This window comes from Nothobranchius furzeri, chromosome 9, assembly GCF_043380555.1.
Source record: "Nothobranchius furzeri strain GRZ-AD chromosome 9, NfurGRZ-RIMD1, whole genome shotgun sequence".
NCBI lineage: Eukaryota > Metazoa > Chordata > Actinopteri > Cyprinodontiformes > Nothobranchiidae > Nothobranchius > Nothobranchius furzeri.
In genome coordinates this window covers 43,262,123-43,405,214 of record NC_091749.1, presented here as the reverse complement: position 1 = coordinate 43,405,214, position 143,092 = coordinate 43,262,123, and the positions used below count along the sequence as shown (strand labels likewise).

The window sequence follows — 143,092 nt, the reverse complement described above, 5'->3', positions numbered from 1 at the left end:
ATCTGGTTTTCTGGAAATTTGGGAAGACGGGAGCGATTGGAGGGCGACCCGCACCCACGGAAAGCACCGTCCATGTGGAGACCTCACACATTGGGACGTTACTTGAGGTGAATCGTAAGCTGGTCAATGTTCTAGCTGCGTTACCGGTATTAGTGAGCAAAATGGATGTCATCTCGGAGAGGGTCACTGGACAGTGTGGAGATGTTTAAAACCTGAATTGGCTTCACTGGAAGACTTGAATGATCAGTTACAGACTTCAAGGCAGAGAGGAAAATAATCTCTGCCAGACCCAAACAAAGTCTTGTTATCCGAATCTGATGCCATGGCAGCCTTGTGAATGTCAACAACAAACCCCCACGAAGGAATGCAGACAGATGCTGTGAAAACCCAACCTACCCCCACGCCTTCGAATTGGTGGACTTCAGCCTGGCGAGGTCATCAACCTGCAGGTGTTAATGTGCTCTGCGCTCCTCCCAAGATCTCCCTCCCACCTGTGGCTACAGTGGCTGAGCGCCATAGGGCTGCTCTCGCTGGGGAAACAAGATCCCAGCATGTTTATTACGTGAAGTGCCTTGAGACGACACTTGTCGTGATTAGCGCTATATAAACAAAACTGAATTGAATTGAATTGAATAGATGACAACAGGTGCTCACATAGGTTTGTGCCGCTGAACATGGAGAGCATCTGAGCAGCTTGACCACGTTGTTGTGTGTCGGGGAGGAAAAATAAAAACGACAGCAGCCACAGAGCCATGCTGATTTGAGTGTGTCGCTGCTCGCTGGAGTTATATCAGCTCTGTCTGGAAGTTAGTTGGAAAACTTTCGCTTTCAGTCGTGAACACATTACTGAGCGGTTAAAATCTCCGTTTCTGAGCTTCAACGTCGGCAAATAGCTGAGTAAACTCGGTGCTGAGTGAGAGGAGTGTTTAGTTTGTCCGAGACAGCGAAGCTGCAGACACCGGCAGCAGACGCTGGAAAAAACACAAGGGGGGGGGGGGGGGCGCTTCGGCTCTGTGCTAACGCCGCAAAGCATCAAGGGAGTTGTAGTCTTTGTGGTAAAATCAGCCAGCAGGCCAGTTTTAATATATTTTTTATATTTATCTCGCGAGCCACATAAAAGTGCTCCGCGGGCCACATCTGGCCCGTGGGCCTTGTGTCTGACACATTTGCTGTAGATGTATCAGAAATTTGACTAAGCAATGTGACATAAACTGTGGTTAGAAGGTTCATAAAATAATGTATTATGAATAAATGTTGTTTTATTTTTAAGGTTTGCCATATACACCACCTCACTGGATGAGATCATTCGATCACATGGCTTCTCCTACCACCGCTATGCCGACGACACACAGCTCTAACTGTTATTCCCGCCAGATGACCTCACTGTCTCTGCACAAATCTCGGACTGTCTTTCTGACATATCAAGATGGATGAAATCTCCCCATATCCAACTCAACCTCTCAAAAACCTAATCACTTGTCATCCCAGCAAAACCATTCATACGGCACAATATCTCAATTCAAAATGATTCAGTCTCTGGCTCCTTCAAAGACAGTTAGAAATGTGGGTGTTGTGATTGATGACCAGCTGACCTTTAAAGATCACATTGCTTCTGTCGCTTCATGCCATTTCACGCTGTATAAGATACAAAAGTTCAGACCATACGTAGCACAATTTGCCACCCAGCTCCTGGTGCAATCTACTGACATCTCCTGCTTCGACTACTGCAATGCCCTTCTAACTGGTCTTCCAGCCTGTACTGTGAGACCTCTTCAAATGGTCCAGAACGCAGCATCTTCAATGGTCTTTAACCCTCTCAGGCTCAAAATAAGTTTTGATAAATGGACGAACAACTAAGTCCTTCAGGGGTACCTCTGCATTAAAAAATGCTCATGAAATATGTATGTGGAGTAACCAGGTAGGTAGGTTTAAACGTTGCAAATCTGCAACGCCTGCCTGCAGAGGGTTAATCAGACTAAAAAATCACTCCTCTGTTCATTGAGCTCTATTGGCCACCACTAGCGGCACGCATCAAATTCGAATCGCTAACAATAGCATGCAAAGTCCAGGGACCTCATTTATTAAGCTTGCTTAGGCACAAAACGGGGTCGGAAAACTGCGTAAGCAACTTTCCACGCAAACTTTGGGATTTATGAAAGAAAACTTAGTGGAAAAACGTGCGCAACTTTAAGTTGACTAAGGACCTGGCTTACGCACATTTTGGATATGGAGAGCACCTGCAGTGCTGCTGCTGAGAAGGATAAAATTATGAAATCCTGCAGCATTATCACTTGTATTGCTTTGTTTTCACACAGAACAAGACCCCCCACATGCACACACACATGCGCTCGCACACAAACACACAGCCTTGAGACAGAATGTCATGTGTCTGTGACAGTGTGTGTGTCCTGTCGCTGTGACTCGATTGATCAAGCGCTCTGGCCACTTGTACAGGGGAGTTCTCTGTTTGGGTGACTGGTTAGCATGCATGACTTTCACCTGGGAGTCTGGAGATTGAATCCCAATTGGACCATGTTTTTATATCTGCCGCAGATCTCTCTGATTGACGACTTCAGCAATGCTGTGCCACTCCGTGGATTTTCTCTTATTTGTTTTGCAAAAGCACTTCCTTTCATTTCTCCACCTCACCCACAAGTACCTCAATTTCTGCTTCTGTGAAATTGCGCTTCCTTGATCTGCCTTGATCTACGGTCGCCATCGTCATTGGCGGAGTGCTGCAACAAGCTGGCTTATGTATATGCATGAGATCTACAAGGCACTTTGCATTGACTATTTATGGCAGTAAGTGGGCGTGGTGAGGGTGGGATGTGACTAAAAAGCAGCTGAGAACCTTTCTCGTTAGTCTCTGATTTATGAAGCGGAGATTGTGTGCAGCTGTGCGTACTCCATGTTTGATAGATCACAAACCTACTTGGCGTAAGTACATATTTTTTGCTGAGCTCAAGTACGGTTTTAGTACGGATTCTACACAATGTTTGATAAATAAGACCCCAGGATGGTACGGCTCCCATCTACCTGAATCCTCTTGCAAAGGCTTACGTCAGGGCCCGCCGCTCCGGTCATCAAAGGATCGTTGGCTAGCAGTGCTTACACAACACTCAGGACAATCCCGTGCTGCCTCACTACCACCTAGGATTGACTGATTCTCTGATTAGTCCTCTGCATCGGAGCTCTTGCTCCAGCAAGCAGACAGCTGCTCAGGAGAGAAAGCTGCGTGTGTGTGGCACAAGATTATGAGGACACACACAGCAAATTAATAAAATAATGTGGTTCAGAGTTTCCAAAAGCAACACAGCTCATACCCGCCTTTGTTTGCCTTATTATGGAGGACACCGCAGACTTACCCGTGCATATTAAAAGCCGCCCACAAGCTCAAGGACTTCAGCATTCCTGAGAAGTCCGTTGGATTAACACAGGTTTGAGACCAAATTCACACCATCCAGCCCCAGCAAACCCCGACTGTGCCGGCACTAATATGTAAACGCCATTAGAGATAGGATGAGAAGCTCCGTCATCTGTTAGTAGGTCCACTGCTCCTCCACATTGAGAGGAGCCAGTTGAGGTGGCTGTGGCATCTAATTCGGATGCCTCCTGGACGCCTCCCTGGTGAGGTTTTCCGGGCATGTGCAACTGGGAGAAGACCTAAAGGAAGGCCCAGGACATGCTGGAGGGACTGTGTCTCTCAGCTGGCCAGGGAATGCCTTGGGATTTCCCCGGAGGAGCTGGCCCATATAGCTGGCCACTCTGGATAAGCTGCCGAAAATTGATGGACGGATGGATGGATGGATATTTAAAATTTTAATAACTTTAAAAATTATAATTGCAGAAGTAAAAGTTACTTCATGGAAGATAGCCGATATCTAATAACAGAGTTTTTGATCAGCTGATCCACTGATTTTTCTGCTGCATCCAAACTAGAGAGGAGACTTTGGACTCTCGCCATCTAATGAATCTAAAGTCTTTGTTAAATGTGGCAGCGGTTGCCCCTCAGTTTCTGTAATAAGACCCAAAGTTACACTAGACAAAAGAAGTGAAAAAGAATTCCAGGTGATCTTTAGAGATAAGCAGGAACTTTAAAGGTCATCAGAAACTCCTGTTTAAGGTGGATTTGCTTGTGGTAATGACTGTTTTTTTCCTAGTCTATTTTCACATGTACATTCCAAAGAGTAACTTGAAACATCATTCAGCCTCCATCAGACTGAACTTTACCCCCCCCCCCCCCCCCCCCCCCCCCCCGCAGTAAAAGTCAAGACGCAGACAACAGTTCTCATTTCAGCATCTGTCCACTAGTCTGCCACCACAGAGGACACAACACGTCTGTCAGCTCAAATGCTGCTGCAGGTTTCCATTTTTAAACTGGAAATAAACTAAATTTCATTCTTTTCTTTCTAAGGCTCTCATATTTATTTTTCTTTCTCTGCCTTTTCTTCCCACCAGCATGCTGCCGACTGCACTAGTTAGCTCATTAATCACTCGTCTCCTCTCCCAACTCTGTTCTGAGAAACAGAGTCCCTAATTAATGGAAAGCACTTTGTGACAGAATGCACAAGTTTCCTGGAAAATGGCCACGAATCCAGACTTCCATTATGCATCTAATAGCATTGGGTGGGTGGAGATGGATGGGTTTGAAATGGTGGAAAAGAGTGATCAGGAAAACAAATTTGAAAACTCACAATGCATAAAAAAGCTGGAGAGACATTGTAAATGTTAACTTTGTTAACGTCTCAGCAGACGGCTCGACGATGCACCACCTCCATATTTCAGACTTCATGACAGTTTGTTGCATTTATACTTGGTTTTTGTTAGATCGTGGAACAACTTGAAACAAAGACACTTACTGTTTGATCCCCAACAGAACAGTACAAGTATCTGCCACAAACCATCAGGAAATTGTTATCTCTGGATGCATAACATTTCCGCTTTTTAATCCAGATTATTTAGCATAAATTCCTCTTGATTTATTTTCCTGTTACTGCACACTTGATGTTCGATGACATCCTTCCTGATCAACCAGTCAAGTAAAACGCTGGTAGAAAACATGTTTGCTTCCACGTGTTTTGATGGAGTTTCCTGATGTCACATCCTGGTCTTCACTTGTTTGTCTTCCTCTGCTGCTGGTTCTGAGGTTTTCTTGTGTTACCAAATTAACAACAACTAAAAAAAAAACACAAACAGCTGGAGTTTTGCTCGAAAATCCAGTAAAACAACCAAGGAGTTACATTTGATTTTCCCCGTGTGGATTTGTTGTTATGCTCACTAAGTTATTTAATCAATCAATCAGTCAATCAATCAAGCTTTCTTCATAGAGCGCCTTCCACTGCCTCTGCGGAAGCCCAAGATGCTGAACATAACATAGACTAAAATAAAAACTGAGTGATGAAAATAGATGTAAACATGAAACAAAATGCAGCAGGAGACTGTCATGTTGTGGGGCAAGAGTCTAACCCAGGACATGCAGAATCAGAGTCAGAGTCGGGTTGTTTGAAAAAAATAAAGAATATTTATTGACAAAACGATGAACTAAGAGCGCACTGGAAAACCAGCTGGTGCAGAAACGGGAAGCAGCGTCTAGAGGGGAGAGGAACAAGGGTGAGTATGGAAGTAGTAGTATGGTAGGAGGATTGCAGACGGAGGGACTTACGGCTTAGAGAGACGAGACGTGAGTGGGAAGGGTGAGCCGGGGTAAGTCCAGGGAATGAATATAGAGCGGTCGAGGTGAATGGTGAAATTGGATCCGGACCAGGGTGGTTCTGGAGAGGGAGCGAGAGGTGGAGGAGATCGGGTCGGCACTTGGAGGAGGGTGAACCAGGAGACGAACCAGAGAATAATCCAAAAGGGCGTCGGGAAAAATCCTGATGGTAATCCAGACTTGAGGTGAGTAAATCCAATAAAAGTATCAATCCAAGTCACGAGAGAAAAACACACTAGAGAAACTAGAGCTAGAGTCAAGCGAGGGCTAGAAACTACCAGTCAGTGGCAATCATCCGGCGTCGAGTCATGTCCACCTTCCTCCTTATAAACCGGCCCACTGATCAGCTGATTAGAAACAGCTGTTGCTCCCTCTCCTGAAACCAAGCACTCAGAGATTGTGAGAAGATGAGAAGAGTACTCACCCCGGCTCATGGCAGTACCGCCCCCTCAACGGAAGCCCCCTGGCATCCCAGCCAAGGTAGCCTCGAACTCCCGGATGAGGGATGGGTCCTCAATGAACGAACGCGGCACCCATGACCGCTCTTCGGGACCGTAGCCCTCCCAGTTGACGAGGTACTGGAATCCTCTGCCCCAACGACGAGAGTCTGGGATCTTGTTGACCGTGTAGACCAGACCACCCTTGTATAGTTGAGCAGGAGGAGGAGGAGCTGGAGCAGGACAGAGAGGACTGGAGACCACAGGCTTGACCAGCGACACATAAAAAACCGGATGCACACGCAGGGAGAGGGGAAGGTCCAGACAAACCGTAGTGAGAGAGGGTACGTCCAAAACCTTGAAAGGGCCAATGAAACGAGGAGATAACTTGCGGGATGAAGCCTTTAAAGGGATGTCCTTAGAAGTAAGCCAGACCTTCTGTCCAGGTGTGTAAACCAGAACCGGACTCCGCCGGCGGTCCGCCAACTGTTTATTCCTGAGAGCCGTTTGGTCCAGTGCTGCCCTGGTGGAGGCCCAGGCGCACCTGCCACTACGGAGGAATTGAGGTACGGAGGAAACAGAGGTTTGCTGGGGAAAAAGTGAAGGTTGGTATCCGAGAGACGACTCAAAAGGTGACTGACCTGTGGCGGAGGATATATGGCTATTGTGCGCATATTCAACCCAAGGAAGGTGAGTACTCCAGGAGGATGATGAGACGAGCAGACACAGCACAGCATGGCACCCAGCTCCTGGTTCATTTGCTCACACTGTCCATTGGTCTGGGGGTGATGTCCGGAGGTGAGAGCCACCTTAGCTCCTAGGGCCTCCGCAAATTCCTTCCACACCCTGGAGACAAATTGTGGACCACGGTCGGACAGAATTTCCTCTGGGATGCCATGGAGACGGAGGACGTGCTTTACCAGGAGCTGCGCTGTGTCTGCGGAGTAGGGAAGAAATTTGAGTGGGACCAGGTGACAAGCTTTAGAAAATCGGTCGACAATGGTGAGAATTGTGGTGAAACTGTTAGAACTAGGCAGACCACATATGAAGTCCAAGGCTATGTGAGACCAGGGGCGAGATGGAGTGGGTAGTGGATGGAGAAGACCGGCTCGGAGGCGATGGTCACCCTTTTGTTGTGAGCAGGTATGACAGCCTGAGATATAGCTCTTGGTGTCTTTGAAGATGGAGGGCCACTAGAAGGTCTGTCTTATCAGTGCCACGGTTCAACCTACTCCTGGATGTAAGGAAAATTTGCCAGTGTGTGCCCAGTGTATTACCTTACTCCGCATGGACTGAGGTATGAAAAGCTTCCCCGGAGGACTGTGGTTGAGACCGGGGTTCCTCCTTTGAGCCTCCAAAACCTGGTCTCTGATCTCCCACGTAACACTTCCGAGGATACAGTCAGGAGGTAGAATGGTAGCAGGCTCTGCTTCCTGATCAGGAGCGTATTGTCTGGACAGGGCGTTTGGCTTGGTGTTCTTGGAACTGGGGCAATAAGAGATCTGGAAGTTGAATCGTGAGAAGAAAAGAGACCAACGGTACTGGCGTGGATTTAATTGTTTGGCTTCTTTAAGATAAACCAAGGTCTTGTGGTCAGTCCAGATGATGAATGGGTTCTCCGCCCTTCCAACCAATGCCTCCATTCCTCCATTGCAAGTTTTTCCGCCAGTAATTCACGATCACCCACATCGTAGCGACTTTCAGCTGGGGTAAGGCACCGCGAGAAGAAGGCACATGGGTGGAGGCGTTGAGCCTTGTCCGATACTTGAGATAACACAGCATCCACTCCTGTGTCTGAAGCATCCACTTCTGGCATGAATTGTCGCTGAGGGTCCGGACGGTGCAGGATGGGGGCGTGGAGAACTTCTCCTTCAGAGTTCGGAAAGCAGATTCGGCTTTTGAGGACCATACAAAAGGCTTATTTACTGAGGTGAGACTGGTAAGTGGGGTTGCAGTCTGACTATAGTTTCTTATAAATCTACGATAAAAATTAGCAAAGCCCAAAAACCTCTGAAGTTGTTTTCTGGTCGATGGGGTGGGCCATTCCTTTACTGCTCTGACCTTCTCTGGATCTGCCTTCAAACACCCGCTCTCAATGACGTAACCTAAAAATTTAACTGTGGTGACATGAAACTCGCATTTCTCAGCTTTAACATAAAGTCTGTTTGAGGAGACGCTGAAGTACAGCTCTCGCGTGTTGGGTGTGCTCTTTCATGGTCTTTGAGAAGATCAAAATGTCATCCAGATAAATTTTAACAAACTTGTTAATAAAATCACCCAGAACCGAGTTCACTAGAGATTGAAATACAGTGGGAGTATTTGTTAATCCGAATGGCATTACCAGGTATTCGAAATGTCCCAATGGAGTCTTGAATGCAGTCTTCCACTCGTCCCCCTCCCTCACCCTCACCAGGTGGTAGGTGTTCCTGAGATCGAGCCGGCTGAAAATGGCTGCGTCCCGGATAGGTTCAAAAGTGGAGGAGAGTAGAGGCAGTGGATATTTATTGCGAATGGTGATCTGGTTCAAACCTCTATAGTCTATGCAGGGTCTCAGCGTTCCTTCCTTCTTGGGCACAAAAAAGAACCCAGCACCTAGGGGGGAAGAGGAAGGTCGCATGGTTCCTGTGGCAAGACAATCCTGGATATACTTCTCCATGCTCTCCCTCTCAGGCTTGGGGAGATTATAGAGATGGCTAGACAGCTGTGGAGCCCCAGGTAACAAGTCGATGGTGCAATCGAAAGGCCTGTGTGGAGGCAGAGAAGATGCATGATCTTTACTAAAAACCAGATTGAGGTCGTGGTAGATCTGAGGGACAGAAGATGGATCAAGATCAATATCCTCCATAAGAGGAACAGGAGGACTGCGTGTGAGTGAGGTGGCAGATTTTAAACACGTTTGGGAACATTCAGGACTCCATCCTAAAATCTTGTTGTCTCTCCAGTCCAGGATGGGGTTGTGGCGAACCAACCATGAATGTCCCAAAACTATTGGCGACTGGGGAGAGGGAAACACATAAAAACTCAATGTCTCTGAGTGATTACCTGACACCAACAGGCGGATGGGTACCGTCTGGTGGGTGATTGTGGACAGACCTCAGTTATCCAGTGAGGAGACAGATAGTGGTTTAGACAACCTGGTAGTGGGAATCCTCCACTTTGTCACCAGCTGAGGGTCTACAAGGGACTGCTCACATCCAGGGTCCAGGAGAGCCTTGATAGATATCTGTCTAGAGTCAATTATCAACATACAATGGAAAGAACACCGAGAGCTAGCAGAGTCTGAATTTCCACCCACCAGTAGTCCCGGCTTTACCGGTGGGCTCCCCCTTTTGACAGAGTGGGGCAATTGCTTCAAAAATGTCCAGACATTCCACAGTTCAAGCACAGACCTGACCTGATCCGATGCTCTCTCCTCCTGAGAAAGACAAGTTCTCCCCATCTGCATAGGTTCCTCTGCTGATGGTGAGTCCATTTGTACACGCCCTCTGGCTCCTAACACTCTCTCATGCAAAGAGGGAACCATGGGCGTCGACTCACTTCTTCTCAGCTCACGGTGCCATTTGTTGATGGAAGTTGCCAGCCGAATGAGCTCCTCCAGAGAAGTGGGTTCCTGGCATAAAGCCAGCTGGTCTCGAACTCGGTCATTTAGGGCCTCTGTAAATGCTCCGATGAGGGCGTCCTCATTCCAAGTGGTCCGAGCTGCTAGGATCCTGAATTCCACAGCCAAGTCCTCCACCGATCTCCTGCCTTGTGATAGATGCCATAATTTCTTTTTAATGTCAGATACAGACTCGAATATCCCAAAAGTCATTTTATAATCAGACAAAAAATCACAGAAAGGACCATCCAAAAAAGAGTCACTATGGCTTTTTGCCTCCGCCCAACGTGGGGCTCTTTCTCTCAATAATCCTACTATGTAGGAGATTTTAGCAGAGTCTGAGGAAAAAGCTGTAGGGCAACGTTGGAATGCTAGTTGGCACTGTAATAAAAAACTGTGGCATTCCTCGAACTCACCATCGAAAGTGACGGATGGCGGGGATGGAGCAACACGGAAGTGGGTCTTGTTCCAGGACCTTGCTGCTTCCGGTCCAGGACTACCGGCGGCAGCCTGACCTGCTGCTGAAGGTTCCACTGAAGGGGATGGCTGATGTGTGTGGGACAAGGTTTCTTGAATCTGCCGAACCATATTTTCTAAGTGCTGATAACGTTGGTTAGCTGCTGTAAGTTGTTCCATAGGTAAAGGGTGAGTTTGTTCCTGCTGAGATAAGCGGTGTGAGATGTTTGAGAGAACTGATTCCGCGGGGTAAGTGTTTTGGCCGGATGATTCTGTCATGTTGTGGGGCAAGAGTCTAGCCCAGGACATGCAGAATCAGAGTCAGAGTTGGGTTGTTTGAAAAAATAATATTTATTGACAAAACGATGAACTAAGAGCGCCCTGGAAAACCAGCGGGTGCAGAAACGGGAAGTAGCGTCTAGAGGGGAGAGGAACAGGGGTGAGTATGGAAGTAGTAGTATGGTAGGGGAATTGCGGACGGAGGGACTTACGGCTTAGAGAGACGAGACGTGTGTGGGAAGGGTGAGCCGGGGTAAGTCCCGGGAATGAATGTAGAGCGGTTGAGGTGAATGGTGAAATTGGATCCGGACCAGGGTGGTTCTGGAGAGGGAGCGAGAGGTGGAGGAGATTGGGTTGACACTTGGAGGAGGGTGAACCAGGAGACGAACCAGAGAATAATCCAAAACGGTGTCAGGAAAAATCCTGATGGTAATCCACACCTGAGTTGAGTAAATCCATAAAAAGTATCAATCCAAGCCACGAGAGAAAAACACATTAGAGAAACTAGAGCTAGAGATAAACGAGGGCTAGAAACTACCAGTCAGTGGCAATCATCCGGCGTCGAGTCAGGTCCACCTTCCTCCTTTTAAACCGGCCCGCTGATCAGCTGATTAGAAACAGCTGTTGCTCCCTCTCCTGAAACCAAGCACTCAGAGATTGTGAGAAGTTGAGAAGACTACTCACCCCGGCTCATGACAGAGACGGATGCAGCAACTCTGTTGTTTTTACTCAGCTTTTATCTCAAAATATCTGTCTTGAAATATGCTTATAGTTTATAATTCTTTATTCATTCTTTGATTTTGGTTTAACTTTTGTTTAAAATTATGTGGCATTTTCAGGTTTTGTTATCTGAAGCACTTTCCCTCTTTGGTTTGTATTTTTCAATCATTATTATTATTAATGTTGAATTTACATCAATTTCTGGCGTGTTTTATTCAAATATTTAATTTGAAAATTTGCTTTTGTTGTTTCATTTGATACCGTCTGATCAACGTAGTAATAAAATATTTTTATAGTCAGATCAAACATAAACCATAAAGTTAATAGTAATTTCCCAATAATTATTCATTTTTTTACTGACTTTCTGGAGTTTTCCATCTTTTTTTTCTATCTTCATTTTTTTTTAATTCACATTTTACTGCTCCAATTTCACAAACCACTTTGATTTTAATACCATATTCTGTTTTCTTGAACTTGAAAAACATCCTGCACCTAAAGCTCACTTTAGGTGACTTAGACTCAGCTTTTTTTTTTTTTGATAAAGCTGAGTCTAAGTTGGGCGAGGGCCAGCGTTGTATGACATGATATTTGTGCATTTGTTTACTTTCACAGCATTGTAGCTTGTTTAAACTTCAATGGGGGGAACAGAATCCATGAAAACATGGAAGGAAACGGTCTGAAAACAAAGGAAGAGGAAGGGAACCCACTGTGATGGAGACTGTCCCTCACTGATCCTGGATCAGCCGGAGTTATTCAGACAGTGGCGCCAACACCACAACTAATGCCTGCGGTCACTCACCAAGTACCTTTTATTTTTTTATCTAATGGAACAACAAAAACAAAACAGAGATGAATGGAAGCAGAACGGAGACAAACGGGTCCTTGATGAGGACCGGAGAGCTGGCGTCTCCGTGGAAACGTCCCATCAGTGGATCAAATGGAAGGCTGGAAAGCTGATGCTCTTAGAATGAGAGAATGAGAGAAAATGAGGCGCAGTGAAAAGAGAAAAAGCGATAAAAATTTTAAAGGAAGTTGTTAATCCTCAGGATCTAAATCTGGACCACTGGGGCATCAATGCTGTTTTTGTAAAAATGATGATTCTGCCACGAGTCTACAACACATCAGTAAACAACCTGACTGTAGCTTTCTTTTAGCTCATTTAATAATTCTAATGAATGTTTTAAATGCTCATAATTAAAACACCTGGGAAAATAAACACACTGGCACATAATAAAATATATAAGCTCAAAAATGTGTTGCGAAAACTAAACAATCCATCGTAGTATATGTGTTTTTCATGTTCAGTAACTAATTAAAGGATCAGATAATAAATAACCTTCATGAATAAATACGTAGAGATCCTCAGTGGAACAATAAACTACATAAATTACAACATTATAATATACTGAAATAACTTTTTGCTATTTTCTAAGGCGAATACTGAGAAAAAATCAGGGCTTTGCATCAGATTCAACAGAAAATATCTAATCTCAAACCCCTGATTTAAACCTTTTACAGATAAAGTGTTTATGTAAAAAACCATGTTGAAGAAGTAACAGACCAACAGCCACGCCTCCAGCTGGCTCGGCTGCTCATGAGCCAATAAGAAAATATGGCTCAGAGTTGCCGCCTCCTTAAAAGGAACTCCGGCTATGAGGATGTGTACACCCTAATAAGCCACAATTGTTCTGTTGCATCAAAGTGTGTTGTTAGAAACACACAAAATATAGCTGTTTATTTATAAATCTATAATATTTAGTAAATTTTTGGACATACATAGGACACCATGTTTTCCGCACGCAATGCACACTGGGGGTGATGACGTATATTGGTTGCTCTTGGAAGAATAGCTATTGACGCTAGTGTTTGTTTACGCGCTCACTGTATTAATAATGAAGTAAAATGCGGCATTGTGCTGCTTTTGGATGTAATTTCCAGTCAAAGGGCAACAAGAGGAGTGCTGTGAGTCTACACAGCTTTCCCACTGGCAAGAAGAGGAGAAAGCGGTGGGAAGATGCCTGTGGACGGACACAACTTCCCAAAGATCCGTGACTGTGTTCCCAAACTTTTTCTCCTGATGTGTTTGAGGCTAATGGTCGACCACAACAACTTAAAGAGCTCATCAAAGTGGCTGGGTATAAGAGAAGGTGGAAACTAAATGCTTTACTGACCATTTTCCCACACAAGGAGCCTAAACGCCCTCGGAGAGACAAGAGACACTGGACGCTCTCCTGAGCCGACAACCTGCTCCTGCAGCTGCTGCTTCTGTCATGTTGTGGTGAGCCATCGGACACGCCACTCGTAGTGGATGAAGCTGAACATTCACCTCTCCCATCAGTAAAACAAGCAGTAAGTGTAGCAATAGTGTTCGCTAAATATATAATACCTGCAAAATAATTAAAGTCGTTTCATTGAATATCCTAATCATCTATAAAGCTCACAACAGCTCTAGATGCTAAAATTCTCCAAAATCATTCATAATTGAATAAGTTTGATCACACGATAGTTTACCGTTAACTTCTGCTGACAAAAATGTGAGCTCTTGACAACAAACACTCTCCCTCTTGGTTACCACAGACACGCATTTGACGCACATGCACCAACAGTTTTGTCCTGCACTCTGTTCATCCCGCCCTTCTTGCTCTTCATTTTGATGCTCGTTTTGTGAAAAATCATCAGTGATGTCCTCATTAATGTTTCACTCTGGTTCAAATCGAAAAGGCTGAACAGATGACATGTTGATGTCACTGAACAGTCACTACAGGGTCCCAAAGCTGGCTGGTGCAACCGAGGTACAACCATATGACGTCTTTACCCAGAGTGCATTGCGGCACTAACAACAATGGCGAACTACGAGTTTAACTATTTCTTACTAATTTTATAAAAACGAAGACATTAACGTGGTGTAAAAAACCTTCTTAATATAACTGATACTAACATTTATCTTTTAAGAACCACAAAGTTTTGTAACCTGGGTTCTTTTTAAAGAAAAGTCCCCCTCACTTTCTTCTAGTGCAGGGGTAGGGAACTCTGGTCCTGGAGAGCCACTATACAACATGTTTTAGTTGTTTCCCTGCAGCTCATCAGACTCTGCAAAAGCCTGTTAATCACCTGCTGATTAAAATCATGTGTGTTGAAGAAAGTGTAACCGGATTACAGGATACAATAAGATAATTAAAAGAAAAAATAAACAAATGGGCCAATAATTAGGTTCGGGGAGAATTGGAGGTTGTTTAAGAATGACTGGAGTCACGGGTATAGCATGAAACGGTTTATATACTAAATTTTAATAATAATGGGAAATATAACACATAAAGATAACACACAAAAACAGATGAAAACAATCGACAATAGTAAAATGGTCGGTATGAGATTTGATCATATGAGTCACAAGTCAGCCGGCGTCAAGTCAAATCCCCACGCTTGGGGTGAAAGTCAGAGTCCGGTGGTGCGATTTTTTCCTACCGCACCGTTGAGATTGTTCACAGAAGAGAGCAGTCTGCTCTTCAGTTACTTGAGATGTCCTGGTTCGTTCAGTGGTTAAGGCTCGCCATCTCCCTCGTCAGGAAGAAATCCAGTTCTCGTTCCAAGTGAGTGATCATAGGAGTCGGGATCAAACCCAAGGAAAAAAAAAAAACCCAGCCTGTAAACAACAGGACTGTTAGCGAGTTGGCATCGACCCTTCTCGTCACATCACAGCATAAAGTCTTACAGACTTAAACAAATGCTTCACTCTATTGGCATAGCCAATCATGTTTGGGTTCACAGTTCAACTAACATAACATCAATTTGATTGTCTATTAAAATAATTCTCAGTAGCTCTGGAAATATAATTACATATGACAACAATTGTTCAGCTCAATAGGCTCAGTTAGATTCTATTACTCTACACTATTCAACAAGAAATACATTCATGACAACAAGGATACATTTAGTTGTGTTTCTATACAGCATTGTGACACCTTGTATATCTGTAACACAATAAATAAATAAATAAATAAATAAATAAATAAAATGTTCTATAACAAAATTCAACAAAATATAAATTCTGGTCCTTTGGTCCACCTTTGTAAAATAATTCCTCCCTAATCAGTTAGCTTTTATTTATTTTTATTTATCTATTTTTTTTATTATTAAATGTTTGGTTAAGGGACGCATTGCTAATTCTATGGCGTTAGCTATAACGCCCCTGAGGACCTTGTACATCTAGGCCGTACCACCATTAACTGGCGGTTTGAGCCGTTAACTCCTGGGAATCCCATATGCCCTACCGCCGTTAACTGGCGGTTTGAGCCGTTAACTCCTATATGCCCTACCACCGTTAACTGGTAGTTTGAGATGTTAACTCCTGGGATCTAACGTCTAGCAGCCCACTGCTGTCACCTCGGTTGCTGTAATTAGCTTTTTGAATTTAATAATTTACTGAATTTAATCTCATTCACTCACCAACGCGCTCCAACGGTTCCCTCCTACAGAGGATTGGTTCACTCTGTCGTCTCCACACAAATCTATAAGAATGGAATTAATTTGATAAGCTATTTAAGTTTCCTTTTTTTTTTTTAAGTTGCATCGTTAGCTTTTTCTCTTCTTTTTTCTTTACTCACCGCGTTGGTTCCAAGTTCCTAGCTCTTATTAGAAGGAGTCAAGTCCGCCTCTCCCTCTATCTATGCGGCACCCAAATCAGGGTTCTTCACGGCCTCGACCGTTGTTTTTTTTTTTCTCTCTCTCTCTCTCTCTAACCGCTCAGTCTTTGCTTTCTGTATCTGCGTGCTGCACAGCCGTTTGTCTCTCCTCTCGCTCAGCTGCGTCGCACGGTTTTATTTCGCGGAGGCGGGACTTATTTCTCTCAGCCAATGAAATTTCAGATTCCCACCTGGACCAATAGTATACAGCTTTCCTCTTATGTTTCTGTTAGGGATGTTCAAGATTCTTGTTTTAACCGATGTTTAATATTAAACTCGTTATTTTAGTTATTCACCCTTCCAATAATTCATTATGAAATTATCTATTAGTTAATTAGATATCTATTAATTAGTATTGTTAATTTCCTTAATTTATATTTTATATTTTATCTAAATTGAGGATGGATCATATTAGTAAGCCAATTAGTTAATACCTCATTAAGGTTCTAGCTTCTGGGTTACATCCTCCCCCATTAAATATCATGCACGTCCCTGTGCATTGTTTCTACGGGGTACACAACTTCTTGAGTAAGAGAGTCAATAAAAGCTTTATTAAGTCCTTGGAAAAGGGACCTAACTACGGTCACTAGTGGATTGCCCAATTGAGAGTAAGTTAGTCTTTGAGGAGGCTGACTACTTCGTTCAGATCTCCTGACATACATCTCTGGTTGCACAGTATCATGCTCATCCGTTTCGGTTTGATTCTCAACTGAGACAGGACGAAGTGAGCTCTCTGTTTCCGACAGAGCTGATGAGCTATTCTCTAAGACTTTGGTCTTTTCAGATGTATGTGTCTGATCGTGTATGATGGGTTCAAAACTTACATCACGTTGCTGCGACTTTAGGACACCATCCAATTGAGGTAGGTTTGTGTTAGTTTCATCCCCCGTTTCTACGTCAGGTAAGTATACTTTGGTTTTTTTCGTTTTTTCAGGTAAGTATGTTGCTGCTTCTTTCACTCTTTCAGGTAAGAATGTCGCAGTTTCACTCATTCTGTCAGGTAAGAATGTTTCGGTGTTGATGCCTTTGTCAAGTAAGGACAATTCAGCATTTTCCTTACCAGCTAAGGTTGGTTCCTTGCGATCCCCTGTGTGTAAGGATAGTGTGTTTTGTTGTTGAATATTATTTACCGGTCCTGAATCTGCTATGAGTTCCCTATTTGGCAAGGTGACCGCTATTTGATAGGATGGTCGGTTTAGCACTTGTGGAAGATCAGAGTAATAAAACTCATCTACCTCTTCGTCAAGTGGCTCATCTGGGTCAGGTTCTAAGGCTGAACTCTGTCTTGTATGAGGTCTGCTAGGTTTCGTAACGCGTTCTGTTTCATTTTCTAATGAAGAGAGAAAACCACAAGGCAGTAAAAGATCTCTGTGGAGTGTTCTGTTGGGTCCTTCTCCGTTCTCTGGTTTTACAGTGTATACTGGCAAGTTTTCCATCTGTTTGAGAACTATATACACTGTTTGCTCCCATTTGTCTGCTAATTTATGCTTTTCTCTTAAGCGAAGATTTCGGACTAAAACACGATCTCCCACACCTAGTGTGGACTCACGAATGTTTCTGTCGAACCGTTCTTTGTTCTTCCTCGCTGTTTTTTGAGAGTTTTTTATGACAATGTCATAACTCTGTTCCAGATGACTCTTCAGTTCTTTAACATACTGAGAATGAGTTATAGAGGGCTTGTTCAAATGCGGTAACCCAAAGGCAATATCTATAGGCAACCGAGGCTGCCTACCGAACATTAGCTCGTAGGGAGAGTATCCCGTCACGTCATTTTTTGTACAATTGTACGAGTGAGTAAGTGGTTTTACAAAATCGCGCCAGTGATGTTTCTCAGTGGCTTGTAAAGTTCCCAACATGCTGAGTAATGTACGATTGTACCGTTCAACGGGGTTGCCACGAGGGTGATAAGGGCTCGTTCTGACTTTACGGATACCAAGTAAAGAACAAAGTTCCTTGATTGTACGTGATTCGAAATCCCGTCCCTGATCACTATGAAGACGCTCAGGAAACCCGTAGTGGACTAAAAAATGTTCCCACAGGTTCTTCGCGACGGTGGTGGCTTTCTGATCTTTGGTTGGGATGGACACTGCATACTTTGTAAAATGGTCTGTAATCACTAAGACATCTTTAGTGTTCTTACTGTCTGGTTCTATGGAGAGAAAATCCATGCAAACTAACTCCATAGGTCTGGTGGTGGTAATACTCACCATTGGAGCAGCTTTGTCAGGGAGGGCCTTCCGACGGATACATCTTTCGCAAGTTTTAACTTTGATTTCGATATCACTAGCCATTCTTGGCCAGTAAAAACGGGACCGAATGAGATCTATCGTACGTTCAACCCCAAGATGCCCCATATCATCATGTAGGCTTTGCATGACTGTTGAACGTAATGAATCAGGCAAGACTAACTGCAATGATGTCTCTGGTCCTAATTGGCGTCTCCGGTACAGTAAATCATTTTGAAACTCAAACCGTTTCCACTCTCTCAAAAGGTTAAGAACCACCGGGGGTTCTGCAATAGTATCAGTTGGCGGTTTATTGTCAGTCATAAGCAGCTGAATGACTCGGCCAATGGTTGGATCTTTCCTCTGCAAGGAGACAAGGTCAGCATGGTTATACTTGGGCACAGCAAAGAAACTGTCACTATTGTCTTCCAACTGGAATAGGTCTGGAATGGCCGCTGCAGACATGGCAAGTGACTGAACTAAACCACAAGGAGAATCAGTCTCATCCAAGACCATGTGCTTTTGGCATGTTGCCTTCACTGCTTCGGCTTGAAGTTGAAGCTCGACTTCTTTGACAGAGGATAAAAGATGAGATCGGAACTCATCTAGTCGTTGGCATTCCTCAGTGAATTTTGAGTTGTCTTCAGGTTTATCATGCAGCCTCCTAGACAGGCCATCCGCGTCAACGTTCTGTGTACCTGCACGGTATCTGATGTCAAAATTATAGGTGGACAACGCAGCTAGCCAACGATAGCTCGTTGCATCGAGTTTTGCCGTTGTTAAGAGGTAAGTTAACGGATTATTATCAGTAATGACAGTGAATGTGTTCCCATACAAATAGTCATGAAACTTATCTGTTATGGCCCACTTTAAGGCTAGAAACTCCAACTTGTGCGCAGGGTACCTAGTTTCACTAGAGCTTAAACCGCGACTTGCATAAGCGATTACCTGTGTGACACCGTTTTGCACTTGGTATAGCGCTGCACCGAGTCCGGTCGTACTAGCATCTGTGTGTACTAGATATGGGAGTTTTGCGTCAGCGTAGCCAAGAACTGGCGAAGTGGTAAGTTTTTCAATAATAGTTTGAAAGGACTTCTCACAGTCTTGGCTCCAACGATTCCCAAAGGGTTCTTTGGGGTTCAAGTACTTTGATCTACATGGTGGTGTTTTAAAGTTTTTCCGTTTGGGTGGATAACCAGCCGTGAGAGATGTTAGTGGCTTGACAATATTTGAGTAATCTTTAACGAAGCGTCGGTAATAACCGGTAAATCCTAAGAAAGATTGGAGTTCCTTCAAAGTCTGAGGCTTCGGCCATGTTTTGAGTGCTTCCACCTTATCTGGATCGGTTTTTATGCCATCTCGAGATACTATATGTCCAAGATAACGCACAGATGTCTGGAAAAAACGACACTTATCTGGTGATAGCTTGAGTCCGTATTCTCTAAGCCGTTCAAGAACGTGAGAAAGTCTGGTTTCGTGTTCTTCCAAGGAGTTGGAAAAGACGATCAAGTCGTCTAGGAAAACTAACACTTCCTTCAGATTAATGTCCTTCATACACTTTTCCATAACCCGTTGGAAAGTGCTTGGAGCATTTGTTATTCCTTGTGGCATACGGTTAAATTCATAAAACCCAAACGGGCAAACAAAAGCAGTTTTAGGTTTATCCTTTTCACACATCTCTATTTGATAGTAACCTGACTTGAGGTCCATCACAGAAAACCACTGTGATCCAGCGAGAGCAGAAAAGGACTCCTCCAAGTTAGGCAGGGCATATGCGTCGCGAATGGTTTGCAGATTAAGCTTTCTATAGTCTATACATAGACGTACCTCACCATTCTTTTTCCGAACTACCACTATTGGTGAGGCAAATGGAGACTCCGACTCTCTTATTATACCGGTTTCCAAGAGGGCTTCCAAATGTTTTCTCACGGCTTCATAATCATGTGGATGGATCGGCCGAGATTTCTGTTTGAATGGGGTCTCGTCTTTTAAGTTGATGTGATGTCTTATCTGTTGTGTATGACCAAAATCAAGATCGTGGTGCGAAAACACATCGGAGTAAGTGTTAAGTTTGTTGGTGATCCTCCCTTTCCATTCTTCGGACAAGGGCGAAGTACCGAAGTCAAAACTGAGAGGAGGGTTTGAAGGTGAAGTCTGTTGCTGCGAACTACACGCCGCAAGTACTTTCTGATCACTTTTGTCAGGTTCTGGATATGGCATAACACGATCGGCTTTAACTAACTCAGCGATCACACAGTTAGTGGGTAATGTGATGTCATGGTTAGTTTCGTTTCTTAGTACAACAGGTACTTTGTATGGACCATGTGAAGGTAAGGAAATGAGGCAACAGTCTACAATTATACCCCCTGGTAGAGAACCATTGGTGGGTTGTTCAATGAGTGCATAAGGCTCATGCTTGTTTTGGCTGGGTTGCATAAACCCTTCTAGTAACAGTTTTTTATTTGCAGGGAGAACTTCTTGGGTTCTCCCTCGAAGCTTCACCACACCAACTCGTCCATCTTTGCTTTGTTTTTTTCTGACTGCTAAGGCTTTTAGCACGTGTTGATACCCATAAGAGAGTGCCTTGGAATCAGGTAAGTTATTGGCAGACAATTGCTCATACAAAGGATCGAGTGTGTTTGTGCCAATGAGTAGTGGTGTATCAGAGTTTGAGCTTATATCCGGAACCACTAACGCAAGGGTAGGTAACTCAAGTCCAGACTGATCGAGCTCTTTTGGAAATGTGACACTTATCTCTATGTATCCTAAATAAGGAACTGCTTGACCGTTTGTGCCCTCGACTTCTAACAGATTACTGATGGGTTTAATTGAGAGGTCAGGTAAGTGTTCTTGGTAAAAAGAATTGGCAATGGTGGTTACCTGGGACCCTGAATCCAGTAAACAATTACATTCAACACTGTTAACTGAGACTGTAGCTGTGCATCGCCCACCCACTAATCTTTTGGGAAGTTTTGGCACTGAATGAGCATGAACTGGCTTGCAAAAAAGTCTCTCTGTCCTTTCCTTAGAGGGACTTGGTTCTACTTTAGCACCTATCTGTCCCACGATAGGAGCTTCTACCGGTTTAAAGGAGGAGACTGAGCAATTGGCTTTGACATCTCCCACTCGCGCTGCTTCTGTCTAAGAGCAAGTCTTTTAGTTGCAACTAGTGCTGGATTTGGCTCGTTGCTACAGCTAGAAGCTATGTGCCCATCTTCTCCGCACTTAAAACAGTATCCAGGCTTTGGTCTGGGCACCATTGCTGTTATCTGCTGAATCTGTTTGGGCCCATCTGGAATTTTAGTCCCCACACGGGGTTTTGACTCTTTTTGAGTTTTCTTTGCCTTTTTATCTGTGTTGTTAACCTTAAGCTGTGCAATTTGGCTCCTGAGCTCAGCGATTTGTTTGCGTAAGTCATCACAGTTATCATCTATTTCCAGTTCACAAGTGTTTTTACTCTGAGAGCATGTTGTTTGCACATTTGAATACACTCTAGTTCGTTGTGCCCCTAAGTGTTGTTTCATGCGTGCTGCTTTAGTAGCCTGTTTGTCTTCTTCAGTGCGCAGTTTGAGGAGAAGTGCTGTAAAATGAGGCGGGTTGTCTTTCTTTTGTTCGAGTTGCAGGTTTGAAATCAGCGAGCTGTCCCAACAGCCTCTGCAAAACTGCTTGAGCAGCTGCTGGTCGGCGTCACTGGAGGAAATTCCATTCCTCTGAATAACTAGGTTTAACAAGGTGTATAACCTCTGAAAGTAATCGGAAGGTTTTTCACCACTGTCCTGGTTTGTGTTTAAGAAGCGAGCAAAGAGCTCGTCGCCGTCTTCGACAGCTGCGTAAGCTGAATCGAGATGTTCAAGGTACGTTTCCGGGTCGGATTTTGGACTAAGAGCTTTAACGATGCTCGCTGCTGGGGCTGACAGACTCTCCACGATTCTTCGTACAATTTGGGACTTGGTGAGTGAAGGATCATTTATGCATAACACTACACTACTACGCCAAGTATCATAGTCAGTTTCAAAAGAAGGGTGTGGAACTCGCCCTGAGAACGGTTTTAGTCTGTATTGTGAAGTAGGCGGAGGGATAACCTCACTGCTTTTAACAATGTGTTCCACAATAACTCGCTGAACCTCAGGTGTGTTTAAAAGATTTGGTGGAATGCAAGGGTTTTGTTTTCCAGTCTCTGTAGGTGGACAATTGTCCTTTGAGTTGTTCATATAGTTAACTTCTGGTGTTAAAGGCAGGGAATATGTAACTTGGTCACTATGGAGCATTGGCTCTAGTTCAGTGACTGGTTCAGATGCATGGGTATCCCTTCCTAAAGATTCCCCAATTTTTGCCAGTTCCTCCATTAGAAGGTCTTTAAATGATTGATTGCTACGCGCAGCTATGTCCCTGAGCTCTGACAGATAGGCATCAGTGGCAGATGTGCTAGTTTCTAGACTGTACGCGCTGGCTAGGTCTTGAATATGAAAGAAAACATCTGGGTTCCTAGTACAAGGTTTGTCATAGGGTAAACATTGTTTCTTTAATTCCTTAACAGTGGCTTCATGTTGAAACTCCACAATAATCTGATCACAGTTTGGTAACTTAATGCGCCTGTTAACTGGTCCGAATCCTTCCATAAACCCAAAGACTTCGTTATCAAGGTCTGTATCAGTTAACCCACTGATTAAAACAGCATTTGAAACTTTGACCTTTTCTGTTTTCACAACTTCCATTTTAAAACACTCAAAAGTACCAATAATGCCAAAATGGCAAACCACTGTGACCTCCAGGCACTCTTATGATGTCAGTCAATGGTTAGCTAAGGTAACAACTCTACAATTCTCCTGGCTGGCTCGCCAAGTTTTATGTAACCGGATTACAGGATACAATAAGATAATTAAAAGAAAAAATAAACAAATGGGCCAATAATTAGGTTCGGGGAGAATTGGAGGTTGTTTAAGAATGACTGGAGTCACGGGTATAGCATGAAACGGTTTATATACTAAATTTTAATAATAATGGGAAATATAACACATAAAGATAACACACAAAAACAGATGAAAACAATCGACAATAGTAAAATGGTCGGTATGAGATTTGATCATATGAGTCACAAGTCAGCCGGCGTCAAGTCAAATCCCCACGCTTGGGGTGAAAGTCAGAGTCCGGTGGTGCGATTTTTTCCTACCGCACCGTTGAGATTGTTCACAGAAGAGAGCAGTCTGCTCTTCAGTTACTTGAGATGTCCTGGTTCGTTCAGTGGTTAAGGCTCGCCATCTCCCTCGTCAGGAAGAAATCCAGTTCTCGTTCCAAGTGAGTGATCATAGGAGTCGGGATCAAACCCAAGGAAAAAAAAAAAACCCAGCCTGTAAACAACAGGACTGTTAGCGAGTTGGCATCGACCCTTCTCGTCACATCACAGCATAAAGTCTTACAGACTTAAACAAATGCTTCACTCTATTGGCATAGCCAATCATGTTTGGGTTCACAGTTCAACTAACATAACATCAATTTGATTGTCTATTAAAATAATTCTCAGTAGCTCTGGAAATATAATTACATATGACAACAATTGTTCAGCTCAATAGGCTCAGTTAGATTCTATTACTCTACACTATTCAACAAGAAATACATTCATGACAACAAGGATACATTTAGTTGTGTTTCTATACAGCATTGTGACACCTTGTATATCTGTAACACAATAAATAAATAAATAAATAAATAAATAAATAAAATGTTCTATAACAAAATTCAACAAAATATAAATTCTGGTCCTTTGGTCCACCTTTGTAAAATAATTCCTCCCTAATCAGTTAGCTTTTATTTATTTTTATTTATCTATTTTTTTTATTATTAAATGTTTGGTTAAGGGACGCATTGCTAATTCTATGGCGTTAGCTATAACGCCCCTGAGGACCTTGTACATCTAGGCCGTACCACCATTAACTGGCGGTTTGAGCCGTTAACTCCTGGGAATCCCATATGCCCTACCGCCGTTAACTGGCGGTTTGAGCCGTTAACTCCTATATGCCCTACCACCGTTAACTGGTAGTTTGAGATGTTAACTCCTGGGATCTAACGTCTAGCAGCCCACTGCTGTCACCTCGGTTGCTGTAATTAGCTTTTTGAATTTAATAATTTACTGAATTTAATCTCATTCACTCACCAACGCGCTCCAACGGTTCCCTCCTACAGAGGATTGGTTCACTCTGTCGTCTCCACACAAATCTATAAGAATGGAATTAATTTGATAAGCTATTTAAGTTTCCTTTTTTTTTTTTAAGTTGCATCGTTAGCTTTTTCTCTTCTTTTTTCTTTACTCACCGCGTTGGTTCCAAGTTCCTAGCTCTTATTAGAAGGAGTCAAGTCCGCCTCTCCCTCTATCTATGCGGCACCCAAATCAGGGTTCTTCACGGCCTCGACCGTTGTTTTTTTTTTTCTCTCTCTCTCTCTCTCTAACCGCTCAGTCTTTGCTTTCTGTATCTGCGTGCTGCACAGCCGTTTGTCTCTCCTCTCGCTCAGCTGCGTCGCACGGTTTTATTTCGCGGAGGCGGGACTTATTTCTCTCAGCCAATGAAATTTCAGATTCCCACCTGGACCAATAGTATACAGCTTTCCTCTTATGTTTCTGTTAGGGATGTTCAAGATTCTTGTTTTAACCGATGTTTAATATTAAACTCGTTATTTTAGTTATTCACCCTTCCAATAATTCATTATGAAATTATCTATTAGTTAATTAGATATCTATTAATTAGTATTGTTAATTTCCTTAATTTATATTTTATATTTTATCTAAATTGAGGATGGATCATATTAGTAAGCCAATTAGTTAATACCTCATTAAGGTTCTAGCTTCTGGGTTACAAAAGGAAACCTCTAAAACGTGCTGGATAGTGGCTCAGGACAAGGGTCTCCTATACCTGTTCTAGTGAATGAGATGGGCATTAATTGTCCAGCTGATTCTCTATCTGCCTGCTCCACCGACTGAGGGGTGTGTCTTGGTTGTGAGCGTGTGTGTGTGTGTGTGCATGTGTGTGTGTGTGTATGCATGTGTGTGTGTGTGCGCTTGTTAATGGCTCGTTTCCCTTTCAGAAGTGTGGGTTGAGTATAACTGGAGAGGGGGTGACTTGCTCTTTAAATATTACATGGCCATCAGAAAGAATAAAGCTAAGATGAAATCCTAGGAGTTTGATCAGTGTGCTCATTCGTTGCCTACATTAGGAAAACATCATTTACAGGCAATAAAATTTTTAATTGACCAAATTTTGTTGCTTCAAAGTTAACAGATTGTTATTCATTGTTATGTAAAGGTACATGTATATTACTATTTACATTTAAGCAACTAGGTTTAGTGGAATTGTTTGACAGCTTGGTTAAGTCCAACCAATAGACAGGTCTATTGACCGCCAGGAGTTTCTGCCCCTGGCGGTAAGGCATTTCCTGTTTCCTGTTTTCAGTGTTGCACTATGTGTAGCTGTTTGGTGTTTGTGGCTTGCTAAAACTGATTTATTTTCTCTGTACTAGGATATCTCTGAGTTATTGTAGCACATAAGCATGCTAAAACACACATTTTCTGTTGTTCCACCTAGCTTTTAGGGAACCATTTGAGTTCGCACGCAGTTTATTTGGTGTTGAACAGTTTGCTCGTCCAGTTAGCTTAGCCTCAGCACGGCTATGGCTACTTCTGTCTCTGCTTCTCCGTCTCCTATCTCTTGCTCTCTGTGTCAGATGTTTAGTTACTCCTCTGCCTCCTTTAGAGATAATTGTACGTAATAAATGTAGCATTTTTGTAGCTTTGGAGGCGAGGGTGTCGGAATTGGAGGCCCGGCTCCACGCTATTGAAAAGCCCATAAACAGCCGTAGCTACTTAGCTAGCACAGGGCTAACTAGCTCAGAACCACCCCGTAGAGATCCTCTAGCAGAACCCGAGCAGCCGGGACCTCAGGCAGGCTGGTGGTACGCTGGAAGCATAGAACCCAGCCCGTGGGCCACCACCAACCATGTTGCTAACAGATTTTCCCCGCTCAGTGACGCACCCACTAACAAGCCGACTCTGAACATTGGCAGCTCCATAGTCAGAAACGTGGCATTAGAGACTCCAGCAACTGGTTAAATGTTTACCTGGGGCCAGAGCGGGCGACATTAAATCTTATCTGAAACTGCTGGCTAAGGATAAGCGTAAGTATAGTAAGATTGTTATTCACGCTGGCGGTAATGACACCCGGTTTCGCCAGTCAGAGGTCACTAAAATTAATGTTGCTGCGGTGTGTAAGTTTGCCAAAACAATGTCGGCTGGGTAATTTGGTGCCCAAGGCGAGAGTGCCCATTTGCGCCCCACCCCCACCCCCCGCCTCTCACCCAAGTCCAAGTCCACCCACCCACCACACATTGGAAAAAGCAACTCCACAGTTATTCCTTAGTTACAAATTTTTTTATTTTAAATATTCACACAGCAACTCTTTAAAGTCAACAGCCTGGAGAATAAATGTAAGCTTGAAAGATAAGTAAGCTGAGAATATTACAATAATCAACAACTCAAAATGTTGTGCAAATGTCATTGGGGGGATTCAAAATCAAAGCAGCATTAAACTGTGCAATCAAAAGCAAAACTCAAATATCAGTGTCATCATAAAGAAAGTTCTACTTTCCATTTTGTTCAACTACTGTGGACAGTCAGCAGGATCCATGGGGCCAGCAGCTCACATGTTCACAGACATCTGTTGAAGCTGATGATGGTGTCTCTTCAGGCTGTTGGATTGGAGCACTGAGTCTGCTGGTGTTGTGCTCTTCTTCTGTGAGAAAATAAACACACACACATACACACACACACACACACACACACACACACAAAGCAACTTAACCCTCTGATGCATGAATTAAGAGCAGTGCCACTTTCACATTCAATATTCCTCAGCCATGTGCAGTGATGCTTTTCATTATTTTTAATGTTACTGGACTTTTTATTTTATTGATCTTTTTTTAATCTGTTCTGTGAAAACATGAATAAAATGATCAAAAACAGGTGGAAGTGACTGCATCCATGGGGAATGTATGAAAAAACTTATGTCTCACTCTCAGGTGCTCTTCAGCATCAAATAAATCGTAGAATATGAGGAAGAACCGGTAATCTGAGTAACTCTGAGGATTTCATTTATTAAACAAGGAAGTGCCGACGCGTTTCGGTACGACCTTCTTCAGGGCATAAACCTTTATACCTTGAAGATGACTCACTATGTCACAAAAACTAATGTCCATTCTTTTTTTTTCTTTTTTTTTTTACAAATTTACAGCCTAATTGACAATAACATCTTAAGGAGACAATCTCAGATGTGTATGTTCAGATTATTTAATATTCTCAATGCTAAATCAATGCTGCACTGATTGTGCCAAAAACAAGTGTCTGGTGTGGATTTAAATAAATTAATTTTGCATATCGATATATGTGATAAGCTGTTTAATTTGAAATAGTCCGTTTCTACTGCTGATTACAAATAGCCTAACAAGTAACTTACTCACCTGGTTCTAGATGCTGAGATTGTAGCTCAGTGCTGCGTGATGCCTGGATAGAAGACGCTGCAGCGTAAACAAGAAAGAGACGGCATAAGATGTCATGCTGTGTTTAGGCAGTTCTCACTCCGGGCCGGGCCCGGCGGCAGCGGGGAAGTCCCCGCCACGGCGGTGCCGCCCGCCTGATGTGTCGAACAAAGTTGAAAATTTGCTACACACACACCTAACGTTCTTTTGATATGAAAATATTATATTCATATTGTATGCATACTTAAAACTTGAAACTAAGTTCATAAAAAGGCTGCAATCAAGCTCCAAAAACCAGTAAAAAAATCTTACATTCTTCATCATCACAGTGAGACTCAACATTGTCTCACTGCATATGGACACGACGATTCAAAAGTAAAATTAATTGGTTAAAGTTACGAGATACTGTATTGTGTATGTAAACAGCTAGCGAGGGTCCGTCCGTGGACCGTGCGTGGCAGGAGAGGCAGTTAGCTAAAATTGTAACGCAAAAAGTTCCTTTGCCAAATTTATAAAGTCTACATACCTCTGCTTTGGGCCCGTTTTTTTTTCTTCCTCCTTCCGTCGCTTTCGGAATGATGATCCCGATGGCTTAGGTGTTCTTTTCATCGTAAAAGATATCAAAAGTTTAAACGCGACAACAGGATGTCCTACAGTGCTATCCATGCACGTGATCTGCGGCACCCTTAACGGTCAAATGCTTCGTCATGCAGCCAGATCATTAGAATTTAAATATTGATGTTTTAATTTCATGTCATTTGAAAGGGGAATTTTGAGTATGTAGAGAATGCATTTCATATTACAAACATACATTTAATAAACTTTTTTTTTTTTGCGCCCTGTCCATCAGATGACGACACAGGCGGCCGCCTGTGTCGCCTGTCGGCAAGGCCAGCCCTGAATGTCAGACTCCGTAATTTTCTCTGGCCCCCTGCCTGATCGGACCAGTGACGACATGTTTAGCCACATGCTGTCCTTCAACCGCTGGTTGTCTAGGTGGTGTCCTGAAAACAACGTGGGCTACATTGATAATTGGAAAACGTTTGGGGGAAAACCTGGTCTGATGCGAAGAGACGGCCTCCATCCCTCTTTGGATGGAGCAACTCTTCTTTCTAATAACATGGCCAGTTTTATTAGTCCTCCATGACAACCCAGGGTCCAGACCAGGAAGCAGAGTCATAGTTTAACACACCCCTTTGCAGCTTCTTTACTGTTACCCACCCACTACCCCATAGAGACAGTGTCCTGCACACGGCCAAAATCACACAGATTAAATATCAGGCTTAATAAAGCAAATCATGGAAATCTCATAAATATTAGAACAAATTCAACTGAGTAGAAAATTAGAAAAAATAAATGTGGGTTAATGAACATTAGGTCGATTTTTTCTAAGACTTTGTTAGTTAATGACTTGATTTGTGAAAATCAGATTTATTTGCTCTCTCTCACAGAATCCTGGCTGCAGCAAGAGGACTGTTAGTTTAAACGAGTCAACTCCTTCTAATTATTTAAATCATCATATTGCTCGAAGTACAGGGGAGGAGGAGGCGTAGCAACCATTTTTCAATTGGACTTATTAATCAATCCTTTACCAATTAATAGCTACAGTTCATTTGAACATCTTATTCTTAGTTTTCCTAATCCAGATTGCAAAACTGTAAAACCACTCTTGTTTGTAGTTTTATATCGTCCACCACGCCCTTACTCTGAGTTTTTGGATCAGATCTCTGATTTTTTTTATCTGATTTGGTGCTAAATATTGATAAGGTCATTATAGTGGGGAATTTCAACATTCCGGTGGACATTGAAAATGATAGCCTCAATGTAGCCTTTAGTAATCTCTTAAGCCTGGTTTATGCTTCTACGTCAGCTCCGCAAGGGACAGACACGCACGGATTGATGGAAGCGTTTTGCTCTCATACTTCTCCGTCTCCTGGAGAGCGTTGCAAAGCAATTGCCTGGCAGGACCACAGAGGGCGTAGCGCTGTTCTGTGGTATCATGTCATGTATCCGGTCCAAGATCGTTTGTTTATATTGTGTTTTTTGTGTATATAAGAGACTTTTAACACGGACATATTTGTCTCTCATTCTCCCACTGCTTCATGCGCTCCCCACCTCTAAACCCACGTTTCCTGTCATTTCCGTCCACAAATAAAACGCTTGCTGCGCATCTTTTCACTCCTCCAGTCACGGGAGGATGAAACGTTCATATTTTTAGAGTTTTTTCGTGAGGCATTCTTCAAGCTTCTCCGTCTCTTCCGCTAGTTAAACTCGGCTCTCTTTGCAATGGCGGCGCTGTAAACAACAGTGGCGTCCTGACCAATCACAAGCTTGCGTAATCCGTTTCATTCGACCGATGTTTAAAAAAGTGGGCTCAACTCCGTACGTACTTGCGTGCCTGCCGGATCCCTACGCAAGGATGATTAATGGCGTTGTGTGTGCTCCGCACTGACGCAGACGGAGAAGCATAAATCAGGCTTTAGACTCAATTGGTTTTACCCAAAGAATGCATAGCTCCACCCACTCCTGCTATCATACATTAGACCTTGTGCTGACTTATGGCATAGAGTGTGAGGAAATAATGATCTTTCCAAATAATCCAGTCCTCTCAGACCACTTTCTGATAACCTTTGAGTTTTTATAACTGAATTCTCAAGACATGAAAGTAAATTTCACTATAGTCTGTCTCTATCTGACAATGCTGTTGCATCTTTTAAATCAACTGTTCCATCTTTACTGTCCTCAGCATCTCAGAGGAATGTAGCAGAGGGCAATATTATCATTTCTAGCCCCTCACAAATTGATGCCTTAGTTCATAATGTTACTTCCTCTTTACGTGTGGCATTAGATGATGTTGCCCCTTTAAAAAAGAAGTTAATTAGGGACAGGAAGTTGGCTCCCTGGTTTAATTCTCATTTATGAACTTTAAAACAAAACTCTAGAAAATTGGAGCGAACATGGCGCTCTACACACCGGGAGGAGTCTTGCTTATCCTGGAAAAATAGTCTTGTGCTTTATAAAAATAAGCTTAGACAAACTATAACTGCTTATTTCTCAGCGTTAATTGAGGAGAATAAGAATAATCCTAAATTTCTTTTCAGTACAGTTGCCAAACTTACACAGAATCATAGCTCTGAACCATCTATTCCCTTAGTTCTCAGCAGTAACGACTTTATGGGATTTTTCACAAGTAATATTAATTCTATTAGAAACAAAATCTTTAGCATCCTCCCAAATGCGATTTCATCTTCCTCAGTAAGTGAGGCAGCATCAGAGGTAGCTGTAGAACCTCATCTGTGTTTGAACCATTTTGATCCAGTTGAGCTTTCAGAGTTATCAAAAATATTAGCTTCATCTAAACCTTCAACTTGCATTTTGGATCCAATCCCAACCAAATTATTTAAAGATGCATATCCTTTGGTTACTGCCCCCATTCTAGATATAATCATTCTATCCTTAGTAAATGGATATGTACCACAGGATTTTAAGGTTGCTGTAATCAAACCTTCACTTAAGAAGCCTTCTCTTGATCCAGATGGCCAAATGAATTATAAACCAATACCTAACCTTCCATTTTTATCCAAAGTCCTGTAGAAAATAGTGGCCATCCAAGTATGTGAGCATTTAAACACTAATGATCTGTTTGAGGAATTTCAGTCTGGTTTTAGAGAGTATCACAGCACTGAAACTGCATTAGTGAGAGTTAAAAATGATATTCTCATGGCCTCAGATAAGAATCTTGTGTCTGTTCTAGTCTTGTTAGATCTCAGTGCTGCCTTTGACACAGTAGATCACAATGTTCTTTTAGAAAGACTTGAACATGTTGTAGGCATAAAAGGAACAGTGCTAGACTGGTTTAAATCCTACCTGTCTGATAGATTACATTTTGTAAATGTACATGACAAATCTTCTTCATACTCCAGGGTTACTTGTGGAGTACCACAGGGTTCAGTGCTTGGACCAATTCTTTTTACTATATATATATACACCGTAAATCCTCTAATATTGGCCTGTATTCAATTAACGGCCGGGTATCACATTTTGGCCGGTGTCGGAGTCGGCGGAGGTGAATAATGGCCGGTTTTTTTATTGTGGCCAGGTGGAATGTGGTAACAAGCAAGTACGGGGGGTGATTGTGTCATCTGTCTCACTTTCGATTTGCCAGTGATAGACCGCGAGGGTAACTTTAACCGTGCGGAGACGAAGAGGAGGCGAAAATTTTATATCAAGTTCAAAGAGAACATGCTGATTATGCTGCAGAACACTCTGGGGAGCAGTAGGGGTTTTATGAACTAGTCACTAGTCGACTTCACTGCTCTGTAGTGACTTTTTATGCCTGTCATCGACTTGTCGCTGTCACGTGATAATGACCGGCAAGATGCAGTCCTCGGAAAAGACAGCAGCCTGCTGTCAGCAGGTGACAAGCTCCTGCGCGTTGGGAGGCAACGCGCTGTGCCAGAGCGTCGGTACTGACACCTGCCGTAAAACGGACATTTAACCAAATTGTGACGTTTACCCTCTTGCAATTTAACCTTCCCCTCACCCCCATCCTAACCTTAACCAGCTTGCGCATGCAAAGCTCTGATTGTTGACGCGCTCCAGACATCTGTGTCCTGAGCATGGCCACAGTAACGTTATCAAATCAGATGTCGCCACCTCAAAAATTAATTTAACAGTAACATTTAACATTATTTGTGCCTTATACGTTTCGCTGCTGCGGATCGGGGCACATCACCTTGTAACGTGAGGAAATATGGGTTTTCTGTCACAAAGGTGGTGTTGGACTCAGCTGGGTCAAAGCTGGGTCATTGAGAACTTTCACCCACAGATTAAGACCTGAACGCCAGAGAGTCTGGGAGGAAACCATAACATCTGCCACCTGCACCTGCAGTACCAGAAGAAGGAGTTCTCATGGAAAAGTAGTCATAACATAACAAGTCTTAAAACTTTGTTTCTTGATTTTAATGTTAAAGTAATCATTCTCATTTTGCTCATAATAAATGTGTTTAGTCAAATGAATGGTTCTTATGCTTTGGGTAATTATAAGAGATTTAATGAATCCATACTTAATTAGATAATGTTTGAGAGTGTTTGTTACTGACCTTCACACACACTCAAGCACACAAACACTCACACACACCCACACACAGATTCTCACAGTAAACTCCAAACACATTTGCTGACGCACACGTTTGCTTTGAGAAGAAAAAGGCTTTTGGTAAGTTTCAGTCTTATGATTTCAGTTCGTGTTGGACAACGAAAGAGAGAGGACCTGAAAACCAAAGGGGGGGCAGAGCCGGTTGGCTCGTTTCTCCCCCCTCTCACGCTGTTCCTGTCAGCCAGACAGAATAGCTGAATCGCAACTTCTAACGCAGACTCATTAACGAGTCTTTTGATTTCTGAGTGAACTTAACTTAAGAAAGCGCATCGACAAAACGCTTTACCATCAACGTGTACCGAGGGCAACTCTGGACCGGTTCCGTTCGACACCTACGTCTCTCCTGTCAGCCGCTGGTGTCATCTGGATGAACCACCACCATCCTCCACGGCCCGGATCCGAAAGAGGGTCCACAAGAGTTCGGTGAGACAGAGCGCGATGTTTAGCGTTTGATGCAGTTCTCTGATAAGACCTAAGTTTATCCAAACCATCACTTCACTCAGACACCTGTTCTTCCTGAAGCAAAATCAGACTCACACACGCATTCATATCACAACATTCTCAATCTTCATAAATTCACCACAAGGTCTATTTGATCATATCAACTGTTAAAGATTGTCCCACAAAGTTGCCAATGTTGATTGTTATTTCCTGTTTGTCAATTTCAAAATCATTAGTTTAATTTGAAGAATTAAAACTTTTAATTGTCAAACTGGTTTCCTCATTGAACTGAAACACAGACACACAGATATTATCGTCAGTTTATCGATGAAAACAACCTTTGAGTCTTCTTAACAATATAAAATTTGGTTATTGATTTATCAAAAATTAATATTCCGAATTAATACGTAGCATGGTTCCTCTTTCATAAAAGAGCATAAAACCACTACGCTACAATAGGGCTGAGCTAAACCAGTTTCTCCTTACAACCTGTTTTGTCCTCGGTGACGCACCTAACTGATGCGGCCGGCAAGCAGCGCACACTCGGCTGTTTTTGCGGTTGGTAGTTCTTTTAGAACTTCAGTTCAAAGGTAACTCATAAGGTGAATATATATGAACCCAGGTAGCAGTTTTTCTTTAGGATTGAGAGGAGATGCAGGAAGATAATAAACAGGCAGGACAGAAAAATAGTCAAATAAAAACAAGTTCGTTTTTGTACCTGGTGGTTAAAACAAACAGACACCATTGAAGGTAATCAGAAGTGAGGAACAGAAAATGAAATAATTATTTTGATGTTTAGAGCAGCAGGAACTCCGAGAGGCTGCAGGCGCATCAGTGAGTTTGCGGCCGTTGCGCAGGGGGAGGGGGAGAGGGCTGAAGCAGAAACTACCGTTGTTAAAAGAAATGTGTTTAACTTTGAAAATGTGGACGCAATTTTAATTGTCAAAAACTTCAGCAAACCATTAGTTCATTTTGCTCAAATAGAAATTGAGGCATGCCTCTAATTCTGGTCCTCACTCCAATAAAGGCCTGGAGCTTGATGAGCTTGAGTAAAATACAGGCCCGGGCCTGTATTAGAGGATTTACGGTATGCTCCCAATTGGTAAAATCATTAGACAGCAAGGGATAAACTTCCACTGTTATGCTGACGATACTCAGTTATATTTATCCATTAACCCTGATGAACCTAATCGATTTGGTAGATTACAGGCTTGTCTTGAGGACATAAAAAATTGGATGGCTCTAAACTTTTTGCTTTTAAATCAAGACAAGACGGAAGTTCTTTTCTTTGGACCAGAAATCCAGAAAAGGAAATTGCTTAGTCAATCACCTGACCTGAATGGCATTACATTAATCTCTGAGAACAAAGTAAGGAACCTTGGTTTTATCTTCGACCAGGACATGTCATTCAAATCCCAAGTTAAACAGGTTTGTAGGATTTTCTTTTTCCACCTTCGGAATATTAGTTTAGAATATAAGTTTAGAAGCATCCTTTCCAGGAGTATAGCGCCAGTGCCCTATACACTGGCACTACCTGGTTGCTGTTGCGGGTGGTCTTTACGTGTGCTTAAAGAAATGCAGCTTGAGTTTATTTCAGATTATGTTTATTATTTTGGCTGGTTCCAAAATGTCCATGATGATCCATTTACAGCAGTTAAAGTGGGTTTCAGTGAATGCGTTACTTGCCCCAATGACAATCCGCAGAGTCCTTTACATACAGCCACAGTCCTCGCCACACAGTAAAAAACTGTTTGTCCCATCCAGCCACACCTGAGTCCAATCTGTGTTGGCTTAAGTAGGCTGGTGCTTCCACAAGCAATTAACCAATAACATGAGGCCAAGCCTCCTCTCAAGTGCACAAAAAGAAATGACACATATGGCTCCTACACAGGAGTGATGCTGAAAAACTAGTTCATGCATTTATTACATCAAGACTGGATTACTGTAATTCATTACTCTCAGGAAGTCCACAGAATGTAGTTAAACGTCTTCAGCTTGTCCAAAATGCTGCAGCTAGAGTTCTGATGAGAATTACAAAGAGAGATCATGTCTCTCCTGTCTTAGCTTCCCTACATTGGCTATTTGTTAAATTCAGAATAGATTTTAAGATCCTCCTTCTCACATATAAAGCTCTTAATAATCAAGCTCCATCATACATCAGTGATCTGGTTGTTCCATACGTTCCTAACCGAGCACTTTGCTCTCAGACTGCAGGTTTACTGGTGGTTCCCAGAATATCTAAAATTAGGATGAGAGGCAGATCTTTTAGTTATCAGGCTCCTCTCCTGTGGAACCAGCTTCCAGCTTTAGTCCGTGAGGCAGACACCTTGTCTATTTTTAAGACTAGGCTTAAAACATTTTTATTTGATAGGGCCTATGCTTAAAATCTGATGTTAGCCTAGATCTGGACAAGTTGGGGAGTAGATGGAGGTGGAGTGTACAGTCGGTAAAGACGGCTCTCCCTTGCCCTGTCTCCAACATGCCTCCATCTAAAAAGGCTTGGTTATCCAGAGTTATCTCTGTAGTTATACTGCTATAGGCTTAGACTGCTAGAGGATACACTGCAGGGTTTCCCTTACATAGGCGTAGCCGTGGCGGCCCGCCATGGCTGAAATCCCACCGCCACGCCTACAAGATCCCAAGTTTTTTTTTTTTTTTTTTTTCGCTGTTTCCCGAAGAAGCAGCGGGAACTACTATTGTCGCTTGTGATCACAGCCGGCGGGCAGCAAGGAGCAGGCAGGGCAAGGTGAAGTTACAGCATAAGTTACTGAGTTTAAAATTAGAAAGGTAGCAGTGGATATAATGCTTTTTGGTTTACATGTTTCAACAGCATTAAGATAAATGAGTGTTGACGATCTTGACAGGGTTTCCTCCAGCGCTTATTAGGCCAGGTTCTCCTCCCCCCACCAGGCTAAGCACCACTTATTCATGTAAAATTTATTATTTTTTTCATGTCTGACTTTAACCGCATCTAATACTGTATTGCAGCGTGAGCGCAACAGCGACAACTTAAGATTGATGTGTGAGCAGCCTGAGAGGTCGGGTGTTTCATCAGAACCCTTAAAACCTCCAGCAGGCTACGCTGCACTATTGATGTGTTAGCGCGCGGCGCTAACAACTTAGCGACGTGACATGTCTCGGAGAAAGCATAAAAACACATTGGACGCTTCTTCTGAAGCGGGAAAATAACACCTCTTCTTAAGCAGAGCACGACGTTGCCTCGGCTCGTTCACTGCCGAGCCGGACTGAGCTCGATAACAATGACCCAGCACAGCTACTCAACTAGGAGCTGCCCCATGACTGCCTGATGGAAAACCAGCGGGTTTCATCAGACTCGTAGTTTCTTGTTTTTGCTGGGGACCCCCCTGTATTTTACCGCTCCCTCCTGCAGTCTTCCCCTATAAAATTTAAAATGATTCTGTAAATTCCGTGTATCAATAGAAAAAATCTCTGCCTCTGCCAGCTGCAGTAAATGTAGTTTCCAAATAATAAATAAGAGGTGCATTTATCTGTGTATCTTCTTTGATCCGCATAAGTGATATTCTCAGCACCAGAACAGTGAAGCAAAGAAACAGTTTCCTGAGTTTGTTAGTAATTTTATTTATTAGGTGCATCTGACCTGTTCTATTTTTCTCTGAAATGAGATCACATCAGTGCTTCTATGGGTTGCCTCCAATCTGCACTGGAAAATTTTACTTTATTTAGAGACTTGTCATAATTTCTCCCCACGTGTGTGTGTGTGTGTGTGTGTGTGTGTGTGTGTGTGTGTGTGTGTGTGTGTGTGTGTGTGTGTGTGTGTGTGTGTGTGTGTGTGTGTGTGTGTGTGTGTGTGTGTGTGTGTGTGTGTGTGTTGTGTCTGCTCTGCCCTCTCGATCCCCAGTGAATCGTGGAGGATGGCTGCTTATACTGAGCCTCCAGGATTCTCTGGAGGTTTCTTCCTGTTAAAAGGGAGTTTTCCTCTCCACTGTTGCTAAATGCTTGCTTAGTATGAGGATTGCTGTAAAGACTTGATGCAATTTGCTGGGTTCCTTATTTAGGAAACATTCTTTCTGATTGGCTTAATGAACTGACCTGGATTGAAATGTTTATTATGTGAAGTGCCTTGAGATGACTCTTGTCGTGATTTGGCGCTATATAAATAAAATTGAATTGAATTGAATTCAATTGAATTAAGTAGTCATTTTACTGTGTATTTTAGATTTTCTTTCTATAAGCTGTCACCAAGTGGTCCTTTTTTTAGCCTTTAATGTCCATACTACCTTTAGCTACTAAAGCATAAAAATAGTGTCCCTTTTTTCATATTGATCACAGCGATTCATCCTTGCAAACAACCTTTAACTGTTTTTAAATTGCCATGAGACATCCTGTCTTTGTGTTGTTCTGATTTCAGCTCTGAACACTCAGAGGGTTTTGCACTCAGTGACTTTAAGGCCCAGTGGCTTTCTGCCAAAGTTTACAACCACCTTAAGTTAAATGCATTTCCTAGTTGTTCCTGTCTCCTCGCTGAAGGATATTTAACGAAGAAAGAAGTGATGACATTGAATGATAACTGACTTCTGCTTTGAAAAAGCTCATTTTAGAGATCTTATTACTGGATTTTCTCCTTTTTCTCAAATCAGCTGGTTTTCATGCAGCTCCTTCAGTCAGAGCACCCTCGGGGCACTTTACATTGCATTTACCTAATGGTTTATTTTCCTGTTTAATAGGATTATATTTGGAAAAACTTACAATTTTCCAGATTTTTATGCAGAAACTTTTATGATTTGAAAAAGTTATATAGAGGTGTGAATGTTGCACGTTCCTGCATGTTTCATGATAATTTCCTTAGGAACATTTATGTTTATTGCACCGGTTATAGGTAAAGACAGAGATGACAGATTTATTATCAATGTGTTGAACAAGGAGGTAGACATAGTTAAGTATTTTAATCTTTGTTTTTTTATCTTAATATTTTGAAATAAATACCTGTATCAAATTTTTTTATAACAATCATTAATTATCATTTCTGTCTCTCTGATGATTTATTACTTTTCTATAAATTATGTAAAACATGTGTACAGGTTCAGAAATGACTGTAGCATGGAAAACTGGCACATTTACAAAATTTGACCTTTCCTAAAGAAGAACTCAAGTAAGCTCAATAAAAATAGACCAGAAAACGGACTAAAATGCTGATTAAAAGGTTCTTTAACATTCCAGCTTTTGGGAATCAGTTCATCTTCCCAGTAGAAGGCATTTCTCTCAGCAGCAGTTAAACAGGAGGGGTTGTTTTCTACAAGGTGTTTATGTGCCAGCACTAAAATAGTCTTTAAATAAGTTGCATTCCAGTGATTTAAAATCAGATCATAATTACAAAAATGTTAAGAGCTTGGCCAAATGTGGAGGGATATTATTGTGTGTAAAATGAATCTCTTTTGAGCTGAGCCATATTAAAATCCAAGGCATGCCATGTGGTTTTATTGATCCGTCTTGGGTTTGAAGGTGATGACAAACAGGAGCAGGTGACAGCCTGGCAGGGGACGAGATGAGACGTTTAACAGAGGTGACAATCCCTCAGAGGGGGGAGCAGCTCCCACTCTAGATGTTTCCATCACTTAAGCAGACATCGATTTTCCCATAAAATTCCAGGAAACTTAAACACAATACTGAACCTTACATGTCTAACACAGCTTAAACACCCACCTTTACATATAAGAGGCTTGTTTTTCTTTCTTTCTTTTATAGTTTTTAACACAGATCAAACATGAGCAGACACACATTCACACACACCCACACAGGAATTCTTCGCAGCTCCCTTTAAAGGCCACAGAGAGATCTGTGAAAGGCCGCCCAGACAGGATCAACTTTGAATGAGATGATGATTCTGGAAATATTGATACTCATGTTATCAGAGAAGGAAAGAAAATGGATCATCAGCAGCTGGAGCTGTACTTAAAAGGGGCAGTATCAGACTTACCTTGTAGTTGTTGAAAAGAGGCAGCTCAAACGTAGCAGAAAGTCAAAGCCGTGCCCAAGCTGCATTCTATGGAAATTGGTAATCTTGAAAAGGCGAATGAGAATGGTTTGTTAAAAAAAAAGCTAGTTTATTACATAATAAGTGAGTCACATGTGCTAACTCAGGGCTGCCAACTACCCCTCTTTGCTGAAAATGGGGGTGGTGGTGGGGGGGGGGGGTCAGTGGGAGAAATTAGAGGTGTGGCGTGAGAGTATGTGAAAGGAGTCAGATCTGTATGTCTCACGCTCAATGCGTAAGCTCTGTGCTTACTTCTGCATGTTTCAACCCACTTCAACATCAGCAATGTAAAGCTTGGTTTATGCTCGATGCGTCTGTGAGGTTCGCACGGCTCCGCGTAGCAAAATTGCGTCATTTTAACAACCACACCCCTCCACCGCGCCTCCGCACGGTCCAAACTTTCCGCACCGCGCACCTAGGAAACTTTCTAAAGCTTGGTTTATGCTTGACGCATTCACTTTCCACTTGGTGATGCGGCTCGCGGATGGAACGCGCTTCACAACTCGCAGCGTTTATGGTTCATGCGGCTTGTCTCTGCATTGAGCCAATATTCTCCCAAACTGAACGGGGCAGCATGGAGCTTTACAGCATGCATCCAACACTACACCATAGTAGAAGTAGAAATTACTGTTTACAACATGGCGTTCCAGCATTTTTAACAGCGTCCTCATCTTTTCCGACAGTGCGAGCTATTTCTCTCCAAGAATTATTAACAACATGTTGATCACGGTGATCTTTGAGAGCTGAATCAAACAAATGTCTGTATTTATGAACCTCTGCCATACTAGTTCTTGCCGGTCCGCCATGTTTTTCCGCGTCCGACCGTCCGCGTGGTTAGAAATTTTCCTAGGTGCGCATTGCGGAAATTTTGGGCCGTGCGGAGATGCGGTGGAGGGGCGTGGTTGTTAAAATTACGCAATTTCGCAGCGCGGAGCCGTGCGGACCTCGCGGACGCGTCAAGCATAAACCAACCTTTACCAAGCGGACGGTCGGACACGGAAAAACATGGCAGACTGGCAAGAACTAGTATGGCAGAGATTCATAAATACAGACATTTGTTTGATTCAGCTCTCAAAGATCACCGTGATCAACATGTTGTTTATAATTCTTGGAGAGAAATAGCTTGCACTGTCGGAAAAGACGAGGACACTGTTAAAAATGCTGGAATGCCATGTTGTAAACAACAGTAATTTTTACTTCTACTATGGTGTAGTGTTGGATGCATGCCGTAGAGCTCCATGCTGCCCCGTTCAGTTTGGGAGAATATTGGCTCACCGCAGAGACAAGCCGCATGAGCCATAAACGCTGCAAGTTGTGAAGCGCGTTCTATCCACCAGCCGCATCACCAAGCGGAAAGTAAATGCATCAAGCATAAACCAAGCTTTTGTGCTGCTCACAGCAATGCTAACAGTTGAGCAACACTAGGCCGACCTGCTGCTAATGCTCAAACTACTGCTAAAGCTAGGCTGTACCACAGCTAATGCTAACCTCAACTACTTCTAATGCTAGTCTGTACTACTGCTAATGCTAGCCTCAGCTACCATTAATGCTAGCCTCTGCTAATGCTATGCTGTAGTGCTACTAACACCTCTGTTGCAGCTAACGCAGGGCGGCCAACTTTAATTTTCCATGCGGGGGGTGGCTTGAGAGAGCAGACAGGAGACAACAAAAAAAATGTTGGAGCACTACTTGTGTTTCATGATGTACTGGGAATATTCAGACAATGAATGAATGCCAGATAGATCCCTAGTTTGTGGGCCATGTTCATGTCCTGTTGTCCCTCGTGCACACTCCTGCACTGCATCGAGTTTGACCATTTATCAGGGCTCCTGGGTCATTGTGAACCCCAACAAAATGTCATATGTTAAATACAAGCTGAAAGGGAAGTTTCTAATTATAAGTAAACAGCATTCCACTGATCCTTGAAGAATGAAAAAAATAAAAGCGACACAAAGGAAGGATTTGCATTTAGCGCTGATGCTGTGGGTCAGTTTAGACAAAACAAGGCTAAAACAAAGCCCAGAAGATGGGCTGGAGAAGGACTACACCTACATCTCTGATTCTGTTTACACAGCAGAGAGGGAAACTCTGCATCGCATGTAACTGCTTATGATTCTCTCTATCAACTTCAAAGACAGAGAGGGCTATGGGTTCAAAGGTCAAAGGCTCACTGTTGCCCAAATGCCCTCCAATTTCCTGTTTTGTCTGACTTTGCAAGTCCAAAGGGAGCTGAAACGAGAAGATCTGGCTCTGCTGGAGCCGAGGAGACGGAGAGCTTTGTTTCAATCATCCTGACTCTTTGCTTTTAAAGTCAGATCACATAACATCTTATAGAGTTTGAGCTTCTCACACATTTTGCATGGAAAGAGGAATGCAGCCCACTTGCCTTTTCTAATGTTGTCCTGATATACTGTTTACTGCCATGATAAACAAGAACCTTGCCTTCCCACTGTCTTTTCTCTCCATCTCAAACACCAAATTCTTGCGTGAAAGACGTTATTTTAGGAAAGGCTTTCCAACACAGCGCTCACAACAACACATAAATCCCAGATTCCTGCACATCTGTTTATGGAGAGCACAACAAACAAAACATCTGTGAGGTTTTGTGTGTTTGGGAGGGACGTCGGAGGGGAGGGAAAGGGGGTGACATGCAAGTTCGAAGCCCCAGGAATAAATTACACGGCAGCATGGTCCCTCTCAGAGACCACATCTGGGATTGGCCCTGACAACTGGATCCTGTGCTGCTCTCATTTTGGTTACTTTGCTTATAACACTGTAATAGAGACAGTACCGGAGTAATTCTGAAATAAAAGTTCAGAGTTTGTTAAAAGGAGAACTGCAACCTTTTTCTTTTCCTCCAAACTGGTTTCACACCATCACAGGGATTGTGAGGACTGCAGGTTGTGGCTTGTTGTGTTGGGTAAGGTTGGATGTAACAATAATGGTAAATCTGTTGTCATACTGGGAGCAGACAGAGGATTTACCAGCCCACTCGCTCTCTTTAGAGTTCGAGCTTAATCGTTCATTTGGTTTTGTCAACACTGGATCCACAGAGAGACTTTTAATAATAAACAGAAGCTTGCCTGAAGCAGGAGGCTAAAGTCTCCTGATGGAAACGGAAGCTGCACCGAGAGGTTTAACATATCTTCAGCATTTAGGGATTAGGTTGTCATCTGTGCATTTATCTGCCAGCTCCAACATCTAATCTCAAATATGCAAGCAGTTTAAAACGCCACTAAAAAAGATTTACGGAGGTTTTGAAGTGTTGCAGCCGGCCCCATTAATGTGACTCTTCAATTAATTATTACTTGTGACATTATTTGCCCACAGACTGAAAGTGAAATCCTTTAAATCTGGCTCATGTCTGAGAGGTAGGTGGGAGTTATTCTGAGCAAGAAACAACACAAGCTGGTTTAAAAGATTAAATCAGGTCAAGCTGCACTAAAAATCTAGTTATTTCTGCTCCAAGGGTATCTATTAAAGAGTTTGGAAAAGAGAACAACTGGCAACAAGGGAAACTGACAAAAATAATAAAGGAAATCCTCTGTGAAAAACTAAATTAAATGTTAAATGATAATCCAACTTGATGATGAATATTTAGGTTAATAATGACACAAACTGCAACCTTTTTCTAAGTAATCAAAATCTGATTCAGAAAGATGAACAGAACCAAAGAAAGTTTAGATTTCAGCTATTTCACACAAATAAATACCAAATTGGTTAAAGCAATAAAGATGATATGAAAACATAATGTAGTGATGATATTACCAGGAAACCTGTTGTAAATTCATTTTTTGGAATCATTTTTACTTCTGAGAAATAATTATAAGTTTGGTAAGTGAGAAGTTTGATGGAAATCATTGACTTAAGAATGTGGACAAACCCTCTGTGATGCCATCCATAGGTTTCTGAGGCGTCGACTTAAAACCTAGTAAGCGGTTCTGATCATCTCCATCTTGGCCATGTCACCAGTCTTGTCACACCCAGACAATCCACAAAAGGGCAAAGAGGTGGAGCTAAATGCAAAGCGTTGAGGATCTGAGTCAGCCATTAATTTCCCAACTACGAGCTAACTGAGCTAACTGGGCACTTTTAGCCAGAAAAACACAGTTGAGCGACTCAAGAGTGAAGCACGCATAAACTCAAAGAGTTCTGGTGTCTCTGTGGTCTCCAGGGTATGAATTACATAGAAGCATTGGGGGGAGCCGAGCTCCCCTTAGCTCCCCCATAATTTGAAACCTGGTGGTTTCCCTTTAGAGAGCTCCATAGGCAACAAGGCTTGACTACCTTGCATGGGAGTCAGGCGATTGTGTCGCTCAGCTGCCATGGTAGACTGGAGCAACCGGCTGGCTGTGTCACGCGGGTGCTCCTGCCCATGAGAGTCTCCAGGAGACTGGAGCAGCAGATTTGCAGACTTCTGATCACGGAGCTGCCGCTGCCAAGAGACAGGGCACTGAAACTCCATCTTCACTCCTTCTGAGGTGACTTTGTGGATCTCTGACCGCAGTGGACCAGCAGAGTTTGAAAACCTCTGTTAGTTATGGTTAGCTCACTTAGCTTGAGTTTCAGTACCCAGCCAGCCCCACCAACATGTCATATTTCAACCCATTTTGACAAAGCAGAGTTATGGTAAATTCACAGGATTTTACCATATTCAACCAGCTAATTAATGTAGAGAAATACAGTTTTGCTTATCAATGAAAATGGAACAGACTTCTTGGAAGTTCTCTTGGTGTAATAAATACAACAGCTAGCCTTTTTTCCTAACAATTGCACAAATAACATCCAAACACAAACACAGAGGAGACACAAATATAGTGAAGTTCAGAGAATCAAAATGGCCGAACATTTCTGACGCAAGGCCGAGGACTAGCGCTAGGTCTGAGGCTCTTGCTACATGTCAATCAAATCTATTTATTTATCATTTCAAGCATTTAATTACCCCTGTAACATCAAGAAATGGCCTGATTTTGAGACCTACAGGTCAAGTCCACAGCCAGGTCATGCTTTTTGCCCTGGCTACGACTCCAACCTACAATATTTTCCCTCACAGGAGACTGAAAGCCTGACGCCCTGAAAGAGATAATAAAATCAAACAATAACATTCTCTCCTACCAAGGTCCCTTTAGAGAGGAACTCATTAAATGAACTCCTCGATTCACAGACGAAAGAAGATTTTAAAATGAAAGATAATCATTAAATAAACGTTTGTTTATTGCTACTTATAATAATTATAATACAATGAAACGTTTCATTAATCTGTGCTTAATGATATATGTTTAGCATGTTTACTTGACAAGGTCATCACCATCTGCACTCACACAAAAACAAAGTAAAGTTAAGTAAACGCTTGACACATAGTTAACCTTTTGCCCAGTTCAGAGACTCCAGGTCGAAGAGGGTGTGTCTCTGAGATTCTTGGTAACGTTTGGTTGGCTACACAACCATAACATCATAACATTAAAACCAAATCACGCTGGTGATTTTTTCAGTTTGAGAGCAAGCTTCAGACTGGCCATCTGAGCAAAACCTCTTTAACCATCAAGGATTTTGACACGTCGTCAAAACCTTTAACTTTTTCGCACCTGAGAAGCTGATAGCAACAAGATAGTTTCCTGCAGAACAAAGCTGATATTGTTATAACCCCTTAAGAGTTATTCCCGAGACGGAAACTAGTTCCAACTGTCGTTACCTGGAAGATGACCCTGGACTGACCTGGTCGTACTATGAGTTAGTTTACGGACTCCGGTACCGGAGTCTCCGACCCCCTCCTGACATCTCGGATCCAAAGGGCGTCTCCGCTTAGGTACGTAGAACATAGTGAGATTGCGTCTGAATGTGGTTTTGATAATAATCTATTTATAGCTTAAACAAACCAAATTCTTTTAAATCCAGAACTCAGCTCTCTGAGATACGGAGATTCTGACTATATTATATTCACACATCACCTTTTAGTTCCATCCACTCACAGTGAATAATAGTTTAACCAATTTGTCAAGTTTTAATTGTTTGTAAAAATAAATCCTCACTTTTATAAACTTGACTGTTTCTTGAATCAAAAAGAAGTGTGTATAATTCCCTAATGAATAAAGAATCCTAGAATCTTCTGACTAAAACAAATAAAGACCAGGCAAGGTAATATTCTGTATTTAAATAGAGTATCACAGCTTATTGGTCTCAAGTGGTGGTGATAATATAAATAGTTCTTAAAGCCATTTACATAACCCAACATACTATTCATTAACATTATACCCCTAAACGGAAGGTTTACAAAATATTCACCGCCCTCAGAGTTGTCATGAATGTCAACTAGATCTATTAAACCTAAAATGTTTTTTGAGCCAGGCTCATGTTTATTTCTGCTGTGAAGTTGGCATTTTATACATGGGAGTCAATGAGGATTTGCTCCTTTCAGGTGCAAGCCCCTAGTGGATGAGGGCTGAATTACAATTTTTGGCACTTGGAGTTTGGCCGGCCAAAACTGTGGGGTTTAAAAATGGGCTAATGGACAAGATTGGTTATTTAAAGAAAACCGATGAATGATTTAAAAGCAGTTCTACCTTAGATTTAATCTATAAAATTCAGCTTTGTCTTCATCATAGGCTGAAAATTCTAGTTTTCTTCAATAAGAATTTTTAAATTTACATTTGATTTCTAGTTTAATTTGCATTTATCTGAATCTTGCCATGTTTAATGAAGAACCATTTTGTTTCTTGTGAGCTGGTTGATGATGATGATGATGATGATGACATTGGTGGTGTCCCTCAACACTTTTTAGACCTTTGCTCTGCAGTTCATAATATTTCTCCCGAAGTTTATTCACCAAATGTAACATGTCAGATGTACACTGGTGATACTGGTCAGGAGTGATTAGCGAACTATCGTTTTATCTTGATATTATTCAAAATCTGTAAATAGAGATTCAAATCCTGAAGTTACAGGATTCACTCACATGCAGTCTGTGCTACAAACTCTATCGGTCACAGCAGAATTGCAACTAAATATGTCTCTACACTGGCAAAGCAAGATGAAACATGCGGGTATTTTACTTGAACAGGATAAAAATTTACCAAGCTGAGCTGCAAGAAGGATTTAGACATCTGGAAAACTGGAACAACATCACATCCTACAGAAAGCTCTGCTAATCCAGTAAAGTGATGAACTCATCAAATGTTTCTAAAGGTTTTTTTTTTTATTTTTTGCATTTTTATGTAGGACTTTTCTATAATAATGATGTTATTTGTGTACTTTTGGATAGCAGTTCTTATTTTATACTGGACACCGTTAACCTGAGCCTGTTTGGTTAAATCTGCACACTGCTGACTTTTTAATGTGTACCATCCTTCCTCGGTCTAAGTACTGATTTGCACATGTAACACTAAGTGTGGGGAAGAGAGTTAAATGAGTGGATTTATAAGTTGTTGAGCAGAAAATGTTTCTGTGATCATTCGTAAAGTTGATATTTGGACTGTTCAGAGGATGAAGGTGTGAACAGACACTGAGTTTTTACTGCAGAGATCCTGTGAGTCAGCAGACAAGATCGTACAGCCAATAAGATGTTCAGAGTGATCAAAGAGAGCTGCACCTCAGGGTGACATCATTTACATCTCACACACCCACCGCAGCCTCGTGCACCTGTGAACATGCAAAGTTAACAACCAACCGTCGTAGACAAGAGGCGTCATTTAGGGTCTGTGTGTGTGTGTGTGTGTGTGTGTGGGGGGGGGGGGGGGGTTCCTGGAGTTATTAAATGGTTTCAAATCATCTCCCAGACCTGCTACCAGTTTTTAGAAGTAGAAGTCCACACACAGTGTTACGTGAACATGTAAAGACTTATTAACGTCATGAAGACCTAATCAACCCCTACCTAGTAATAAACTCATGATCCCATTTCCTCAGACAGATTAGGATTTGTTTATGGTTTAATGGTTAGTTTCTGATTACTTACAAATTGACTTTAGATTAACTGAACTCATCAGTGGCTAATCTGTTCTTAATTTGTTTACTTATTTTATCTACTTTAACAGGAACAAGCATTGAGATTAGTGTGTTCTAATCCACACAGGCAGCAGCTTAATCAGCTCTAAAGACATCACTAAAGGTCTTTAAAACAATAAAAAAGCAAGTGAATCCAAAAGGAAGATGGCAACATCTTCATTTTGTGCAGCAGAATTCAGGACAGGCTCACCTGGGTGGTTCTGGACCCAATTAAAGAACAAAAAGCTAAATATCTGAATTATGTTATGAGTCCGACACAAAAGACACAGGTTGTTTTACACAAACATCACAGCCTCTTTACCAAACTTGGTTTTGTAAAGAAGGCTAAACTGATGGTTTCATCTACAAAAGGACAAATCAAACCCAGTTTGATGGTGAATCAGGACCTCAGATCTCCATGTTGAGTCCATCAGTGAGTCACAGCTACACAATCTACCCAAGCAGCTGACACCAGTCTCAACTTCATTTATATAAAACTCCTTCATTATTAAACAACTTAGCTCATTTCTACAGAATAATCCTCTATCATGTGCTGCTCAGCACAACCATAAAAACATCATTCTTTTTAAAACTTCTTTTCAAACATGAGACAGTTCCCTTCTTCACCCGGAGCGGTTATTTCTGCCTCAACAAATGTTGACCTTCAGGAAAAAGTAGCTGGTCTGGAGCAGTTTTTAGAAAAGGAGATAGGTATATTGGTCAGTAAAATATTTAGACTCTTCGTTTTCTTTTATTTTAAAATTTGGTCAAAATAGTCGATGTAAAAAAATATTTGATGTAGGTATAAGAGGTGAGGAAATACGCGTTAATTATATTATTTTCTGATAAATATTTATGTCACTCAGACAAAGTTCCTAAAGAATATTAGATTTGTGCATAAATTGTTTATTCGGTTTGCCTTGATAAATCATGCAGGCTTCAGAAAGTTTGATGTGAAATGAAAAAAACTTTTGACATCACAACTGAATGGTTTTCAAACATAAAAACATCAGAATAATATAAGAATTTTATTGCAAAAATTGTTCCCTCTCATTAAAACTCAATCCAGTCATCCAACACAAAACCCACCTGTGATTTTTTTTTAACAAAGACACACAAACGTCTGCTGGGGCCTTAGAAAATAAAATCAAACACGTCAAAACAAAAGCGTAACCATCAGAGGTGTTAAGACTTGTCTCAGAAAACAAATCAGCTGGGAGGCACACATAAACGTCTTAAATCTCACGAAGAAAAATGATTTTTGGATGGTGACTTTTATCTAAACAGGGAACACTTCAGCTCATCATTTAGGGAAAATTAGATTACGTGAAAGAAAAACATGGAAAAACAAGATTCCAGGGTCTCGGGTTTCAGCCGTTTCGCTAAATTACAAACCGTCTTCCTGAACAACTCATGAGTTCCTGGCTTTTCTGTATATTAGCTTCTTTGTATAAAAATACTGCTCCGGCTGCTCCGCAGCATCAGAATCTCGTCTGGCGTCTGCGCTCTTGTCTTCTCTGTTTCTTCTCGTTCACCTCCTCAGGCGCTGATGGGCTTTCTGCCATGAACCAGGGGCCTAGAAAATTCACCCAGAGAAGGTGCAGGGCACGGGCGGGGGCCTGAAAAGCATACAAATCAAAATAAAAAGAGGAAACAGGGTCTCAGGCATTAATAACTGTCGCCAGGATGGATGGATAAGCTCTTACCAGCAACCAAAGGTACCAGAAATAAGAGGAGATGGAGCTCAGTACTTGAACAATGGCTGTGAGCAGGATCATGTCCTTCAAATGCCTGAAATTAGAAAAATCAGTGTAATATGTGCGTCTTTATCGTTTTCAAATTTTACTTCTATTACTTTCTGTCTGCCTCTACTGTACTACTTTTTAGCATTTCCTTTGATAAAGAAAATAATAAAAAGAAGCAGGTATGGTGCTCTTTAGTTTTTCATCATGGCTTCTACTTCCAGGTCAAAAGAAGCCAGAGTTTCTTCCCTTTGCATTTGATTTATTACTTACTCTGCCATTCCCTGCTCCATGTTTAGGTCTATTCCGCCATCCAGGAGACTCCCGTCCTCAGCAAACGCCGGCTTGGCCATCGCCGTCATGGAGCGGTAACTCCCAATATAAATGGCGAGGGCGAATAGCAGCATCAGCTACAGACAGCAAACAAAACAGGTCTGAAAACAGAAAAGAACATGCTGCTGTGTACACTAACACATAAGAACACACTCACCCATGTCCAGAATGTAGAGGAACCGTAGAAAATCAGTAAATTTACAGCAGCATAGATCGCCTGTAAGGAAAAACTGTTTAGATGCAGCCAAAGAGCAAAATGGCGAGAAATTTTCAACGACAACTAGAACTCAGTGTTTATCTAAAATGCATTAAAGAGGCTACTAAGAGATCTACAATAGCATGCTCTTGGAGAGTACAGACACATTTTTCTCCTCTCCCTCCCTCCTTATCCCAAGGCTCTTTGTCCTGTCTGTGCACGGCGCTTTCTGCATTTTTTCTGGAAACTGGAAATTATTAAAAATGGATCTTGTCAGTTGGTTTCTCAACGCGATTGACTAAATTTTTTTCAACGATGACAACGGGAGAAGGGGCTCCCGGATGTCCCTCTGGGACAGAGCCAGCTGGGTATATCATGGACTCCTGGAAACAGTGGAACCTGATATGCCTCTCTCAACTGTCTGTAGAGGATTCTGAAGATGTCTGGATATTCGTCGTTTTGGTGTTGGGATTCCTGCTGTTTGGCCTGAGCGGTTACCTGGCTTACTGGAAAATTAACAAGCTTTCGAGGAATATTGGCTCAATCCCGGAGCTCAGGGATGGAATGCATCATGCTGTGAACGCACAAACTCATATAATTGTCGAGATGAGTCGTAAGCTTGGAACTTTGGCTGAGATTCAGGCTCTGGCACAAAAGGTGGATTCCATCAAGGAGCGAGTGGACGGATCAGCACGGATTGGGATTGATTAATTACACCATTATTGATCTAGAGGGGTTGTAGACCAACAGAACAGTAAGGCAGAGAGGAAATTATCTCTGTCTGTCCCCAAAACTATTCTTATCTGAATCTGGTGCCCTTGGAGCCTGTGAGGCTGAAGTGATAACTCCCCCTCAGAAGAAATGTGGAATGGGGTCGTCGCTATGGTAACTCTTTATCCCTATCCAAGCCTGGGCGGGACTGTGACCGGTGAAGGCTGTGGAACCGTATCCAGGAGTCACTGTGCTCTCTATCCCATTATCTCCCTCCCCTGTCCAAACGGAGGTGATGAGCGCTGCTCCATGCGGCTGCACGCACTGAAGTGAGGAGAGTCCCAACCCTACCTCCCCACCTAGTGGACACTTATGTTGTGTAATGTCTGAAGTCTGTGTACATATCTGTCTGAGGTGTTTTTTGCATAGCAAAGTTGCCCTCTCTGTGGAGGGTAACTCTGAAGTGCCTTTGTTCCCTCCCCCCGACTCTATCCTCATATAAACCCTCTTGATCTATTACGGTAGCGCGACTCGAGTTGCGACTGACCACAGTAACCAATTCTTGTCATGTGTCTATGTATGTCTGATCTCAGAATTGTGTGTACTGAAACTCTAATTTCCCTCTGGGATTAATAAAGTACTTTTGAATTGAATAAAGATTATTTATGGCAATTATTACCCCCAAAACATTTAATTATTCTATAAATCGATTATATAAATGACAAATTATACTAATGTTGGATTCATAAATATGTTTGACACATTAAAAAATCACCAGAAAATGTTTTTATTCTGCTTTAAGGCGACTTTTGCTCATCTGGAACATGAGAGAACTGCATCATGAATAAAAATCCGATCTGGCCTTAAGTCATCCATTAAGAAACTAAAAAAAAAAAAAAAGAAAAGACAGTTAAATGTGCTGAAAGAAAATAAGCATTGCAACCAGGAAGTGGTTTCTTCAAAACAAGATCAGTGTTAGATCTTCCCAGACATAATCCAGGCTAAAAGCTCAGATATGGCCTGCAGAGGGCATCCTCTCACAGTCTAGATCGTTTGATCAACAGAAAAATGATCAGCTCAAGATGTCTCAAACTAACAAAAATCACATTTACACAAAAAAATCCCCAAAATATGATTTAATAATGTATCATTTGTGCTCTAGAAGAATAAAAATGACGATGTTGTCACGTTTGTTATTATTGTAATCTAGACTGATAGTCATTGGGTTTATTTGTCTGCAAACTAGTGAAACTCTTAAATAACCAGTTGCGTTGTGTTTTAATCTTACATTTGCTCCGAGGATGACTCTTGTGTAGAACTTGAGCGTCGCCTCATTCTCCTCGAATATCTGCTTCTTTCCCTTCGTGCCAACTTTAACTTTGGGCTTCAGGATGACACACAGACACAGCGTTTTACTACCAAGCTAGTTTCACAGAAGCACACTTTCTTTATCCTGATGGCAAATCCTCTCAGAAAAAAATCAATAGAGATAACAGTAAGACACAATGTTGTTTCACTGGCTCCACTCTTCTCAGGATTAGATGTTTTTCTAACTAATGAGACTCTCCTTGTTTTTATCTAACACATGTTCTGCTACCATCATCAGTTCTAGAAAATTATTGCAATGTGAGATGAAGAAATCAGTTCTTATCTGTAAAATGTTACATTAGACCCACTACTACATCTTTAACTCTGTGCGGTTTGAGTTATTTTATAGGGCTATCATGAGTGTTTTCTTTTTAGGAATCGGTGTGGTGGTACAATCTGTCTTCTTTGATATTTTATATAGATGCAGCTAAAGAAATTTCATTGAATCAAGATATTGTAACAAATTACCAAAGACCCTAGGGTCTATCAGTGTAGTTTAGAAACGGTATTCAGTAACTTTTCTGCTATCTGTGGGGCCAACTCGACTCTTCCCGTGGTTTTTGTACATTATGGGAGTTCCCAGGTTGAAATTAAATTAGCATTACAATTAAAAGTAACAGAAAGAAATGTGTGACCTAATGTTATTCTCGTTTATTGGCTTGTAGTCATAATGTGTTGGTCCGTCTGCACATTAGTGCTGTTTCAGCTTCAGACTGTCAGTTACAGAAGTGAATGAGTGTTCCTGTCAGTCTGCCCAGCTGCGTTTCTGTTTCCTCACCGCCATTCGCTCCGTGTTTCGCTGCTGTCGGTTTTCTCCGCAGCTTCTTCTTTGTCGTGGACCTCAAATCCACCACCGTTTTATTTCTGCTAATGTCAAAATTCAATCTGATGTCAGCCTGCGGTGCAATCTCTTGAAACACATCACCACTCAGAAGCTTCGGAGAGGCCATATCCGGCGCGCGGATATGACGTCACGAGCAGATGTGGTAAAAATTTGCAGTAGTGGCTCCATCTGCTGGTCAAAATGATTAATTACTGATTTTGGTTTCAAACTTGACCGTTTTCAGACATAAAGGTCATACTGTATTTCAGGCGGTGTCAGCAATTAATTCACTTTAAAACGTTATTATCAAGGATTGGTGATAGAAACATAAATCATTTTTGTTCTTTCTATAAAAATGTTATTGCGAGTTATTTAGTTATAGTTCCTAGTTTGTGAATTGTTTGTTCACTGACAATGACAATAAACCTTTTCTGATTCTGATTCTGATTTACTTTGTTGACAATGGCACCGATTCTGAATTAAGATCCAACAAAAAAATTAATCAGTGTAAAAACAACAACACACGCAAAAAATATACAAAATAAATAATTAAACTTAGAATTGTAGGAAGACAATGAAAATCTTTAAAAGCATACTCTTTATTTTTTAAATACATTTGCCATGAGTATGATGACAAATGTTAGTTACTAAATTTCTCAATATTGGTACAGAAAAGGATTAGGGTCACTGAAAATAAAGAGAGTTCTGACTTTATTTGAAGAATTCTTACTTTTTTGTCAGAATTCTGACCTTTTTTTCCCCCTCAGGATTATTAAAGTTAGAATTCTGAGATTAAAGTCAGAATTCTGAGAAAAATGTCAAAATTCTCTTTTTTATCTTTTTACTGGCCCTAATCCTCTTCCGTAGATTGGATGCCAAATAAATTACCAGTCTTGTAAAAGATTTTTAAATCTTACTTCAAGTGTTGAGAAAAGGGCACACACCAACAATTAATTTGATGAACGTATTTACTAAATTCGGCTCTCGTCTCAGCTTTCTCAAAACCGCATTGTAGGACCCTCCTCGGCTACCGTAGCCCTCATGACAAATAAATATTTGAGTGCTGTTTGGTTTCAATCATGCTCCAGTTGCTCTGTTTTCATGTTAGCACGCTATTAATTCATTCTGTCGTTAGTTCAGTGTCAGACAACGAAATCTCATTCTTTAACTGACAGTTTAAACGACACGATGGAATACCTGCTTCAAGTAAAAATCGGTGTTTTGTTCGGTCTGCTACTTTTGACTCTGTTTTTTGGTTTTATTCCTGCGAAGCTCCAGTGGTTCAGAGACATCGGGACAGGTTGGTACTCTACATGTTGTGTTTAGAATAAGTATCCATAATGTCCCTACGTTTATTGTGTATTATATTATGGATTTTTCTTCACGGTTATGCCGATAATCAAAGAGGATCATTTTTGATTAAATTTTCGGCTTCCGTTTTGCTTCCACCGTGTATTTAATAGGCAGACTAGAAGACGAGCTTAAATTGCTGACAGTTTGAACAGACTTTGGTGAAAAGGCCCCTCCTAAGAGATAAGGCCATCCACATCACTTAAGAAAGCATGCTATCCTACTGTATGTACATGTGAATCACGTGTTTTTGCTGCTCATAAGCTATTACTGTGATCAGTGATAATTATGTCACTGAGATTAAATAACAAATAAATCAAAACCAAAGTCCCATTTAAACTTTGATTAATTGTCAAACAATCTCAAAACGTAAACATTCTAAATTCCTTATTTCCATCTGGTATTTATTATTAATATCTTTATGTGGCTTACTAAAGTTCGGCACAGTTTGAAGAATAACCCCACTTGATAAATATTAGTGTAAACTGCCTTTTAAAAAGTTATTAATGTTAGTGGCAGTAGTCTCTCTCAGCCCTGGCAGAAGTCACATGATATGGCTTGGAGGTCCTATACCACGTGATTATATTTAATTAAATGTTATTTTAAAAAGAAACGTAACTTTTTTCCTTCTCACATGGAAATGAAAGCATCAACCTCTTCATTACAGCTGAGCTGTTTGTATGGATTGATCACATGATGCACCAGAAGCAGATCTGAGGAAATTTACCAGAGTATGTGCAGATACAGCTAAACCCTCACAAAGTATAAAGATCTTCTTTAAAATATATTTATTAATACTTTTCTGAGAAATTAAAACATCTGAAATGAATAACCAGTTTGCAGCCATCTTTACTATGATTTGGAGCTCATCTTGACACTTTTTTTTTTTCCTATTTCCAGAATCCCATCGAACAGTTCTGAGCCTGATCAGCTGCTTTGCTGGTGGAGTTTTCCTGGCAGCATGTTTGCTCGACATCATTCCAGATTATCTGTCAGACATCAGTAGCGAGCTCAATTCTCTGGAGGTATGGCTCAGTTCAGACTGAATCAGAGCAGAAAAAGTGACTTTGAAACATTTACTGTAGCTTTTTTGTTTTTAATCAAACCAGCACTTCACATTCTCCAGATGTATACTTAAATGATATTAAAAGAACTAAAGTCCCACATTTTTTATCTGGAATTTGAGGATTTACTGTATCATTTCTGATTAACTTTAAATTGCACACATCCATGTAAATCATCAACACCAGTATGTTTTAGATTCACCTAAATCTATTAATGTTTGTCATCATCTGACTAAAATCTTTATATGGGTCTTAACAGTCCAGTTTTCCCCTGCCGGAGTTCATCATGGCTGCTGGCTTCTTCACGGTGCTCATACTGGAGAAGATTGTCCTGAACTGCCGGGAAATGAGAGTGCTCCATGGTGAGAGGGCGCCACTTTTAACAGGAAACAGAAACGGCCACGGGCCACACAGTCACGGGGGCGTCCCGAACCCCGACCTGGAGAGCAGCGGCCATCACGTCCACGTGGACTTCCAGGCTCACTCCCCGTTTCGTTCCTTCATGCTCTTCCTGTCACTCTCTCTTCATTCGGTGTTTGAGGGCCTGGCCATCGGCCTGCAGAGCACCGACTCAAAGGTGAGAACCTGATATCTCATTTATGCTTCCTGTCATTGGTTCCTCTTTTACTTAATCCTGATAAAGTACAGCTCAGGTAAGATTGGAGTCGCATTCAGACTGTGTAAATGTGCACAGAAGAAACTTTCAGTTTTGAGCTCCAGAATGCAGAGAGAGGAAATGAATCATTCGGTCGCGTGATGCTGATCACAAGACGGCCTAAATCAGCCTCCTGTCGGTTTTACCTCAGGGCTCCTCGCCTACTCTCCTGGTATTTTTGCAACTTAGCAGGTGGATAAAATGCTTGTTGGACAATTGAATTAAACTTTTGTATGATATTTCATTTAAGCAGTTGACACAACGTGCTGTCATGGTCAGACACAAGAACTAAACTGATAATTTGTAAAAATATATATATATATATATATATATATATATATAGAGAGAGAGAGAGAGAGAGAGAGAGAGAGAGAGAGAGAGAGAGAGAGAGAAAGGAAAATAAAATTGTCTGATTATTTCTTTAAAGGTGTGGTTCACTGAAACATTTTAAATCATTATTTCTGATTATAATCGATCACTGAGTTTTTCATGCAGGCTGAACAGAAAAATAGTTTATGTTTATTTATTTAGCAGACGCTTTTATCCAAAGCGACTTACAATTTATAACTATAAGGCATGTTGTGATCTGTGGGGGAAACCGGAGTACCCGGAGGAAACCCACGCATGCATGGGGAGAACACGCAACTCCACGCAGAAAGGCCGCAGCCAAGTTTCAAACCTGCAACCTTCGTGCTGCGAGGCAATAGTGCTAACCACTGCGTCACCATGCAGCCCAGTCTCCCATGCCCATGTAGTCTCCTACACCTATCTCCTGCATTAGCTTCTGGTAGAAAATAGACGGTTAAACTCTAAAAAGCCTGACAGATCTACGTCACACTGTCACTTTACGTTCATGGAGTCACCCATCTTGTTCACACAGAGGCCTCCCCACCTGATTTTAATTTCAATTTTTCAATGAAGAATGGGAAAAGGGGAGGCGGGACTGCTTTTATAAGCTCATCAACACTTTTAGCAAAACCTGCTTTATTTGATCATTTTAACACTTTTGAATACACTGCAGCCACTTTTAGCATTCCTCAGATTTTATGTGTCACTGTTTGCAGGCCTCCTAAACAGAGTGCACCTTTTATTCAAGAGTTTTTATCAATTTTACACAACTCCTTAGATAGGATTATTTTAGCTGGAGATTTTAATCTGCACGTGGATAACCTTTTAGACCCTTTAGTCACAGACTTTTTAAACATCTTGAATTATATGGATTTTACCCGACATGTCACGCAGCCAACTCACAACAGAGGACACACCCTGGACTTGGTCATCACGTATGGCCTGTCCGCTGGTGTGTCCTCTGTTGTCGACTTGGCAGTGTCCGGTCCCTATTGCATATTTTTTAACATCAACAGCGTTATCCAGTGCGGGCCCTCTGTGAGAACTGTAAGGAAGCGTCATCTAACCCCTGAAGTGGCTGCTGGTTTTCTCGAAGCTTTTAGTAATATCCCTCCAACTAACATCTCCGCCCCTTGTGATTTGATTATCAATGATTTTAACAGAGGACTTGAGTCAGCTCTTAACTTGCTTGCTCCACTCAAAACCAAAAACTTACAATCAAACCGTACATCACCTTGGAGAAATGAAAACTTAAGAAAACTAAAGAGAACCTGCAGAGTGGCGGAGAGGAGATGGAAGAAAAACAAATTAGCAATAAATCATCAGATATATTCAAAACTACTAAAAACATACAATAACGCTGCAAGGAATTCAAGAAATGCATACTTTTCCAAAATCCTCTCAGACAATAAAAATAACCCTAAAATTATTTTCTCCACAATCAATAATATTCTCAACTCTAACCCAAACTCAACTCAGAAAACCCCCTCAAACACCCTCTGTGAGGAGTTTGCAGCCCACTTCAGAGGGAAGGTAGACGCCATCAGATGTAACATTTTATCCTCTCAACGTAACGCGGTTTTAGACACATCTGAGAGTGTGTGTCTACCTGAGGAAACACTGGACAGTTTTGCTCTGGTTGGAGCTGAGAGTCTTGATAAAGCTTTCTCGTCAGTGAGGCCCACCACATGTGTCCTGGACCCTATTCCCACAAGGTTTTTTAAACAATTTTATGATTCTTTTAGAGATGAGGTTTTAACCATGATGAATTGCTCCCTTCAGACGGGGGTTTTTTCTGCCGCTTTTAAACGGGCGGTGGTGAGGCCCCTGCTGAAGAAGAACAATTTAGATTTTAATGATTTAAACAATTATCAACCGGTATCCAACTTACCATTTTTAAGCAAAATTTTAGAAAAGCTTGTTTTAATTCAACTTAATGATTTTATCAACACCCATAATGTCTTAGAAAAATTTCAGTCTGGTTTCAGGGTCAACCACAGCACAGAGACTGCCCTTCTGAAGATTTTAAATGATTTTAGAGTAAATTATGATGCCCAGAGGGTGACTGTGTTGGCTCTACTGGATCTAAGCGCTGCCTTTGATTCAGTAGACCACACTATTCTTTTATCTCGTTTAAAACAGATCGGCCTCTCTGGTGCTGTTCACCGATTGTTCACTCACCTCATGGTGAGTTTGGATACCTGTTCCTCTAGGGTTCATAGGATTACATGTGGTGTGCCCCAGGGTTCAATTTTAGGCCCAGTGCTTTTTAATCTTTATATGCTCCCTCTTGGCAGTGTCATCGGGAGACACGGGGTGAATTTCCACAGTTACGCTGATGATACACAGCTGTACATCTCTGGCTCCTGATGACACAACTGCATTTTAGACATCAAATCCTGGATGGCAGAAAACTTTCTCCAGCTCAACCAGGACAAAACTGAAGTTTTAGTTATCGGTCTTGAGGCCCAGAGAGAGAAACTTTTACCAAAATTACAATCACTGTCTCTTAATCCATCTTCACAAGTGAAGAACCTGGGTGTCACCTTTGACTCTGAACTTACTTTTATCCATCATATTAAAAATATAACCACAATAGATTTTTATCATCTAAAGAACATCGCCAGAGTCCGCCCCATTCTCTCTCGGGCCAATACGGAGACACTGATGCATGCTTCCATCACCAGTAGGATAGACTACTGCAATGCCCTGCTTTCTGGTCTTCCTAAAGAGAGAATTTCAGGTCTACAACTATTACAAAACTCAGCAGCACGTGTCCTGACAAAGACCAGGAGGCGGTAGCACAATACTCCGGTTTTAAACACGCTGCATTGGCTCCCCGTATGTTTCAGGATCGATTTTAAAATACTTTCAACGGTTTTTAAGTGTCTTAACGGTCTTGGGCCTTCTTATCTTTCAGAACTGCTTTTACCGTATGAACCCACGAAACAGGCTCAAGACCCATCTTTTTAGCTTAGCTTTTAACTGATTACTATCACTTTTTAAATAAATTGATTAATGAATTAGGTTATTTATTTATCTATTGGGGGGGGGGCATGTTTGTGTCTATCTACGGTGTGTGTGTGTGCGTGCCGGAGGATGAGTGTTGTGAAGGGGTTTTTAAAATTCTGGGGGTGGGAGGGAATGTGGGTATGTGGGCCTTTTTAATTTGTTAAGCACTTTGAGTTGCATGTATTGTAGGATAGAGTGCTATATAAATAAAGTTGATTGATTGATTGATCTTCACTCACAATGGGGAAGGCTGTTGTTGGTTTAGCGTTCGGGAAACTGCAGAGAACGTCTTGGCTAGTACAAGCTAACCATTAGCATTAGCAACTCCACCCCACAGCAGAACTCCTCCAGGCATTAGTTATTTTTAAGGAGATAAAACATCAACATTGCAGAGCAAACTGAGTCAGTGTTAGAATCGTGTTGTTGTTATCCAATCAGAGATGAGACGTCCAAATATCAGGAAATAAGACTCCAAAGCCTGCCGTCTGAACTCCTCCAGCTGACCTCTCCATGCTGCTGATACAGGTACTTCTGGGCTTTTTATCCCCAGAGTATGACTTACGTGGTATTCCTCCTACTAGAGACCACAGGAAACGATTGATTAAATGAGTGTTCAACACCGTTAAAAAGACCTAGAGATCTTTGAATTAGTGCATCTTTAGAAGGAGGTTTAAAACCTTTGCACCATACCTATTTGTAAGACTTCTTTCAGTTTACAGTTCAGAAAGCAAACATCCTTCATTAAATAGGTGCAAATGTACGTATCAGCCAGTTAAACAGGTTAAAGCTCCAATAATGCAGATCAGTCAGAAGTGTTCTGAGTAATCTCTCATCGGTATCACATGAGTGAACGGACAGACTGCCAGTTTAATCTTTATAACACATGATTTTTATTGGGTTTTTTTCATCTTTGCTTTGCAGGTTTTAGAGATCTGCATCGCCATTCTTGTCCACAAGAGCATCATCGTGTTCAGCCTATCCCTGAAGCTGGTCCAAAGCGCAGTTCCTCCCTTTTGGGTGGCTGCGTACCTCGTCATATTCTCCATGATGTCACCAATAGGCATCGCCATTGGCATCAGTGTGATGGAGGCCGAGTTGGCGGCTGGAGCTCTAATCCAGGCCATCCTGGAGGGACTCGCCGCAGGAACGTTTGTTTACATCACCTTCATGGAGATCCTTCCTCATGAACTGAACTCAGCTGGGAACCAGCTCCTAAAGGTGTTCTTCCTCCTGCTGGGTTTCACCATCATGGCAGGACTGACGTTTCTGGGCTGAAGCATCAGATGTCACACACGTGTTGGTCACTTTAGGACAAAAAACTGTGCTCTTTTGAATCTAAGAGGGTGGTTCACTCGCGGTTACAGCCAGCTATGGACGTTTTTAAGTCAAAGAGAGTTTGACATCTTGCTTGTGTTGTCGCTTTTTTTTAAATATTGGTGAAAATATCCATGATGAAAGAGCTCAGATTGTCTTTATATTAATATTTTTGTCTTTTTACTTTTTAAAAAATGCACAGGGTTAAGTTTACCACTGACAACACTTAGAAACACAAGTTGGGCCTGCAAAATAAAACTACGTTTTCAGCTTTTTAACTACTGGAAAAGTCCTGTAACTCCATATCAGTATAGCCAACATGTTTACAGAGTCCCTGTGAGGCAATGATGAAATCTGACACCTGTTTTCCCCCCAAAAACTTGAACTCCATTACTTTTTGTGATTCTGAGCTGTTAGAAAAATATATTTACATCTTATATTTATCCAGAAAGCTACACTCCAGTTTACTTTTTGACAAATACACAAGCTTAAAGCATTTACCTAGTAAGATGTTCGAACAAAGATCTAAGTCGATCTTTATTTTCTCTGGGAGAATTAAGGTCAAACCAGGTCAAACGTCATTCTTGTGCTCATAGAGCTTCACTGAGACAACAAATGCAGCAGTAATCTGTTGACTCTAATCCTGTTTTAAGCCATCATGTGATGGGCAGATTGCTTCCTTGTAGAAAATAAGGAAATAGAAATGCATGTATTGAATGTCAGCAAAAATGGAAGTTGTTTTTCATGCTCGGTTGAATGAATCTGGTTGTTTTGTTTATTTCATTTAGTGCAGAAACGAGCTCACAGTAGTGTTTGTTTACCACGGGGTCATCTGTAAATTTGAAAACTGATTTAAATGGTTGTAATGTTTTGCACCTTACTGAGAGGTGTTCTTTTCTACGTATGTAAAACAATAGAGTAAGGTGTTAAGAAGCAAATTAAATGCATTTCATAGACATTGTTACGGTTTGTTTTGGTTGCTTTTAATTTGGCTTTATTTTATTTTTTGTGTTTTTATACCTGATTTCTGTCATCTGGGTGCATGATGGTGTGATTTCACAGTCGCCAAAGTTTAGGACCATCTCTAAGCTACCTTTGCTCTGGCTGAGCAGGTAAAAGACCTTCTGGAGAGCCACTCACTCCTAAATGATTGTCACCAGGATTCCATAAAAGTCACTGGACAGAACCGGCTCTGCTAAGGGCGTCCAGTGACATCCTGATGCCTGCTGCCTGTTGGATCTCTCGCATTTGATACTGTGGATTATGGCATTCTGATAAGCCAATTACTGGATGTTGTCCGCCTCTTTGGAGTGGTTTTAAACTGGTTTTCATCTTATCTTTATGGCAGTATTTTGCACATTTCCATAAATTAGTTGCAGTCTGTACAGACGCCCATCTGTGGGGTACCCCAGGGGTCAGTTCTGGTACCAATCCTTTGTCTTTTATATTTGCTTTCTCTCAGTTTCTCAGTAAACTCAGTGATCTATCTTACCGCTTCTATGCTGACATTCAGTTGTGTTGCTCCAGGTTCAAATGAGCTCCATAAATTATTTGCACTAATCACCTGCTTGTCTGAAATTAAGCAGTGGTTAAATGAAAATGACTTAAGTTGGAATGCAGACAAAACGGAGGCTCTCGTTGCTCCAGACAAGGAAATCCCTGTTATGCAGCAACTATTCCCTATTCTCTTTTGTCCAACCCTTTGTACGAAGCATAGGAGTTACATTTTATTCTGACATGTCTTGAACAGCATTCTAATCAACTTGTTGAAAACTGCTGCTTTCATCTCCGGAACATCTCAAAATTAAAAACTTTTATGTCAAAGTCCGATCTGAAAAGGATCGTTCATGCTTTTGTTTCATTGCTGCTGGATTACTGCAACAGTCTCTTCACTGGTATTCAACTTAAGCAGCGAAAATGAGTGCAAGTCTGTTATCTTGAGTTCATAAGCAATCATGTTACAACATTACTCCGGTCCTAGTCTCACTTCACTGCTTCCTCAGAATTTTAGAGTTCATTTTAAAATCCTTTTTTTTACTTTTAAAGCCTTGCATGGTCAAGCCCCCTCATATTTACCTGATCTGCTGCCAATCTACACTCTGGAATGCTGGAAGATCAGATATTACTGGTGGTCCCAAAAACCCGATTAAAGCCCCATGAAGATTGCTCCCAAAGCGGTAAAGCTTTTCCTGTCTCTCGTCGCTGTTGAATCCTTTTCAAACGTGCTTATACCCGGGTTTATTGTTTGCCTTATTCTATTTTTTCTCCTTGTATTTCATTCAGTTTTAATGTTGAAGCACTTTGTGATTTATTTGATCAAATTTACTTCCTTTTCAGCCACCAGGGGGCAGCGTAACTCCTCACATCAAAGTGTGTGTGTGTGTGTGTGTGTGTGTGTGTGTGTGTGTGTGTGTGTGTGTGTGTGTGTGTGTGTTACACATATAGGACTGCATGAGACAGAGTGGTTTCATCAAATCCATGCATCTTATATCTTGGTTGAAGTAATGGTGAATAAAAATTACTTCTGTTTCATAAATGACGTCTCAATAGTGTCTACGATAATGTTTTATCTCATATTGGACCTATCTTTGGTCTGGGAGGTGTAACATATCATGATACGAGCCTTTTAAAACAAGTTAAAGTGTTACAAGAGGAGATAAATGCATGAATTTCAAGTTCATGTTTGGAGACCAACCTTCACAGTTTGGAGGCTCACGCTGGTGAGGAGACACCATTAGTTCTAGTAACACCTGGGCTCCCAAGGCCTATTCTGACAGGATGGATGTTACGGAACCCTTAAGGATTCCAGTTGGATGATTGGAGGATTATTTAGGAGGATTGGAATGAACAAACTGATTTCAGTGGTGAAGGGTTAAATGAGTGAGTTAACCCACCACCAAGGATGAACTCTGCTAGCTTTAAAAATCAGCTGCTCTAAATAAGTGTGTGAGTCAGAGAGGAGCTCTAGGATGGACATGAATAAAGGAACTATTGTAGAGGTAAAGCAGGGCAGGGCTAACGTTAACAGCTGTCATACGGTCCATTTGAAATGTTTGAATTTTATTTGGCTTGTTATGTGACAGGTTAGAGCACAATCTCATGTTAGAGTTTTGTCATGAAAACATTGAGATACCCCACGTACTGATGGCATCTAAAAAATAAAATTTATTTTTAAAAATAAAGAGTAATTTTAATCACAATTGAAACATACAATCCTAGATAAACCTCGTCCAATCAATGTGCACGTCCTGTTCTCGCTGATTGGATTGAAATCCTTCCATCAAACTGTGTGTGTGTGTGTGTGTGTGTGTGTGTGTGTGTGTGTGTGTGTGTGTGTGTGTGTGTGTGTGTGTGTGTGTGTGTGTCTGTGTGTGAGCGAATTGTGAACTTGCATTGTGATTTTGCACTACTTAGATGTAGCCATCATTACGCTGACAAAAATGTAACTAAGTAACTTTTACTTTGAGTACATTTTATTTACGATACTTTTTACTTTTACTTGAGTAAAAATTTAGGCAAGTACTTTTACTTGTACTTGAGTAAAAAATTATCAAAGTATTGGTACTCATACTTAAGTAGTGAATTTTTGCACTCTTTCCACCTCTGCATTTCATCATTCAGTATTCAGATCGGTGATCTAGTGGTAGAGCGTCTGCCCTGAGACTGGGAGATCAGGAATCAATTCCTGGTCCGGTCATACCAAAGACTTTGAAAAAATGGGACCCAGTGCCTCCCTGCTTGGCACTCAGCATTAAGGGGTTGGATTGGGGGGTTAAACCACCAAATGGTTCCCGAGTGCGGCTGTGTCTGCAGCTCACCGCTCCCCCAGAGGATGGGTCAAATGCGGAGGACAAATTTCGCACACACATCAATGTGTATGACAACTAATGGGATTGTATTCATTATTATAAAAGTTCTTTCTTTATAACGGTTCAAATTTTTTCTGGAAATTTGGGAAGACGGGAGCGATTGGAGGGCGACCCGCACCCACGGAAAGCACTGTTCGTGTGGAGACCTCACAGACTGGGACGTTACTCGAAGTGAATCATAAGCTGGACAATGTTCTAGCAACGATACTGGTATTAGTGCGCAAAATGGATGTCATCTTGGAGAGAGTCACCGGACGGTATGGACAAGTTTAAAAACCCAAATTGGCTTCACTGAAGGACTAGAATGATCAGTTTAAAGACCGAAGGCAGAGAGCAAAATTATCTCAGCCTGACCCAAACAAAGTCTTGTCATCCGAATCTAACACACTAGCAGCCTTGAGTGGCTAGCAACAAACCCACACAAAGGAATGCAGACAGATGCAGACAGATGCTGTGAAAGCCCGACCTCCACCCACCCCCCACCCCCCATCCCCACCCCACACCCCCTTCAGATTGGTGGACTTCAGCCTGGCGAGGTCGTCAACCTGCAGGAGTCAATGTGCTCTGCGCTTCTCCCAAGATCTCCCTCCCACCTGTGACTACAGTGGCTGAGCGCCGTAGATGGCTGCTCTCGCTGGGGGAAACAGGATTCCCCCCCCCCCGCCTACCTATTGGAGTCTCATGTTGTGTTGTGTTGTCTGAAGTCTGTTGCATATCTGTCTGAGGTGGGGGGTTTTCTGGTGTTGTGCACAGTTAACTCCGGTTGTAGCTAGGTTACTACCTCCGTTAGCTTAGCTCCCACCTCCGCATTAGCTTTGGGTTAGCTTCAGGTTAGATTGTAGCTAGTTCGACCGGGTGTCGTCAGTTGATCCCAGCCTTACAGCCCCACCCTCAGCTCCACCTCTCTTCCCTTTTGTGGAATTGTCTGGGCTTGACGGAGCCTGTGACACGGTCAAAATGGCGGTGGTGGCCACCTCCCAGTTTAGCTTATTATTGGATCTATGGAAACCCATTGCCCAATAATTATATGTCGATGGAATGACCACAGTCACCAATTCTTGTCATGTGTCTTGCCCATGTATGTCTGATCTCTGAATTATGTGTACTGAAACTCTAATTTCCCTCTGGCATAGGCATCATTTTAACCGCGGACGCCGGGGACATGTCCCCGGCAAAATTTGTGATTGGCAGCTGTGTCCCCCCCACTTTCAAAAAAGCCTGCTGATGAGGATTTTTGTTTTACCAGCTCAGATCTTATACCAGGGGTCGGCAACCTATTCCCATCAAAGAGCCATTATTACCCGTTTCCCACGGTAATTTTGGACGGACCTTAATAAGCAGTGACTTAAGTGAAGCAGGCAGGTCGCGCTAGAAATTTTCGTCATAAATGTGTTCCCTCGTCCTTTTTATTTATAAAATATGAAGTAAAACCTCACAATTTAATTTTCATTCATTTGTCATTAATATGTAGTCTACACCCGTGCGTTAAGTGGACCATCTCCCAGTAAAAGCAAAGCATCCAGTCCACCTCTCCAAATGCGTAAAATGTGCATCACAGCCGCTAGTTAGGCACGCCGTGCGCACCGTCAGCTGATCAGCCCAGACAAGAGCAGAGCAAATAGAGAAAGAATAGAGGATAATTGTGTCTGGATGTGGATGGAGATTACATTTTACAGCAGCCTGATCATCATTTAAATACATAAACCATCACCTGTCTTCTAGTCCACGCTATCAGCATTATTTTAATTGGTGTGTGTGTGTGTGTGTGTGTGTGTGTGTGTGTGTGTGTGTGTGTGTGTGTGTGTCTGTGTGTGTGTGTGTGTGTGTGTGTTTAATATGAACTTAGACTCTGCCTCTCGTGTTGAGTGTTTCCGTCCCAGCTTCTCTCGAACAATCAGACCCAATACTGCTGCACATTTTGCTGCTATTCTTGCTTTGAATTCAGCTCCATTTCAATCTACTGATGAATTTACTGTTGTTGAGGGATTACTTCATGCGCTTGATTCATCCTGTCTGGCTGCTTTGGATATTGTCGCTCCATTAAAATCAAGGCGAAATACATCCCGACCTGACCCATGGCTGAACGAGCAAACTCGTTCCATGAGACAACATGCCAGAAGACTGGAACGTAAATGGATAAAAGACAGGCTTACTGTATCCTTTGAATCCATGAGAGAGGCGTGGTCTCAGTACCAAAGAGCAGTCAGAGGCGCAAGAAATCGATTTTTTGCAAGCATTGTAACGGCTAATTCTAATAATCAAGGTGTGTTATATAAAACTATGAATGCAGTGCTTTCACCAGTTACAAAACTATTTTCCTCTGCGTCTGCTGACTTGTGTAACCAAATCCTGCAGTTTTTCTTAAATAAGATTAGTGTAATCAGAGCTCAGATTCACCAAACCAACCATGTTCCTGATTCAGTCATTCCCCCTCATGTGCAACTTCAAAGCTTTCAGCCCATCTCTCTGCCCTATCTAGAAAAAACTGTTGCTGCCATGAAACCGTCTGGCTCCCCAGAAGATGTTATCCCACCACGTCTCCTGAAAGAGGTTTTTCCTTTCATTAGCCATAATGTGCTAGACATCTTAAATAGTAGCTTGACATTGGCTGAAGTTCCTTCTGCCTTTAAACATGCCGTTCTTCAGCCAATCTTGAAAAAACCTGGTCTCGACCCCACTGATTACTCTAATCTCCGACCAATTTCCAAATTACCGTTTTTATCTAAGGTCCTTGAGAAAATAGTGTATGAACAGATGCTGACACATCTAAATGACAATCAGGTAATGGACATTTTTCAGTCTGGTTTCAGAAAACAGCACAGCACTGAAACTGCTCATGTTCGGGTGTTTAATGACATTTTTCTCGCTTTAGATTCAGGTTTCCATGTGGTTCTGCTACTTTTGGATCTATCAGCAGCATTTGACACGATCGATCATAACATCTTGATCACCAGACTTCAGACTTGGGCTGGCATTTCTGGTTCAGCCCTAGATTGGTTCAGGTCATACTTTTATAACAGGTCCGCTAGAGTCATGTTGGATGGCTGTTCATCCGAGTCACAACCACTCCGTTGGGGTGTCCCACAAGGTTCAATACTCGGCCCGTTACTATTTAACCTCTATATACTGCCCTTAGGAGCCATTTTCAGAAGGCACGCTGTCTCATACCATCTTTACGCTGATGACTGTCAGATCTACTTTTCATTCAAGCCAACTCAATCAATGCAAGTTCTGTCTGATTGTATCGATAATGTTAAGCTTTGGCTTGCTGATAACTTCCTCCATCTGAATGACTCCAAAACAGAAGTAATCGTTTTTAATCCTCACAGCATCCCGGCTACTCTTCAACCTGACCTCAACTATCTCTCACCTAATGTCTCCACTGTAATTTCCAACCTTGGAGTTAAAATAGACCAGGCTCTGAAGATGGATGCTCAGGTCAATAACACAGTTAAATCATGTTTTTACCACCTCAGGCGTATCTCTAAACTTAAGCACATCCTGAGTGTCCGTCTTCTCAAATCAGTAGTCCACACTTTCATCACTTCACGGCTGGATTACTCCAACTCCTGCTTATACGGCATCAGTAAAGCAGCTCAATCTAGACTTCAGCTAGTCCAGAATTCAGCAGCTAGGTTCCTGACTGGAGTTGACAGAAGACAGCACATTACACCAATTCTAAAATCTCTCCACTGGTTGCCCGTTCATCTCAGGATCAATTTCAAAATCATGCTGCTCACTTATAAATCCCTGAACAGTCAAGCTCCTCCATATCTGTGTCAACTCGTCCATTACTACAATCCGCCTCGTGCTCTCAGGTCTGAGGATAAGCTCCTCCTAGCTCTTCCAAACGCACGTCTGAAAAGCCGTGGAGAAAGGGCTTTCTCTGTCTGTGCTCCCAAGCTGTGGAATGCATTACCACTACTAGTGAGGCAAGCACCAACAATTAGCATTTTTAAATCTCGCATGAAAACTCACTACTTCAACCTTGCATATAATACATAATCATGGACCACTTTCGACATCTGCATTCTTTCTACAATAGAATGCACAATAATTAACATCTGTATTACTGTGGTTCTTTCATATGTTTTTATCTGTTGTTTCACATTCCTTTGCGTTTTTAGTGTTTTTACGACTGTTAGTTCGAGTATTTTCTTGTTTTCATTTTTTCTTATAAACTATGCTTTAAATGTCATTCTGAACGTGTTAATTTAACTGTAATCTTTTAATGTACAGCGCCTTGTCTGGTTGTAATGCCATGTTGAATGCGCTTTATAAATAAAATGGTATGGTATGGTATGGTGTGTTTTCCACTTCAAACACTGGTCTAACCAACCAGACCAGCGTGTCCAGTAACACATTAATGTTACAATTAAACAGTTTCACTTCATGTAGGCTAGGAACATTTCACCTGTTGTGGCCCGACCGCTTCTGCTCCACATAAGCTTTGTGCGTGATCAAATGTCTATACGCGTCATGCCGCTCCATATTAGAGACGGGAACAAGCGCTGTTCAGCCAAAGTTTCATAATTTCATAAAAAGAACATTTTTCCAAGTGACACATCCCTCAGAGAGACCGGGTTTCCAGACTGTTTCAGTGGGAGGAAATCTTATCGCATGCGCCATGGTTCTGCACTGCGCTGCGAACCCCAGATCTTCAGCCCACTGTCCACCGTGGGCGCTCCGAGCCGCGCTGAACACAGTGTCCAGTATAAAGCTCTGATGTTCTGATGGGAATATTTTACCTCCGCGATGTGCGTTAACGATTAAAATGTCAGCTCATCCATGCGCATCAGTGTGCGTTGGGGTAATTCTTTCAAACCAAACAACATCCTTGAGTTCATCTGTCAAAATAAACAGTCAAATGGAAATATATGTAACCTGCTGTTTAACTGTTTTGCCTTCCTGTGAAGATTGTTGCAAAGAGAAACAATTAAACTTGATTAACCCCAGAGCCACCCAGAGAACCAGAGCGCATGCGGGAAGGTTCCTCCCACTGAAGCGAGTTTTTTCCAAACCCTGTCTCTCAGAGAGACTCGTCACTTAGAAAATGTTCCCTGATTATGAAACTTTGGCTGAATAGCTCTTGTTCCTGTCTCCAATGTAGCGACACATCCAGGAGCCGTCTGAGGAGAATCCCAGAATCTCACATTGTCTTCAGCTCAGAAGCGCATATGATTACGCACAAGCGTGACGTGTCAACCCGGTCTCACAGTAAGACCGGGTTGGAACTGTTCAGGTTTACGCAGACAATCTTTACATTTAGAATTGAGATACAGATGTAAAATTAATGCAGTAAAATATAAAGCATTTTATTTAAATATCCATTCATTATGTTACAAGCACAGAGAGCCGCATGCGGCTCCAGAGCCGCGGATTGCCGACCCCTGTGCTAGCCTACTTTATTGTCCCCAGCAATTTTTAAACCCCACTCAAGTGTATGGTTATTGTCCCCAGCAATTCTGAAAACAAACTGATGCCCTTGCCCTCTGGGATTAATAAAGTATCTTTGATTGATTGATTGATTGATTGATTGATTGATTGATTGACAATCTCAATGTCAACAACATTGTAGAACCTTTCTTGCAGCTTGGAATATTAGAGGGCACACAGAGGCAGAATTATGTCTGTAAATGACCGGATACTGAAGAGGTCAAACTGTATGTCATGTTCTGTGTCCCTTTGTTCCCCAGCTCCTTCCTGTTCCCACTTCAGGCTCTCCTCTTGTGTCTTCCTAGTCACTCCCTCGTTTTCCTAGTTGTCTTTAGATTAGTCCTCACCCATCTGGTTATTAGTGGTTTATTTTTGCCCTCTGTCTTTTAGGTTTAGTTAGATCCATATTTTATAGGTTAATGTTTATCTGCCCTCCTGCCAAGCTCTTTCCCTGCCCATTTAGTTAATTGATTCCACCAGTTTCTCCTCAGCTCACACTCCTCACACCTGTCACCTGTTTCCCTGATTACCTCCCTCTGTGTTTATAAGCCTTGTCTGGTCACTCTGTGTTTGTTGGTTCATTGTCTTAGGTCAGCGTTCTTTTGTCTTTTGTCTTTTGTCTTTTGTCTTTTGTCTCTAGTCTCTAGTCCTCTGCATAGAAGGTGAGCTTTTGGTTTTTTTTGGTCTGAGTTTAGTTGTTAGTTTTGGATTTCTCCCCATTGGATTTTTGGTTATCTTCCTAAATAAAGGATTTTACTATTTCAACCGCTCCTGCCTGTGTGTTCTGGATTTTCTGCACCTTGGGTCCAAACCTCATTCTCTCAGCGTGACACTGTAGATGAAAAATGACCCTTTCTGGACGTTAAGGATGATTATGATGATTGATGACGATGATGTCATGATATATCATAGTCACATTCAATTAAACTTTGTCTAAGAATGACTAAATCAACTTTAAGTGCAAAAGGCATCTTAGTTTGCATTTTAGAGTGCATCAAGACCCTACCTTGGTGCTACATGACCCACAGAGTGGTCCCAACTGCAACTTTAGGTTCTGAGCAGCCTGCGATGGACTGGCAACCTGTCCAGGGTGTACCCTGCCTGATTGCCTGTTGACTGCTGGAGATAGAAACCAGACCCCCCACCCCCGCGACCCTGCGTGGACTAGTGGGTTCAGAAGATGGATGGATGGATGGATCTGAGCAGCAGTCACACTTTGGATTCACTGTATGGAAAAAGTCTTTCTGGAACCATTTCTATTCATTCACATTTTGTTTTATTTATCAAAATCACATGACCTGCAGAAAACTCTTTTGATAAAAAAATAGTGCTGTGTCCCCGAGACAAAAACACTTGTGTGATGCTGCACTCAGAGACCTTGTTAACCCCGTTTGTTGTTGCGAGGTCGTCCATGAGAGTCCACTAATGAGTGAGGAGACAATGGGACAGTAAGTCTGCCTGTATGAGAAGACAGTGTCCTCAGTGTGTGGAGCAGGGAGACCCAGCTCCGAGTTTTACTGCAGGATAGACACTTCATCTGTTCACACACAGCTCATTAACCTCATCTCTGCATCAACCCAGCTGCATTCTCACACGTCACTCTGATAAATCTCTGCTTTTTCATGTTGGGAAGAGGTGGTCTCTTCTCATTCTCCCACTTCAGCCTTTACATACAACTATAATTATATCTACCGCTGGATATAGGCACCAGCTCCCCCCGTGACCCTACTTGGACAAGCGGGTTCAGAAAATGCATGGATGGAGGGATAATTATATCTGGCAAAGCACTCTCATCAGACTTTTAAAGAAATTTTACGTTTCTAAAGTTCCAAAAATACAGGTGAATGCAAAAAGTTACAATATCATACAAAAGTCTGTTTATGTCAGTAATTAAACTTAAAAGGTGAAATTAATGTATGAGATATACTTGATTCCATGCAATGACAAATAGTTCAGCCTTTCTTTGTTATAATTGTGATGATTATGGCTGCCATTATTTATTTCAAACCTTAAATTACACCAGATTAGTATTTGTTGATTTTAATTATGTTAATCTATTCACACATCACTATATTATCATTAATTAATGGTCAAAACAATTTTGCTTCACATAACTGTTTAATATTTTTACATCACACTAAGAAATAATCTGAGGTATTTCGGTAATGCCTTTAAACTTGTCAAATTCTGATTTGTCTAAATTTGTAAACAGTAGCTAATATAGGCTAGCTCACTTCCTGGACTAGTCAGTTCTTCGCCAGCTTCTTCAGTTAGGCTGACCGGGTGAGCCAAGCACTTGAGTCCATCCTCTCTTTTGACCTCAAGGTCAAAGCTACTCTGCAGCACTTGTGAGTTTATCAGATGCAAAATAGATATGCCAGCTTCCTGCTGTCACCTAGAAGGTATCTCAGAGAAGACGGGTCTTACTCAGAGCTGAACTACGGGTTCTGGCACTCAGAGGGCCACGCTACCGGCAGTTTGTCCATACCGACCTCTTGAACCCCTGGATTGCACTAGGGATTTCAACACAAAGAGTTTGCAGATCTGCACACTGGTGTGGGATGGTTTCATGAATAATTGATAGCTTGTTGAACCATACAGTCAGATTGATTTTACAACCCAGACATCACAAGATCTCTCAGATACTTAATAAGGTTTTGCTACAAAAACATCACGCTTTCATTCCAACATTTCATTCAGTGTCTGTTATCGTGCACAAACACTATTCATCATAATTTGTTCTGTGTTCTCATTTGTTCAGAAATATAGAAAATAAATTCATTTTTATAAACTATATCATTGACTCTGAAATTAATTAGTATGAAGTGTGTTTCCCTGAATAGTCCAAAGAACCTAAGGTAAATATTCAAAGACCAATCAGATTGATAATTCATATTTAAATGGAATGTCACATCGTATTGATTATTTAATAATATGTAGCTAAATCCATCACGCTACAATAATAATGATGACGATGACAATGAAGATGATGGGGATGATGATGATGATGTGGGTGTTTTTAAATCAGTTAATTAGTTTTATTTGGTTGAACAAAAACTTACAACGGTGGATTATATCATCAATGTCCACTGGCCTGTAGAGTTTGTGATAAATTAATCATAACTGTTGATAGTGCTCTGGTCTACTTCATTATTAGCTGTGAGAGGTTTGTTAAAAGGTGAGTAATTACAGACTAGAGAAAAAACTAAAACTTTTAATGCCTTCACTTTTACTGTATTTTCAGTAAACTGATTGTGTTTACATCAGGGGTATTCAACTGTGGTCCTGGAGGGCCGGTATCCAGCACATTTTAATGGTTTCTATTCTCCAACACACTTGTTTTAGTAGGTGAATCACCCTTGCAGCAGCTCATCAGGCTCTGCAGAAGCCTGTTAATTACCTGCTGATTGGAATCAGGTGTGTTGAAGCAGAGGTAAAACTTTCTGGAAGCCAGCCCTCCATACCCAAAACTGAATACCCCTGGTTTATAGAATAGAATAGAATAGACTAGAATAGAATAGAATAGAACAGAACAGAATAGAATGGACTTTATTGATCCCACAGTGAGGAAATTCACTTGTTACAGCAGCATCAGCACTTAAGGGAATTGTTTGAAGAAAAAAAAAACAAAGGTACATGTATATGCACATAGGCAGTAGGCTAGAATTGTAACCTTTGACCACTAAAAACCACGAATAAAGTACACCCAGGTGCTTAAAGGTATCCAAAACCTCAATGTCTGCTTCCTGGATGTCTGCTGGTGAGTGAGGAGGAGTGTTTCTCTGTAACTCAATCACCACTTCCTTTGTCTTACTGGTGTTCAAATGAAGGTGTTTATGCTCACACCATTCCACAAAGTCCATGATAACTGACCTGTACTCCTGGTCATTCCCCTCAGACACGCAGCCAACAATGGCCGTGCCTATTCAATTCAAATCAAGTTTATTTATAAAGCGCAAAATCACGACAAGAGTCGTCTCAAGGCACTTCACACAGCTGTGCAGCCTCACGTACTGTGGCCTGTTGGTGAGGTAGTTGATGGCCCATGCAGTCAGATGTTCGTCCACTCCTGCACCGCTCATCATCCACCCCCATGTTTGGTTTATATGCAAATAGCGTTTGGTCTATTTCCGGGGTCACTACTGAACGTAGATGGGTGAGGATGAGTCTCTCCATAGTTTTCATCAAATGGGAGATCAAGGCAACAGGTCTGTAGTGATCTGGTTTTCCGGGATGTGATGTTTTGGGAACTGGAACCACACAGGAGGTCTTCCACAGGATGTGGACATGCTCCAGATGGAGGCTCAGGTTGAACATGTGTGTGACCACTTCACAAAGCTGGTCAGCACAGTCTTTGAGCATTCTGGGGCTGATCCTGTCAGGACCTGCAGCTTTTCTGCTTTTAAGCCACCTCAGTCCTCTCCTCACCTGGTCAGATGTAACTGAGAGGGGGGAGTGAGGGAGAGTGTGGAGCTGAGGGGGGGTTAGTGGAGGGGGGAGGTTACATAATTGTTGTTGCACAAACATAGCTGCTTGCAGCTTCAGCAGATATATTCATATTGCTGTTTGCAGTTTCACCAGGTACGATTACAACTATTTATCATTTATTGCGTCAAGAGACTTGCCACATGGTGGATTTAGCAGCTGTGTGACACACAAACTGTGATCTGTGAAGGTCAGGAAACCTGAAGACATCTAGTGGACAGATAAAGAGATGCAGGAGAAAATGAACTAAACTGTAATTATGACTGATCACATCATCAGAGTGTGTTTTATATGTCCTGATCAACAAAAGTGCCACAACCATTATTCCCATCCATGATAAGGTGAAATAATAGATTTTCATCACATCACATTTAATGAAGATAAACCTAAATAACTGAAATTAGTTAGACCAAGAGGGTCGTTCAAAACAGAATAGCACCTGTTAACATGGCTAAAACAATTCATTTCACATTCAACAAGCAGTAAATATACTGCAAAAATGTACAGTTTAATAAACATTTAAGAGGTTAATTAATTGTTAGTGTAATTAATGATGGTACCTACAGAGGCCAGTCTGTGCGCTGCTGTGCAGTCATGGGTGGGTAATCTATCGTCTGGGACACAAAACAAGAGGTCACCACTGAGGACAACTTCAAACAATGTGCAGAGGAATGTCTAACATAAAAGTAGGAGTACGGATTTTGTTCCAGGGGGTCATTTCGCTCCCATAACAGGCTACAGGAGTCTCAGGATGAAAATAATATATTAATTTTATTGTCACATTCAGTCTGAATGGGACATACTTTACTTGTTCATCTTTTGTTTTACCTTCCTTTTTGTTGTTTATGTTTTATTCCATGAAATCAGAAACCAAATTTAAGAATAAAACAGAAACAATGCACAAATGAAGTGAGTATATAGACATTTTTAAATATTTCACTTTTCTAAATCAACAAAACGTACAAAGAAACTTTGGAAAAGGAAGAAACTTAACAAAATACAGGTGAGAAAACACAGATTTGGCTTTGATGATCATCAAAACCATCTCCTCTCCTCCTCTGCAGCAGATAGTTGTCATTTGGTAGATTAGCCATTTATAATCCAGTGTGTGAAGTCTAATCCTACTTTGAGTGACGTTTCCAGTTCTTCCCTCCCCTCCTGCGGTTCTCTTTGCCACGTTTGTTTCCTCCACCGCTCCGTGTGTCTCTCCCATCCCGTCTGCTGAAGGTAAGGCTGATCAGCTCTTTGATTAAAACTAACTCAGAACAGATAAAGGGACATTGGACACATTTAAGGATTAGGCATCAAGACATCTGGGTGCACTCACAATAACAAATAAAACTTTGATTTGTTATATTTTTTATCTTCATTCACTTAAGATTTGTTCTGTTTTTAACATATTTCTATATTCATTATGTTGATGACTAAATGTGCTGATTACATATAAAAATACAAAAATGAACTGTTACATTTATGAATTTAACTGTCAGCACAGACAATCTTATTAAATGCAAACTTCTAATCCTTTTGATGTTAAATAATCTAATATTTCACAATAAAATAGATTTAATCAACGGTTTTTAATTAAGCAGAGACTCTTTATAAGAGCATTATTTATTTATTTTAGAAAATAAAGGTAAAATATTTCAGTGACTACAATAATTTCTGCCTGTAAGCACGAGAAAAGAGATAAAAGATTTGTAGCGTTTTTGAGTGGGGGAAAGGAGATTTTTCCACATGGAAATAAAATTTTCACTAAGATTTAAATTTTCTTCAACTGAAATACAATTTATTATCATTTTTTGTTCTGAAATGAGTTGTTTTCTCCAAGTTCCTAGATGTTAACGAATCAATGAATCAACGGATCCTTGATAGTTTTAACAAAACATCCATTTTTTAATCAAATCTGTAGACAGCCTTTGGTTTCTGAGGTGTTGATGTTCTGTTTCTGTGCAGGCTATCTGCTGCGAGAGGCTGCAACCATGGCTGCTGTAAGTTCAAACCCTTCTGTGAAGTTATCCTTGTTTCTGGTTGAGTCAGAGTCTGGCCACGGCTCAGTGGTTAAATAACAGGAAACTGTCAGCGCATGACGCTGCTTAGTGCTGTTTTTGTGCCAGTAGCTGCTGGCTCTGAGATGGACCCTCCTACTGACGCCTTTTCTGCAGTCATGTGAAGCAGATTATCCAGATGTTGTCCTCAGAGGGGTTGTGCTTTCTCAGCTTTATCTCTGGTTTGATGTTCAAATGAAAATATGCATAAAAAATGAGCCCACCTTTCCTCCGTCTGCAGACTGGAACTTTCCGTATGGTTTCAGAGGAGGAGCAGGCCATGAGGTCAAAGCTGGAGCACCTGACAGTGAAGGATCATGGGCCGGTGTTTGGGCCATGTCACAAACTGCCTGGTCACACTATCCAAAAGGTAAAACACCTTAAAGAAATGATCAGAATACTCATAAATTGTTAGATCCTGCCGACACGAGCTCAATTCTTAAAGCATTTAATGTGTCATGCAGGCGAAAGATGAGCTGAATGAGACAGATGAGAAACGGGCGTCCTCGCTGAAGGACCTCCGTGCCATGATCAAAGAGAAGGTAGCAGCAGGAGACGACATGGCCAAACTGGTGCAGGAACGTTTTGGGCACAAACCAGACTCTTTGCTGCTCCGTTTCCTCAGAGCACGAAAGTTTGACGTTACCAGAGCTCATGAGCTCATGAAAGGTGAGTGAGTGACAGAGACAGCAATGACATGTGAAATGGTTTGTACTGTTTAGAGGACAACTGAGTCCCTGAAGCTTCCATGTGCTTTGGTTCGGTTTCTGCAGACGTGTTCTGATAGGTTCAGTAATTAAGGATGAGCTCTCTTTTGTTTCCTGGTTGTGCACATCCTGTCTCTCTCTCTCTGAGACAGTCAGGCATGTGCTCATTAATTGGGGGCTTAGAGAAACTGCAGAATTCCCACTGACAAAGCCCTTCTTTGTGTCCAAATTGGACAACAGGTTTATTTTACTAGTAGAAGCTCTGTTGAGCTAGGAACCTGAGCTGATGGAGTCGGTCTGAGAGATGATTGGCTTGATTTCTCTCCAGTGATTCTCAACCAGGGGTACACGTACCCCTAGTGGTCCATGAGCGCATTACGGGGGTTCGCGACAGCACCCGCCCTGGTTAAAAACATAAAACATTGAGCTGGGATGTGTTATGCTTAGTGAGTGCTCAAATAAAGTGATGGACGATAATTCAGGGTTCATATATTATCAATTATCAATTTAGACCGTAAGCTGCATCAGCTGTGGACTGGAGGCTGCTGCAGCAGTGTGGATGCAGGAGTACTTGTAAAGAAGATGGGGTAACGTCAATTACTGATGCTGAACAGAGGAACATCCTCTGTAAATAATTCTGTCGACAATAAAGTCGTATCTGTGTTAATAACTCGTCAACACAAATTCCCTTAAATGTCATCCAGTTTTTTTGACACATGATGAACTCACAGGCTTCTAAACCTTTGATTTAGTTTGGACAAATCTCCATCTGCAGCTGTTTCTCTCATTAAAAACACTCACGCTATTACTGCAGCTTCTCTCTCTCCTCATCTCTTCATGCAGCTGAGGTGCACCGAGGGTCTGACCTCTAATAATAACTTTTATGTTGCATTGTTTGAAGAATGAATCATAACAACATAAAAACTTCTTGAAAGGTTTTTTATTTTATAAAATAGGTTTTGAACGTTAAATGTTTTTTAAATTACATTCAGTCCTGGATTAAGAAAGACTACATGAGGGAAAAATCAGAGCAGGGCTGCAGCTGCTACTGAGAGAGGGCATGAAACCTCATTCACACCTAATGCAGAATGGATACAATCCAGTTTATCAAGGATCAGAAATCATGGGGTCCAATCAGAGCATTTACAACAGCTGTGGTGCGAATCCATCTGCAGAGCTCCAGAAAGTTTCCACACAGTCTATTTTTTCTGAACCCTGCACGAGGATTGTTAAAGAATTCACCTGAGCCAGACGGGAAGTGAGACGTGGTTCAGCTTTAGGGAGATTTAATAAAATGATGTTCATGTAATAATCAGTTAGGTTTAAATTTTGGGGAATCGTCAACACGATTGACTAAGGGGGTACTCTTGGTACAAGAAAATGACTCAGGGGTCTACAAGTCAAAAAGGTTGGGAAACACTGGTTCAAACTAACTGATTTGCACTTAAAACTCAATCAATTAGCCCTTTAGTATTGGCTTTATAGGTAGAACATGGAACACGAACACCAAAACGACATCTAGTGGAGGTTGTAGTTGCAACAACAGAACAAGGCTTCCCGCCATCGGGATACCCGGTTTGCTGCTGATATGTGAAATGTTTTATTTGGGTCCATCTGCTGTAGGCTCCACCTAAACTCAGTGGCGGCTCCAGAAATGTTTTTTCTGCAGGTGCTATGGAGGAGATAGTCTTTTTATTGAGGGTGCTATGAAGGAAGTGGTCATGCGTACCTATTGTTCTCTAAAACACCTTCAACACTAGCAGATACACATGCGTGCACAAAACCTCAACAACACCTGAAACAATCATTAATATACATCATAAACATATGAACAATCGCTGAATTTTCCATGAAATCATAAACACATACAGCCACACAGAAAAACATCTATAGAGTTGCATGGTTAGCTAACATTAGTGTTAGCATTTCCAGCGGCAAAACCCTTGACTGATGTGGCCGTTGAGGGTTGACTCTCTTCATCCAGATCCGTAGGTTTTTGTGGGTCTGAGATCACTTCCAAAGATTCATTCGTTTCTGACTGAACCTGTGGAAATTTGGGCAACAAAAACCGATCAATTTTACCACTAGCTCTACCTTTCACTCGTTCGCAGGTGGAAAATTAGGTCAAGGGTTAACATCCATTTCCTGTTTTGGTTTAAGTTTTTACAATCTATATGATAATTTACTGATTATTTTTGTTTTGTATGTTAAATATGATCACATTCACATGTTAAATTCAAATTAAATTGTAAAAAAAAAATCTAATATTTACTTGGGGGTGCAATGACTAATCCAGGGGTAGCTATAGAAAGAAGAAGAAAATATAATTTCTGTAGCGCCTCTCAAGATAAAAATCACGAGGCGCTTCACAAAAACAAAAAATGTAAAAATATAAAAAAGCATTTAGAAAATGTTTAAAAATATATTTAAAATGAGCAAAAATAGACAATTGTGATTAAAAAATGTTAAGAAAGAGAGAGTGAATAGGAAAGAGGGAAATCAGTGGATCCTGAGGAAGGTGGAATAGGTGGGGAGGGCAGAATAAAGAGAGAGTGGTCGAAGAAGGTCATACAAAAGCCAGCTTGAACAAGTGAGTCTTCAGCTGCTTTTTAAAGGAGACCACTGAGTCCACTGATCTCAGGCTCAGGGGGAGAGAGTTCCAGAGTCTGGTGGCCACAGCAGCAAATGATCTGTCACCTTTGGTCTTTAGCCTGGTGCTGCACAACCAGTAGGCTTTGATCACTGGACCTCAGGGACCTGCTGGGGGTGTAGGGACTAAGAAGATCACCAATGTAAGCTGGTGCTTGTCCGTGTAAGGTCCTATAGACCAGAACCAGGATCTTGAAATGAACCCTGAAGTTGACTGGCAGCCAGTGACGCTGGAGGAGAAGCGGGGTGATGTGGGTGTATTTGGAGGACTCGGTCAGAAGCCGAGCACAGGCATTCTGAACCACCTGTAGACAGTTCAGGGAGGCTCTGCTCAGACACGTGAAAAGAGATTTACAGTAGTCTAAGCGTGAGGAGGTGAAGGTGTGGATAACTGTCTCAAGTTCAGAGCAGGACAGAATGGGACTCAGCTTAGCAATGTTCCTGAGATGAAAGAAGGAAGAGTGAAAAAGAGAACTGACATGAGAATCCAGGGTGAGAGCTGGGTCAAAGGTCACACCAAGATTCCTGACAGAAGGTTTGGTGTGGGAAGCAAGCTGACCAAGAGAGTCTCTGACTTTGGGAAGCAGCTTGTCTGGGGCACAGATGAGGATCTCAGTCTTATCTTCATTCAGCTGAAGAAAGCTCCCAGCCATCCAGGTTTAGATAGTCTAAGCAGGTGTGTAACAGCTGCAGCTTAGACATCTCATGGGGCTTAAAGGAGATGTTCAGTTGGATGTCATCTGCATAAAGATGGTAGGAGATTCCTTTGAAGGAGCTCAGGATGTGCTGAAGAGGAAGCAGATAGAGGAGGAAGAGCAGAGGCCCCAGCACAGAACCTTGTGGGACACCATGGGTAAGAGAGGTGGTGGAGGACCAAAACTTGGAGACGGCCACAGAAAAGGAGCACCCCCTAGCGCCCCCTGGCACCGCCACTGCCTAAACTCACTCTGGTTTTAGATCTTTAATGGTCGCTCCTCTTATGAGAAGGATAACGACATGTGCTGGGCTCAGAAGCAGCTACTTGACTTGCTGAGTCCGCCATTTTCCATAGGACCATCTTCACTGTGCTGAGCGCACTGTGGCCCTCTATTGGCTGGTAGATATAAATATAAACCCAGTGTCGTGCCTGTCAAAATAAATATTTGACTTTTAAAAAAAAATTAAAATAAAGCTTTTCTTCATTCTGCACACAGCTAAACGCCCGTGGAGGTATTATTCAAGAAAATACAGTTTTTTTGTTAAATTGTTCCATGTGTTGTTTATTTTAAATGACCTATTCTTCTTTGAAGGTGCATAAGAGAAATGTGGAGGAAACTTGTTACTGAATAATCACTCATTATACACACGTGCACTTCTTTTTACTGCTGGTTAAGTGAGCACCATGAGGCTCAACACTGAGGTAGTACTGTCGTTGTGTTTGGTACCAGCAGCCTGCAGCGACCCAAATTAACAACTGGTTCCTAAATGTAACCACGTATTTATTTTGGCATACAGAAAAGAGTGTGTTCTGTGGATCCTTTAGGTTATGTGCGCTTCAGGAAGGAGTATCCAGAGCTGTTTGAGAACCTGACCCCAGAGGCTGTCCGCAGCACCATCGAGGCGGGATACCCCGTAGTGCTGCCCAGCAGAGACCGCTATGGACATGTGGTCCTGCTCTTCAACATCGACAACTGGGACCTGGAGGAGATCACCTTTGATGAGGTACACTGTGATCTTTTATGGGCCATTCCCATCTGTACTGGGTCGGCCCGGGCCGGGTAGCGTAGGTTGTTTACATATCTGGGTGGCCTGGTATTTTTCCGGGCCAACCAAGGCTCATTCTCAGCCCTCTTCTCGAAGGGGTCTGCTTCAGGCCGACCAGGGCCAACACACCCACTGCTGACAGCAAATTCACACCTTCCATTAGAGCAAGCCTCTGATTGGTGGGTAGAATCAGCCCACATGGGCGTAAGACAAGGATGTGTGGAATCAACCGGGCCAGGCTGGGGCCGACTGGGGCTACCCGGCCCGGGCCGACCCGGTACAGATGGGAATGGCCCATTAGATTGATCACAAAAATTTTGTTTTCTCTGGAACTTTGGCAGCTTTTTTACTTTTTATTTGTCCAGCTGCTTTTCAAAGAAATGTTTCCTTTGTGTTTGTTAATCTAAGATATTATTAATTGTTCTTAACGCACAACAGACAACTCAGCAAAGAACCAGTTTTACATTGGATCATATTCACTTGTCAAAAGAACACAACATTTTTAATTGAATCTATGAGAAACACCAAAAAGAGCACAGTTTGACACGTTTTTCCACCAGTGAGTTAAAGATTAATAAGTATTTGATGATCGAGTGACAGACAAGGCTTCTCTCACTTCCTGTTTTGGGTATCTGCTGTTATTTCCTCTAATTTGTCAAAGACATTGTTAATTTCCTAAGGATAGAGTATCTTTATGGTTTTGACGTTTGTTCTTTTTTTTCCCACTTTCCTCACATTTAAGACTAACTGTGTAATATTATGTAACGGTCAGGAATGAGGACTGGACAGAAAATGAGAAGAAAGTAGCTAAAGTTCAACCTTTCAGTAAGGTTGGAGAGCAACCAACGAAGACCATTTTAAAAGAGTACTTGAAAGTCTGGTTGCATGGAAGCAAAACAACGAAACCAAGTGTGCACCTTCACATCTTTAACAGGTCCTGAGAGCATACTGTGTGATCCTGGAGAAGTTGCTTGAAAATGAGGAGACTCAGATCAATGGCTTTGTCCTGATTGAGAATTTCAAAGGCTTCACCATGCAGCACGCCTCAGGAATAAAGACGGCTGAGCTCAAAAAGATGGTGGACATGCTGCAGGTAAGATCAGACCCATCTCTGAACACTCCTTAATTTTTAACCTTGAAGGCCAGGTTTACCTGTTATTTTTAAAATATGATCAGTCACTCTGAGTTTAATATGGAGGCTAAATATGAAAATAGTCTTCTACGCCTATTTCATGCATTTGCCTCTGATAGAAAATAGGCGGGGGAGAGCCTGACAGATCTATGTCACAATGTCAAATAAAGTTTCATGGCATCTCATCGAGGAAGGCTGTTGTTGGTTCAGCCTCCAGGAGAAAGCAGAGCACATCTCAACTAGTATAAGCAAGCATTTATCGTTAGCAACTCCACCACATGGCAGAACTCCTTCAGGCATGAGTTATTTGTGGAGATCAAACATCAATGTTGCAGAACAAACAGAGTCAGTGGTAGAGTCACATTGGTGTTAACCAATCAGAGGAGAGATGTCCAAATATCAGGAAATAAGACGCTAAATTCTGTCGACCTCTGCTCTTCTCTGCTCTGGCTCACTTAATTCCTGAAACAGGAGTGCCAGAGCTTTTTTCCACTGAGATTGACTCACAGTGCATTCATAGAGTTGAAAAAATGAGTGAACATGGTCTTTAAAGCTGTTTCATGATTGTGCCTGTTTGCTTCTGCAGGACTCGTTCCCCGCCCGTTTCAAAGCGGTTCATGTGATCCACCAGCCCTGGTACTTCACCACCACGTACAACGTGGTCAAACCCTTCATGAAGGCCAAGCTTCTGGAGAGGGTACGAACAAAGGCTAGGATCTATTCCTGACAGGTTCAGTTGAAGCTTTAACTTCTTCTCACCTCCTACAGGTCTTTGTTCACGGTGAAGAACTGGAAAACTACTTCAAGGAATTTGAAGCAGATATTCTGCCTTCAGATTTTGATGGAAGAGCTCCAGTGGCTGACTACCAGGCCATCGCCACCCAACTTTTTGGCTCTGAAGACACTGCTCTCTGAATTAAATTAAAACACACTGACATGAATTTAACCCCAGACTAGCAGCCATATCCTAGGAGGCTTTGTGATCACATATGTGGACTTCACTGAAGTTAGGATTCTTTGTTTTGCTTTTTCAGGCATTTGAGAGCAGAAGAAAGTGTCAGATGTTAGAAGTGAGGGACGATTTTCAGATGAGTAATGAGATGTGAATGAAAACTAAGATTTAGACATCACAGAGAATAAGCGTCACTTCACTGCTCCGATGTTTGTTGATGTTTAGTAGAGAAGGAAACAGAGAATGCTGATGAATCTAAGCAATCACAATCACCTGGGTTTGATCATTAAAATGAGATGTGGTGTGTTACCTGTTATTTTCACTAAAGTATGAACGGTGTGCAAAGCGAACACTGATAAAAGTTAAAACCTACACTTGATTACTGCATTTGAAGCTGCTCGCCGTGGTGCCTTGAGTACCTGCATTTGATCTCAGCTGCATTTCTGTTTTAAAAGTTCTGCATGTATGATTGAGATTTGTTTCAAAAAGGCCTCATCTACCAGAAACACCCATTCTGCCTTTTGCATTGTTAATAAAATGTATCTTTAGTTCTGTGTGACTACTTGTCTGTTTCTTTTCTTTAGTCTGGATGTAGAAATTAAACCTGACCAACATCAGAAGTAAGTTTCAGTATATTTTGCTGCATAAAGCCTGTTGAAATTAGTCTTACTTTTATCACCATAGAAACCCTCATTCCTCCCATAGCATCACCTCTGAATAAAGTCTTACCATTAATTTTAATTCCTGTACTTACAAAAAGAAGCTAAATCTATTGTTTGATTAAAGTTTGAGCTTGTGGGGTTTCCAGGCTCAAATCAACTGAATTTAGTGAATTGAAACAAGTTATAGAAGTTCACATGAATGCTGTGTTATGGAAACATTTATGTTTATTAATTCTTGATCATGGACTCAATCTACTGAATGTAAATGTATTGCTCTATGCCTCTCTGCATGCTCACTTATTCAGACACACCCACACAAGGCACACACACACACATTCTTGACTTCCCACACAGGCACAATCTCTCTCTCTCTCTCCACTCCCATGTCTCTATAAATAAAGTCTGTGAACAGATGCTCGAGGCATTTTGCCTCGTGCATCTTGCCACAGTTATAACTGTTTGACTTGTTCATTGTCTCCTTTTTCTCTCCGACTATAGGAAATGGGTTATTGATCAAATATATTGATAAAATCCATGACATGCTGTTTTATAACGTTCATGTTGTCATTCATTCACAAATTATGATTATTTTTAATTATAACAAATCCCAGCCAGAAGGGATGTGGCCAGCGTGTCCAGTCTCAGCTGTAACCAACCATGTAATGTGAAGTTTGGGTAGTGGGAAAGTTGATTAAAAAACACTTTACAGGTTACTTTTACAGTGTTAAAAGAGCAAGTCACCCCCTACCAGTCTTACTCCACTCCTGTTTACTGTTTGAAAAATGCACCACAAGAAGATGTTGCCTGGCAGACCGAGTGGGTGGAGCCGATAAGTTCACACAGGCTTACAGCGGCATTGTGACATCATAGGGTACCTCTTAGCCAATAGAGATGGCAGATTTAAATTCAAATGTAGTGCAGTTTTACCTGAAGACAGTGCAACACTGACAGCTTTAGGCAGACTATTTACATTTTCACTAAGACGCACTAAAGGGCCAAGTTATTGACAAGTGTCTGCAGCACGATTAGACCCTCGTTTATATAGTTTATCGGCAAAATAAAGTTAATTTGGGGGTGACTTGCTCTTTAAGTGAGAAAACAAACTTTGTGACTCAATATTAATCAGACATGGTATATTTTACCTAAAGCTAGGGTTCTTTCAGAGCTAAAAGATGTTTGTCCAACCATTTACACAGAAATAAACGTCATAAGATCTGAAATGGTTGAAGGGGACTATTTCCCCATGAGGAAAGGCACAGGTCAAAACTCTCCAGATAAAAAAACATTAGTTTAAAATAATAAATTGTAATTCATTATAATTCTAAGGTAAAATTCATTAGATATGTGTTGGTATTCATTTGTTCTCGTCTTCTATCAAATAGAAACCAAGCAGAGAGAAGCTCTAGCAGATTATGGATGCAGCTGCATTATTAAGTCAACAGAATGAGTGGGCTTGTTATACTGCAACCATCGTACTCTGATTCTGAAATAACCAACAGGAAGTCTCTTTAATAGTGTTTTGAGTGTCTGAAATATTTCATTACGAGTGTTAATGAAGCAAAGCTGGAGCAGTAGATAAAAATAAAAACACTTACAGCAGCTTAAAAAACACCCGGCCACCATTTTTCATTTGAAAATAATTTATTTTTAATTCACAATACTCATATTTTCTCACACATTTACTTCACACACCACTGGTTTTCTTTGACATAAAACGCTCAGGGTTCAGAGCACTGTCCCTTTAAAGGATCACCCCTTAGATAAATTTGTTAAAAGGAAGTTAAAGCCGTGTGATGATGACTGCAACACGCTGCATGAATCGATCGACTTGTTCCAAAAATACAACACCGAGCAACGTTCAATCTCAGTACAAGGACTGGTGGTAAATATATTTACATTTAAAGTAATAAGCGGGATATTTAAATCGTCAGATTTCTAAATCTCTTAAGGATGTGCCTGTAACCCTGATGTCTGAATCACTGGGATTAGGATAAACACAGAGGAGCACATTCTTAGAACACAAGAAAACAACGTTGATTCCACATTTCAGGAGAAATGTATCTCCACTCTTTTAATTCCCGTTTACAAAAACTGAAACAGTTTTACATTTCTATTTTACCCTCAAAGTGAACAATGGAAGAGATGTTTTGGTTTTAGTGGCTCAGAGGTGGTGATATGACATTCGCTGTGTACTGTATCAACTCTCACACTGCTGCATTTGCACAAGCAAAAATAACAATAAACAATAGAAAAAAAACAAGACAAATATAACAATTAAATGGAAAAAATAGGTCTAAATAATACATCCAAACCTGCATTCTTTGTGCCAAGTTGGAAAAAGGCAAAGGTCTCAAACAGAACACAAATGGCTCTTAACACAGACTGGGTTTAGTGCTGGTGTCGTCTGAAACACACCCTGGTTTATCTGTGAGAGGTGTGGACCAGCTGAGCCAGCTTCAATGACTCTGGGTGGATGAGATGACCGCTAGGTGTAGCTGCCTCTCTCTGACAGCAGATGGAGACAGAAAAGCAAGGGCAGCTCCGCACCTATGATGTCATAGTTCAATTATGCCTTTCGTCAGCCTGGCTTTACTTAGAACATAATGAATCCAATGAGGTCTACAGAGTCCAGATCTGAAAAGATGAACGCTATTCACGGCGGCCCTGAGCTGAAAGGAAAAGGCTGAATCCCGCTTCAGTTACTCTTTACTTGGATTGATATTAATCTGAAACTAGCAACAAAACTAACCTGATGTCAAATAACAGCTTTCATCAAAATCATATCAGTATTATTAAAAAAACACTAAACCCTGCCACAGTATTATGTCTACAGTCAAAATAAAGGCTTAACACCTGTAAGATATCATGGTTTTAGTTCATAACATTGAAAAGATATTTTTCTAGGAGCTGTAAGTGTGCAAGTATAGAGCACTGGAAACACAAACTGTGTGTGTGTTTAAATGTTACTACCATAAGACAGAAACACGGTGAGCCAGGTGTAAAACAGCCCAACAGAAGGCACTGCTGTCAGTCAGGTCAAGTCCAACCACCGTTTGTCTCATCATCACAGTGTTTAACCACAGATTTCTTGGCTGGACTTAAGTCTTGGAAGAATCTCCCAAAGCCCTTTTACTGATTCGGTTCAGCTTCTGACAAGTCCACAGGTCCCTGCCTTATGGTACGCTTTAATCAACAGGTTTGTGACAACGTTTGGTCGATTTTAAATTCATGCTGCAACGTTTAAAGTCCTAAACCCAGTGGCAAAAACCGACGTGTGGCTGAAAAAATAAATACTCCTAATCATTAAAAGCCATCTTCTTCTTTCATAGTATTTAACACATGAGTCACTGAAATAAACATTTGGTCTAACTTTGGCATCTTTAGCCCTCCTACTTATCAAACCTCACAGCTCAGAAACAAAACGCAATAACTAGATCTGATCTGTCCTTTCCATCGTTTGCACCAAACGGAGTGTGTTGAGTGTCTGTGCAGTACGACGAGGACATCCGAGTGTTAGCTGAACCTGCAGCCCATCAAAGGCAGGAGGAAGTAAGAGGGCTCAGAGACACTAAACACAAAATCACGAGGAACAAAACTCATCATCATCCCTACTCCCTTTTTCCTCTTTGTCTAAAGCACAGCTAAACTATAAGATGCATCAGTACTTGACCAATAAGAAAAAAGGATGCAGGTAACACGTTGTAAAGTGCACTGAATCAAAGTGCGTGTGTGGATCCCGTCAGGAATCGACTCCTGGTTTATGTTTGGTGAACGTGGAAAACTGAAGTGCCAATCGTTATCGCCTGCAGGAAATAATAAATAAATCCCACTGTAATACTTCTAACGAGTGGCTAAAAAACAACAACAGATACTTTAAAACTAAACAATTTGGATCTCACCAACATGACCACTGATGAGGCCTGACCTCCTGGTAGACCAGGTGCACACAAATGTACTCATTACAGCTCTGTTACACACACACACACACACACACACACACACACACACACACACACACACACACACACACACACACACACACACACACACACACACACACACACACACACACACACACACACACACACACACACACACACACACACACACACACACACACACACACACAGAGAGCAGACTAGGCTATATGGGCTTGGCGGTGATGAGCAGTGAGCTGCATAAAGGTGCAGTAAATATGCACATGAAGGCTTTTCTGTGCTCATTTTTAACTAATCTAAAACTATCCTCCCAATTTCCTTAAAATGTCAGCTCAGCCTGATTGGTCAATGCCGCCATTGGCCCAAGTGTCACTGCTGAGTGGATGAAGAGAGAGGAAAAGAAAAAGTTCTGTCTATGCGTCGGGAATGAAGGCAGTTAGTTTCTAGTCTGTTTCAACACCACAAAGTGATTATAGAGGAGTGTAATGGTGTGTGTGTGACTGGGAAACAATGCTGGGTAATGGTGGGTAGCACCAGAAGGCAGAAGACAAATAAGTGTCTCCTCATTGCGGTGAGGGGATCGTGGTGCTGGAGAGTGTAGAGATGTGAGAAGGTGGAGGAGGACTGAGACAGAGGTTTAACTTTCCTCCTCCTGGCAGGCGCCCTCGCTGAAGTGGCTGCTTTGGCATGGTGGTTTCTGTTTCTCCCACTGGCACATGGCGTTGGCGTAACCCACGATCACTTTGTCCATCCAGGTGAGGGGCTGTGGGAAGAGCACCTCGCCCTCAAAGAAGCCCAGGTGGCCTCCGTGGAGCGTAAGGGCAAAGATCACATTGGACTTCTTAGCTGGAGGATAAAGAACAATGAAATGAACCTTCGTCAAAACCACTCAGCATTAGCACGGGGAAAACCAACTAGGACACTTGTATATACTCATATTGTGTGACAGGAATATTCTACATCTGTTACAGATGGAGAGGGTGTGTTTAAAAGGAAGCACGCATGCGCACACGCACACTCTAGTCTAGCATGCGTTGTGAGGACCGTTCATGTATTCCATTCATTTTAGTGACTGGATTGTGCCAGTGCCTAATCCTAACTCGAACCATAACCAGTCTACTCCTTACCCTAACCTTAACTAAAACTTAATTCACACCATACCTCTAAAAATAACCAGTAGAGCTCTGTGACACTGTCCCAAAGTGAGGAACAGTAAAACGTCCTCACTTTGCTACCAATGTCCTCAGTTTGCAGGTAAAAAATGTGTTTTGGTCCTCACTTTGACGTGTAGACCGGCTGGCCGGCCGGCACGTACACACATGCACGCACACACACGGCTTCAAGAACGTGATTTTAAAAACAGAGGACAAAAGGGCTGGTTGATGCCGGTTTACCTTGACAGACAGGCCTTTCAGGCTGTTTGATCGAGTCTTTTAAATAGTTGGGTGGAAAAAAATGCCCCAAGTTATTTGAACACGCCCGTACCCGTCTTTATGTAACCAAAAAATTAAAAATTAAAAACATAATGGCATGTGAAATTGTTTTAGTGTGAAGAACAACAACAACTTCAGAACGTGTTTGTCTTTTTGCATCCTTCCACCGTTTCTGTGTTCACATATTCAGACAAATGATGTCGGTGTTGCCGACTGGCTACTTCACATAAAAACCATTTATAAAGAACTTGTTAGTGCCGGTCATCTACCCAGTGACATCATTTGCAGTGATTTAAAGTAGGCCTTCTCTACATTAAGCTCCCTCTGTTGGGTAGAACCTCTGCAGAGTCGTGCAGCTGTGGACCACCAGACAGCGGTCCCAAGGAAAGGATTGGCCTGATTCCTTTATTTTCCCATTCCTATCTGGGTTAGTGGGATAGTCTGATGTGGATGAATAGTGATTAAGATCCCACAGGGCTTTCACCGCTGCACAGTGACAGTCGTGGAGCTGCTCTTGAACAGAAAAGCGCTCGTCCGGACCCTCAACCCACCGCCTCAGCAAGCGCTGAGTGACAGGTGGGAACAAAATGTTCTGCTCAACAGCTCATAGATTAAAAAAGAAGGTCTGGTCATAAAGGCACGCGAATAACACTCCTAAGCATTTCTGTTGGTTTTTTATTTAATCTAGACCTCTAATCCAAGCTGCTCTAAGCACCAACAAAAATTAATTGGATGTGGTCTTTTCTTGATGGTCACTGGACCGCATTGGCTAAACGAAACAGAAAATCCAGTCATTGGTCTCTCAGGAGAAACTTTCAATCCTCTGAAGGAAGAAGTAGCGTGAGCTCCAGTAACTCTAAATATAGCAGTCAGCTGGATAGGTGATGGGAAGTTCAAGTAGTCACCATTTTAATAATAACTACATCTAAACATGGGGGACGTGACAGGCGACTGCCCGCTCTGCAACCGGATGGTTGCACGTTTCAGCCCCATCTGTTGCCGCCGTCATGTCCTTGGGCAGGACACGTAACTCGCCTTGCCTGCTGGTGATCGGAGGGACCGGTGCACCCCAGGGCAGCTGTGGCTACAATGTAGTTTATCACTACCAGCACATGAATGTGTGAGTGAATGGGTGGATGACCGTGTTGTAAAGTGCCTTGGGGGGTTGTAGAACGCTAGAAGGCCATTTATATGTAAACATGTGACTCGGCTCATTTTGGGAACCTGTGAAGGAGTTAAATGAGGTTTGAATCTCTTAGTTGCAACAAAACGCCAGACACATTAATCATGGACTTTAGCTCTGAGCTCCACCCTGTCCTGGAGAGGAACATGGAGCCAGCCCACCAGCTACAGCCGTTAGGCCGGACAAGCACGGTGTCCTACTCCTGTCAGGGTGCATGGACTACAAATATGTCACTATTTTTAACAAGTCTATTGTTAACTACTTAACATTCATAAACTGAATGTAGTCTGCCATAAAGTAATTAGTAGTTTGCTCCAATTTCCTGTGAAATTTTAGACCAGACCATAAAATTATGAGTGAATATAAAATGATGATTTGTTTGACTTTTACCTGCAACAGTCTTTGGAGATTTTGTTGATCATAAGAGTAAAGATAACAAATTGTATTTCATAGTTTTCCAGAATAATCCTGACCAAGGCAAAAATACAAACTGCCTGGCTGCCAGGGATACGAGCTGATTTTTACCTGCTAGCGTTCGAGGGATGGCGAGCAGCGAGTCGTGAACCAAAGGATCATCTGCAGAGTTTACCAGCAGCAGTGGCACATTTACCTGCAAATGTAGCCATAAAACTCCACACATGAATCACACCAGACAAAGGAAACAAGCATGAGATTGTTCCACGTGAAAGATCTTACGTTGTGAATATAATGTACACAGCTCTCCTTCTCGTAGTACTCTTTGAGGGAGCTGTGGCCGTGGAATTTTCTGTTAACACACCAGACATGAGAGATCAATCCTTCATCTGATCAACAAGGAGGACTGTTGATGCGTTCCTCCACCCACCTCATGATGTTGTCATCGATCTGCATCAGAGACGTTGCCGTGTACAGCCGACTGTAATCTGCGTCGATCGTTTTAACCGAGCTTCCTCCAAACAGACTGTGTCTGTTACAAGCACACAAAACACATCAGTTCAACCCAGCTTTTTAAAAGTATAAATGGTCCCATCGTACATCACTCAGTCTGATCAAAGAGCTGAACTTAGTAAGTCATTAGAAATAACCAAGTAGTAGTTATTTCTACTAGACTGAGGGTTGTTTTTCACCCATTAAAAATATGTATAATCTATTATCTTTATTTCCATTCAGCTCAGAATGCCTCCTTGTTAATTTTGTTTTATAATAATATATTAATAATAACACGGTCAGTTATGGCAATGGGTAACAAGGTATTATAGCTTATTGTGTTTATTTTATTTGTAAAATTACCTGTGCTTAAGAGAAAAATGTACTATTACAAGTGACGTGACCTGGAAGAATGTGTGAGCAGTAGCGGGAAGAAATGTAGAGATGAAAGAAACATGAAAACTATGATAAAGATGGAAAATAATCTGCCTAAGATATCATTCTACTGCTGGTCAAACAGGCGTGCACGGTAATGCTGTTTTTGCCTTGTTACCTCTGAAATGTTTTTGCATATTAATGAGACAAATGTGAGTTTGAAACAAGACATTTGTTTATTATTTTAGTTTTCACAATATCCTACAAAGTTTTACTTTGTTCTGTGATCTGTGTGAAGAAAACAATTATCTGTGGACATCAGTACGAAGCGTGAAGAATCCTTTAGAGCAGACCAGAGAAGCTACACACCTACAACATGCATTATAAAAGAAAATCAAAGATTTCTTTGCAATATTTAAAACTTGAGTCAATGCTCCTGGCAGAATTGCCAGGAAATGTTGTTAATGTGGTAAAAGCCATGTCTCCTGCAGCACTGAGCTATTGTGTTGAGTTGCAACTGCTGTACCTGTGTGAGAGGATGATTTTCTTCATGTTGTCGGCCATGAGGAAATTATAAAAGCGTCGGAACTGATCCCACTGTAGGAATGTTTCCTGAGCCCTGAGAAACAAAAGATAAATACACAAAAGATGCTGAATGTCCCGTTTAATCTGCAGGACAAAGAGCCACATGGGTGGAGCCGTGATGTCAGACGGGGAAACTCAGGGACAAATTAGATTAAAAACAACAGTCAATAATAATGCATTAAAATATTAGATATCCACAACCGACAGGTCAGATGATAGAGCTGAATAGAGATGCTTGGTAGACATGCCTTAATGTGAATGGATTGTGTTAACAGAAATGTGTGTACATGAAGTCCTGGTGTGTGATGAGGTAAATGCATGCTGTAAAGACATAAGAACCCACCTGAGAGCGCTGTAGCCCTGACAGACGCTCACACAACACAGCACCCGCTCCTGGTTCACGCTGTTCTCACCCAGGAACTTACAGACTATGTTCCCACCCAGACTGAAGCCCACCACTATCAACTGGGTCTGAGGATACGCCCGCTTAATGTACCCAACCATGGCTGCAAACTCCCATGTGCACCCTGTAAAGAGAAGATATAGAGTTACCATCAATCCATAGCAACACCTCTGCAAGGGTACGACATGTTTCATGGTTTTTTTCTGGTCAGCACTTCTGTCTGAAGGTGCCTTTTGTCCAGACCTGCCTCTCTGAGAGTGTTTAAACCATAATGTCAGCTATTTTTGAAATTCAGCTTATTCTTCTGTATGCTTCATGAGGAGGTAGCCTGTAACTTAGCACCACGTGCTGAGATCTGTCTGAAGTACATCAAAACAAATGTTACCAAAGCTTTTACCTGAGTCACAAACGATGATGCAGCGGTCATCGAGCTAAACTACAATTCGCTTAGCCATCTTAAAAACATGATCACTGTTCCCAGAAGTAATTGGTATTAAAAACAGTAAGTAAGAGGATCCTTCAGTCTCACCATATGTGAACATGCGTGGAGATGTGAGTTCAATGTTGGGAAGGGCACCAAGGTGGTTCAGCACAGCACAGCGGTAGCCATCTTTCTGCGCGTAATCCACAAAGGTCCTGATGTAGTGCTTTTCACTGTGGTTACCAATACCAGGACATATCACCATGGTGATGTCATCTGATGAAACAGGTAGAGTGACCAACGAAAGGGGTTCAAGTGAGAAAATGTTGGCAAATGTATGAAGGAGATCTGTCGGCGAAACTGTAGCTACAAACAGGTAAACAAAACTGTTTCTGTGTTTAAAAAAAGAACGAAAGCATGTATGAAGGAGAGTTTCTGACTCGCCTAATAAACATTTCACTGTGATAAAAGACAAGAAAAATACAACAGCTGATCCAAAATGAAGGCTTAGACTGTCAGTCTGTGAAATGAAGCTTCTACTGAACAGGATTAAACTGTGACATTGCCTATTTAAGAGATTAAGATCATGTAGGTCTTACAGTTATTGAGATAATGTGGTCAGTGTTAAGGTGGTAGGGGTCAGGGGTCATCTGAAGTTTTTAAAGAAGGGAATCCATCTTTAAAACTGTTCTCATAAGCCAAAAGTCAAAGTCAAAAAACAACAAAGAACTAATTTAAGAAACCTGGCAGAAAATGTGATTTGGATAAATTTCTTTGAATTTTTATCTGTTTTGCACAAACAGAATCAGTTATTTTTCTTAATTTTATAGTTTTATGCTTCATAAACTCAGACAGAAAAAAAAAAAAGTCCTAAACGTGTTTCATAACACCCTCTATCTGTTTCCACATGGAAAAAGGAAGAACACTATCAGGAACAACAAAATAGGAGAAATCTCAGGAAGATCAGAGCAGGAAGGGTTCCTCATCCAGGACGGACAAACAATCAATAGGTGTTGCATGAAAAATAAAAAAACTAGACACAAGTTGCAGTAGTACATTTACAGCTGAATAAAACCAAACTACAATACATAACTGAGGTGCAGATGGAATCTGAACGTTGACCGTGACATCATAACCTAATCTTCAACAGTCTGATTGGTTCAAATACATGGAAAAGTAGACGACTAACTGGATGTGGAAAACGAACAAATACTGGATTAAACTAATAATTTAGGCAATCAGCGTAAACTGGAGTCTGAACTTGGAGTTGTAAAAAACCCAAATATTAAATTTAATTGCTTCTCAAAAAAAAAAAGATGCTCCATCATGTCCTCTGTAGCGCTGACTCAGACTGAGCTAAGCAGCTCGGATGGAGCAGTGGTCCTAAATTCTCCAAGATTGGTTTATTGTTGCCAACGAAGGCTGGAATATTTATTACATCCTGAGATTGGCTTGCAGCTGTTAAATGAGAGTATTCAACCATGGTATTTTAAAATACTGTTCAGTTTAACCAGAGTTCTTTTTCTACTTGCAAAAACATTTGGGGTAAAAAAAAAAGTTCTTTTGTCCAGGTAATAGCGTACTTTACAGTTAACAACACTGAGCAAGTGCAGCTAATGCTAGAAAAAGAAAGCGCATTCGCCAGTTGAAAGAAGACAGAGCGCTTGGACGTCAGTAAAAGCAAAGCAATAGAAACAAAAACGTAACTTTAATGCTCAGTTTCTTTTACTCACAGTGCTCATGTAAATTTTCTCCGAGTACTTTTTTTTTACCCTTGCTTGAGTGATTATTTGTGTTACTACTTTATGCATACCACCCACCTCTAGTCAAAAGCCTTTTTCATCCACGTTTGGATGGATGTGCTGTTTAGCCAAGACGTTTAGCTGAACCCCTTCAATTTCACCACTGCCTCCTAGATAACCCCACATCTGGCAGCTGTGGCTACATCGTAGCTCATCACCATTAGTGTGTGAATGTGTGTGAATGGATGAATGATAAACTGTAGTGTAAAGAGCTTTGGAGTTCTTACTCTGAGAGGCGCTATACATGTGTGGGACATTTATCATTCATGTCAGAGCAGTGCTAGTATGGGCTCGTCATTCTGAGATAAATGACCTTCCCACCGGCAATATTCATTGAACAAATATATGTGCACCCCTTGATCTAATCCACTCTTCCACATCCATCTTGACCTTGGCCCATTCCCTTTCCAGCTGCAGCTTACGGTCACAGACCTTACCCGGCTTTGGAAAAGGGATGAAAATCTCCTCTCTGAAATCTGATCTAGGCATTTAGAGTCTGATTTTCACCTTCCTCAGCAGCGGTGCTTAGTTCCTTCTCATTTGGACATTTTTAGGAGATGAAAATACAACTTTGTGACAAGCAGAGGGAAAAAATGCCCATCTGTTTGTTTAGGATTACCTCCATGAATGCATTGCGATGTTATGTCAAAATCTACTTTCAGCTACTGTAAATTACGCTATTTAGAAAATTTGTTCACTTATTTTTTTTCTCACCCAGAGGAACTGGGTTTAAATGTTGGTAAGTAAAGGCTAAATTTGATCAAGAGCATCACCTCCTGTCCGATGGTCACCCACTGGCTCAAAGAGGTCAAAGGTTGACGTGGCCCCATCCTGCATGGGCAAATACTTCCTGATTCCACTTGGGTGAGGCGAGCTCACCCGACCCAGTTTACCGTACAGGGCCGTCTGGAGGTGACCGCTCTTCCCCCACAGCAATGGAGGAATGTACCTACAAAACACAGTATTATGTTATTCAAGGTGATTCTGTAAAATGAGCTACATTACTGCCGTTTTTACAACAGCACAACATAAACATGCACTCACACATCAGCAAAGGCAGTTTGAAAAACATCAGAACTTCATGGAAGATATTTTGCATATGAAAACTTTTCCATTACAGCATCAGGCACACACAATGAGTGTTTCTATTATGTTTTGCTAAGTTATGTTTGGCACAGACAACTAAATTCCAGCAACATCTCAGTAGGAAGTAACAGCAGGATCCAGGTGATTGCATAACAGCGACTGCTTGCACATTTTCCTGAAACCCCATCTCATTTCTAAGTCAGGAAGAATATGATGTGAACAACTTGAAAGGATAAGATAGTTCCCTTTAATATATCAGGACATTTCATGGTAGATTGTGAGTGATGAGGCAAACACAGCAGGTACAGTAAAGCTACCACAACACAGGTGCAATCAATAGCTGCAGAGGGTCAAGAGTATGGTTAGATCAGCAGTTATACAACCACTCTAACCTTGTTTTTTCATTGTTCTAACAATCGCTGCACCTAGAGGAGATGGTTATGCAACTGCTGCACGACAAAGATCAGACCACTCCCAGGTTGTGATAATGTGATTACTAACACCATGCACTGTAACTAGGGTTAAAGATTAACCTGTCTTTCTGGAAGGTAATGAGCTGGAAGACAGGAAGATGATCTCACTGTTGTCACAAGGGTAGGGTGTTAGATTGGAGGTGATCATCTTTATATGACAGTGTTTACCTATTGATAACACCTGTTATTGAGGGGTGGGGCAAATACTGTCAAGAATGACCTTTATTTACATTTGTATTAATTAAAAGGCTCTTCTGTGTCTGTGTTACAACAGTGTAAGAACACATCGGCCCAGTCTGATTATTGTTGCCTTCTATATCTTCTCTTGCACGGCGTGTGAGCGACTGGTCTCCACAGCTATTAGGAACACTAAAAAGAAGCTGTTACACCAGTGTGAAGGCAAGGAGTGAAAGTCCAGAGTAAAGTAGACAAAAATGTTAAACTTTAAATGATTAGGGTTAAAACATCAGATTTTAAATAGCTTGTCCTGAGACTTTGGTACAAACGTATAAGAGGTGTGATTACTGTTAAATCTGCAATCCGGAGTTCCCCCCATTCAGAAATTATGTATGATTTTTTTATAAATCCGTAAAAGTGATATATAACGTTGGCAATATGTCGATTTGTTTTTGCTAAGCCCCGCCCCCGTCCCATAGAGCTCCATGCAACTTAATACTGAGTGCAGCTCAATATTTGCCATTACAGTGGTCCCTTTTTAGTTGTGTGAGTTACGTTCTAAAAATAACCTGCAATAGGCGAAAACTGTGAAGTAGTCAGCTTAATTTTTTACAATTATAGCGTACACAGCCACAATTGGGGCCCCTCTCTCTCTCTTGCGCACACACGCACACATTCTTGTATTTGTATCCATGTTAGGACTTTGTATCGACTTCCGTAACCCAAACCCTTACCATAGCACTAACCAGTGTATTCCTAAAGTTATCTGTAACAAAAACTCAATTCACATCTTATCTGTAAACCTCACCCCTAGGGAGTACTCCGTATTAGGACAGAGTTTTGGTCCCAACAAGGACCATCAGTCGTAAGAAGGTTAGTAAATATTAGAGGTGGGAAAAATGATCGATTCTAAGATGCATCGCGATTCAGCCGTGCATGATTCCGCATCGATGCAGCAACGTGACATAATGAGATTCTCTCCCTATGTCTATGTCTATGTCGGGGGTCGGCAGCCGCGGCTCTTCCATCCATCTGATGCGGCTCTCTGTGCTTGTAAAATAATGAATGGATATTTAAAAAAAATGCTTTATATTTTAAGCTAATTCTAAATGTAAAGATTGTCTGCGTAAACCTGAACAGTTCCAACCTGGTCTTACTGTGAGACCGGGTTGACACGTCACGCTTGTGCGTAATCATAGACGCATTCTGAGCTGACGAGGAAGTGAGATTCTGGGATTCTCCTCAGCTCCTGGATGTGTCGCCACATTGGAGACAGGAACAAGCACTATTCAGCCAAAGTTTCATAATCAGGGAACATTTTCTAAGTGACAAGTATCGCTTCAGTCAGAGGAATCTTCCTGCATGCGCTCTGGTTCTACGACGTGCTCCAAGCCCCTCTCCACATCTTCAGCTCGCTGTGCGCTGTATGTACGCGCTGACAGCGAGCTGCGCTGAGCAGTGTCCAGCTCAGATGGGAATCATTTCTTGGGTGATCTAGCTACATCTGCGCGAAACGAATAAAGTGTCAATTCGTCTGCATGCGTCGGGGTAATTCTTTCTATTCTTTCTCCGTCAAAATAAATAGTCAAATACGGGAACTATCCGGTCAACACAACACAAGCCCTGCTTTTAACTGTTCTGTTTTCTTGTGAAAATTGTTGTAAAGAGATAAAATTAAACTTGATTAACACCAGAGCCAGGCGCACTGCGCCGTTGTCTCCGTCGCTGTAAATGAGGGAAAAACAAAATGATCTGACCCTTTTCTGACCTTCCCCACCTACAAAGTTTAATTACAACAATCAAACGTGACAGAGCCTGGATTTGAATTCTAAACAGTCTAAACATGTTTTAAAAAGAAACATATGACAAAAGTGGCACCTGCTCAGTAAAACCACCAACAGGGTGAAAAATATCAAAATATTGTAGGCAGAGACGGGCTACAACTTCTGGATCCATTTTATATCAATTGTTTTATTGATTATCGTCTTATGAAAGATAACTTTGACGTACACGAGCGACCGGTACCGGCTGCTGTCACCTGTTGTGAGCAGCTCTCTGCTGTCTGAGGGTAGGCCCCGCCCATAACGCCGCGGCTGCTGTGGCACCCAGTGTTTTCTTTACTGTGGGAAACGGGTAATAATGGCTCTTTGATGGAAACAGGTTGCCGACCCCTGGCCTATGTCTATGCAGGACAATAAAGTTTTGAGGTTTTATAATTATTTCTGGGGGCAGAGTTGCAATGACATGTGCACTGCGTTGCCCTAGCGCCAATTTAAAACAAAAGGCGGACAGGGATACAGGGCCAACATTACCAGTAATCAAAGATGTACCCGTTACATTTAAATAGGATGTCTGGGCTAATTTCGGTTTTGGGATCCTGGATGTGAAAGAATCACTTAACACAGTATTTGTTTACTATTTTTAAGTTCAGTAGTATTCTATCTTAAAGCTATACCGAAAACATTATTTCTTATATTATTTAAGTAATTATAGGCAGCACACTTTAAAAATTATTGCTCACTATAGTGAATAGATGAATGTTCTGTTTTCAGGGATTTCGAAATCAAAAAGAAACTGAAAACTATTCTACTGCTTTTATTAAGTAATGAGAATTTTTGTGTGAAGAATCGTGATGCATTTCAGACTCAAATCGAATCGTTAGGCAGATAATCGGAATCGGATCGAATCGTGAGGCAGGTAGAGATGCACACCACTAGTAAATATCGCACAGTCGGTCTTCACAAGGGTACAAATGCTTCAGCATGCAGGTGATTTCTTCTTGGAGGAGGTCTTGTCCTTGATTAATACTGCATAGGAGACTGGTCGTTTGCACACTGAGTGGAAGCACTCTAATTATTCCATTTCCGAAGCCTGGGGAACACCCCGGGGACCCAGACTCCGACAGACCTATTGCTCTGATGTCCGTGGTCTGCAAAGTGATGGAGCACATGGTCACCTCAAGGATGGTGCAATCCCTGGAGTGTGGTGGCTTCTTTACCCAATACCAAATGACCCGCACTGGTATAGCGCCTTTACACTACAGTGTATCATTCATCCATTCATACACACATTCACACACTGTAAGGAGGAGCTGTGAGGAGCTACATTGTTGACAGTGGCGAGGCTGTGGAGCACAGACGCCACCAGCCCCTCCGACCACCACTAGCAGGCAAGGTGGGTTAAGTTTCTTGCCCAAGGACACAAAAGTAGAGTTCTAAGTCTAAGAAGTGGTTCAAATGCCTTTGAAGATTTGTCAGGTCAAAATGGGACTTTGTAACAACCAGCGCAATTTGCGTTCCAGTACCTTAATCTTTATGGCCATTCCCAAAGCTCGCACCTCCCTTGGCCGCTCCTCATTCCAGTTTGCTGCTCCCAACGACTGGAATGAGCGGCAAACATCACTAAAGCTCTCTATCCCATTATCTATCTTCAATAATTCATTGCAATCAATAGTTTCTGATCAATGAGGCTGCTTCTGAGTACGTAAATACTGTTTTAAGTCTGTTTTGATTGATTCTACATATTGTTTATGAGAACAGTGCTTTGTATTTATGTCTAATTGTTTTATCTTATTTAGATCTTGAATGTTTTTACCTCATCTGATTTTCTTTGATGTAAAGATGTAAAGATAATTAAGTGTCTGTTGCTGCTGCCTCTTGGTCAGATCGCTGTTGTAAATAAGAATGAGTTCTCAATTGACTCATTTGGTTAAATAAAGGTTTAATACTACAGTAATCCCTCGTTTATCGCGGTAGATGCGTTCCAGACCTGGCCGCGATAGGTGAAAATCCGCAAAGTAGGGACTCCCAGCATGCCCCTCGCGGGGATTCCCTCCACGTCGCACCTACGTCACAAACCGCGGCTATAAACGGAAGTCGCCTTTCCAGCTCACCACTCAGTCATCGTTTCTTCAGATTCATGATCAGAGTTTCCAACCTACCGATCAATCCAACGAACTATCAGCTCATAGTAAGTTATCTTACTTACTTCTGGAAAGCCCGGCATTTCCGTGTCACTTCGTTGACGCTCGAACGCTCGGGGTTTCCTAGATCAGCCGGCGTTTCACCGACGCTATCACTTCCGCGTCTGTGAAACCACACTCCCTACAAGCTCAACTCCCGAATCCAGTCGACCTGTCTGACATACAGTACTATATTGAATTATCGTATGATCACATTCTCTTTTTGTGGGAAAAACTCAAGAAAAATTTTTTTTACTTGTTTTTTTTTTAGTTTTATTACAAAAAGTGCATTTTATGATGAAATTGATGGAAAAAAAACAAGAATTTCTTGATATTTCACATAGAAGAATACCGCAAATCAGTGAAAGATACTGCGAATCTGCGAATTCCCCCTGAAAAATGCTCCCAAAAAAAAATCCGCAAAGCAGCGAATCCGCGATGAACGAACCGCGAAGTAGCGAGGGATTACTGTATATATAAATATTTATTTATTTATTTATTTATTTATTTATATATATATAACTCCGCTCTGCATCCTTGCTTCTTGCGTTTTAGCTCATTTGGGATTTGTGGCTTCAGTTGAGGTATTACTTCAGCCTTTCCAATGTTAATCAGCTGCTCCCAATTGTAAACAGCTTGCTGCCATGTTTACGCATCATAACAAATGCTCAAAAAGTGAAAAAAGCTAAAAAATAGCAGTAAAAATCCTCCAAGCTTCACAGCACCAGAAACAGAAAAGTAAAGTGTCCAAAAAAATACAGTTTTTCTAGAGAAACTAGAAGAAAAAATGCCCAAGAAAAAGGCAAAAACTTACATATAGTCAACAGTAAGGCTGCAACAACGAATCGATAAAATCGATAAAAATCGATTATTAAAAGTGTAGGCAACGAATTGCGTCATCGATTCGTTGTGTCACACAACTCTTCCAACCCCCCCCCCCCCCCCCCCAATAATCCCATTAATTGATTAATCGTGTTGAGACCCCATCCGATTCATCGATTATCCAAATAATCGTTTGTTGCAGCCCTACTCCAACATGCAGCCGCCCAGAGCAGTGCAGTTCTGGGAAAAAAAGGCTCTTAAGGCTCTGGATGTTGTGGGGCTGTGTTGGCTGGCGCGGCTCTGCAATATCGCGTGGACATCGGGGGCAGTCCCACTGGACTGGCAGACTGGGGTGGTGGTCCCCTTATTTAATAAGGGGGACAGCAGGGTGTGTTCCACTACAGGGGGATCACACTCCTGAGCCTTCCTGGTAAGGTCTATTCAGGGGTTCTGGAGAGGAGGGTCCATCGGATTGTTGAACCTCAGATTCAGGAGGAGCAATGTGGTTTTCGTCCTGGCCGTGGAACACTGGACCAGCTCTATACCCTTAGGGGGATCCTGGAGGGTGTGTGGGAATTTGCCCAACCAGTCTAAATGTGTTTCGTGTATTTAGAGAAGGTGTTTGACCATGTTCCTTGGGGGGCCCTGTTGGGGGTACTCCGGGAGTATGGGGTACCAGGCCCTCTGATACGGGCTGTTAGGTCCCTGTATGACCGGTGTCAGAGCTTGGTCTGCATTGCCGGCAGTAAGTTGGGCTCATTCCCAGTGAGAGTTGGACTCCGCCAAGGCTGCCCTTGGTCACGGATTATGTTCATAACCTTTATGGACAGAATTTCTAGGCGCAGCCAAGGTGTGGAGGGCATCCGTTTTGGTGGCCTGAGGATCAGGTCTCTGCTTTTTGCAGATGATGTGGTCCTGTTGGCTTCATCAGAACGTGATCTTCAGCTTTTGCTGGAGCGGTTTGCAGCTGAGTGTGAAACAGCTGGGATGAGAATCAGCTCCCCTAAATCTGAGACCATGGTCTTGATTCGGAAAAGGGTAGAATGCCTTCTCCGGGTCAGGGATGAGGTCCTGCCCCAGGTGGAGGAGTTTAAGTATCTCGTGGTCTTTTTCACGAGTGAGGGAAAACTGGAGCGTGAGATCGATAGGCGGATTGGTGCTGCATCTGCAGTGACACAGGCGTTGTACCAGACTGTCGTGGTGAAGAGAGAGAGCTGAGTCAGAAGGCGAAGCTCTCAATTTACCCGTCGATCTACGTTCCTACCCTCACCTATGGTCATGAGCTTTGGGTAGTGACCGAAAGAATGAGATCACGGATACAAGCGGCTGAAATGAGTTTTCTCCGAAGAGTGGCTGGCCTCTCCCTTAGAGATAGGGTGAGAAGCTCGGTCATTCAGGAGGGGCTCGGAATAGATCCGCTGCTCCTCCATATCGAGAGGAGCCAGTTGAGGCAGCTCGGGCATCTGGTCAGGATGCCTCCTGGACGCCTCCCTGGTGAGGTTTTCCGGGCACGTCCAACCGGGAGGAGACCTAAAGGTAGATCCAGGACACGGTGGAGGGACTGTGTCTCTCACCTGGCCAGGGAACGCCTTGGGATTTTCCCGGAGGAGGTGGCCCAAGTGGCTGGGGAAAGTGAAGTCTGGGCCTCTCGCCTTAGGCTATTGCCCCCGCGATCCGACTCCGGATAAGCAGATGAAAATGGATGGATGGATGATGGATATATGAATTAACAGCATAACATGGGATTAATGATTGTAAAGCAAGTGATTGTGTTTTAGCTCTGTGGGCCAGCGTGTTCATGTATGAGAGGCGTTGCTTCCAGCTATAACCATAAAAGTGTGTGTGTGTGTGTGGGGGGGGGGGGGGGGGGGCCTTAAGGTGCTGTACATTCTTCTACCTCTAGATGGTGTCCTTTGAGAAAATTCCCCAAAATGTCTTCTTTAACATAACTGATGTAGACTCAAATTGATCTAACAATCATCCTATTGTCATTCTTACTAAACTTGCTGCTTTAACAAATAAACCATTGGCTTGTTGAATTGCAATAATAATCAATTCTAAACAAAACTGTCAGCTCAAACTCAAACGATTACTTCTGCACTGTGGTGAGTGTCAACTCCCCCCTGGGTGTATGTTTCCAAACACAGAAACAAAAACAGTGTCAACCTCAGATCACCCTTCTATCCTCTCAGAGAGTAATTGATTGCTTATGCAACAACAAACATGACTTGACTCTGAAACATTAGTAGCACAGAGAGTTTCCAGATCTTTGCTCAACTCAGTTCACACAGGGCCAGCAGATTATGGCTGTTCAGGAGGTAATGATAACACACAAGTGTAAATAACATTGGTGACCTATGACTCACTGACCCTGCAGCTGAAAGGCAAAGGGGCTGTGTAACCCACTCTAATACAAGCAGATGCTCCCAAAGGCTCAGAGAAGACCTTGTGGATGAGAAAAGTTGAAACAGAATCTGGATTTATACACAGAATGTAATTTTGAAAGAAGCATTTAATGAAGGGAGGTTTTAGCTTGACCACGTTCCGCTAGTTTGCATCAGTTATTCTTAAGAGAAAGACAAGCGTCATCATTAATGCAAATCTCCATGTGGGCCATGAATGGGTCTTTATTCATCATACAAATGTGAGAAACCCATTCTACCATGGATTAGTGTAGTCTAGTGTTTAATTCCATCAACCTTAGACACTGAAGCCAAACACCTCTGGTACACGCTCAGCAACACTGATGACAAACAAGACCGCCGCTAGTCAAACTGCTACCTTCAACGCAGCCCCAGATGGCCAGAAAGCAGCCTCGTCTCAATGGCAACGCCTTAATTGACCAACACAGAGCTAAGAACGCAACTCACTCTTTGGTCAGCTGAGAGCAGGACTTGAGGAGGAAGCTGTTGAGTGGTGTGTCCTGGTAGGTGAGGTCCGGAGGTGCGGTTGGGCTCTTGAGGTTCAAGCAGCGGACGATGACGTAGAGCACTGTGGCCACCGCAGCCATCTTCACGCCATCAAACATCGCCGGCATCTCTGGAGAGATGGTGCGCAGGTCTGACTCGTGGGCGCTCATGATTATGCTGCACAAAACCAAAACAATAGAGCACAAAACATGAATAAAAGCAACATAACAGAGAAAATGTAGCAACACGCTTTCTTTTTAAATGTTTATCCAATAAAATACTGACTATTTGAACTAATTAATACCAGCATTAGTGTTCCACCTAGAGTGGAATAACAAATAAATAAAATAAATGCATGAGCTCTGACTGACCTGGATATTCTTGTTTGTAAGTGACAGTACCAGATCTGCAGGAACATAAAGTGAGATTATCTCCGTCAGACGAGGCGCAAAGGGTTATTAATAGGACTAACCTTGATTATAACATTGCCAAGAGGAAGCTTAATTATATGAAAGAAAAAGAAGCTGATGATACTCAAAATGCATAAGTGCATGCACAATAACAGCAGCTGTCCGCTGACCAACATAACCAGGAATGAAATGCACCTACACAGGTTTTTCTCTTAAAGCATTAAAGAGCAAGTCCCACCAAAATCTACTTTTTGTTGCTGATAATGTGTATAAATATGTGTATTATAGTGTTGTAGACATGTGTAGTTATTTTTGCATTTTGGTGCATTTTCTTTAAAAACTTCAAATTCAGCCTAAAACCTTCAGTTTAGCACCCTCTTCAGCTCAAAAATATTCAACATAAATTTACAACAGCAGTCCTCTGAGCGGTTCACAGGCAAAAGGGACAATACAAAGTGCTAATTTATAGAGAAACTCCACTGAAAAAAGGAAGTTGTGACACAGTGTGGCCTAAAAGTCCCATAGAAAGAGGTGAGAAATGTCTCTTTTAGCTGTGTTTTCAGTCATTAGTACAGATATCAACACAACAGGAAGAAAAGAGTAATGGGTGTTTTACTTGCTAGCTCAAGAACGCCTCCAGTAACAGAAAGTCTCCAAAGGTGTAAAAAAAGTGTTGAGGTCAAGTCTCTTCAAATCACAGTGGTGTGGTCAGATCTGCAGAAAAAAAAGATCATTTACATCTTAAATATAGCGTGAAAAACAATAAAATACCTTTTTTTCACAAATAGAAACCCTACATTATCTTTGCTCTCATTTATTTGCAGTCTAAAAAAACATCAACAGAAAGTATCTAATTCTGTGGTGAAAAATGTTGGGGGAAAGACTCTTTCGTGTTTTTCTGCACTTGTTTATATGGTTACTCTCATATATTTATAACAATTACAAAATATCATCAGTTATTGACGCATTTGTTATCCTGCCATTGTTTTACATCTGCATATTTGAAAGCCTCGATATGCTTAACTATTGGACAAACCCCTGTTTTACCTATGTTAAGGATAACAGGAACTTTTTCTAAGTGCAGAATATTAATGCCACACAACTCTAAATTAAGACCACTGCTTACAAAAGTAGCATCAGTCTTAATCTTTTAAATACAGCACAAGCAACACACGTAACCAAGCCTCATGCCCAAACAAACACAGGTCCATAATCTCACCCAGCATCTTACAATTAGCTTCATTAAATGACCCAGAATAATACCAATCTATTGCATGAATAAATGTCTTAATGGACCAATGAGGCGCAAGAACTGGGGTGATTCATTCTGGTCATGTCTTGAAAATTTTGCATTAAAAAAAGGTAGAAAATTAATAACAAGGTAGTACATTTATAAAATGTTATTTTTGAAATATTGAAAAAAAATTGATAAACAACTGAAATACATCACTATTTCTAACTGATTTTACAAACTTCCCTCCAAATAAATAAAAACTTTCTAAATGTAGTTTTTTCTAATTATTCTCATTTTTAAAGACTGACAAAAAAAATGGTCCAATGAATGAAACTGGGTCGATATTAACAACCACTATTTTTTCCATCTTATTTCTATTTGTTTATCTGTTTCGGAGGGTGGGGGGAGGGGGGGTGTATTTGTTTAGTCATGTGACAGTGATCATCTCAGAAGCCTAAATGTGTGGTGTATTTACATAATAACGTAAATTCAGCTTTAATTAATTTTTTTAAACACAAATGTAACCACCTTGTGGTTGTTTTGTGTATTTATTAGCCTTTGTTGGTGAAGGGCTAGTTTTTTCATCCATAATAACAAACACAACAAGCGTCTGCATCAAACATGTATATTGGTTTTTAAAGTTAAGTGACTTTATATGACTTATCGGTAAAACAGGGTTGAGTCCAGGTTGGGAGCGGCTGCCTTCACTCAGCTCTTAGCCTTTGTCACTCACGACTCACCACTACCTTACAAGGAAGGAGACCAACCCTACAGCCGTTGGTTAATGTGGCAGGCTTTAGACGGATGTGAAGAAGTTAAGAGACCTTTATACAAGTGAAGGAAGAGATATTCAGGACTCCCCATCAGATCTTTGACCACTTATCCCAGAAAAATAGCTAAACTGTTTTCTTCCCACCCACACTTACTAGAGTTGCTCTCCAAGATGAACCAAGATAAACCTTTGACCAGATGTTACGTGTATTAAACGTAAAAGCAGCTCGAACGTGTGCTATCAATAATAAGTATGTTAAAATTGAGAGAATGTAACATCGTTTAGTCCTCAGCAACAACACGAGGCTTACTTACCTCAGCTGGGAAACAGAGACCGACTCCTGGGAGCTTTAAGGCGACAGCCGTAGCACGCTGGTTTTCATATGCTTCTTGTGGCTTTGAAGCACAGCAGCCTGGTGTGTACCATGCCCCCTCTGGTGTAGAAAAAAGAAAAAGAAAAAAAGGAAAAGGAAAAACAGAGCTAGTCACACTAGCCCAAGTAGCTCTAACAGCCCACTTCCTAGAACAATCTGCTTATTTGCATTTCTGTGCTCTGATTGGTTGAAACGTGCAATGACGTACAACAACAGGCCGTTTTTTACGTTTTTTACACATCCTCCAATGTATCGTTTCCATTCATTTTTTGTTATGTCTTGAAAATACTGCGAATTTTTATCAGAAAGTGTTAAAAATGAAGTTATGGTGAATTAAATGGTTTATTTGTGGCCAACACTATGTTTGTTACTGTGTTTCGTAGCACGTGCCGGGAACGTGAGCCGACTGCTGTTGCGTAATGTCATAAAATGTCTCATTTTTCTGTATTGCTGCATTTGCCTTCACCTATTGTTGTGATTTTACACTAACGCAAAGCTAGCCACTGTCGTTTTAGTTCTAGCTAGACCTATTTCATACACACAAAGCTGCTGAAGCATCATGTTTGAAATAACATTTAGCTTGTTTATAAACCAGCAGCTCAAACTAAATATTCTATTTTCTGCATGTATTAAAAGTTGTTTAATGTTGTTACCTTCTGTATAAAGCGAATTATATATAAAAATATGTGCTGTAGTGTAAACACAATGCCCACTTGATGGCGACAGAGTACAGAAAGTTATTTTACTTTTTTTATGTAGACTGTTTCTCACATAAATAATGTGGGCTATCTGATTTTAACAATGTAATCGCACATGCTTTAAAGACGAAGCCCTTTTTAATGTGAACAAATACATTCAACAAAGCAGAATTTAGCTTAGTTTAGATAAGACTTTGTTGATCCCACAGTGGGGAAATTTGTGCTTTACCACAGCTCAGGACAGAAAGCAAAACAATTCAAAATTTGAAGGAGAAGAAAATGTTCAAAAAGTGTACGGAAGAAGAAGAAGAAGAAGAAGAAGAAGAAGAAGAAGAAGAAGACTATACAACAATAGTTCCTGTGTAGACACCTAGACACATACACAGCACGCATTATCGATGGAGGGTTGTAGGTAGACTGGTATTAAGACTTCAGTGCTTTATTTCTGTTTATGAATAGAATTTCCACACTGAAAAACAAATTATATTTACAATAAAACATCTAAAAAATTAGTGAACCTTTTCAGCACAGGAAAGAGAACATCAGCATTCCATTCAGTGGATTTGATTCAACATATTTTTAATGACAAAATATTCATAATTTATTTTATTAATATGCTGGTTAATCATTTACACATGTTACTCCCTGTGCCTTAATGAATCATGCCAAAAGAAAAAAGAAAAACATAAAATAAACAAAAAAAATATTATTACTATTGTTGTTGTTTTTGTTGTTAATATTGACTGGACTGACATATCTGCACAGTTCTACACAATATTTTCTTGTGTTGACTTTTACAGTTTGTTAAGCTTTTAAGACCTATTTCTGAATTATTGATGATGATGATGATGATGATGATGATGATGATGATAATAACAATAATAATATACCAATTTTTATATATTAAAACATTTACAACGTAGCATAAACTGTGTCTACTTGTGTATAAATGAACAAAATAAGAAAACTATGAAATATCTTTAGCAGGACAGGTGGTAAAAATGTATTTCATTCATAAAGGCTGCAGACTCCTGCTCCAAATAAATTTAGAAAACGCAAATATTGAAAAAATGTCATTGTTTTTTGCGTGTGTGTGGACACAATGATTTAGTGACGCTGTTTCTGTGTTGTTTTAAAAGCTTTTGTGACGTGTTGACTTCTTAATTTGGTGATGAAAAAGCCTTGGCTACACTTTTTAGGTTGGGTTTGCATCACTGGAGGGTTTATTTTTGTCATGTCTAATTACCTTTTTCAAAACGTAAACAGTGGGTTCGTTTAAAGCTTTTCTGACGGAGAACCAAGCAAGCAGACTCAACAGCAGAGTTCATCCTCCCCCGACCTCTCCGCTCATTGGATGAAATGAAGTCACGTGTCACCGAGCAACCTCTACTGTCTCGCTTGATGACTCAGAATGACCGCTGATATTTCCGACGGCACCTAAAGGCAGCGTTAGTTGAGTTCAGAGGTTCGGAGCAAACAAAGTTAGAGTAAACAAACATGAACCGACCTGGGAACAGAACCTCTGAGGTTCTGGGAGCTTTAGTTCTTCTACTTTTCTTTTATTCAGTCAGAGGTAAGTGAGACATTATTCATTTGAAAAAAATATCCAGTTCATTTGGTTTTTAGGTGTTGGCTGATGGGCGAGCTTCTACATGTCTGCACTCCATCAGCCTTTTCTGTTCTTTTATCCTGAATAAAACTTTTAAAATAAAACAAAAACGTATCAGGATGCTGGATATTTTTGCTCCTTTTAAACTGAAATTATTTTTCATTGTAGACACGGCTGTTGGAGTAGTTGACAGAATGAGATGTAAAACAGATTAATACCATAAATGCCCAAAATTTTAAAAGTTTGATTTAAAAGTATTAAATCACTCAAGAGTCAGTAACTGTTTTCCAGAAGGTGACTCATATAAAATGAGTATTTGTATATTTATAGTGTGAGCCTTGGATAGCTGCTTATTATTGCCATGGTAGAGTGGTGATTTAAGTGCGACATCACTATAGTTATTACACGTGACATTGTTATTACTATATTTCACAGCTAAGACACACTTAGTTTTGTCAAAGAAAACTTGAAGCGGAAGGTTTGTCTTTTCATTCAGACTTACAGAGGGCCTAAAACGATCCTCCTAATTCTGAAAGGAGTTGTCAGCTTGATGTTGACATCACCTCACTGCACACAGAAATAATACAGACGGAGCAGAAAATAACACCATATGTTCTCCTGTCTGGAGCACACCTGAGCGATCTGTGCACCCATCTAATCTTTGATCTACCTGTAAACGTGCCACTGACCTGCAGGGATTAAACTGATATAGCTACCACGATTGAGGCTCTATCTGCTTCTGTGGGTGCTGATGCATTCTGGGCCAAATGCTTTGCTCACCTGTTGCTCAGGTGTGCTGCTTGTTGCCTCCACATTGTGTAGCTGCTCAGTCGTGAAGGAGCTGCACATTTCTGTACAACCTGGCTAATCCTGCAAGCTCTTAATCCAAAGGATAAACGTGTCGTGCTGTGTCTGCTGACTTCATGTGTGTTCGACTTTAGCTTCTTTGACAGTCATTTGGTCCTAAAATATTATTTTTAGTTTCTATACCATTATAAAAATTTAATTGCAAGATTTTATTTGAAAAAAAATTTGAGAAGTGTGACAACAGCTGTCAGATATTAACAGGTATGAACTTGTTTCTTTACTTTGTGAATTGTGGTCTCTCAGTGTTTATATGCAAGGGGAGCTGGAAGTTTTAGGCATTTTTGTTCCAAAGCATTGCAGTATTTATAAAATCAGTGAAACAAAATGGAAAACAAATTTATTAAAATACTATAAAATGTGAGTTAAAACTGTTTACAGAGCTGCTCACACTGAAGGTTTAGTCTATTGTTTCTCTTCATCTAGCCATAATCAGTTATTTATTTCAATAGATTGCATTTTTCAGTGTTTTTCTCACATATTGGTTCAGAAATGTCTCTCATATCAAAGTGGCACAACTAAGATAAATGTTTTGTCAACAACCAAAACAGCTCAAACACAAGCAGCTCTGAGGGAGAAATCAGCACATTTTTCTATCAAGATGTAAAAAACACAAGATTAAAGACTAAATATTCCCCCCCTCTCTACAAGCTGTTATAATAGCTGGATCCTTCATTGCTTTTCTCTTTCCCAGGTGACTACTGTGAGGTGAATCTTTGCCACAATGGAGGGACATGTGTGACAGGGGTAGGAGACGATCCCTTCATCTGCATCTGTGCAGATGGCTTCGGTGGAGACACCTGTAACCTGACAGAGACAGGTAGAGTGACAAAGAGGGGTTTTAGAGGAGCATCTTTTGTGGTTTAGGATTAACTAAGTGTTTTGTTCATGGATTCTTTAGGGCCGTGCAGTCCAAACCCCTGCAAGAACGATGGGTCGTGCGAGGTCATTGCTCCGACCAGACGAGGCGATGTTTTCAGTGAATACCTCTGCAGGTGTCAGTCGGGATTTGAGGGAGTGCACTGCCAGATCAGTACGTCAAGGTTTTTTTCTTCTTCTTTTGGTCTTGGTTGAAATTGAAATTTTTAAATTATATTAAAGTTGATATGGAAAACTCACCTTTTACACTATTTGGTGCTGCCGTATGGGTCTCCAATGTCTCTATAAACACTCCAAATGTAAAAAAAAAAAAAAAAAAAAAAAAAAAACTCCCATTTTCTGTCAGCGTTTGGTTTTAGGAATTATGCTCCTAAAACAAGCAGTTCAAAAAGGTCCCGATAGGTGATGCCAGATGCGGGGAATTGAGAAAGGACTACCTCTCATTTGTAAGAGAGAGCTCCTATATATCAGGAGCTTCTCAGCTTATAGCAGCCTGAATCGAGGATGGGTAGGCATGGCCAGCTCCAGTTTGTTTTACTAAAGCGAGCCCTGAAACGACTCATTCTGGAAAGTACTGAAACTGTAAAGTATAAAACGTCTGAAATTACTTAATGTGAGAGGGATTAGTGTAAAAAAACTTGTTAGATCAGAACCTGATTTTATCTGTTCATGGTTGTTTATCAGCAATTATAGAACTATTAAAACTTTAGAAAAGGGTCATAATATGTTCCATTTAAAGGAGACATAACATGCTTTTAAGTTATTCCTTTTTACATCTAAATCATTCAGTTGGGGGTCTAAATACAGTGGAACTGCAGTTCTTTGGTCTGATTTCCTCATTATTGTTGCTCTACAGACCCTCATCTACCCCTGTTCTGAGGAGAGTCTTGAGAACGAGCCGTTTTTGGGTACTGTCTCTTTAAACTGGAGGAGGAGCTGTAAACTCCGCCCCCCTCCATAGTGCAGTCCTGTACTCTCCTCCCCCAGTCGGACTTTGTAGTTCTATAGAGAAATCATTATTTAGCATAGCAGATTTAGCATAGCATATTAGCATTTTTAAAACATGTGGGGAGGGTAGTTCATCAAGCTGTTTCAAGGCTGCTAACTCTCTCATGCATTTGTCTGTAGTCACACACACACACCCGTCACTGCCGACGGAGGGACCAGCTAGCAGGCACGTGCGCGCGCGCGCGCACACACACACACACACAAGGAATGCTGCTTGCTTATTTATTTCTATAAAAAATGTTTAAAAAAATGATACAGCTCATTAAAACACCATTAAAAGAATACATTTTATTAAGATCTCTATCTAAATATATACATACATATAATTATAAATAATTTTATAAGTAGTCTCTCGTCTCTCGTCTTCCTCCGCTTATCCGGGTCCGGGTCGCGGGGGCAGCATCCCAACTAGGGAGCTCCAGGCCGTCCTCTCCCCGGCCTTGTCCACCAGCTCCTCCGGCAGGACCCCAAGGCGTTCCCGGACCAGATTGGAGATGTAACTTCTCCAACGTGTCCTGGGTCGACCCGGGGGCCTTCTGCCGGCAGGACATGCCCGAAACACCTCCCCAGGGAGGCGTCCAGGAGGCATCCTGACCAGATGCCCAAACCACCTCAACTGGCTCCTTTCGATCCGGAGGAGCAGCGGTTCTACTCCGAGTCCCTCCCGAATGTCCGAGCTCCTCACCCTATCTCTAAGGCTGAGCCCGGCCACCCTACGGAGGAAACTCATTTCGGCCGCTTGTATCCGCGATCTCGTTCTTTCGGTCATTACCCAAAGCTCATGACCATAGGTGAGGATTGGGACGTAGATTGACCGGTAAATCGAGAGCCTGGCTTTCTGGCTCAGCTCCCTCTTCCCCACGACAGATCGGCTCAGCGTCCGCATCACTGCAGACGCCGAACCAATCCGCCTGTCGATCTCCCGATCCCTCCTACCCTCACTCGTGAACAAGACCCCGAGATACTTAAACTCCTCCACTTGAGGTAGGACCTCTCCCCCGACCCGGAGGTGGCAAGCCACCCTTTTCCGGTCGAGAACCATGGTCTCAGATTTGGAGGTGCTGATCCTCATCCCAGCCGCTTCACATTCGGCCGCGAACCTACCCAGCAAGAGCTGAAGGTCAGAGCTGGATGAAGCTAGGAGGACCACATCATCCGCAAAAAGCAGAGACGAGATTCTCCTGCCACCAAACTCGACACACTCCACACCACGGCTGCGTCTAGAAATTCTGTCCATAAATGTGATGAACAGAACCGGTGACAAAGGGCAGCCCTGGCGGAGTCCAACCCTCACTGGGAACAGGTCCGACTTACTACCGGCTATGCGGACCAAACTCACGCTCCTCTGGTAAAGGGACTGAATGGCCCTTAACAGAAAGCCACCCACCCCATACTCCTGGAGCGTCCCCCACAGGGTGCCCCTGGGGACACGGTCATAAGCCTTCTCCAAATCCACAAAGCACATGTGGATTGGTTGGGCAAACTCCCATGCCCCCTCCATCACCCTTGCAAGGGTATAGAGCTGGTCCACAGTTCCACGGCCAGGACGAAAACCACATTGCTCCTCCTCTATCTGAGATTCAACTATCGATCGGACCCTCCTCTCCAGTACCTTGGAGTAGACCTTTCCAGGGAGGCTGAGGAGTGTGATCCCCCTATAGTTGGAACACACCCTCAGGTCACCCTTCTTAAAGATGGGGACCACCACCCCGGTCTGCCACTCCCTAGGAACTGCCCCCGATGACCACGCAATGTTGTAGAGACGTGTCAACCATGACAGCCCTACAACATCCATAGCCTTGAGATACCCAGGACGAACCTCATCCGCCCCCGGGGCTCCGCCGCTGTGTAGTTGTTTGACTACCTCAGCAACTTCTGCCCCCGAGATCGGACAGTCCATCCCCAGGCCTCCCAGCTCTGGTTCCTCCTCGGAATGCGCATTGGTGGGATTGAGGAGCTCCTCAAAGTATTCCTTCCACCGTCCGACTATAGCCTCAGTTGACGTCAGCAGCTCCCCATCCCCACTGTAAACAGTGTGAGCGAGTTGCTGCCTTCCTCTCCTGAGGCGCCGGACAGTTTGCCAGAACCTCTTTGGAGCCGATCGATAGTCTTTCTCCATGGCCTCACCAAACTCCTCCCACGCCCGAGATTTTGCCTCGGCAACTGCCACTGCTGCACCCCGCTTGGCTATCCGGTACCTGTCTGCTGCCTCCGGAGACCCACAGACCAGCCACGCCCTGTAGGCCTCCTTCTTCAGCCTGACGGCTCCCCGAACCTCTGGTGTCCACCAGCGGGTACGGGGGTTGCCACCACGACTGGCACCGGCCACCTTACGACCACAGCTAGCAACAGCCGCCTCGACAATCGCAGAGTGGAACAAGGCCCACTCGGACTCAATGTCCCCCACTGCTCTCGGGACGTGGTCAAAGCTCTGCCGGAGGTGGGAGTTGAAGACCGTCTTGACAGGTTCTTCTGCCAGGCGTTCCCAGCAGACCCTCACTATGCGTTTGGGTCTGCCAGGTCTACGCGGCATGTTCCCTTGCCATCTGATCCAACTCACCACCAGGTGGTGATCAGTTGACAGCTCCGCCCCTCTCTTCACTCGGGTGTCCAAAACATACGGTCGCAGGTCAGATGATACGACTACAAAATCTATCATCGACATGTGACCTAGGCTGCCCTGGTACCAAGTGTACCGGTGGGCATCCTTATGTTCGAACATGGTGTTCGTTATGGCCAAACTGCGGCTTGCACAGAAGTCCAATAACAAAACACCGCTCGAGTTCTGATCAGGTGGGCCGTTCCTCCCAATCACACCCCTCCAGGTCAAGCTGTCATTGCCCACGTGAGCATTGAAGTCCCCCAGCAGGACAATGGAGTCCCCTGATGGAGCACTATCTAGCACTCGTCCCAGGGACTCCAAAAAGGGTGGGTACTCTGAACTGATATTTGGCCCATAAGCACAAACAACAGTCAGGACCCGTTCCCCGACCCGAAGGCGCAAGGAAGCTACCCTCTTGTCCCCCGGGGTAAACCCCAACACACAGGCAGAGAGTCTCGGGGCTAACAAAAAGTGTCTTAATGGCTGAAAATGGATAAAAAGCAGTTACATTTTAATTTAAAGATTTGAGATTCGAGTCAAAAATAAAGAGCATTCCTCCAAATGTTCTTTAATGTGATCATTATAATTCTAATGCTTACAACTTTGTTTTTATTGTCTGCAATGCGTAGCCTATATCTTTATTAAATATGTGTTTAGCTGAAAAGTGGTAATTCTCTCTAATGTGTACAGAGAGGTGGACATCAGTGCTGCAGTGAAATTCCCAGGATCAGTCTGCTTTGCTAACAAATATAGTTAAATCTTACCTGCATTCTAAATAAATACCGTTAGGTGAAAACATCAGTAGGCATTGAGTTATTGATACAATCCCTAACAGCCAGAATGGAAGAAGAGCATGCTGGGTCATCCTGGATCTGAGCCTGTTCTGTGTATTTACCTACAGGATGCAATAAATGTCTACAAGGCTGAGTTTGGACCATTACATCTAAAAGAAAACATACAATCAGTGATTTTTTTAAATTGTTTACATTAATATACAAATGTTCTAAGTATTAACCTCACAGCAAATAAGTAGAACTATATAATAAACAGGCTTTAGTAGTTAAACAGGCGTTGTGCACACAGGTGCTTTGTGTCTCGGTGCTGGTGGTGTCTAGGTCTCAGAGTTCCTGTCCTCCTGCCGTCTTCTGTTGTCCTCAGGATACGGATTGATGTTTCCTGATGATGAGGGAGGGGCAGTATGTGGGCTTCAAACTGGTCCTGGATAACAGTGGGAGACCTCCGTTGTCTGAATACTGAGACCAGAGGGTTGGTGAGATGCAGATCTTCTCTACCTCATCTAGAAACGGAGTTGGTTCAGGGAAAACTTTTCCAAAGACCAGTTCCATGATGTCATCGCCATATTCTGCAATGATAGACGATAACTTTAATGACATATTTTGTTTACAAGCAGCTTTAGGAAAGTTGTTTCTTTAGCTTTCATGTTTATAGTCACGTTTGTGTTTGTTCACAAGTTCACTTTGCTGCAGTGACTTCATATTCTTACAAATGTAATAAAATAGTGACACTAAAATTATACAGATGATTCCTTATGAAAGGAAGCTCATTAGAGAGCAGCGCAGACAGACTTACTACATGCTGCAGCTGTTTTTACAGGCCAGCTGCTGCTGAATTTGGGGAAAGTTATTCTGCACACATCCAGATCAGATGGTCGATTACAGAAAATAATGTAATTCAATAATTTCTAAACAGATTAAACAAGTAAAACATCAAATAAATCACTCTGCTGTCATCAGACGGAGTGATTCAGGGGGTGAGGTGTTCTTAATGATGAGGGTGGCTGAGGTGTGTCATCACTCACTTTGGTCTGGTCCAGACCGTCTCTTTACTGGTGGGTCTCCTTCCTCAGTAGGTGACGTGAAACGCCAACATCTGAACGTTCTGTGTTCCTTAGAGGAGAAGAAAAGTAACATTAGCAAGCTGGCTAAATTATTTTTTACTAGCATCTCGGAGAAGCAGATCTTCACTTACCTAAACATCAGACCAGTTTGTCCCAGCTGAGCTCATCAGGGCTTTAGTCTGACAGCCTGTCAGTGAAACACGGCTCCAGTCTTCTGGATGTTGACTCTAAAAAGCAAAGGAGCATTTTTACTTTTGTTTTACAGCCGATTTTATCAGCTTTCCGACGCTCACGCTCATACAGACGGTGAGCTTTGCTGCGTCTGACTGATAGTTAGTTTTTATATCTGCAGTGAGACAAAAAACTAACCTCACTCCACTCAGAGATTGTTCTTTAAAACTATTAAATCCACTGTGTTGACGCACTTTAATGACTTTGTCACGCTGCATTTTAGCTGATATGGGACTTTATTTACTGGATGCTAAGATTACATCACACTCACGTAGAATAACACACAGTCTCTCTGCTGTTACAATCAGTGGGAGGTTATCATCTGGTGTAAAAGAAGGCGTTGATCAGAAATCACGTTTTATTCCACGAAAATCAGCCAAATCCACATTGATCTGGGTGCTAACTTTACTAGCGATAGCGATAGCAAGCCGGATGCTAACGCTTTAGTGCTGCTAATGCCCGTAAATCTAAAGTAAAGTTTGTCGACATTTTAGAGTGATATGAAGCTTACCGCTCTGCTGCTGTGTCCCGGTGCTGCCACATTCAGATGCAAATGACTCCTTTTAGATAGATGAAGCCCTCAGTACTTACTAGCCTGGAGACAGGAACGAACGAACCACGCGCGCGCGCGCACACACACACACACAAACACAAACACACTACTTTTTCTTCTGTGTTTTTTTAGCAGTAGTGTCATCAGCTCCTGGGTTTAAATACTGCCACACCACCCTTCCTTAAAACGAGGAACAGTTTTGAGCTGTGTGTGGCTAAAATAACCAGACATTCTGCATTTTTCCAATAGGACTACAAAAAATCTTAGCGAGAAGAAAAAATGGCGGATTGGCTCTGTGTTTAGCCGAGGGCCATTACCATATTTGGTAGTTATCCTGACTAAATTAATTACTGACGTAATGGATAATGTAAAAACTGAACGGGTGGACAAATATGCCCAAAACTTAATTATTAAATATCTAAATAGCAACTCCAGTGAATAATATAAGCCTTTTTGCTCACTTAGACACTTAAAATGTGAAACACACTGTGTTAATGGATAAAAAAGTGGGTTTTTCATGTTATGTCTCCTTTAAATGAATTTGAACTTTTTTAGTAATTTAAGACAGAGTTTATGTAAAAGCTGAACATCTAAATCTGAAAGAAAATTTATAATCTAGAGCAAAGTAAGTGGATGGGAAAAGATGGTGTTGGCTCCTTTAAAAAGGAACTTCTCTGCAAATCCTGCCACAGCATCAGCGATGAAAGAGATGTGTCCTCTCAGTGGATCCATGAAAGGGGCTCATTCAAGGGGATCTGTGGGATTTTTGTTTGGCTAATTAGTAAAAGTCCATTCTTAGTCTCTTAGCATTCAGGTGTCCTCCTCTCTGGATCAACCCTATGTTTACTGGTGCCTTTAATTCATTCATGGCCTCTTTAAGAAACTCCCAAGAACTTTTGGTTTACTGCAGGACTCTAAAAAATGTTGATGCTAATGAAAGGAAAACTCGCTATAAAGAAAAAGAACATTTCTCAGAAACCGAACACGTTTCACATCCTGTAAATCAGGTCATCTGTGCCCGATCATTTTCTGCTGTGGCTGAGTTTAAACAAACAATGTTGTTCACTCTGAATAAAACTGCACTCTGACATTAGAAAAATTGAGGAAAATCGGCTAAAGCAACAAAAGTCAAACTTGCAAATGCTGAACATGTATGTCTACGTCTAGTCTGTTTTTAGTATCGTTATTAACAGATCAGGTCTCTTAAAGCAGAGTTAGGTTAGTTTCCATTGTAAGTTTTATCACACATGAGATTAGATGAGTGTGTGCAGGCTGAGGGTTTGGAGATAAACACAGAGCTGATCTGGGTGCAGTGATTCCTAAAGTCTAACTGATTCGGAGCCACACACCTGGTTTTAAAAACTGCTACTGAGTTTTAGGTTCTTAGGTGCACGTCGCTGACCTGTCTGGTCATTACTGGGTCAGTTGTCTCACAACCATTCACATCTTGAAAGATGTGACCAAAACATTTGAAATGCTGGTCAACCAGGTGAAAAACCCCTCATCAGCCATTTGAACTTCTTTTTTCAAACCCAAGGCTGACCCATCTTTTTTTTTGTACCACTTTGGATTTATGTCTAATTTCACACATTCAGAGTTTTGGAACATCACGCACCTTCAGTGGCATCCAGTTCCCCTAATTAAAGGCTTAAGCTGAGAGTTTCTACATTGGTTGTGATCGCTGTCGCCCGTTTGATTCCTTTTCTAAATAGGTCACTAAAAAAGTTCTAAACAATCTGCTCCTGCTGTGTAAGGGTTCCACCTTGTGGAGAATATTTAAATTATATGGAAAGTTTAAGGGGGAAACAGGAAATTACCTCAGACATTCTGTTGTCATGGTTACTGTCAAGCAGAGGCTATTTTTTCCATGTTAATCTTTTAAAGAGCATTCAGCAAAATACGAAGTTAATGCTCCAACTCTTGAATGTTATTGAGACTGTTGATTTCGTCCTTTTAGGTTTTTTTTTTAAGTTTGAAACATTTTAAAAAGTTTTTCCTTTAGGCTTCAGTTATAGACCTAAAGTGTGCAAAGGTGTTTGTCATTCTCCATTTTAAAGGTCATTAATCAACCTACAAAGCTAATTCAATGACATTTAAAAGAAACTCAGTAGAGTCCAGGATTGTTCGCGACATCCTGTTGCTAAAATCCAGAACCTGGGTTTTGTGTAAAGCTGATCTAACAACTGTTTTGTTTATATTTAGCAACCTTTCCCTTCCTACTTATCGTTGCCTTTGGAGCGTCTGAGTCTTTGTGTTTGTATTCTGATCATCCACCTGCTTTACATCCTCAAGTTATCCCATTTTCTGTGATTTTTGTGTTGAACACTTGTTTAACATGTGGCTAAAAAGCCTTTTGTGGACATGTCAGATTAATACGGTGCGTTTTCTCCAGACGTGAACGACTGTGCCAACCAGCCCTGTAAGAATGGAGGCACCTGTCGAGATCTCGATGGAGACTACACCTGCCACTGCCCCTCCCCGTATGTTGGAAAGCAGTGCCAGCTGCGTAAGGAACTTATCATTTTTGAGCATGGTCAAAATACCAACTCTGTATTGTTTTTGCATGAAATATTGTTTTATGGGCTGATCTGAGGTGTTCAGCCTATTGGTGACTAGAAAACAATGTTGTATCTTAGGTTGTATTTCCCTGCTGGGGATGGAAGGAGGAGCAATCATAGAGTCCCAGATCTCTTCCTCCTCTGTGCACTACGGTGTTCTGGGTCTTCAGCGCTGGGGCCCCGAGTTGGCCCGTCTCAACAACCAGGGGATCGTCAATGCCTGGACGTCAGCCTCCCATGACAGGAACCCTTGGATTGAAGTGATGGAAGATTAATTCTAATTCAGACCATAGCTTGTGTAATGCAACTGGCAGACTCTTTAATCTTTGTTTTAAAATTCAGATTAACATGCAGAAGAAGATTCGTCTGACAGGCATCATCACTCAGGGCGCCAGTCGCATGGGTGCAGCTGAGTTCATCAAGGCCTTCAAAGTGGCGAGCAGCTTGGACGGATTCAGTTACATCACCTACAAAGGAGACAGCCTACGAAGGGATCAGGTCAGAGGTCACGTTTGATTGGGTAAAGAGGATTTCTCTTTAGGGTTGCGCCGACCTTTTTACACGTGTTTGTGCGCTGCAGGTTTTTGTGGGGAACTCTGATAACGACGGCACCAAGACCAACATGTTCGACCCGCCCATCGTGGCCCAGTACATCCGGATCGTCCCTGTGGTCTGCCGCCGGGCCTGCACGCTGCGCATGGAGCTGGTGGGCTGTGAACTGAATGGTAAACAGACAGAAATTATGGCCAACACAAGTTTTTATTTGAGTGTCAATTTCAAAAATATGCATAAATTCCCGGTAACAATGATTTGAAGAGCCCTTCTCTTCCTGTCGTCATTTGTTTAACTGTGTTGTTTTTACTTATGGGTTAACACATCTTACCTTTATCTGCCTTCTTATCTCAAATACACACATCGATTACCTCATAGCTCTCCTCACATTTTCTTTACCTTGTTCTATTTTTCCATGTTGGTTGGGTAAGGGGTGGGTTGAATCAGTTTTAATCAGCTTTGTGGATCTTCTTGCTTCTCTTCTAAACGTCGGATGACATTGATTCCTTTTATCTTTTGGGTGTATCACGCTTTTCCATCTCCTCCTTTTTCCCCTCTCTCCGTTTTGCATTTCATTCATAGTCCGTTCCAACACGGCAGGTTGCTCCGAACCTCTGGGGATGAAATCTCGCCTCATCTCTGATGAGCATCTTACAGCCTCCAGCACTTTCCGCACGTGGGGTATCGACACCTTCACCTGGCACCCTCAGTTCGCTCGGCTGGACAAGGCGGGGAAGACAAATGCCTGGTCTCCTGCACAAAACAACCGTTCAGAGTGGATCCAGGTTCAGACATACCTCAGCGGTAAAGCGTTATGTTGTTTTAATTCATTTTGCAGAATTTGACCGTTTTTTTCCTGCTCTCTCCTCAGGTTGATCTAGGGAAGACGAAACGACTCACGGGCATCATCACTCAGGGGGCGAAGGACTTTGGTGTGGTGCAGTTTGTGTCAGAGTTTAAAGTTGCATACAGCGACAACGGAGAGGTGTGGAGTATGGTGAAGGATGAGAACAGCGGTGAAGATAAGGTCAGACATTAAACAAACATCCAAAATGATTTTGATGCTGAAATTCAGCCTGATGACTGAATACTAACACAACGTGAGATCTCTCCTGGAATGAGTTTCACAGTTTGACTAAAACAACTATAAGCCCGCCGTTATTTTCCCGCTGCAGAAACGTTCCAGAAGGTCTAGGATCGTTTGGTCTGTTCTGATATTTTATCGGGGATCCTAACAGCAGATTCTGAGCCTAAATCATCTGAAAAACAAGCCTAAACATTTGAGTACAAATAAATGTAACGTTATTTTACCAGTTTTAAGATTTGTAAACAAGCAACTTTTTTTTCCCCATTGGAATTTTTTTTTAACTCAAAACAAGAAATTTTGCATCATATTAAAGAACATTTAGCGTATTCCAAGTAGTGCTGATTTTGCAGATACAGAACTTTTTTTTATTTTTTAGACTAAAAATAAGACAACATTTCTAAAGTCAAGTATTTTATACTTTCTTGAAAGTCTGTTTTTGCAGTGTGATCTTGTTGAATGAATGAATAACTTTTATTAGATTTTGAGGGACAGTGTGCATTAATTAACATTTTACAGTTATAGCCAAAAGGCTAATTTCCATCGGCATTCCCCCTGTCTGAAGGTGCCTCATAACATTTTAAAAGAAATACAACAAGTAAAAACACATTACACCCCCCCAACCTCATGTTGTGCTTGTGTGTATGCTCTCTCAGAAAAAGTACCCAATTATAACTTTAAGGCTCCAAAAACTTGTTCTGAGGTTATTTTTTTCTGTCTACACAAGTTTTATTTTCTAAGTTTTTTCAAGACTACCAAAGTTTGCCAACTTTTGGGGAAATATTCTTCCAACTAAAACCCTAAATAAAATTAGACGTCGACCAGTATTGGTTTTTTTCTATTGCTGATACCGATGCCGATAAGTAAAAGACAGCCGATGGCCGATATGTACTACCAATTTGCACAGGCTGATTTTTATGGCCGATACCCACCTTATTTTCATGCTAAAATGTCACTAATAACATCAGTTGATACACAAAATTTCTGAAGCAGTTTTTGAACTTTGATTTTATCTGAGTGTTAAATCTTAACTTTGCGCACTGCTCAGTCTTAAAGTCAGACACCTAAATAAAGTTAATATAGAGTATGTATTATGCAAATGTTATTAGTGAACGTAAAAATACATTTAAATTACATTCTGCGGCAGCACCGGGCTGCCCGAGGATGCGCCTGACTTTAAATCAGCTTTACTAAGAACAAATATCAGCCGACTCTAATGCATAAAAAACGGTAAATATCAGCCCGGTATATCAGTCTGACCCTAAATAAAATCACTTAATTTTCTTTTCCCTTGAATCCCAGATGGCATTGTACCTTAACATTTAGAGTAATCAGTACATTAATGTAGTTTTTACCATGGGGAACATAAACTGGCTCTCCAGGTCCTCCAGCAGACACACGTAAGTTACCTTCAGGTCCATTATTTAACCACAGAGGACAAAGAAGTCCAAAACGCACCCTCGGGATTAAAAAGTATTTCATCTGTGCTTTTAGTTTTGACTGAGAGATAACATCACAACCACGGTTCATGTCCTGGCCTTCCGTTGTTATACAACTGGGTAATGCCAGTTAAAAGTACAGTAATTTATTGTCTTGTAGCTGTGCTCTTATAGTTAAACATGATATTTGTGCTGTGGTTTTGCTCAGTAACTAAACTTATCACCTAATTTTTGATCACAGCTTTTCCAAGGAAACACTGATAACAACACTCATAAGAAGAACATATTTGAGGCTCCTTTCTACGCCCGGTTTGTCAGAGTCGTCCCCTGGGAGTGGCACGAACGCATCACTCTACGCATGGAGCTGCTGGGCTGCGATGACTAGAACCTGACAGACGTCTGCTCACGTCTCCAGCAGAACCATCCTCATCCAGCCGCCCAACGTGGAACATACTGCGGAGATTTGAGTGGACTCGTAGCACTTTCTCATTAGAGATTTATTTGTATTTACATGGCATCACCAGTTGTTATGTGTTGACGTTGACATTTCTAACTCTTCCAGTACGAAGACTGACCGGTGAAGTCAGGTCTTAGCAACATTTTCATGAGATTTTTTTTAATTGCAATTTGTCTTTTTTTTTCCCTCTACGGTTCGTGTGTCATTTTATTCTAATTTGGTATTTCTACTAAAAATGTAAAATATGTAGAAAATGTATAAAAGAAAAAATTTTTTCATTGTTTTTGTAACTTATTGTTGGTCTTAAAGCTGAGATCATTATTAAATACTGGAGTAAGTCTCGGCTGTGTGCTCCTCTGTTGAGAATCTGTCCATCTAACTGGCTCATTTTCAATAACACAACACACTACTATTAGATAATAAACATGCTAGAGTGGATGCTGCTGGCTGAATTCAAATTTAACAGACACATTAATACATGGAGAACAGAAAAGAAAGTAGAAAGCGGTGGTATCTGCAGGTTTAAAGAAGCCACAGTTAAGACTTTGATCAATTTAAAGACCTTACATTGTCTGAATGAAAACCCATACTTAAGTGTTGAAAAATAAAGATAATCGCTCTGCAGAGGATGTATTTTCCAAAGACACACGCAGCCTCAAGTGGCTAATAATAACAGCAGAGGTGTGGACTCGAGTCTCATGACTTGGACTCAAGTCATGAGACTCGAGTCAATATTTTAATCATTTCTGACTTGAATTGATAAAATCTATAAAGACTTACGACTTGACTTGGACTTGAACGCCAATGACTTGCGACTTGCATCTGTTGACTTGAGCATATTTTATATTTTAGAACAAAAGTGGCACGACGAAGTGGACAAAAATCATAAATCATTCTTCGTTCTGGGTTTGATCTTGTACGGCTAAATGCAGCAGCACTTTGTTTAGAATCAGTTTCAGTTGCACTTTCCGCTTGTTTGAGCAAATAAACGGAAGCTTTAATTCTGGAATTTATTTATCATTAAATTGAAGTTGGACAGATTACTTGTTTGTGACTTGAAAATTCAAAGTTAAGGACTTGACTTCCACATCATTGACTTTGGACTGGACTTGTACTTGACTGGAAAGACTTGTGACTTACTTGAGACTTGCAAAGCAGTGACTGTCACACCTCTGAATAATAGCCCCTTCTCTCTCTCTCTCTCTCTCTCACACACACACACACACACACACGCGCGCGCACGCACGCACGCACGCGCACACACACACACACACACACACACACACACACGTGGATCCTGCCAGTCTCATATGCAAAAATGCAGAACACCAATTAGAAATTCACAAAATCCTTTAAAGAAATTTCCAAATAAAGTTACAACAATATTTATCAGGTCTGTGGTATTTTTAAGACATTTGGACTCTGGAACAGTACTTGTCATTTTAAATTTTTTATTAAGTTCCTCTCAAGATAAAAATCACAAGGTGCTTCACAAAAACAAAAATTGTATTAAAAATGATCAAATTGGGGAAAAAATTGTGGTTAAAATATGTGAGCTAAGGGAAAATTAATATATTAAAGTACAAATGTGAGATCTGGATCTGCAGGTATATGTTTTAGGGTGAGTCTCTTCCTTTCCATGCTGATAATAACAAGCAGGAAATTATGAAATTATTTGGAGCTGCAGAAGAAACATGCATGAATCTTACAGAATTAGGTAATCAGGGTAAACATGAAAAATCTTGAACCCAAGTAAAGAATTTTTTGTGTTTTAAATGTTAAATTCATCATTAAAATTGAGTTTTAGCCAGGTTCATTGTTTTCCTTCAAAAGTGACTTAACTGCTACGACATCCAGGGTCAATCACTTTTAAGCTTGTAACCAGGGCAGGTGTTTCAAACTCAACATTATTTTCTCACATTTTGTTTGAAGATTTCTGCTAAATGAGACATTGACAGAAGAGGAAGTGGTTTAAAGCCACAGAGACATGAGGCCCGATGGCTTTAGTCTGAGTTAATATCAGTCATCTGCCATGACCTCTGATAGGTCGGTCTCTAACGCAGAGTCCTGCCAGCATCTTCCACCATTAACCACAATGTTTAAGTCCTTCATGTTGAAAAGGACTTTTACAACAGAATTTTTTATTTGCAACAGAAAGAAACTCAAGCTCTAAAAACATCAACTCTCTCTGAGCTCTTTGGGGACGTGCACTAAACCAGGATTCATAAAACAAATTGGGATTCAGCAACATTTATTTCAATAATTTGCAGCCATTGCTTCCAAAATGCGATACTTCTCACTTCTTTAGTAGAAAAGGGGGATAATAAAACATAATAGCACAAAGATGCAAAAAATAAAAGGAAAATGTATAAAAAAATAAGCCCATTTTTGAAAAAATATTATTCTTTTTAGATACTAAAGAAGACACCCTTTATAAGTAAAGTTTACCTATTTCTTAACTATTTTATGGTACAAATACTGAGATTGTTGACCTGTTATACAAATGTATATTTGAATCAAAATACTTTTAAAAAACACACCAGGTATTCATTAATGTTCTGGGATAAAAAAGAAAGATGTGCTTTAATTTGAGAACTTCTGGTTTTCATTCTGAGTTACAGCTTCTACACAAACAAAATACTACGTTTCTGCAGTAACGTTCTACCTAACAACAAAAAACGAGTTCCAGGTGGGAACATTCTTATCTCATTTTTGGTGAAACTACATGAACCACAAACACTTGTTGATCACAAACTGATAATTGAGCTCTTCTTTGTAATAAATAAGATTCTTGAACAGCATCTCAGCACGTTTGTTGATATATAACCTAAAATGTAATAAAGTATGCTGACAGTAAAAAATCCCACTGAGGCAGAAGGCTACAACCAAAACAACTCCAGAGGCCAATAACAAACGTCGCAGCCATCTTGTTGCCTTTTCAAACAGAACATGTCAAATGGCGTAGGGCGCAATTATATAAACTCAGCTTCAAACAGGATCCTCTCCATTTTCATCCTCACCTCAGCCTTTTTGTTAGGAGACAGCTTTTTAAACAGCTTCACCAAGCCCATGAAGTAAAACTCGTCACAGTCTTGAGGCTTTTCGATGTTGGTTTGAATCATTTTGTCACGTTTGGACGGAGAAGGCTGCGAGTGTGTCCTCACACTTGCCGCGGATTGTGACGCAGCCTGGGTGCAGCTTTCTACTCGGTGTTTTTCCTCAATCTCGTTATCGTCGCTTTCCTGTGTGAACAAAAAAAAATGTTATAAACAAAAGTAAATAAATAAAAACTGAACTGTTTGCGTCTGTGTGGCCTTGTGATGCACTGGCCACCTGTCCACGGTGTTCCTTCATCTCGACGATGAGCTCTGGAGTTGGACACCATTGAGGATGTGGCGGTTAAAGGTCAACTTCTCTCATATAATTAATGCATTTGCAGTGTTCTCTAGTTGGAATGAATGGCTTATAATTTGTTCTCTGTGGGAAAAAAAACCTCTTGATGTTCCTATTTGAGATTGTAGAAGTCAGCCGGAGGAAAAAGTGGCAAATCGCGGAGTCTTGTTTTCTGATATTTAGACATCTGGCCTCTGATTGGATAACAGCAACACAACTCTAGCACTCACTCCATTTGATTTGCAACACCGATGTTTTATCTCCACAAATAACACAGGCCTGGAAAAGTTCTGCTGCGTGGTGGATTTGCTAATGCTAATGATTAGCTTACTAGTCAACATGTTCTTATTTCCTGGACGCTAAACCAACAGCAGTCTTCCCCATCAAGATGGGCGAGTCCACGAGTTTCACAGTCCATTATCTATCAGAAGTTAATGCAGGAGGTGTAGGAGACTATTTTCATGCTCAGGAAGCATGAAAGACTCTGAGTGACTGATCATTTTCAAAAATAATTTGTGAAAAATTGTTTCTCAGTGAACTTGGTCATTAGGAAAACGGATGGATGAGCGGATGTTTATTCATTCCAAATTTCTAAATAGCATGTTTGTCTGAAACATTTAAAATAAAAGTGACCGCTTTGTGGAATCTTGAGGAATGAATGAAAATAAAAAAGCCGTTTACCATTTTACACAATGAATCCATGCTTTCACCTCCTGTCGTCAATGCCACCGGTTGTTCCTCAACCATCAACTTCTGCCTTTCCTGGCAGACGGAAAAGTGCCTGCTGAAATTTGGCTGGCTTCTTATTGGCATTAGGCAGTAAAGACAGTGGTAATGCGGCTTCTTCAAACACTCCAGTCCACATCTATGGATTGTGAACTCTGAGATGTATAGAAACAAATAATAAGTAATAGAGAGAGCAGCAAATTATTATATCTACTGACAGAAAAACCCAATTACCTCCAACAATATGGGCTCTCCTGAAATGGCTCTCCAAGTGGAACATGACCTTGGAGCGTGTTGTCGGCTTGAAAAAGGCTGGTGAACAAAAAGGACAGTGGTAGAGGCCTGGTGGGCAGCAGCTGGTGCATGTCTCCACTGGAGGAAAAGACAGACCCTTCCGGATGGTAACATGGCCCTGGGAAACAGAAAAGCAGCCAGAGCTCATAAACTGTTGATAAATAACTAAATATTTAGTTAAAGCTCATGCAAAGCACCATCTTCTGGAGAAAACCGTGCCTGCCGAGTAAACCTGAACACGCTGTTTTGTGCTAACAGCAAAAACTTTTACCAAGCAGCTGTTCGGTGTTCTGCAGGGAAAATTGTATCTATACAATCGACCTTACCATGTTTAGCATTAGCAAACCAAACATGATGCTTAAACATTTATTAATAAAGCCTATTTAGTTTTTTTTCTGCAGAATCACCGAGGACAAAATAAAGTCTGGACATACGTGCTGTCATAATTAGGAAGAGGCACCACATGCTTTCGAGCGCGTTTTTGGTTTGTTTGTTACTTTTACCTGCTGCTCGGTGTCCATTTTTAATCACCAAAAGTTTTCTTCTTCGTCTTATGGTGGTTAGTAAACAACGTAAGGTGCGTTGCGCCACCTTCTGGTCTGGAGTATGAATTATCTGCTTACGTAGGTGCTAGAATACCAAACACACTGAGCACTGGCTAACAAGTTACTTGGTTTCTACAGAAATATCTCAAAACAGTCAATAATACAAACTGTCTTTCAAACACACTATTCCTAAATGCATAGGGAATAGATTCTCTTAAGGATTCCCTTTCAGGCCATATAACAAGACTTGGCACTAGTGTACAATACATGACACAGTGTTTGAAAAGCTTTGAGAGAGTAGTTGAATCGATGCTAAAATAAAATGCCAAAAAATAAAAAGACAGGTTCATTCTCATTTTGATTAAAGCTAAAATATACTGCTGAAATAATGTTAGGCTAGATTTGTGCTTAAGATAGGGCATTATAACATAAAAAAATGACCATAAGTAGAGAATATGATGATAAGCCAGTGAGCATATTAACCTTCCTGTCACTTTTTTGTAGTCCCATTTACTTCAGTACATGTAATTTTTTTGTCTTAATAACATGTTTTCAATTCTCAGTGCTAGGCTTTCACGCTCAAGAGATTTGATTTGTTTCTTGCAGGTTTCATTGGAACACACGGTGGTTTCTGGATGGCTGCTGTCATGTGTAGACTCAACTTCATTCTGAGTCAATTCCTTTACAGGGGCTTCCTCTGCATGATCAGCTGCAGGAGGCTGTAGGATGCCATCTTCACATGAGTCCTGCTGAATTAGAAGTTGAGATGAATGACTGATTGTAGCAGATGCTGACTTTGCTTGTTCTCTTCTTTGGCGTCTGCTCTTCTGTCTCCTGATGAACAAATCTAACTGCCTTCTTCTTCTCTTTTTCTCTGGGGATGACACATGTTTGAAGATGGATGGGATGTAGTCAGGAGAGAGAGGGTGATCACTCTTTTTCCCTGAAATGTATAAATAAGCATAGTTATAGGTTTAGTATTGATTTGTAGGTAGGTACCAGGTCACTTTGCATCTGAAGATAAATTAATTTTTCTCTTAACAGATGAAGTCATCATTTGTACATTTCAGCACAAATCCATAAAACTAAACAAAAACACAAATACAGGTAACATAGATTTACATGCAAGACCTTTAAATAGAGTGCTGTGCTGTTAGAATGTATAAACTGAATTCCAAGAGAAATCACTAGTCTTGATTTTTTTCTGTGAACAAAACAAATATGTCAGGCAGGAGCGTCTCAGTGAGACAGATAATAGCAATCCAACGTGCTTTTTATGTGTGATCTGACAATTGATCAACCATTGCTTAAAAAAGAAATACAGCTTAGCCGGTTAATTGCTGTGAACATAAACGGTGTACCTTCATTTTGAGTTCCCCCCGTCAGATAGTGGGCTTGTTCGAGATGAGCCCGTTCTGATCACCGGTGATTGGCTCGCAGTGCATGCCGGTTGGATTTGTGTCCGACTTGACGCCGACTTGCTCTGACGTCATGCATACGTAGGCAACTATAACTTCGTGAGATCAAGGCAGCCGCAGATTTTGGAGCAAGGCTCTGCAGTTGCTCTCCACCAGCTGCGAAACCTAGGGGATGACGGGAAACGCCTGGCTCTCACCTGATCCAAGATCTGATTGGTTCACATTCTGATCTGAACATCAGGTGGTAGAACATGAAATGTTAGTTGGTCACATGTATTCTGAAAATCATGTTACGTTGATGATGACAACTATATAGGCCATAAAGAGAAATGTGATTTGTGTTATTTTCTCAAGTTTCCTATGAGCACACTAAAACTACAGCTGATAACCTTTAATTATTATTTTAGTCATATCTTCATATACAATATATGATATCCACAAGCACGTGAGGATGTGTTTCGGTTGCCAACAGGCACCAGAATTAAAATAAAAAAAAAACAAGTATGAACTCTAATGCGATATCTTCATCCGTCGTCACCCGTGAGCTACACATGTAGGGAAATCTGTTAGACTTAAACGCCGGTGTCGGTACAGGATCCGCTCGGGTGAAGGATCGGCTCGGGGTCCTTGCCGATGACGTCACATTACTGCAAATCTACTCGGCTTTCACACATACATTTTGGAAAGACATCAGCAGTTGTGTTAATAAATTCTTGTTTGTTAACACCTAACATTATTAGGCTAAACAGCCTAATAAAAAAAGGTTGGTTCTGTTCTGGGGACCACTGTGGAACCACTGGAGAAGATGATGCAAAGAAGGATTCTCCAGAGAATCAAGAAAATTATGGACAACCCTGAGCATTCTTTTCACAAGACTGTCCGACAATGGAAGAGTGTCTTCAGTCAGAGGCTTCTTCAGTTTCGCTGCAACACTGACCGCTACTGGAGATCCTTCCTGTCAACAGCCATTGTAATATACAACAACTCTTTGATGACTTGATTATTATTAATATTCTGAGCTACTACAGCAGTCAATTTCCCTCTAGGATTAATAAAGTATTTTTGAATTGAAATATTTTCTTTAAAATTGTAATTTGTTAATAAAACACCATATTGTCTTTGTTTTGTAAAGAATGTGAAACTGCATAAAACCAACATCGGACTGAAAAAAAAAACAGTTCTATGTGAAGCCATATCTGTTTGTATTAATGTGGAGTTCGTCTGTATATTACCTTAGTTGTTATCTAAATACATTCTTTGACTCAAAATATTGCTTGGTGTCTTTCAATAAAGTTCTTATATTTTATTTTGCCCCATTTCATCAACATCAAGAGCTTTTGACGGTCACCGTTTATCATTTGGTTATATTTTAAATTTCCTTTAGAAATTCAAACATATTTTCTCCAAAAAGTGTTGATTTTTGGACTACAGGCGCTAAGATTACGATAGCAAATTTGTTCTGACCAATCAAAATCATAATGTGATAACCTCACTTCTGTAAGCTTCATGTTCAGCCAATCAACTACTTTGACGTCAACGGCAGTCGAAGGACCCCGAGCCGATCCTGCACCCGAGCAGATCCTGTACCACCTTTCAGCCACTCCCCCTGCTGCGTCCGTCTGCTCTCTTCTGTTTTCCAGGCGAGACGCTGCTCAACTTGAACAAGGCCATCTGACGGGGGAACTCAAAATGGCGGTACAACTGCAGCACGCAGAAATCACGAGGCAACGTTTTACGTGATGTTTACTTGTTGCTATAAGTACTAAGACAGAAAAAGCCACGCCATAATAAGTTTAAGAAGCCCACTAAGAATCGAAATAAAAGCATTTAAAACAAATACCATATACAGTTGAGGAAACGTTGGTTTAAGTACCTGATATGAAGTGGTCGCTGCATAAGCGGAAACATTTACTAGCTGGATCCCACAGCTTCGTTTTAGCCTGGGGGCTAACACGTTTCATGGCGATGATCCAACGTTGGCGGCGTTCCGGATCTTGGGGAATCCTGTAGAAGGCTCTTCCCTTATCTCGTCCGCGTCTGTTCTGGCATCCTGGGGCACAACAGGAATCTACCATATTTCCCGTTTGATTCTTTTCTGGCAAAAACAAATAGCCTAGCTGCAGTCTACTGCCTGCCAAGATGGCGCCGTTCGTTTTGAACCGATTGAACTGTTGCATGCCGGGAGAAGCGCCCGAACCCTTTGCACCGACGTCACCTAATCACGTGGGTCCACCATGGTGGACTGCAAAAGTATGTAAACAGTGAGCGACACGATTACTAAACAAAGGGAAATGTAGAGCCTGAAATTGTTTTTGCGATCAAAACAAAAACAAAACTCCTCCAGCATTCCTTCAACTAGTTCATGCCCAGTTCAGTTATCAGAAGAAGTAGCGCATCTAGCCGGGGCTCATAGAGAGAGCAGTATGTTAACTGGCTTACCAACGTTAGCTTGCGTTCTCTCTGCAGCTGTTCACCGATGTAAACATGTTGCTGACTTTGCCTAAATTCACCCCTCTGGATTTATAACATTATGTTATAAACAGCGTTTCACTTTACACCAAAGCTGATTGTTAAAAAGTCCGGATCCCTACCAGTTTCTGTTACTGGTGGTGTTACCGGGTTGTGTGCTTCAGCCGCTGCTCTCACACCGGAATGAGAAGATCTCTGAACGCCGACGCTCATATAAATAAATAACGTAATTTTAACGCACGTAATCATACATCGGAACTTTAATATTGTTAACAATTGTCTCGCTTTACAGTGGACGGAGCGCAGCCTCCGTGGTGAAATACCGATCGTTTTACGTATAAACACATCACATTTATCCCTGTCCCTGCCATCCTCGTAAAATAAATGAACGTTAATCTTACCCGGTAAAAGCATGCTTGCTGCAAATCTGAGGTCTGCTAGTCCGCTTGATTGACTGATCGCTGCAGTTCATCCAGTCTGTCCTCAGTCTCCATCAAAGTTATTAAAAAGAAAAAACGAGTTGAGTTTACGTCCTTGTCTCTTAGTGCAGGCAACCATGCATGCAAGCTAAAAACATTTTACTGTCAAATCAACTCAATAAAAGCGATAAAAGGCCACAAACTGGCTTTTACTACCTTCACTGGAGTTTCTACGGGTGTAAATGTGACACCCACAAAGTGTGGGCACATGATTTTGTTAAAATATTTAGTGTTGTAATTTAGTAAAAATAATAAAACTAGAAAAATTTGCATTTATTGCACAAATGCTGTTTGAATGACAGATAGCTGAAAATGTAAGCTGAAGCTGAAACAAAGCAAAACTGTCAAAATGAGCTGAATGTATTGAAAGGTGTAGAAGCAAAAAGCACCAACAAGCAAATAAAGCTTAAAAAGTAAGTGAAGAATGGAGAAAAGTCATCCTAATTAGCAAAATACTGAAATATGTGAACATTGTATAAAAACTGGACAGCTAAAATGTCTAAACACCTGTTATTTCAGTTGGACACATTTATCAGTTTACATTTAACTGAACTGTGAAATTAGCAGCTTATGCTAAATCTAATAACTGATTGCTGAAGTTGTTGAACAGCTGAACTGAAGCTGAAACTAAGCTAAACTGTCAAATGAGCTGCATGTAGTGAAATATGTGAAAGCAAAAAGCACCAACAAGCAAATAAAGCACCAAAAGTAAGTGAAGAATCAAGAAAACTAATCCTAAACAGCAGAAAACTGAAATATGTCAACATTGTTTAAAAAACTGGACCGCTAAAATGTCTAAACACCTGTTATTTCAGTAGGACTAGTTTAACAGTTTAATTTTTACATTTAGCTGAACTGTGAAATTAGCATCATATGCTGAATTCAGAGACTAATTGCTGAAGCTGAAACTAAGCAAAACTGTTAAAATGAGCTGAATGTTTTGAAAGATTTAGAAGCAAAAAGCACTAAAATGTAAATAAAGCACAAAAAGTGATGAACGGAGAAAACAATCCTAAACAGCCGAAAACTGAAATCTGAACATTATTTAAAAATCTGGACAGCAAAAATGTCTAAACACTTGTTGTTTGAGTACTAGTTTAACAGTTTAATTTTTATGTTTAGTTGAACTGTGAAATGAGCAGCATATGCTCACACTAAGCTAAACTGTCAAAATTAGCTGAATGTATTTAAAGATTTAGAAGCAAAAATCCCCAACAAGTGTAATAAAGCTGAGAATATAGGTGAAGAATGGACAAAAAATGCTAAACAGAATACTTTAATCTTTGAACATTGATTAAAAACTCAAAATTTGAAATGTTAAACAGCTGGCATTTGAATGAGAATAGTTTAATGGGTAAATTTTTACAGTTGGCTGAACTGTGAATTTAGAAATATTTGCTGATATCTGAAACTGATTAACGTGTTCAGACTTGATATGGGATGGATGAATGGTTGGATGTGTAACGGAACGGAATGACTGGTTTTTTTCCCTTCTTTGCTCAAGACTAGTCTGCATGAGATAGGGTCTCAAGGTCTCATGCATTCCTTCTAACCTGCTTATTTTCAGCTCAACAGAAGAATGAAGAATGAACTTTTTTCTTTTAATTAATCAAATAACTCTATTTTAATGAAACTAATCCATCAAAGTGTTAGTCAATAAATAAGATGTGACCGATCTGTGAAATCAAAATATTAATTACCTTATTATAATCCTATAGAATATAAAGGTACTGTGACTGTTCCAACAGGACTCATTTCACGTAGCGTTAAAAAGACATAACACATTACTTTCACTGATCCAATCAGAATCTTACAGATCTGATGGAGGCGTGCTTTTGATGGTGTTTGGTAATTTTTCATTCGACAATAAACCATAACATCCAAAGTATAAAACTATGCCACGTCAGCTCTACCGCCAGTTCAAAGCATTCCAGAGAAAGTGAGGGAGTGGCCAATCCTGATCTCTGCTCTTTAACTGAAAGAACCAACGACAAGCTGAAAAATTCGTCGCTATACTAACTGCGGCAACAGTTCCTTTCAGAATAAAAGCTGAACCATCAAGACCCAGGCTTGGGTCTCACCAGACGCCAACAAATTGCCGTGACCCGGACGTATCCCAGGACGGGTGGTTGGTTGCCGTGGCTTCTTCTACATGCTCCAGCTCCATAAGGTCAAGCTCGACCTTTACACCTCCTGATCTAGACGGGGACTTCCGCTCAGGGTATGTAGACCGGCAAATGGTGTCTCATGTGTTTATGGACTTCCTAACCAAAGCTTAATGCGAAAACAACACCTTCAGTTCCCATCAGAACTAATCGCTTCTTCGTATTTGCTGGTTCTGATTACATCACACGTCATCCATTCACCATCTCATCCACTTTAGTTACACAATACATTTAGTTTTAAAGTCAGTCTAGTTTGATTTGTTAGTAATAAAATTCTTAACTTTTAAACTAGACTCTCTCTCTCTTCGGTTGTCTCTGAGTGAATACGAAGCGGTTATCTAATCCCTGCAATGAAAAGATCCAATCTTTTGGTTTAAATAACTCACAGATCCGTAAGGTGGATTTCATAATTCCTATGGAATCCCACACCTTATGGCTCATTAAATAACACGTAATCTAATTCATTACAGATGAAGGAAATAACGGATAGATTGTTGGATGGATGTTAGAAGAAAAAGAAGAAGAAAGTATCATTTCTATAGCACCTCTCAAGATAAAAATCACGAGGCGCTTCACAAAAACAAAGAATGTAAAAATATAAAAAAGCATTTAGAAAATGTTTAAAAAATATATTTAAAATGAGCAAAAATAGGCAATTGTGATTGAAAATTGTTAAGAAAGAGAGAAAGAGAACACAAAAGAGGGAAATCAGTGGATCCTGAGGAAGGTGGAATAGGTAGGGAGAGCTGAATAAAGAGAGAGTGGTGAAGAAGGTCATACAAAAGCCAGCTTGAACAAGTGAGTCTTCAGCTGCTTTTTAAAAGAGACCACTGAGTCCATGTTAGATGGTTTATTGGATGGATGGATGGATGGGTGGATGGATAGAAGCATGTATGGATTTATATGTGGATAGATGGATTCCTTAGGCCAAGCCGATCGATTTGATGTCTCACATGTGTTGGTGTGTAAGTCCATTTAGCCAGAAGATGATTGACCTCTCTCAACCAATCAGGGTGCTGGGAGGGAGCGGGGCACTTTCCCACTTTCTGACGGTCAATCAAACTTAACTTGTTTCTAGTTTTAAGTACAGATAGTTCAAAAAGATCAAAAACAGGAGTCTGTAATTGGCTCAATATTCAGCTTTTTATATTAATTCCTATGAGACTTGGTTAGCGAGACAGCTAGTGGAGCTCTGTGTCCCGTGACCGTCTACCGTTATTCGGGAGCAGCAGTTCACAGAGACCACTCCATTCTGATGTCTCCGTCTCTTTAGTTGCATTTCAGGTTAGTAAAGTGCACCCAAGCATGCAAATCCACCTATGTGAGGTGCGCCTTGAATTTATAAATGTGGTGACGGTTGATTGCTTATGCTAAATGTCAGTTATAGAGTTAAATATACGTATATAGCCATTAACGTTTTGTGCTCAAAGCCTAGCCTCACATGCTAATAGCTCAACTGGTAAGGTTGCGAGCTATCCTAGCTTTAATGGGTTTAACAGAAATGTATATGTTCAACGAATGTTTAATAGTAAGAAGGGTGCTGAAGTAGGTTTAGTTATAATAGAAAAAGTGGAGTTTAATGTTGTTTCGGGTCAAAATTTGTAGCAACTGTTAGGTCACACTGGTGAATACATATGAATGTTTTATTGTGCATTGTCTTGTAGCCAATCCTGAATGTTTTGGAGGTTGTGGAAACTGTAAGAGAAAATGATTGAATATTGGTTTAGTGGAAATGAAGGGAAAGTGAATACATACACATGTAATGTAAAAGGGATTATATTATTCTGAGAATAGATAATTAAAGATTCGGGAGCAGCAGTTCACAGAGACCACTCCATTCTGATGTCTCTGTCTCTTTATTTGCATTTCAGGCACCCAGACGTTCCCTCAATAATTTAAGCTGTTAGTGGGGACTGTGCCGGCCCTTTACCTGCAACAGTTTTTGGTGGCCCGTACGGGGAATTTACCGGTGAGCCCTGAAGAGATCTGCAACGAACAGAGAGACCAGATCAGACTGAGGGTACCCAATCGAGCGGCTGCGGAGAGAGAGAGAAACCTGTCCAGGACGAAGAGTGAAGAGAATTCCGAACGTGTGTGACCAGGGGAGAGGAAGAAGAAAAGTGGGAAAGCCATGGCGGACGGTGAGAGGAGAAGCCTGGTGCGGAGCATCAGCAGAGGCCTGCTCACGCTTCCACAAGAGAAACTGTTCGAACTTGCCAAGTCACTTGGGTCCATGCCAGGAGCAGAGCCATCGCGTCTGACGTCAGAGGATGAGGAAAGTTATTTTCAGTGCATTAGTGATGTTATAAACAGCGAAGAAATGGTAGAGTAAGAGGATGCAGGATTGTCACATCTGTTGGAGCTGCAGGATGTGATTGAACAACTAATTCAGAGTAAGGAGGTGTTGGTGAAAATGGTCAGAGAGGAATTTGGGACTTCAGATAAACAGCTAGAAGACACAGAGGGGAGCCAGAGTAATGACGCTGATTTATCTGACAATGGTAGGGTAGACAGCACTGGGAATCAAAAGGGGGATCTAAATAATACAGAAATGCATGCTCTACCTAGTAGTTACGAGGAGTTGAGCAGAAAAATAACAGTTTCTTCCCATTCCTACTACCCAGTCTACTGTCCAGCCTACACTTCCTAAATCGCTTGACAGGGTCAAAAGCTGTGAATGCCTAACCCAGGAGAAAGTAGTGTCGCATAAGGACCTTCGTATCTTCATAGGAGAAAGTTTAAAATTCAGGGTGGCCAGATCAGAGATCAGGGGTCTGACATCAGTAGTGTGTCATGACTCCCATCCTTCACCCTCCTCTGTCTCCTCATTTAACCTTCATTCAGCTCACCTGGTCCCTTCGCCAAGCTCCTGACAAGCCCTGTTTCCCCTGGCAACCACAATCAACTCCATTCTTCTCACCTGTTCCTGTCATCAGCTTCATCCACTTCACCTGCTCCTGACTCCTCAGCTCATCTCACACACCTGCTTCCCCTGCTATAAAGAACCATCCAGCTATCCAGTCCCTGACAGATTATTGAAAGCCTTTGCCAGTAAATTTTCCAGCCAACCACCCTGCCTGATCTCTGCCTCCGGACCTCGTTTTTCTCCTGACCCCTGCCTTGTATTCTGCCTGCCATATCGACCTTCGCCTGTCTCCGACTCTGTCTCCAGCCTCACCCACCTGGTAACTCTGCATCAAAATAAAGACTTTTTTTATCTACTTTTCTGTGTTTGGCGTCTTCACGGGTCTTCCGAGTTCTGTTCGTGACAGAATAATCTGGCCAAAAGTCTGAACCGATGCCGAAACAGCACTTGGGAGTATTTTTTTTTTCTCTTTTCATCATACCTGTCATGGAGTATCTCACGCTCCTGGAATTTATGGAACTAGAGAAGGAGCAGGAGTCACCGTTGTGGGGAACGCGGCTGGCAATCAGGCCACTGCCACACAGAGGCTCCACCCCACCGTCCAGGCCTGCTGCGGCCATCTTGCGTAGGGGTTCTTGACGACGCAACAGTGGTAGCCTCGGAGTCCTTCTACTAGTTCATGGCCTTCACAGACGCAAGGTTTTGCAGCTACGCCACTCAAGCCTCAAGTCCCTCCATCCCGTCCACGTCCAGCGGTGATCCCAGGAGGCGCACCGCGTCCATGTCCCGCGGTGGTCCCAGGAGGCACACCGTGTCCACGTCCAGAGATGGTTCCGGGAGACGCACCGCGTCCACGTCCAACGGTGGTCCCAGGAGTCCCACCGCGTCCATGCTCATTGGGGTTCCTACTTCCTCCTTTCGAAGAGGTTCTGCCCATCCAGGTTCTGCGGTGGTGCTAGGGGTTGCACCACATCCACGTCCATCGATGGTCTCAGGGGGCGCATCGCATCCACATCCAGCGGTGGTTACAGAGGCCGCGCCAGCAGAGATTACACCCTCGTCTTTCCAAGAGACTCCGCCTGTCCAGGTCCAGTGGTAGTTCCCGGGTTCACGCCGCATCCATGTCCAGCAGGGGTTCCACCTCCGTCTGTCCGAGAGGCTCCGTCTATCCTGCTCCAGCGGTGGTCCCGAGGTTCGCATCGCATCCTGTCCCCGCGGTGGTCCCGAAGGTCGCATTGCATCATGTCCCAGCGGTGGCCCCGAAGGACGCATCGCATCCTGCTTCTGCGGTGGTCCCGGAGGTCACATCGCATCCTGCTTCGGCGGTGGTCCCGGAGGTCGCATCGCATCCTGTTTCGGCGGTGGTCCCGGAGGACGCATCACATCCTGCTCCGGCGGTGGTCCCGGAGGTCGCATCGCATCCTGCTCTGGCGGTGGTCCCGGAGGACGCATCGCATCCTGTCTCAGCGGTGGTCCCGAAGCTCGCATCGCATCATGTCCCAGCGGTGGTCCCGAAGGTCGCATCGAATCCTGCTTCGGCGGTGGTCCCGGATGTCGCATCGCATCCTGCTTCGGCGGTGGTCCCGGAGGACACATCACATCCTGCTCCGGCGGTGATCCAGGAGGATGCATCGCATCCTGCTCCGGCAGTGGTCCTGGAGGATGCATCGCATCCTGTTATGGCGGTGGTTCCGGAGGACGCATCGCATCCTGTTACGGCGGTTGTCCCGGAGGACGCATCTCATCCTGCTTTGCCGGTGGTCCCGGAGGATGCATTGCATCCTGCTCCGGCGGTGGTCCCGGAGGACTCATTGCATCCTGCTTCGGCGGTGGTCCCGGAGGACGCATCACATCCTGCTCTGGCGGTGGTCCCGGAGGACGCATCGCATCCTGCTCTGGCGGTGGTCCCGGAGGACACACCGCATCAGGTCCAGCCCGTCCACGAGGCTCAGGTCCAGCCTGTTCCAGAGTTCCCGTCTCCAGAATTCCCATCTCCAGAGTTCCCAGAGTTTATGTCCCTGTCTCCAGAGTTCCCAGAGTCTACATCCCTGTCTCCAGAGTTCCCGTCTCCACCAGTCCCAGAGTCTACGTCCTTGTCTCCAGAGTTCCCTCTGTCCCCTCAGTCTCCAGAGTCCCCTCTTAGTCGTAGTCCAGTGTCCCCTCTTAGTCTTAGCCCAGAGTCCCCTCTTAGTCATAGTCCAGTGTCCCCTCTTAGTCTTAGCCCAGAGTCCCCTCTTAGTCTTAGCCCAGAGTCCCCTCTTAGTCATAGTCCAGAGTTCCCTCTTAGTCGTAGACCAGTGTCCCCTCTTAGTCTTAGCCCAGAGTCCCCTCTTAGTCGTAGTCCAGTATCCCCTCTTAGTCGTAGTCCAGAGTCCCCTCTTAGTCGTAGTCCAGTGTCCCTTCTTAGTCGTAGTCCAGTGTCCCCTCTTAGTCTTCGTCCATTGTCCCCTCTTAGTCTTCGTCCAGTGTCCCCTCAGTGTCTTAGTCTTAGTCCAGAGTCCCCTCTTAGCCCTTGTCCTCCAGTGTCCTCTATCCCCCGACTCTCCTGGTTCCCCGTCGCCGGCCCCCAGACTCCCGCAGTCCCGGCTCCTGGTTCCCCGTCGCCGGCCCCCCAGACTCTTCTGGCCCTCATTCATGGTCCCCCTCCTCCCGCTCTGCTCTGGTTTCCTGTGGGCGTCTTGAATCCGCCCTTGGGGGGGGGGGGGTCTGTCATGACTCCTATCCTTCACCCTTCTCTGCCTCCTCATTTAACCTTCATTCAGCTCACCTGGTCCCTTCACCAAGCTCCTGACAAGCCCTGTTTCCCCTGGCAACCACAATCAACTCCATTCTTCTCACCTGTTCCTGTCATCAGCTTCATCCACTTCACCTGCTCCTGACTCCTCAGCTCATCTCACGCACCTGCTTCCCCTGCTATAAAGAACCATCCAGCTATCCAGTCTCTGCCAGATTATTGAAAGCCTTTGCCAGTAAATTCTCCAGCCATCCACCCTGCCTGATCTCTGCCTCCGGACCTCGTTTTTCCCCTGACCCCTGCCTTGTATTCTGCCTGCCATTTCGACCTTCGCCTGTCTCCGACTGTCTCCAGCCTCGCCCACCTGTAACTCTGCATCAAAATAAAGACGTTTTTCATCTACTTTTCTGTGTTTGGTGTCTTCACGGGTCTTCCGAGTTCTGTTCGTGACAGTTGTGCATGAGTTTCATTTGTGGATGCCCAGATTTCTACAGTAAGTCAAGTATGGAACAATCAGTGAGTTATACTATGTCAACAATCCAGAACTATTCAGTACAAACCTGACCTAATGTAGTTATGTGATGTAATTCAAATTCAATTCAAATTCAAAGATACTTTATTAATCCCAGAGGGAAATTAGAGTTTCAGTACACACAATTCAGAGCTTAGACATACATAGGCAAGGACACATGACAACAATTGGTGACTGTGGCCATTCGCAACCCGAGTCGCGCTACCTTAATAGAGATCAGAGGGGTTACATGAGGATTGCTTCAGGTGGAGGAAAAAAGGCACTTCAGAGGTACTCTCCACAGGGAGGGCAGCTTTGCTATGCAAAAACACCTCAGACAGAAATGAAACAGACTTCAGACATCACACAACATAAGTGTCCACTAGGTGGGGTGGTGGGTTTGGGACTCTCCACACGTCAGTGACTGCAGCCACAATAAGCAGCGCACGTCACCTCAGTCTGGACAGGGGAGGGAGGTCATTGGGGTTTGGAGGGCACGGTGACTCCTGGAACGATTCAGCAGCCTTCACAACCCGCAGTCCCACCCAGGCTGGGATAGGGAGACAGAGTTGCTATAGCGACGGCAGCATTCCACATTTCTTCTGAGGGGGGAGTATTTGTTGCAGCCTCACAGGCTCAAGGGGACCAGATTTAGATTAGAAATTGTTTTGGGGCCAGGCAGAGATAATTTCCTCTCTGTCTTAAAGTTCCGTTGGTCCTCAACCTCTCAAAATCCCAATAATGGCGTAAATTATTCTATCCCAATCCGTGCTGATTCGTCCACTCGCTCCTTGATGCATCCATCTTTTGTGCCAACTTCCAAGCTTACGACTCACTCATCTCGACAATTATATGAGTCTGTAAATTCACTGGTGCAATTTCATAACAGTTCTGCCTGATGATGATGCAAAACTGACAGTGAAAGTTTATAAGATAGCACAAGCCTCTATGAAAGCTTTGGGATTAGAGCAGTCAGCTCATTATTGCTATGGTTATACAATTATATTTTTGCTACAACTCGGAGTAGAACCAGAAAGTTGAAGCTGGTGCACAACATCAATCTCTCTCTCTCTCTCTCTCTCTCTCTCTCTCTCTCTCTCTCTCTCTCTCTCTCTCTCTCTCTCTCTCTCTCTCTCTCTCTCTCTCCGTGCAAACCAGTGAGATAAAGTCCTCAAATAATTTTTCCAGCTGTTGAATTTTTCTGCCTTGTGTGATTCTTACATTGTGAATTAATTTTAGAAGCTTTTCCATCTCATCTTAAAAAAGAGATCTGGCGTTACTTGAAACAAACCTCTGATATGAAAACTGATCAGAATGAGTTCAAACATCAGCCAGCAGATGGCAGTCAGGCGTTTAGGTAGTTTTGGTCAGAGCTGAAAGGATAAAAATGTTCAGCTCATATTACAGCTAAACAAACCTAAATATTAGAGTCTGATCATTCTAAATATTTCATACTATTTCATCATATGCATCACACAGCAAGACTGAACAGGGGAGTTTCTGATTATTAGTGTTTAAAGAACACCAGCCATGCATAAGTACGATGAATATGATGTTCACATATTCTTTAATATCTCTCTGGAGTATCTACAGTGTTCTTGCATCAAATGAACAGCAGCTTTACAACGTTCCAAACAGATCAGGCTGATGCATTCAGAGTACGGAGGCGTCACATGAAAGGTCAACCATCATGTAAAAACACTGGTGGCGTCAAAATGACTGAAATTCTAGGAAGAGAAAGCGCATCAAGCTTTTACTTCCTCAAGACCTTGAAATGCTATTTGTGTGAATACATTTATTTTTATGCATATTGATCAACAGTACACTGTTTTGTGTCCTCTTTGAAGCATGATGGTGGATAAAAATCACATTTTCCTTCCATTTTTGATGGGATCCTCTAATTTATTTAAGAAATCCACTTTTTTTTTCATTTTTATGCACGCTTTCCAAGTCTTCAGTAACCTATAGCTCAAGAGCATACATTTATTTTCAGCAGTGCACACAGTGAGCTTTTTGTGAATGT

General features: G+C 41.9%; 6 protein-coding genes and 1 long non-coding RNA gene across 11 annotated transcripts; 3 read left to right on the top strand and 4 right to left on the bottom strand.

The window, feature by feature from the left end:
• Positions 1–48,228: 48,228 nt before the first annotated feature.
• On the bottom strand, positions 48,229–52,522 carry tmem208 (transmembrane protein 208). Its single transcript, XM_015942504.3, has 6 exons — positions 52,344–52,522; positions 51,486–51,581; positions 49,448–49,507; positions 49,231–49,367; positions 48,922–49,006; positions 48,229–48,834 (listed from the first exon to the last, which is right to left on the bottom strand). Exons 1-6 carry the CDS (start codon positions 52,347–52,349, stop codon positions 48,697–48,699), a joined length of 522 nt encoding a protein of 173 aa, XP_015797990.1. The 5' UTR covers positions 52,350–52,522; the 3' UTR covers positions 48,229–48,696.
• Positions 52,523–53,415: 893 nt separating this feature from the next.
• slc39a1 (solute carrier family 39 member 1) lies at positions 53,416–61,095 on the top strand. The gene is made up of 4 exons (XM_015942503.3): positions 53,416–53,688; positions 54,639–54,763; positions 55,062–55,379; positions 59,739–61,095. The coding sequence occupies exons 1-4, from the start codon at positions 53,577–53,579 to the stop codon at positions 60,090–60,092; spliced, it is 909 nt and encodes a 302-aa protein (XP_015797989.1). The 5' UTR covers positions 53,416–53,576; the 3' UTR covers positions 60,093–61,095.
• Positions 61,096–75,061: 13,966 nt separating this feature from the next.
• On the top strand, positions 75,062–83,711 carry rlbp1a (retinaldehyde binding protein 1a). The gene is made up of 8 exons (XM_054732317.2): positions 75,062–75,148; positions 75,878–75,912; positions 76,211–76,339; positions 76,434–76,638; positions 80,848–81,026; positions 82,003–82,161; positions 82,787–82,897; positions 82,969–83,711. The coding sequence occupies exons 2-8, from the start codon at positions 75,904–75,906 to the stop codon at positions 83,113–83,115; spliced, it is 939 nt and encodes a 312-aa protein (XP_054588292.2). The 5' UTR covers positions 75,062–75,148; positions 75,878–75,903; the 3' UTR covers positions 83,116–83,711.
• A 4,414-nt stretch (positions 83,712–88,125) lies between these two features.
• LOC107376844 (monoacylglycerol lipase ABHD2) lies at positions 88,126–107,230 on the bottom strand. Its single transcript, XM_054732316.2, has 12 exons — positions 107,019–107,230; positions 105,315–105,412; positions 104,660–104,694; positions 104,250–104,465; positions 95,634–95,809; positions 93,167–93,334; positions 92,578–92,761; positions 92,176–92,268; positions 91,213–91,314; positions 91,065–91,134; positions 90,894–90,978; positions 88,126–88,598 (listed from the first exon to the last, which is right to left on the bottom strand). The coding sequence occupies exons 4-12, from the start codon at positions 104,456–104,458 to the stop codon at positions 88,390–88,392; spliced, it is 1,296 nt and encodes a 431-aa protein (XP_054588291.1). The 5' UTR covers positions 104,459–104,465; positions 104,660–104,694; positions 105,315–105,412; positions 107,019–107,230; the 3' UTR covers positions 88,126–88,389.
• Positions 107,231–109,100: 1,870 nt separating this feature from the next.
• mfge8a (milk fat globule EGF and factor V/VIII domain containing a) lies at positions 109,101–123,807 on the top strand. Of its 2 annotated transcripts, none has more exons than XM_015953579.3 (10): positions 109,101–109,348; positions 110,943–111,068; positions 111,150–111,281; positions 119,772–119,885; positions 120,016–120,197; positions 120,280–120,435; positions 120,518–120,662; positions 121,090–121,274; positions 121,361–121,516; positions 123,254–123,807. In XM_015953579.3, exons 1-10 carry the CDS (start codon positions 109,273–109,275, stop codon positions 123,395–123,397), a joined length of 1,416 nt encoding a protein of 471 aa, XP_015809065.3. In that variant the 5' UTR covers positions 109,101–109,272; the 3' UTR covers positions 123,398–123,807. The 2 variants fall into 2 exon arrangements, with proteins under 2 accessions (XP_015809065.3, XP_015809064.3); XM_015953578.3 differs by having other exon boundaries at positions 121,072–121,274.
• On the bottom strand, positions 115,872–117,482 carry LOC139071784 (uncharacterized). Its single transcript, XR_011521602.1, has 4 exons — positions 117,338–117,482; positions 116,727–116,822; positions 116,557–116,644; positions 115,872–116,100 (listed from the first exon to the last, which is right to left on the bottom strand). It is a non-coding gene; the product is annotated as an uncharacterized lncRNA (long non-coding RNA).
• Positions 123,808–125,703: 1,896 nt separating the features above from the next.
• Positions 125,704–132,857, bottom strand: LOC107381736 (uncharacterized). Of its 4 annotated transcripts, none has more exons than XM_054732319.2 (6): positions 132,716–132,857; positions 131,719–131,895; positions 129,090–129,370; positions 127,823–128,000; positions 127,544–127,743; positions 125,704–126,711 (listed from the first exon to the last, which is right to left on the bottom strand). In XM_054732319.2, exons 1-6 carry the CDS (start codon positions 132,726–132,728, stop codon positions 126,442–126,444), a joined length of 1,119 nt encoding a protein of 372 aa, XP_054588294.2. In that variant the 5' UTR covers positions 132,729–132,857; the 3' UTR covers positions 125,704–126,441. The 4 variants fall into 4 exon arrangements, with proteins under 4 accessions (XP_054588294.2, XP_054588293.2, XP_054588295.2 ...); XM_054732318.2 differs by lacking the exon at positions 132,716–132,857 and adding an exon at positions 132,437–132,576; XM_054732320.2 differs by lacking the exon at positions 132,716–132,857 and adding an exon at positions 132,285–132,423.
• Positions 132,858–143,092: the final 10,235 nt, after the last annotated feature.

What these genes read in the sequence shown, in the direction of transcription:
- tmem208 (XM_015942504.3), bottom strand. An exon ending in ATGGAGCAGGGAATGGCAGA is followed by an intron (nt 49,007 to 49,230) that starts GTAAGTAATAAA and finishes TTCTAATTTCAG; the next exon opens with GCATTTGAAGGACATGATCC. An exon ending in TCTGGTACCTTTGGTTGCTG is followed by an intron (nt 48,835 to 48,921) that starts GTAAGAGCTTAT and finishes TATGCTTTTCAG; the next exon opens with GCCCCCGCCCGTGCCCTGCA.
- slc39a1 (XM_015942503.3), top strand. Translation starts at nt 53,577, where the DNA reads ATGGAATACCTGCTTCAAGTAAAAATCGGTGTTTTGTTCGGTCTGCTA. An exon ending in GTTCAGAGACATCGGGACAG is followed by an intron (nt 53,689 to 54,638) that starts GTTGGTACTCTA and finishes TCCTATTTCCAG; the next exon opens with AATCCCATCGAACAGTTCTG. An exon ending in TGCAGAGCACCGACTCAAAG is followed by an intron (nt 55,380 to 59,738) that starts GTGAGAACCTGA and finishes TTTGCTTTGCAG; the next exon opens with GTTTTAGAGATCTGCATCGC.
- rlbp1a (XM_054732317.2), top strand. An exon ending in CTGGTCACACTATCCAAAAG is followed by an intron (nt 76,340 to 76,433) that starts GTAAAACACCTT and finishes TGTGTCATGCAG; the next exon opens with GCGAAAGATGAGCTGAATGA. An exon ending in AGGAGATCACCTTTGATGAG is followed by an intron (nt 81,027 to 82,002) that starts GTACACTGTGAT and finishes CATCTTTAACAG; the next exon opens with GTCCTGAGAGCATACTGTGT.
- LOC107376844 (XM_054732316.2), bottom strand. Translation starts at nt 104,458, where the DNA reads ATGAGCGCCCACGAGTCAGACCTGCGCACCATCTCTCCAGAGATGCCG. An exon ending in TCCACGCATGTTCACATATG is followed by an intron (nt 92,762 to 93,166) that starts GTGAGACTGAAG and finishes TTCTCTTTACAG; the next exon opens with GGTGCACATGGGAGTTTGCA. An exon ending in CATCCCTCGAACGCTAGCAG is followed by an intron (nt 88,599 to 90,893) that starts GTAAAAATCAGC and finishes TTTATCCTCCAG; the next exon opens with CTAAGAAGTCCAATGTGATC.
- mfge8a (XM_015953578.3), top strand. Translation starts at nt 109,273, where the DNA reads ATGAACCGACCTGGGAACAGAACCTCTGAGGTTCTGGGAGCTTTAGTT. An exon ending in CTGTAACCTGACAGAGACAG is followed by an intron (nt 111,069 to 111,149) that starts GTAGAGTGACAA and finishes TGGATTCTTTAG; the next exon opens with GGCCGTGCAGTCCAAACCCC. An exon ending in GGTGGGCTGTGAACTGAATG is followed by an intron (nt 120,663 to 121,071) that starts GTAAACAGACAG and finishes TTTCATTCATAG; the next exon opens with TCCGTTCCAACACGGCAGGT.
- LOC107381736 (XM_054732318.2), bottom strand. Translation starts at nt 132,563, where the DNA reads ATGATTACGTGCGTTAAAATTACGTTATTTATTTATATGAGCGTCGGC. An exon ending in AGGAATTGACTCAGAATGAA is followed by an intron (nt 128,001 to 129,089) that starts GTTGAGTCTACA and finishes TCTGTTTCCCAG; the next exon opens with GGCCATGTTACCATCCGGAA. An exon ending in GAGAGCCCATATTGTTGGAG is followed by an intron (nt 127,744 to 127,822) that starts GTAATTGGGTTT and finishes TATACATCTCAG; the next exon opens with AGTTCACAATCCATAGATGT.